The 144,179-nt window shown below is 31.5% G+C and overlaps 4 protein-coding genes and 1 non-coding gene across 5 annotated transcripts in view; 4 read left to right on the top strand and 1 right to left on the bottom strand.

Moving 5' to 3' along the window:
• Nucleotides 1–8,533: 8,533 nt before the first annotated feature.
• LOC100265850 (oxoglutarate-dependent flavonoid 7-O-demethylase 1) lies at nucleotides 8,534–10,391 on the top strand. The gene is made up of 4 exons (XM_003632933.3): nucleotides 8,534–8,782; nucleotides 9,078–9,325; nucleotides 9,441–9,765; nucleotides 10,125–10,391. The coding sequence occupies exons 1-4, from the start codon at nucleotides 8,534–8,536 to the stop codon at nucleotides 10,389–10,391; spliced, it is 1,089 nt and encodes a 362-aa protein (XP_003632981.3).
• Nucleotides 10,392–48,471: 38,080 nt separating this feature from the next.
• LOC100243524 (uncharacterized) lies at nucleotides 48,472–108,703 on the top strand. Its single transcript, XM_002270973.4, has 11 exons — nucleotides 48,472–48,720; nucleotides 49,040–49,287; nucleotides 49,382–49,706; nucleotides 49,998–50,256; nucleotides 61,807–62,066; nucleotides 62,404–62,572; nucleotides 63,054–63,202; nucleotides 106,839–106,874; nucleotides 107,207–107,454; nucleotides 107,547–107,871; nucleotides 108,362–108,703. The coding sequence occupies exons 1-11, from the start codon at nucleotides 48,472–48,474 to the stop codon at nucleotides 108,617–108,619; spliced, it is 2,526 nt and encodes an 841-aa protein (XP_002271009.2). The 3' UTR covers nucleotides 108,620–108,703.
• LOC132254588 (small nucleolar RNA Z122) lies at nucleotides 91,531–91,623 on the top strand. Its single transcript, XR_009466850.1, has one exon. It is a non-coding gene; the product is annotated as a small nucleolar RNA Z122 (small nucleolar RNA).
• Nucleotides 108,704–116,125: 7,422 nt separating the features above from the next.
• LOC100265741 (oxoglutarate-dependent flavonoid 7-O-demethylase 1) lies at nucleotides 116,126–117,935 on the bottom strand. The gene is made up of 4 exons (XM_002270438.3): nucleotides 117,690–117,935; nucleotides 117,148–117,395; nucleotides 116,732–117,056; nucleotides 116,126–116,374 (listed from the first exon to the last, which is right to left on the bottom strand). The coding sequence occupies exons 1-4, from the start codon at nucleotides 117,933–117,935 to the stop codon at nucleotides 116,126–116,128; spliced, it is 1,068 nt and encodes a 355-aa protein (XP_002270474.1).
• Nucleotides 117,936–143,994: 26,059 nt separating this feature from the next.
• Nucleotides 143,995–144,179, top strand: part of LOC109123021 (uncharacterized) — a 3,967-nt gene continuing 3,782 nt past the window's right edge. Inside the window, exon 1 of the transcript XR_009466777.1 lies at nucleotides 143,995–144,072. The gene's annotated coding sequence lies outside the window, so the exon portion shown is untranslated. The remainder of the gene's footprint in view (nucleotides 144,073–144,179) is intronic.

Genomic DNA, 144,179 nt, shown 5'->3' with positions numbered 1-144,179 from the left:
GATTTATAATGAATTATAATGTAAAACTATTATATTGTTATAATTCACCAAGCTACTATGTTGTATGAACTCTTAATCTTAAAAGGATACTAAGCTTTTGTTAAAATTGATAGGAGTGAACGATATCTTAAATTAGTCATATATTCCTTATGAGTTAGGTCATTATTGATAGTTGGAGCTGGTGGCAACATGTATTTTTAATAGAGACACCAAATATCTCATAGGATTAAGATAACATGTCCCATTCAATGATCCAAAGGGCATGTGTGATCACAAAATCTATGGTGACAATAATTCCTTTGGTGGAATTTGACATATGCTCCTTGGAGCTAAAGTATGCTATTTGATCACATAATAGAGAAATTTGTAACTCAATGATTTAAAATGTAATCTTAATGAATTGATAACACTATCTTATTAGATTATGGACACCAATTCATAAGGAATCTACATGCAATGAATAGTAGATCACAACCTCGAAAATTTGTCTCGTAATTTCATAGGATGCTATAGTGCAATTGACCTTCTTTAGTGAAGTGTTAAGTCAACTTCAAAATTGGATTATAAGGAAGCCAATATTTTCTTATAAGTCTCAATGGTCCCACTCGAGCTCCTATTTCATGGTGGCACACTTTGAGGGTATTTTAGGTATGTAATTTATAAGTGTGCATAAAGACGTTTTAGTAAAAACATAAGGTTGTACTAGATTTTATGAATTGTATTTTTGATTAGTGGGTTGACTAATTAATTAATTAAAGCCCATTAGGATTAATTAATTATTTAGGACCCCAATGGGTTGGATTAGGTGATCCAAGCCCAATTTGGGCTCAAATTACTTAAGCCCACAAGGAGCCTTATATAAACCCCCTTAAAGGTTTAAGGTTTAGGTTTTTGCCCCTTTTACCATTGTTCTTTAGAGAGAGGACTAGCCACCCTCTAGAGAGAGAAAGAGAGAGAAAAAGAGAAACCCACCTTTCTCTCATGCCAAAACCCATGGGGGGAGAGATCAAGTGGAAGATCATTGGGTAGATGAATTCTACAACGATCACCATGATTTCAAAGTCTTCATTGGATGGAAATCGATCTAAAACATCTAGATCACAAGTAAAGTTTTCTAATGCACAAATCTAGATTTTTTTATTGTTAAACGTGTTGTTTTTGCTTTCGTTGCTAATTAAGATCTAGAGGCCTAAGAAAAGTTTTATACACCTAACTTGAGATTGGGATAAGGAACAGAGAGATCCAAGATTCCTTACATTAAGATCATAGTGATCTTGGTTTTCCCATCGATCTTAGCTCCAAGGATCTCAATCTTGTTAAAGAGTCCAATCAATCTTGTTAAGGATCTCTAGTAAGAGTTCTTTCTTTCATCTCAGTATTCGTGATAATCCTTAGGGTAGCTTATCTAGCTGACTTGCACTTGTCACCAAACATTTCTTGTAGACTAATGAGACACATGCTACCATTGCAACATATCATTCAAAGATCCAAGGATGATACAATTGGATTTCTTATCTACTTTTATGCCATTTATGATATGTATTCTTCTCTTCCTATAAGGATTTTTCATTAGAGGTATTGGGAACAAATTCCTAAGTTGCCCATTTTAGCTCCTTTAATATGAGAATTGTCTAATTTTTTTTTTTTCAATCCACATAGTTAGGTTCAATCAATTTATTACTTGTGAGAATGGGGTGATTGAATTATACTATGTTCTCTAGTAAGAGTTCTTTCTTTCATCTTAGTATTCGTGATAATCCTTAGGGTAGCTTATCTAGTTGACTTGCACTTGTCACCAAACATTTCTTGTAGACTAATGAGACACATGCTACCATTGCAACATATCATTCAAAGATCCAAGGATGATACAATTGGATTTCTTATCTACTTTTATGCCATTTATGATATGTATTCTTCTCTTCCTATAAGGATTTTTCATTAGAGGTATTAGGAACAAATTCCTAAGTTGCCCATTTTAGCTCCTTTAATATGAGAATTGTCCAAAATTTTTTTCAATCCACATAGTTAGGTTCAATCAATTTACTACTTGTGAGAATGGGGTGATTGAATTATACTACGTAATTGTTGTTGTAGAAAATAAATAACATACATTAATAACTAAGCATTCATAATAAAAGCAAAAATAAATTTAAAAAAATGTAGGACTCTTAGTTATGTGTTAGGTATTCTAGTATTATAAAAATCAAGTCTATATTGAGCAGATCTTAATCTTATTACTAGTTAAAGACCTTTTCACATTGATTTACCTACCTCATTTATCTCTAAAGATAAATCAACATACCTTTTGATTTAACTCTTAGACTATGCAAGTGGGACCACATTGGGCAATTATTATCTTTGAAAACAATGCTACCAAGTGAGGAACCCCACCATTAGGATGTCTACTACAGATATATCTAGTCTTGTTCAAATGTAAAATCAACATCCTTTGATTCCTTGGACCCAACCCACCATTAGAGTGGTGATGGTCCAAAATCAAGATGAGCTTGATAATTGAGACTATAGACTTTGCTAAGGCTCTTTCCCAAATGATCATTTAAAATAATTAAGAGCTTGAACCTTAGTAATTTCTTAATAAATAAAATATCCTTTATAGAAAATTTTCAAAAATATTTATTTCCTAAATTGAAATCTCAATGTAAAAGGATGAAATAATCTTAAAAAGAAATTTAAATTTACATAAGAGCATTTTATTTAAAAATAATTTAAAATATAAAACTCTCTTTTTCAGACATTATTTCAAATTTAGTCTATCTTGAAACCTACTTTAAAAGAATTTTATTCTCATAACATTATTAAATTTCCAAAATCATTTTGGTATTAATCTTCTTAATAATAAATTACTTATCATTAATTTTCCAAAAACATTAATTCTCTTGAATTGGAATCTTGTGAAAATAAGAAAAATTGTATTTTTATAAAGATTTGGAAAATAAGATCTTTCCTAAAAAAAAAAAATCTTAAGATCTCAAAAAATTGAGAAGAATTTAAAAATAAAATCTTTAAGAATTAATTTGAAAAAAATAAATAAAATGCTCTAAATTCTTTTCTTAAAATCATTCCATAAAAAAATATTTCTTTATTTCTTGCACTTTCTAATTGGAAAAAGTAATATTTTGTGAAAATTTATTTCTTGTCAAGATTTACTAGAAACTCGTTTTTTTATGCCTAACATACCATGGATAACAAATGCATAAAAAACATAAATATCAAAATTAATTAAATTTTCACATGGCGTTTAGGGATTTTGTTGAAAATTTTGTTAATTAAATTTGGTATCCAAAAATGACTAAATTACTAAAATACCCTTACAACAAAAAATTAGGGTTAGAAACTCATAAAAACCCTAAAACCCACGCTACACGTTCCCTAAGGAACGCTTGAGTGCTCGAGGACCAAATTGACGAGTAGGCTACCACATGGGCCGCTCACACACTTCCATCCTTTAGGCAAGCCAACAATATAAAGTTGTTTTATTCCTCATGCATTCCGATGTGGGATTCAGGAAAACTGGAAAAATAAAATACAACATGAGGATTCGACCCATAACCTTAGCTTAAAGTGTAAGGACACCACCACCACTCTACCATTTATGCCTTATGTAAACATTTTCACAACACCAGCCTTAAAAAAAATGTTCCTAAATCTAACTCTAAATAAAGAAGAAAATGGCGCAAATTTCGAAAAACTGACAATCTTCTACCTAATAGAGCTCACTTAGACCTTGACACGTGAGAACGGTGAAATTCTCTTCATAAGAGTGGAGATTAAGTTTCTCTATTCTTTTTGGATGAAAGAATGACTTATTTTATAAGCCCTAAACCCTAAGAGAGTTTATATAAATTTGCTTCTAAATTTAAGTGATTTGAACTCATCTTGAACTTGGGTCACTTAATCCAGTCCATTGGTCTTAATTAATTGACCCTATTGGACTCCAAATAATTAATTAGTTCAATCTAAAAAAATCATTCATAAGCTATTGTGTAACTTTAAATTCCAAGCACGTCAATTTCCAGTAACGTGATTAAAACAAGATATCAATTTCATAAAAGTAATCGTAATCAAATCGGGATTGCTTGACTAGTTAATGTTCCTACAAACAAAGCAAGGCTATGTGTTATGTTAAATATCATTTTAAGTGTCCCGGAGATAAATTTGTTGGTGACAAAACGCCATCTAGAGTTAAATAATTAATAAGAATTTGGCGATAACATACAAAATTAATCACAAGTCAATCAGCTAGGAACTTCCTAGGGTTTTTATATCAGATAAATGGAATGGTCCAATGGGCTAGCCAAGTCCATGAGTCCCAAGGTTCCCATATTACCCATCGTGCATGTGCATGAAAGACCTAACTAAGATAATAATACTAGGCTCAAAATTCACATCAACATGAAAGTCCTAATAAGAAATTACTTGTTAGAATTGATATCAAGGTATGAAATTGATATTTATCAAATTCCCCAGTTAAGTCATTAGATTTGTAGTGAAATATAGATTATTGAATGAAAATAAAAATAAATGGGATTATGATATGGGAGAACATACAAAACAATGACTTTCAAAAGTGTTTATATATGATATCACTTTATTAAAGGTGATTTTTTTATATTTATAAAAAGAAATATGGAGGAATATGCTAATTAATTGTCCTATCCTTTTACCATTTAGATTGTGGTATGGGGCAAATATCACATCACCAATTTTAGGATATGAATATAAACTAATACACCGCTTCTCTAAGTTTGGCTTGGATATCATAAGGGGTAGAAAGGAGGAAGGAGTAGACAAGATTAAAAAGAAAATAGAAAAAAAAAAAATAAGTTTGATCATATAATATAATTCTTACACAATTATTTTTCATAAAGCAAATAGAATTCATAATTTTATAAATTTTTTTACTCTATTTGATACCATACTTTCAATGATAAATCATAAGGATGAAACAACCCTATACTATAACGAGTTTTTCTTTTTTTCTTTTTTCACCCAACCCAAAATTCTGTATTAAATAGATTGATGATTGTACGTATTATTTAAAACGTGTAGACAATGAATTAGAACTTAATGACATTATCTTAATATAAGATTAAGACTTATTTGAATTTTGAGTAGAAAAATAGAAGTTATATATATAATTAATTTTTTGTTTTAGATACTATTGAATAAGAAAATTCAAAATATTATTGCTTTTTAATTTTCTTGTTCCTATACTTTTCTGGATCAAATGAAGCCAGCGAGAAACGTCAACCCAAATACTTATCATCTAGGTTAATGTAGTTGAGTTCCTTGTAAATTTATCTTGACTTAGACTTAAAAAGGAGGATTAACGTCCTTAAACTATCTTTTTCTTCTCTTCCTCGTTTTGAGCATCACAATGTCATATTAACTTTAATCCTAATCGTCCAATTTAACAGAAGATATTATTCTTTTGAATTTAAACTTCATACATTATCATGCTTCCTCAAGCTTGTGTAGGGGATTCTGTGCACGCCTAGCATGTAGTGAAACATGAGGAACAAATTCTTAGGAAGGCCCTTGGTAGAAACATCTATGATTTGTAATTTAGATGGAAGGAAATGAGTGGCTAGGTTGGACAATAATTTTCTCCACAAATAAAATGATAATTAACATCTATATGTTTAGAATGACCATGGAAGGTATCTAAATGATCACACAAGAGTAAGAGCACCAGTATCATGAAGAGGAAAAGTCTACCAGGTAATTTCAGACATTGTAGAGGCAAGAGAAAAATATTTCTCTTCGATACTAGATATAGTGAATTCTCTACAAAAAAAAAAAGGGACAAAATAGTGTTTAATTATATAGATATAGTGAATTCTCTACAAAGTTGAGAAATAATTTGGCCCATATCATGTTAATTATATTTCAGTTGAGCCATGTTTAATATGGTTATCATAAAATGCACCAGGAAAAAAATAATAATTAATCTTATTTAATCTAAAAGGTTGTTATGCACAGTTTATGAGCCCTGGTCAGCTCTTCACTTGTGGAGAACATGAAATATGATATTAGAGAATTTTACAAGGGAAATACAAGATGAGGCCAGGTGATGTTGAAGGATATGGAATGTCCCTAATCCGATGAAAATCAACCCTATCCATAGAAGGAATCCACATCTAGCTATTGCCAGAGCTCCCTCCATCACTGAGCTTCTCTCATCATCATCATCATCATCATGTTTTCTTCATACTTTTTAAGTTTTCTTCTCTTGATTGCAGGGATACATTGGACTGTTACTCGTCGGAGTTGCAGGAACTTTGCCTTGACGCTTGTAGGGTTCACGTTAAAAGCTCTAAATTTGGATAAGAGGGAGATGGAAGGATTGTTGATTTGATGATGGGAATATGGGATGCAATCTGTGATGATGACTTATCCTCCATGCCCATAACAAGAGCTGGTCATGGGCCCTACGCCTCAATCCGGCGTCACCGGAATCACCATTCTTCTCCAAGCTAATGGAGTGTGGATGGTCTTCAAATAAAAAAAAAAAAGATGGACTTGGATGCATGTGAACTTTCTCTCATGTTCAATTGTCGTGAATGTGGGAGACATTCTAGAGGTTTTCCCATACTGCTCGGGATCAACATTTCAAACCCTACCCATCCATCATTTTCAAACCTAACTTACAACCGTTCTAATTAATTAATTGTATTCCAACTGGCTGCAACATTATTCCACTACTAATTCAATTGGATTTCAAAATTAATAATACAAAGTATAGACATTTTCAAAAAAGCTTTATTTTTAAAATCTGTCTTTCTCATCAAGTGATGAAAATGGGAAGTCCAGAATCTGGCTTACCTTGGCCTACTGGTTTGGGCTCAACAAATCGTTAAGTTATTTAAATATAATGTCCTTATAATAATTGATCAAATGATATCTAAATTGGCAACAAAAAGGAAATCAATCACTTTATGAATCTCCTTATGTTTGGTTTCCCAAAAATACAATTAAAATTATTTAAATATTTATATGCCTTTGAATTATTGAACCTTTAAATAAAAAAGAAAAGTAACTAAAGCAAGTTTGAAGATGAAAAAAGATAAAAACAATTTATTAACTATTTTTATTATTATTTCTTTTTACTTTTTTTTTTTTCCCTTAAACTTTCAAAAAATCAAACAAACGACTAGTTTTTATCATCAATATAAATCAAGTCAATGTATGAAGGGGGACCAAATGACCATGCATAAAGCTGCAGCTAAGCTAAGATATAGATTGGAAGGGTTTAGAGTTTACATATATGGACATGACAAGTAGGATGAGGGAAACTAACACAATGATTTCAATTGGTTAAAGAGTTTCTTTGGATTGAATGTCACTCTTCTTCTTCCTTATTTTCTCATGATTTTTTATTTTATTTTATGTATACATGTGGAAAATACTTGTCATATATATATTCACTGTGGTTTCTAGACAATTCAAATCCATCACGTTTCATTATGAATTCATTTTTGGATGCTTATTCTAGACACTTCAATAAAATTCTTCCACTCCATTTAGATTCCTTTATTGTTCAAAAATGCGGCCTATATCATCCGGTCAAAGAATTATAATAGGACCTCACAAATTAAGCCTGAGACTGGTTTGTCTTGACCAGGAACACACACATCATTCAATATATATATATATATATATATATATTTTTATTTAGTCAAAACCCGCCGCATGGTTTGGCGATAAATCTGTAAATTCCTCATGTTTATGTACTGCAGAAGCTTAGATAATTCCTGCCTTAAATAGGAGAAAACGACGTCTATCCATCTTGCAACCAAGACCTGCCCAAGGCGTAATTGTGAAAGAAAAAAACAATGATTTTTCTATTGTTTATGATAGTTTAATTAAAAATAATTTTGATTGTGACAGCAGCTTAATTTGGTCGTGGTTTGACTGCTCGCTAATATTCTCATTTTTAATGAAACATTGGGTCGTTAATATTTGATTTGCTTTAGTCCACACGATTAGCCGTCTCTGGTGGCCTTCACGATTTGCAATGTCATTGGCTGAAAAGTATCTGCTATTCGCTTTTGATTTGTCAACAAACAACTAGATATTCATTAATATCTGTATTTGCTTAATAGAAAAACGATTAGCATGTCGGTACAAGTTGTTCACATTGTTTACTTCTGCAAACTTCGGCATGGCATTTATCATAAGGGCATTTAAGAAAAGCTCCAACAAGAGCTGTTTCACAGTCATGGAAAAAAAAAAATCTTGAGCACCGAACCGTCTTCATGGATCATAGATGGGCATAGAAAGAATGTTTCATTGGAAGTACAAAATATACATGTATTCAAACACCACCTTGTACTTCTAGAAATATTCTGGGGTGGAACGTGAGTAACAATGGTTTGACACGGTTCAGTTACTGTTGCTTTTGCTGTTCTTTTTTTTTTTTTTTTCTTTTTCCTCTTCCTCAAGTATATTTGCATTATAAATACCCACCTTAAGATGGCTCAATAGGTCACTGAAATTAGGTCAATTAGCAATGGCATCAATACAATCTTCAAGCTTTCGTGCTGCTCCTATTCAAAGTGTTCAGGAGCTCATCAAAGAGCCCATCCCTGCAGTCCCACAGCCATTTATCCTGGATAATCCGCAGCCTCCAATTCTCTCAGCCAGCACTCCCCTGCCACTACTCCCCACCATTGACATGAAACATGTAATTATGAGTGAAACCGCAGGTTCTGAGCTGGAGAAGTTGAACTCAACATGCAAAGAATGGGGTTTCTTTCAGGTTTCTCTCAACATCCATAATCTCTAACCATTTTTTCTGTATTGCACTTGAACTTTAGGGGCTGTTTTGTTGTGTCCAGGCAAATGAAGAGGACCATGTGGGGCGACTGACAAAATTACTCAGAAATGAATGATTTGGCTCATATTATATCCCTTGCAATTTTGTATAAAGTAGACCCTTGTAATCCGTTTGCACCTTGCATGACATATATATAGATATTAAACCAAATCCAATATGAAAAAAATAATAACAAATAACAATACAGAAACTAACATGTGTGTTCATGGATGCGTAGTTGGTGAACCATGGAGTCAACTCTTCACTTGTGGAGAAACTGAAATCAGAGATCGGAGAATTTTACAAACTTCCTTTGGAAGAGAGAATGAAATACAAGATGAGGCCCGGTGATGTTGAAGGGTACGGGCATCTTCCAATCCGGTCAGAAGAACAAAAACTTGACTGGGCTGATAGGTTTTATATGATAACCAACCCTATACATACAAGGAAGCCGTATCTATTACCAGAACTCCCTTCATCGCTAAGGTTCTCTCTCATCATCATCTTCTTCGTCTTCTTCTTCTTCTTCTTCTTCTTCTTCTTCTTCTTCTTCTTCTTCTTCTTCTTATAGCTTTATATATGTTTTCTTCTTTAACTGCAGGGATAGCTTGGAATGTTACTTAGCGGAGTTGCAGAAACTAGCGATGATGCTTCTAGGGTTTATGGCCAAAGCTCTAAAGTTGGAGAAACGAGAGATGGAAGAGTTGTTTGACGATGGGATGCAATCAGTGAGGATGACTTACTATCCTCCCTGCCCACAACCAGAGCTGGTTATGGGGCTTACGCCTCACTCTGATGCAACCGGCATCACCATCCTTCTCCAAATTAATGGAGTGGATGGTCTCCAAATTAAAAAGGATGGGGTTTGGATTCCTGTGAGCTTCCTTCCAGATGCTCTTGTTGTGAATGTAGGGGACGTTCTCGAGGTTTCCCCACAGACTCCTTTCTCTCTTTCAAAATAAAATAAAATAAAATAAAATAGAAGATGTTAAATGGAATCCGCTCTATATTTTCGAAACCCTAGCTACCATTTTCAAACTTAAATCTTTTGTGTTTTAATTAAATATCATTTGCAGCCCCACGCCTCATGGTTTTATGCAATAATGGAGCAGTCACTTTGAGATTACAGGCACTGGCATGTGTTTCTCTTTAATATTCATTCAAACCTAAAGTACAATACAGGGGTAGAAAAAGAATAGAACACACACACAACACCGAATAATGACTAGTACTTGAGGAAAAATGCCCCCTTTTTTACCAACTGCCGTGTCTTCCTATTTTGCAGATTCTGAGCAACGGGGTATACACCAGCATAGAGCACCGGGCAACAGTAAATGCAGCAAAAGAGAGGATCTCCATTGCCATGTTCTTCAATCCCAAATTCTCAGCTCAGATTAAACCTGCACCCAGCCTGATAAATCCTCAAAATCCGCCACTGTTCAAACAAGTAGGCATGGAAAAATACTTCAAAGATTTCTTCTCCCGTAAGCTGGATGGAAAATCGTATCTAGAGCATATGAAGATAAAAAATGAGGAAGATTACAGTACATGAAATCTGTAGTTTAATTATGGTATGCTATGGTTGGCAGTTGCATGGATCCTAGAAAGATTATAGCTTTGAGATCGGTAGTACTATTACTATCTTATTACGTACACTTGTCAAATAATTTCTGTAAAATAAGGATTCCCTGTAGCGAGTTGTTGTAATATTGTTTCCATGTTATACATAAATAAGATTGTATAAATTATATAAAGAAGAAAAAAAATTGTCGTGCTTGTGTTTCCTTGACACCACCATTGCTAGTAATAATAAACAAGGGTTTGGCAACATCAAATAAAAAAAAAAAAAAGTTTTTAAATAGAGCTTTTAAATATTATCAGTTATTTTTAAAAAATTTGTCGTGATTGTGTTTACTTGACAGCACCATTGCTAGTTCATTTTAATAACTTAAATATTTAAAGAAGCTAATAATAATAAAGAAGGTTTTAGGAAAATTAGGTTAATCCAACCTATGGTAATCACCCTAGAGGGGGGGTGAATAGGGTGATGATCTCTTTTTACAAATTTAAACTATATGAATGTAAGAGACAATTATATGCAAGTATATAATAAGCAATATAAAGACAATTGCATATAAATTAAAGAGTAGGGAAGAGATAATGTAAATACAAGAGTTTATAGTGGTTCGACGCAACCCGGCCTACATTCACTCTCCTCTAGCTTCAATCCCAAGCTTGAGATTCCACTAATTCAAGGCTTCCAAACCAAACCTTCAAGCAATACAATTGGATTATGGTTTCAATTCACCCTTTTGGACTTTTGGCTCCAAGCACCCTTTACACTTCTCAAGAGATATCCCACTCTTGAAAAACTTTTTATCAAAGGTTTACAAATAAATGATCTCACAAAAATCCTAACACAAAAACTTTAAGCTCAAATGATACAAGAAAACTAGGATTGAATGGTGCATTAAAGATATGCAAGTTTTAGAACGATGGTGTACTCAAAAACACTCTTCCAAGGCTCAAATATAATCAAGAAAGGTTTGGAAAGGTTAAAATCTTTAAACAATGAAGATTGGAGCCTTTTTATAGAAGAGAAAAAGTCAAACTAGCCGTTTGGGGGTTCGACTGGTCAAGTTAGGGGTCGACCGATTGACTAGCCGTTAGCATTTAATACTTGACAGGTGACCGTTGGGCCTCAACCAGACCTCGATCAGGAAGAGAATCATCTCGACCGGGAAGAGAAGGCCACTGGGAGAGAGAGAAATGTTTTGGCCTCCCTCGACCGGACGAGCACAACCGCTCAACCGGTTCCTCAATTGATTGAACCGGTTCAACACCCAACTTTTTCAACTTAAAACCTTTTAAAACAAGTTTGAAAAATATTTAACACAAGGTTTTAGTTGAAAACATGAAATCATCCAATTTTTAAAATATTTAAAACAAAATAACTCTTGGATGATTTTGGTGCATAAGTAAAGAATGTAATGCATGAAAATCCTAGTGCACCAACAACCTTACAAAGAGATCTTATGAAGTTTGGATCTTTGAAAAACACTTCTCTTTGAGGTGGTCTTCTTCTTCATGATTTCTCATTGGCTTGATTTGTCTTTGTGATTGCTACTTTGGAAATCATCTTGCCTAATCACACTTAAAATATAATCATTAGTTTTAAACCTTGTTTTGTTATGATCAAAATCAAGATTAACCAAACTTTGATTTCATACAAGGGTTTGACAACATTAATAATAATAAAAAAAAAGTTTTAAATGTAGTTTTTAAATATTATCAATTATTTTTAAGAACAAGTTTTACTTTAAAACTTAGATATAAAAAATAATTTTCTCAATTTATTCTTTATGAAATTACTATGCACCTGTATTAAATGAAAAGGTTGTTGTCGATATATAATTAATATGTTCAATTTTTTAGAATATATATATATATATATATTTAAAAAAAACACTCAAATTTGTTCTCAAAAATCAATATATTAAATTCTCAAAAATTAACCAATATATATGCTTTTTAAGCTAAAAAAATATTTTTCATTTTAAAAAGCAAAAAAAATATTTTTCGGAATAATTTTCAAATAGATCCTATTTCATTAAAACTTATTTTACTTGTTAGAATTTGACTACTAAACCATGGTAAGGTGGTAGAAATGAATTCAATATCTTCCACCAATGAAATTGGATATCCAATTTCCAATCTAAATGAACAAGTCTTAATTTAGTCCTACATTTTCTATTATTAAATTATTTTGATCACGGATAATTTTTTTCTTTTCTATATCGGAGATGATCTTCCTCAAATTTCATTATATTACACAAATTTTTGCTTTGTTTTAAACTATTAGACACATCTAAATATTAAGCTACAAAATTTACCTCTATTCCAAAATATTATATTAACCTCTTTGTCAAACTTTTTCTCCTAATTGTAATTAAATAAAATTATAAAGTGATATTTTTACCCTTTCTTATACCATGATAGAATGAAGTTGTTTCAAATATCTTTTCTCTTTTAAATTCTTCTTTTTATTTCTTAATCTCATTTCTCCCCATAATCTAGTCAACATCCCCAAACTTAATTAGATTTTCCCTCTAAAATGTCCTTTTATACATTCTTCCTACTCTTAACCTAATCTCTCCTTGAACCCTAATCAACATCACAAACTAATAAAAACCAATATGAATTCCCAAATATCATGTTCATTTGCATATTGTTTCCCATTTGAAGCAATTCCCAACCTCCCTTTTGCATCATACATTGAAGCCAATAAAAGAAATGGAATTAGATGAGTTTCAAAATTGACATCCCAAACCAAACATAAAATGCAAAAGAAGTAAATTTCACCCTAATCCATAAAATGAAAAAGAAAAAGAAAAAATCCTCACCCACTTTATTCCCCATTCACCTCACCCTTCAATTGTCGTCAATAGATGCATCTTCCTGAAGTCGATAACTTCCCATCAAACCCTTCTTTTTACTCAGAATCTTCAGCCTTCCTACCTCAAAAACCCTTGTCTTTTATCCATACACATTTCGTTCATCCAGCTTCACTTTTAGAAAAATAATAAGCAACCGTTCTAAGATAGTGCTAAAGTTTTGAGCACCCTAGTCCATATAAGCGACTCGTTAAGGGCGAAACCATGGGATTAGGCATAAATGACTTCATATTTGTCAGATGATGCAAAATGGACGGTTCTAAGATAGTGCTTGTTTGCATCGCTAATTACAAAATGCAAGATGACCAGGCACAATGATTTTCAAAAACGCACTCATTTCAACATCTGACTACAACTGACCCAAACTTTCAATGGATCATATCCAAAGCGGACAAGAAGTGAAATAAACCTACCCTTTTCATGCCAATTAAACACTTCTACACGTGTCTCTTTCTTGTCCATATATAGTTTTATAAAATGAGTGTTCGATAATATAAAATATCATTTTATATTTCTCTTATTTTATGCTTAGTGTTATGTTATTTTACTCAATCAAGCTCTTTCTAATTAATATGCCACACATATATAAATTTGATTAAATAAATAATATATAAGTAGATCATATAGGTATCATTTTTGTCCTCTTATATAAATCGGTACGTGAAGATGTAGATGTTTTTTCCTATGATATGATAATAGGAGTAGATTCGAGACGTCATTCTTATTCCAACTTATCATGATTATTTATGATCATTTTTATCCCTATCCAAAAGTAAAAAAATAAATAAATAAATAAAAATTCTAAAAGGGCAACTTTGGGGCAAACATGCAAGGGAATTTTCCATGCCCACTACACTATATTTTTCATTTTTTTTAAATGTAAATTATATTTAAAATAAATAAAACTTATTAATAAAATACAATTTATAATTTATTAATAAATAAATATTATTTTATTAATTGTATTAAAAATAGAAAAATAAAAATAATTAAATTAGATTATTTTTATTTAATTATATTTATAATAAGATAGGTGGAGTGAGGTAAGATAATAACTAAACCCAACTCGAATTTGGAAAAAAAAAAAAAATTGAAATTCACTTCATTTCCATTTATGGTTCTCCTAAATTAATCATCTTAGAAACAAGATAAAAAAAACTCCACACACACACACACACAAATAAAAAAATAAAATAAAATAAAATAAAATAAATAAATCTATCTTTCTTCTCTAATATAATCCTTGACATTGAACTTATTTGGACATTTCTAACCTTCTCATCTAAACTAAAATGTTTTATTGTTGAAAATAGGACAACATTATTCATCTTCAAGTGACTTTAATCCCTCCACTTCATTCATACCCCACCCTTGTATTCAAGATATCCCAAAAGGTTTCCAAGTTTATCTTTGTCAGTGGAAATAGTTATAAACATTAACAAGTAATGAAAAATATGAAAAATCTGAGTATACACAAGATAACATATAATTAACAAGATGAAAAATATATTTAATAGTGAAATCAAGCTTAAATCATGGGATTTGCCTTTTGTAAATGCAAAATATGGTTTTATAAAATGAGTGTTTGATAATATTTACAAATCATGAAGGATACCGATGCTATATATTTCAAAAATATCATTTTGCATTTCTCTTATTTTATGTTTAGTCTTATTTTCCTAGATCAAGCTCTTTTTAATATGTCAGACATATAAATTTAATTAAATAAAGGATAAATGGATTATGTAGGTATCATTTTTGTCCTTTTATATAAATCAACACATGAATATATAGATGTTTTTCTTCTATGGTATGATAACAGGAGTAGCTTCTGGAGGTCATTCTTATTCCAACTTATCATGATTATTTATGGTCATTTTGATCTTTATCCAAAAGTTATAATATATATATATATAAATCTAAAGGGTATAACTTAGGGGCAAACATGAAAGGGAATTTTCCATGCCCACTACACTATATTTTTCATTTTTTTTAATTTTTTAAATGTAAATTATATTTAAAAAAAATATAACTTATAAATAAAATACAATTTGTAATTTATTAATAAATAAATCTTCTTTTATTTGTATTAAAAATGGAAAAATAAAAAAATAATTTAATTAAATTATATTTATAATCAAGATAGGTGGAGTAAGGTAAGATAATACTTGAACCTGACCTACATACCCGTTAATAGTTCTCCTAAATCAATCATCTTATAAACAAGATAAAAAAACTCCACAAAAAAACAAGAAAAAATCTATCTTTATTCTCTAAGTTAACTACTAATTTTAATAATCTTTAATTATAGACAAACAAACAGTCTAGGAAACCTTTGAAATGAACTTACTGGGATATTTCTAACCTTTTCAACCAACCTAAAACTTTTTATTGATCAAAATAGGACAACATTATTTATCTTCATGTGACTTTGATCCCTCGATTTCATTCATATACCATCCTTACATTCGAGATATCTCAAAAAGTTTCTAAGATTATCTTTATGAATGGAAATAGTTATAAACATTAACAAGTAATGAAAAATATGAAAAACCGAGTATACACAAGATAACATATAATTAACTAAAAGAAAAATATATTTAATAGTGAAATCAAGCTTAAAATGTGTATTTGCCTTTATTAAATGCAATATATGTTATCAATCATAAACCGAGATTTATTTCAACATCTACACACTTGCATCTGTCAGAAGTGCTTTTCCTCCACTAGCATCAGACCTTTAAAGGACAATTTAGTCCAACCTCTCACCAACTAGATCAATGTATTTGCCTTATTTCAACCTCTATTACTATAAAAATATAACCTTATGGCGCTATTATCAAAATTCCAAATAAGTCTCTTTTTAATCAAGTGATGAAAATGGGATAACCATTTGACAAAATGGTGCAAAATATTCTGGTTTATCTTGACCTGCTGGTATATGATGTACATAGCAAATGGGTAACCTTATTTAAGTGCTTGTAAATAATGGGTCTAACTGATCAAATGGTAGCCAAATTGACATAATTTGTTAAGAAATTATACAAGAAATCAATTAATTTAGGAATTTCTTTGGTTTTCATTATCATGAAAATGAAGTGGGCCGTTGAAGTCAATGCATTTTAAGGGAACCAAATGATCTATGATGCATAAAGCTAGCTAACATAATTAACATATAGAATGAAAGGGTTGAAAGTTATACATGGACACGACAAGTATGATAAAGATATTAATGACTTCAATTTGGCTAGCTACTTAGGTTTTGGCTTGAATCTCACACATTTAATTTTCTTATTATTGATGTGACAAGTAAGTTTTACATTTCTACCATGGGCATGATTATGTCATTCTATTGAAATGAAATTAATGAGTCATTTTCATTTATTTCATTTCTATGTATTAAGAATTGGAATAGAAAAGTAAATCCGTCTCACTTAGTATGAAAAATCTCATTTCTCGCTTTTAAAGAATGAATCACTTAATTGGACAAAGTACCTACATGATGATCATGTAATAATTATTATAAAATTCTTTATTTTTACTATTGGTGTAGAAATTGGATCTAATAAATAATGGTCTTTTTCTTTTAATTAACTAAATACAAGTTTTTTTAAGTAATTAATTTCAATCAATTAGTATGCATGCAATGAGAAATTTGGTTCATTTATATCTTAGAAGACTAAAATTTATTTGTTTTTAAATTTATTTAAAATAAAATAGTATTAGCAATTGTTGGTTTTGAATTATTATTATTTATTTTTAACAAAATGAATACATTATTTTTTTTAATAAATAAAAAAAGGAATGAGATGTCCTTTCTTACTTCTCATTGTCGCATACCAAATATTACCTTACAATCGTGGAAAGCATTCTTTAGTGGAGGTTTACGATTTCTACATCAATACACACCCAAATTGTAAATGTATCAAAGATGGGTAGTAATTAATATTAATTAACATATGCTTAATTATAGAAGTATTTTGGAGTGATTTAAAGGTTATAATGTAAATAACAATGGTTTGATAATATTAGTTAGTGTGTTTTCTTTTTATTTTATTTTTTATTTTTCCTCCCTTTAAGTATATTTTCTTTATAAATGCTCACCTTAGGACGGTTAATAAACTCATGTAAGGGAACCTTTTTAATCTATTGATTTTTGGTTTTTACAAGGAGACAAGTAATGTTTTATATAGATGTACATGGCTGAAGCTTAGTTGGAAATCTACATAGCAGGAGGGTACATGTATGGAAATTTAATATAATTAAATAGGAATATGGTTGTTCTATAACAGTTGTGTGATTAACCTTTGACAACCTTCCTTAGTATTGCAATAAGCAAAGACAACTTTCCTTGTCTTCTTTAACAGAAGAATCTCCCTTACCACCCCCCTCAAGTTGAAGAGGGAATGGAAGTTGGCTCCCGGCTTATCTTAAAAGAAAGAGAATGTCATCAAAGGTTTTGTGAGGTATCAACATGTGGGTTGAGAGGATGAAAAAATGTATTGGGTGACAAGAGTACCCATAACAACTTTCTCATGAACAAAATGGTAGTCAATCTTGATATGTTTAGATCAAGCATAGAACATTAGGTTGATGGATATATGGAATACGCTTATCACAGAACAACTAAGGGGGGTGAGTAGTGTCGTGCCAATGTCTTGTAGCAAGAATGTTAACCAAGTAATTTCAACGATTATAGATACCATGGACCAATGTTCTGCCTCAAAACTAGAACAAGCAATTGTCGATTGCTTCTTTGAACACCATAAAATACAATTTGCCCTAAAGAAGACACAAAAACCCATGGTGCTTCTTCTTGTAATTGAACATCCAATTCAATTACCATCACTAAAGGCATATAATGAAGGACTTTATGAAAGATAGTGTAATCCAAAATATTGAGTGCCCTTTAGATACCAAAGGATTCACTTCATTGCCTATAAATAAACCGACGTAGGATTATTGAAATGTTGACATACCCGATTTACAGTTGACATAATGTCAAATTTTGTAAAGGTTAAATATTGCAAGACACCAACAATACTATGATAATCAATGGTATCAATAAAATTGACATCAATAGAAGTTTCCTTCTTTTGGAGGAACATTGGTGTGACTATGGGGGAACTATTAAGCATCTTCGTTCTAGTGAGAAGGTCTTGAATTTATTTTGTTTGAGAAAGGAAAATGCCACCTGAGAAAAATCAAAGCTCCACACCCGAGAAATAATATAGTGAATTGATGTTCTTTATTGCAAACTCCCGACAACTAAATTGGGTAATTAAATCTATAATAAAGGGATCATTAATTGTTACCATCAACAAGAATGTCATCCACATATATAAAAAGAACAATAATGATATTACTTATGTGATAAATGAACAAAGAAGAGTTTGTCTTGTTGTAATAGAACGTGTGAGTACAAATTGAATTTTGGATATATATATATAGATAGTGAAAAGGGAAAAAATTATTTTGAAATAATTTGGCCCATATCATGTTAATTATATTTTTGAATCGAGTAGACTTAAAGTTCAGGCAAATGGATGTTTTATATTTCAGTTACGCCAAGGCATACATGGTTATGGTAAAAAAAAATAAAAAAAAATCATAATAACATTTAAAATAAAACGTGTGTTATGCACACTTGATGAACCATGGTCTGCTCTTCACTTCTGGAGAATCTAAAATATGAGATTGGAGAATTTTACAAGCTTCCCTTGGAAGAGAGAATTTCCAACCGTTCTAATTAACTGAAATCCAACTGACAGAAGCATTGTCCCACTACTAATTCAATTGGATTTCAAAATTAATAATGCAAAGTATAAAATCTTATTTTGAAATGAAAGGAAGATATAAATAGGAAAATATATTCAACAATAAAAAATAAATAAATCACTACAAAACAAAAGATATTTAAAAATAAATTAAAAATAAAAATATAAAAAAGTAGATTAAGAACATTTTAAGCTTTCAAAAACAATTTTTAAAAATTAATTTCAAAAAACACTTGGCAAACAACTTTATAGGGTCCTTCCTCAAGCAGTTGGAATAGAACTCAATACATAAATGAATGTTGTGGCATAATTTTGCGAAAATGTCCAAAAGCTAGCCTTTTGGAAAAGGTATGTTTCTCTCTATAAATATGTATAGCCTTTATCAAATACCATATAAAACTTAATAAAATAACTATATATGAAATTTCCACTAGTGAGGGTCGAAATTTATAAGTGATTAAGACGGAAAATCTGATGGTGAAGACTATAAGTTATAATTTAAAAGTATGGAAGCAATTGTCGGCACGGTCCCATTTTTCATTGTTTTAATAACCACCATTTGTTAACTAAAATATTTAACGGGTTTTTCGGGTCAACATTGGAGTATATGTAATGGTGTCTTAGCCCCGAAGGAATCAACATACTTGATTTGGAAGGGCATATGGTTCTCTTGGAAGATTTAAATTGGATGGGCAAAATCTTCCCCAAGTAGTTGGAATCAGTAGTATAACTCAATCTACAAATCAACCCTCTTGCCAGATCTAATTTGCAAAAGGTTCAGTCACATGTAAACTAGCCTTTTGAAAAAGGGTATGTACTAGTAGAAAAAATGCAAGTTATGATGCTTGATTCCTTGGCACTTCAAAAAAATGTCAAGGAATTGGGTCAACCTTGGCGCTTCTGTGATACATATATTGATTCAATGACGCTTTTAATATGACACCTTTAAGAAGCATCAAGGTAGGAAGTGGAGAGTAAACTTTTATAAGTGTCATTGAAATGGAGAACAACATTGGCACTTTTATCAAGTGTCATTGAAGTTACTGATATATATTTCATTCTTTTTTCCCATCTAAACACATTAACTCATATTCCAAACACTTAAAGCCCTAACCCAGGGCAATCACCCACGTTGCCGGCTAGCAACAACAACCAATCGATGAGAAAATGTTACCAACACAATGAAGGTACTCTCATTTCTTTTCTTATTGGTTTGTTTGGTTACCCAGAAATGGGAGAAAAGAGACGCAAATCAGATAGAAATTTTTTTTTATCTTAAATCTTGAATTGGTTGATACAATTTTTTTTGGTTATATATGATTTATTGGTTTTCTACGGTTGATTGAGAAGAGGGTTAGAGGGATGTGAGAAAGCAAGAGCCCCACTCTTGAACCCTAACCCTTTGAACAATCCATCATTGAAGATTTCCCAATTGTAGAAAAGTCGGGCACACCGGTTTTATCCAATCCTAGGAAAGCTTTAGGTGTCTTGGCTTCTTGTAGGGCTTTGGTGTTATGCCTTTCAATAAGGCTTTGGTCTCAGCTTCTAGTTGACTGCGTGGGGGTTGTCTTGATCTATGTTGGGTGGTTAACTTTCAAGGTTGTGACTTGAAAACTATGGAATCCCATTTTTGTGACTAAACTAGTTGTATTCCAAAAAAAAAAAAAATGTGGCAGGTGATAGTGACATGTTTTGGATTACCTTCTTGTTTACAATTTAACTTAAATAGATTCCTTTAATTTTGGATTTTGACAGTCCTCTAAGCCTTTGAGACATCAACTTACAAGTTTTTATATGTTTTAATTTGCATTATCTTTTATTTGCTAATTGAACTCATATTTATCCCTTTTTTTCATTTTCTATTTTTTTTGTATTGTCTTATTGGGAGAGGCAAAGTTGAATGGTAGAACCCCTGTCTCTAAGTTGGTTTTTTTATTTATATCAAATGCCTGGTAGCTTACACTCTGAAGTCTTAATATATATTTTTGGGAATTTTTTTGCATGGTGATAGTTAAAGAATATTAATTAACTCTTTTTAAAAAAAAAAAAAATTAAAGAACTCAATGATTTTAATATTCAAAAATCAAATTTCAAAATTTTATCATTGGAAAAATTCAATGATTTTAATGTAATAAATACTTGGTAGTTTAGATCCTACCAGTTGAAGTCTTAATATTTGTTTTTAGGAATTTTTTTGTATAATGATAGTTAATAAATATTAATTGAAAAAGTTTATTTTTTATTTATTTATTTTTTAAAGAACTCAATGATTTTAATATTCAAAAATCAAATTTTATCATTTAAAAATTCAATGATTTTAATATTTAAATGTTATTCATGACTATCTTATCAACTTAGAAAGGTAAATTGGATAGTGTTTGAAAAGCAAGACAATATTTTTCTATTTATGGAGATTAATTTGATTTAATATTAACTTTAAAAATTTCCATTTAATATCTTTTAATTAAAAGGTTATACACATTTTCATACTTTCTTTTTTAAAGAAGCTGCTCCATTAGGAATTATGTTAACTAGAATATAGTAAATAAAAATTAGCCTAATATAATAATAGCCTTGTGAAAATCAATGGAAAATTTGAGAATGATCTTGACTTGGTGGTATTCATATGTGCTTGTAGATCTTAGATTAATTTAATTTCTTAAATTTCACAGATGGAATAAAGATCTATAATATAAGGCTCATTTCATTTTTTCTCTCATTTTATGTTTTTTTTAATAAAATAATTCAGATAAAATGTGCAATTTCACTTATTTAACTAAAAACTAGATGTTAATGCACTATATAAACTATTACTTATTTTTATTTATAAATATAGTGAATTTTTTAGTTCAAATAAAAAATAGTATCACTTGTTTAATATGAATTTGTATTTTATCTTTTTTTTATCTTTTAGTGATGAAAATTTCTAAAAAAGGAAACATAATACTCAAATTTTACTTTCTTTCCCCTAGTGATCAAACACTATTCCTAGTTTGACTTTTAGAAAGAAAAAAAAAAAAGGAAAATGAAGATAATATGTCACATGGTTTAATATACCACATTAGTCAATCATGATATCATGATGGTAGTCAATGGAATTTGAAGTGCACTGTGGGATATTTCAGTTCAAGCAATTGTTTGTTTTTTTTCTTCTTTTTTTTGTCATTTATTTTAGTGAGCAATTGTTTCATCACATTAATGTGTGGATCCTTGTGAGTAGAGACATCTTTTCATTGTACAACTCTTTTTTTCTATTCTTTGAAAGAATAAATTAGCAAAAAGGGAAGAGCTCAAAAAACATGGAAGGGCAAGAGCTTGTTCAAAAATTTGTATTTTCTTATGTATAAAGTCTTATATTATAGAGTCCAATTCAAACCAACCGAAATTAAAAGTACAAACATTAGAATTGTGTTATTGGATTAACAAAGTTTGTCATTGATTCCTATAAATAAATAGAGAAGTTTACTGTTGGTTAGTTTTTGGTATGAATGAATCCCAATGTGATTCACTCTCAACCAATATTCAAGACCTTTCTTTGGTTTGCCCTTGTATAACCAAGTCACACCCTTAATATTTGGTGACTAAAATGATGTTCTCTGGTATCTTTAGAGTAATATTGGAGTTCAGCTTATTGATTTATTGCTTAATTGACTCCTACAAGTTCGAGATCTTGACTTTGCTATAAAAGTAATAGGTTCAAAAATAATGCCCATGATGTTGATGGACTTACTATGAGTTCCCACAATGTGCACCTCTCACTTGAAGAAAGAGAAAAGGCTTTTCCCATCCTACTTTAACTCTTCATTCTTTGAATAATTGGAAATTAAGGGAATCAACAAGTCATTGACAATTGCTTTCCTGGATTTAATCTCATTGCATCACTAACTTCATTTTATAAATCTATATTATTTAAATTTCTTAGAAATATGCATGTAAGTCAAACTTCTTACCTAGGATGGACGGAAACAACTTGCAGTGGCTAAGATTATTTCCTTTTAGCAAGTGATGCACTTCAAATTTTAAACAAATTAGTTTAATATTCTTATAGTGGGTTGATACTTACATTCCAAATGTCATAACACTATACCTTAGTTATTTAGTTAATTTCCATCCATTAATTAGTAATTTCACTGGACAAAGTAATATACCAGGGAACCTACCTCATTGCATCATGGCGTGGAATTCAAGTTGCCATAAAAAAGCTTAGGGATGAAGTGATAAGGATAAATTGTGAGTTTTTCAATACTAGCAATGAATTTTGATTTTTATTTGTTGCCTTCTTTCTATCGGTAGATTGCATTTATATATCTAAAAACTATTGGTTTTATCACTTCATGTAATTCACTGAGTAGGGCAGTCTTAAGCTATTGATTAATGATACTATAAATTGGCTTACCATTTTCCAAGTATATGTGATTATTTAGGTGTCTAGTTCTATCATCAGCATGTTGCTCAAACTTATAGGCAGTAAGAAACTAATTAAATATGATATTGTTCAGTAAACCTGAATATGTGCCAAACACTACAATGATGAGAACAAATCAAATTATATATGAATGACTTATTTTGGAGAAATTGCATGTTGAACAACCACACAAATATCCACTTTCTTTTATAACTCTATGTAACCCTTTTTGATAAACATTAAATGTAGTATAAGAGTCTTAAATAATAAGCAAATAAACCTAAATACATTCTATAAAAATGTATCAAACCAATATTTACCTCTTGTGAAGTAGAAATATATTTTACCAAAGCCCCATCAAGAATACCAATTGATAATAATAACTTTTTAACATTTGTAAGGTAGCTTTTTGGAGCAACATTTTTAGACGTTTTCAACTCCATATTAGGAGCACGAAAATGAAGATTTCTAGTTTCCAGATTCCAACTTGTATTTACATGTATATTCTTTCCTATATCAGGTGATGCAATGTTTCGTCCAAGTTCACTAGGAAATCCCATATATGAATGGGAATTATCAACCCTACAAGGCATAAACGGAGGTACTAAAGATAACTTACTATTATAAACCTCTTTGCTCTTACTAAATTTGAAGGTAATTTTCTTGAGTCTAGTAGAGTTGACATGCTTTGGAATTTCTAATACAACCTAAGTTGTTGAGACTCCATTAGATAAACCATTTCTGTTATGCTCTTCATCTCTCAAACTCACCGGAATTGAATTTCCTAAACTTGTAGATGAGATTTCACCTAACCCGCTTGGTTTGTGCTTGCTAGTTTGCCATTAATTTCCTTTAGTTTAATTTCAATTTCATTATGGTTGTAAAGTATATAATCATTATTAATTACTTTCCTTTTGGTTTGAAGTAAAAATTTCGATTTTCAATTTTTCAATTTTTTAGCATAGAGATGACCACCAAAAAAATGAGTTACTTGCTCCATGGCAAGATCAAAGTGTATCTATCCTTTCCAGATGTTAGCTTAATTCCCCAAGGGGATTATAATGCTGGCCATTGGTAAGGACAAGTGGGTAGCCATGAGCTTGGAGTTTCGAAATGAGAAAGGCAATTAGATTCTTTTAGTTTCCATTTTAAAGTAGATGTTTCATCTATGTTGAAAGTTAGTATGACACTCTTGATATATGTAAAAGGTATATTGGAATATTCACAAAACAATTATAGATAAATCACGCATAGCTACCATGGGAATGGGGCTAGGAATTTACAAACAACAAATAAGATAATAGGCACTCTCAAATTCAAGTTCAGTTGGAAAATTTATTAGAAAAAATTATAGTGATGGTAAGGCAGCTGAAAGTCAAAGGCCACACGAGTTTTAACTTGCAACATTAGTAATTGTGGAAATGCTTGTGTATTTTTATATTAAGGTAATAATTAAGTGTTTTTTCCCTTTTAATATAATTTGAAATCTAGATACCCCTATGATTAATTTTCAGATAAATGAGCTAGAATCCCTAGCCTCCCTAGATCCCCAAAACGTTATCTCTCTTCAACACCTATATATTGTTTCATACCCTAAGCTTCCGTCCTTTTAAGGCTGCCAATAACATTGGTAGGTCTTGAAATCATGGGATATTGGGCCCCCATTGCCTACATCCCTAAATTCAAAATTGATGGCAAATTAGTGTATTACCTATTTGCATGTTGAACATAAATGCATAAATGCAATCATGGGATAGGTCGTGGAACATAAATGCATGTTGAAACCTATTTGCATGTGTGAACATGAATTGAATAACTTTGCATGAGTAAGCTACATAAACAATCTTTGTTAATTTTTAATTTTTAGGCATATTTAAGGAATTTTAGAATGTAGTTATCTTGTGAATAAAGGTAAACATGTCAATCTTTTTTTCTTTTTCTTTTTAATTCACCTCTCTTTAAACATGAATTGAATAACTTTACATGGGTGAGCTACATAAACAGTCTCTTTTAATTTTTAAGGCATCTTAGAATATAGCTATTTTGTGAAAATGTAAATCTATCAATGTTTATTTTTATTTTTTTTAATTAACCTCTTTTGCTTTATATTACTCTAATGTTATTGATAACCTCTCTGAAGCAAGAGCCTAATGAAGAAGACTTTGATGGGGATGATGCCAATGACAAGGTAAATGAAGATTTATTTGTCTTCACTATCAACATAGTATAAATCATTTTAAAATGGATCTTTTTAATAATTAAGGGAACTAAAACATATTCATGTGGTTGTACACTTAATAATTGAGATAATTATCTTACTTAGTAGCAATATTTTTTAACACTAATAATTTATTTACTCTAGTAAAACTTCTTACCTTTGACCCAATAAGAAGAATATTAGTATGTTTGTTTTATTGCTTTACTTGAACAAAAGCTAATTAACGTGTTGGATTGTTTTTTATTCATATATCCTCTTTGTTTCAATTATATTGGTTGTTATATGTATAAATTAAAAGTTTTAAATTTTTTTTATTTATAGCTTATAAAGGAAATTGGCTTACAGGATATTGAGAAATTATTACAATGAAGCGATGTTGAAAATCATGAAGATGATATCATTTAAATCATTATGAGGTTGAACTAGGTTTTTGTTAATGATGGTTTCTTTTTGTAGTTATTGCACCGGTGTTTGTTCTTATATTGGATTTAAAAATTCTCATTAAAATATTTTGATCTAATGAACAAATTTATAATTTGTATAGAAGTAATTATACTAATTATTCAAACTAAGCCATTGAATATTAATATTTGGAGATATTTTAATTTATACAATTCAATTTAATTTTATGATTTATAATTGCTTTTGCTTTTATTTAATCATATAGGAAATTCATTATTTTAAAACATAATAGCAATATTATTATTAAAATAAAATGCTTAAAGATGACGCTTCTATTAAGTGTCATTATTAACATAAACCAAGGATGACGTTTTTAAAAGTGTCATCGAAAAATAATCCAAAAATGATGCCCAGTATGAGTGTCAACAATGATAATTCTATCAAAATAATTTTAGCAAAAAAATACTCAAAGATGACACTTCTTTAAGTGTCATTGAAAGTATAAATCAAAGATAGTGCTTTCTAGAAGCGTCATCTTATACTTTTCTTGATGCTTAAAAATCATCGTTAATTCCCTTTTTTCTTGTAGTGATGTCGCCCTCTATAAACATAAATATACAGCCTTCGTCTAAAGTCATGTAGGCTACCAAGACAACCTTATAACAAATTTCCATAAATGAGATTGATGTAATGTAAGATGACAAATCTGATACCTTATAACGCCAACATTGAGTTGAAAACCGTGAGTTATAATTTATAAAACCAATTGTCGTCGTTTTAATGTCTATATTTTTTTAACTAAAATATTTAACAGTAGGGTTTTTTTTGGATCAAGGTCAACTTTAGAGTGTATGTGATTATGTTTTACTCTTCTAGAATCATTTAAAGAAATTAAATATTTAAAGTCTATTTGATAGTGATTTTAGAAAGCGTTTATATCCCTCCTAATACTTGAAAAATAAAAATTTTTAAGTACTAAAAAAGTTAGAAGTGTTTATTGAAATCATTACCAAACAGATTTTAAGAGTGCATTTAGTGCTAATTTTAAAAAGTGTTTTTAATCTTTTTAACATTTAAAAAATTTTATTCTCACTTTGTACTATATAATATTCTTAATGGATGCACCTTCTTTTATAGGTTGACCACCAGTGTTTCTCTTAAATGTGGCAAACAATTAAAAGTGTAATTCAATAATAATCAAATACATTTTCAAGAAAACACGAAAGTAAGAATTGTTTCTCAAAAATAATTTTGTTTTTTTTTTTAAAAAAAAAATTATAAACCTATAGGAACTTAATATTCCCTTTTAATCTAATCAATTTTGTATTCATTCACGGTCCTTCATGTTTATTAGATATTCAATGTCATATTACTTTAAAATTTAAGTAAAAAAAAAAAACTTATATGGTCACTTCAGTTGTTAATAGTTTTAAGTTTTCATTTTCAAAAAATTCGAGACATAATAATAATAAACTTAATTATTTTAATTCAATATTAATAGACACATAAAAGGCTTAATTACGGATGTTCTTTTCCATATGAACAAAACGGAAACAGCCTATATATATACTATCATGACTTGAGTGCTTTCCCTCCACTAGTTTCTGGCACTCAAAAAACATTTTAGACAAACTTTCATCCAACTTCTATTCAAACAAGCTGTTCTAAATTATATGCCTATAAACCTTTTATGAATATCCCAAATAAGTGGCTCGTCAAGTGATGAAAATGGGATGACAATTACACAAAATGGTCCAGGATCTGGCTTGCCTTGACTTGTTGGTTTGAGCTCAACAAATCAGCATATAGAAATAATAATTTTTCCATATTTAATTTAGTATTAAAATATAAAAATATAACTATAATTAAATTATTCACAAATTCATATATGTTTAAATTATTTAATCATTAAATAAAAAATAAGTAAAATAAGTTTGAAAACCTAGTAAAAAAATAATTTTATTAATTTTAAATCTAATTTATTAACTGATGTTATTTTGATCTTTATTTTCCTTTTTTCTTCTATTTTTCTTATTTATTTCTTTTTCTTTTCCATTTTTTCTTAAACATTTCAAAAAAAAATAAAAAGAGAGAGCTAGTTTTTATTATCATGATAAATCAAGTCAACGCATCAAGGGGGACCAAATTAATGACCATCATGCATAAAGCCAGCTAACGTAAGGGTTTTGATCAGTTTAGCTGGCTTAAAGAGTTATTATGGATTGAATGTCACTCATCTGCTCCCTTATTTTATCATGATTTTCTTATTTTATATATTTATGCATCCCAAGGGCACCAAATGTCAGGTCATGCATTAAGCCAGCCAACCTAATTAAGATTTAAAATTGGAGGGTTCAGAGTATAGGTAGACATGACAAGTGTGATAGAGAACTCAATGGCTTCAATTGGACTAAACAATTCTTTGAATTGAATGTCACACACTTGTCTTCTTTCTTATCTTCTCACATTTTTCTTGTCATGGATGTGACAAATATCATATTTTATCCTTTGGGATTAATTATTATTTTTCTTATTGAATGATCCTTAAATTATTAATGGAGTGATATCTCCCAAGTTAACTAATAAATTGTTACAAGAGTAGCCTAAATGTTCTTACTTTGATAAAAAAAAAAAATCATATACCATTATTGAAAACATCTTACTTTGATAAAAAAAAAAATTGAATAAATCATATACCTTTATTGAAAAGAATTTAAATAATAAATCATTTTTAATAGAATTTAATAAAAATAGGGGAAATCACGTAATCATACACCAACTACAAAAAAGTATGAGATTTTAGAACTATATTTTTTCTTTTTAAATTTTAGTGTAAAATGGGGAAAAATATTATTTCACTCCAATAGTGCTTTTAAATTTGTTTCATAATTACCCTCAAAAGTAAAGGGCAAAGTACACACCAATTTAATATTATCTGTTGACAAATACATGTGTCATTATTTTTATTATTTCTATCACATCAATATATCTCCCTTACCACTTGCCACGTTTCCACTTTTTTCTTTTTTTTTTTCTTTTTTTTTTTCCTCTTCTGCCACCATAATCCATTATCACCTATTATAGTTTTTATTATTTTTTTCCTTTATATTCTTTTTAATATGCTCATGCATTTTCTCATAAAACTTCTTTAATTTTAATTTTTTTTACTCTCTAATTTCTCCATATTTATTGATTTTAATTATTTTTTTGACATATTAAACTTAAAATGATAATATATAATAAATAGTTAATATAAAAAATTAAATAAAAACAAAATATATAATAGACAATGAAAATATTATCCCACAAATAATATATTCTATGATTTTAAATATTAATTATAATAATACATTTTATAAATTAAGGTTTAAATTTAAAATTTCTATTTTATTATTTAGAAGTTTATGATATAAGATTTTTTTATATTAATACTAAACAAAAGATTTATTTATTTTGTAAATTCTATCACATGTAAAAGTAAAAATATCTTATAATACTATTTTATTATTTACATTATTTTTTTTTTTACTTTTCATTTTAAATTTATCATATCAAAATCACAATAAGTGATGGTGCTTTTATCATTTTTCTTATGATTTTAACTTGATTGTGGATCTAACTTTTTTTTTTTGTTAAAATCTTTAATTTTTAATTAAAATAAAATATAAAAGAAAATATATTTTTCATAAAAAAAATGTATGTAACCTTTTATATTAATTTCATAAAAAATAGGTACATTCTTAAAAGAAATAGGTAAATTCATGCTTAGGGGAATCAGAAACACTATCATACTTATCATGGTGTATATATTCATTTAGGACCCTCGATAAGAAATTAGAGGTCCTTGCCCACCCTAAAAAGAACTTGGGAAGCCTAATTATATCCATTCTTAGAAGAACCAAGACCCCTATATCCATTCTCATGGTTCATATATTCCTTTGGGGACCCTCAAGAAGGAATTGGAGGTTGTTCCCCACCCTGGAATGGACATTGGAACCCAAGGTACATCCTAAAGACAATTTGGTACATCCTTTACAAAACTTGGTATATATTTCATAAAATTTAGCACATCCTTAAAACAATTTGGTATATCCAATCCATGAGCTACCAAGACCTTTATATTATTACCCATAGTTTGTTTATTTCTTTAGGCATCTTTAGGAAGTAATTAGAGGTCGTTCCCTACTCTGAAACGAACTTTGGAACCATAGGTACATCCTTAAAGAAATTTGGTACATTGTTAAGAAATTTTGGTACATCCAATCCTCGGGCTATCAAGACCCCTATCTATATTCTCATGGTTCATATTATCCTTTGAGGACCCTCAGGTAGTGATTGAAGTTCATTCTCCACCTCAAAATGAACTTTGGCACTCTTGGCACATCATTTACAAAATTGGATACATCATTTAGAAAATTTGGTACATTCTTCACAAAATTTGGTACATCATTCAATAAATTTGGTACATCCTTAAAAATATTTGGTATATACAATTCTTGAACTACCAAAACCTCTATCTTATTACCCATGGTCCATTTATTCCTTTAGGGATATTTGGGAAGTGATTGGAAGTTGTTCCCTACTCCGAAACGGACTTTGGAACCTTAGGTACATCTTTGAGAAAATTTGATACATCCAATCTTTGAGCTAACGGGACACCTATCTCTATTCCCATGGTCCATTTCTTCCTTTGGAGACCCTTGGGAAGTTATTGGAGGTCGTTTCCCACCTCGGAATGGACTTTGGAAACCTTGGCACGTCATTTACAAAATTTGGTACATCTTTCACAAAATTTGGTACATTCTTAAAAAAAATTGGTACATCCAATCCTTGAGCTACCAAGACCCCTATCTTATTAACTATGGTATGTTCATCCTTTTAAGGATCTTCGAAAAATGATTGGAGGTTGATCCCTACTTTGAAACAGACTTTGGAACCAGTAAATCCTTAAAAAAATTTGATACCTTGAATCCTTAAGCTAACAGAACACCTATCTTCCTTTCCACGGTCCATTTATTCCTTTAAACAACCTTAACAAGTGATTGGAGGTCGTTTCCCACTTCAAAACGGACTTTGGACCACTTAGTACATCATTTACAAAATTTGGTATATTCTTTATAAAATTTGGTACATCCTTCACAAAATTTGGTACATCCAATCCTTGAGCTATCAAAACCTAGGGTTCCAAAGTCTGTTTTGGAGTAGGGAATAACCTCCAATTACTTTCCAAAGATCCCTAAAGGAATGAACGGACCATGGGTAATAAGATAGGGGTCCCGGTAGCCTAAGGATTGGATGTACCAAATTTTTTTAAGGATGTACCAAATTTTGTGAAGGATATACCAAAATTTTTAAAGAATATACCAAGGTTACCAAAGTCTGTTCTGAGGTGGGAAACGACCTCCAATCACTTCCCAAGGGACTCCAAAGGAAGAAATGAATCATGAAAAGGGAGATAGGTGTCCCGTTAGCTCAAGGATTGAATGTATCAAATTTTCTCAAGAATTTACCTAGGGTTCCAAAGTCTGTTTCGAAGTAAGGAACGATCTCCAATCATATCTCAAAGATCCCTAAAGGAATAAACAAACCATGGGTAATAAGATAGAGGTTTTGATAACTCAAGGATTGGATGTTCTAATTTTTTTTAAGGATGTACCAAATTTTGTAAAGGATGTACCAAATGGGCCAAAGTCCATTCCGAAGTGGGGAACAACCTCCAATCACTTTCTAAGGTTGTTCAAAGAAATAAATGAACCATGGGAAGGAAGTTAGGTGTCCCGTTAGCTCAAGGATTGGATGTATCAAATTTTCTTAAGAATGCACTTAGGGTTCCAAAGTCCGTTTCAGAGTATGGAACAACCTCAAATTACTTTCCAAAGATCCTTAAAGGAATTAATGGACCATAGGTAATAAGATAGTGGTCCTGGTAGCTCAAGGATTAGATGTACCAAATTTTTTATATAGAGATTCAACTAGTACCATTTTATAATGCATATTGAAATTTATGTGAATGAAACAAAATATACTAGCTAGTTTCCTATAATGAGCTAAATAAAAAAAGTAGTTAAAATATATATATATATATATATATATATATATATATATAAAATAAAATGATAATATAGATTTAAAATAAAATAAAAATAAAAATGAACAATTAAAAATTTTAAATTCTTTCAAAAAAATCTATGATTTTAAATCAACAAGGAATCATTTTCATCGTTTATTTCATATGAACGTCAAGGGCCAACCTTTCAAGCTATCAACATGCCTCCATTTGCCTAACTGCCCAATCCACACCTCAAATCTAGTCATCCTAAAGGCATGCCTTTGATAGAGAGTCATGCTTATCTTTTTCCTACTGCACATAGCTTAACAAAAATAAGTTTTTCACCCACATTCATGCATTTTCCATGAAGGTTGTGCTCTTAGGTTGACTAGTACACATAGCCTACCAATATAATGGTTTCAGCAATAAGCATACCTCTAAAATCAATGGTGTGCCCCTAGTTTGCATACTATATATAGTATATCAAAATAATGTTATCATACCCATAGGTATGCCTATGCAATGAAGGGTGCACCCCTACTTTGCCTTCTACATGTAGCATAGTAATATAATGTCATTCACACATAGGCATGCCTTTCAAATGGAAGGTGTGCCCCTAGATTGCCTTTTGCACATAACATACCAAACTAATGTTATTGTATAAAAAAATTACATTGATTCTAAGGGTACAATGTAAATGTTTGAATGCCTTCCCATGGTGTTAATGGGTCAACCTCCCTTTTACCGACTCCTCACATAACACGAAGTCAATCCCTACCTCAAGGATTTGGTACATGCTTCACAAATTTGGTACATTCTTCATTAAATTTGGTACATCCGATCCTATTACTTTCAGGACCCCCATCTAAATATGGATGGTCCATGATTTCATTTTGGAAACCATAAGGAAGTGATTGGGGGTTGATCCCTACCTTGGAACACAATTTGGAACCCTTGGTACATCCTTCACAAAATTTGGTACATTCTTCACAAAATTTGATACATCCTTCATTAAATTTGGTACATCCGATCCTATTGCTTCCGGGTCCCCCATCTGAACATGGATGGTCCATGATTTCATTTTGAAACCCATAAGGAAATGATTGGGGACCAATCCCTACCTCGAAACACAGTTTGGAACCCTTGGTACATCCTTCACAAAATTTGGTACATCCTTCATTAAATTTGGTACATCCGACCCTATTGTTTCCGGGACCCCCATCTGAACATGGATGGTCCATGATTTCATTTTGGAACCCATAAGGAAGTGATTGGGAGTCGATCCCCACCTTGAAACGCATTTTGGAACGCTTGGTACATCTTTCATAAAATTTGGTACATCCTTCATTAAATTTGGTACATCCGATTCTATTGTTCCCAGGTCCCCCATCTGAACATGGATGGTACATAATTTCATTTTGGAACCCATAAGGAAGTGATTGGGAGCCAATCCCCACCTCGGGAAGAAATGGACTATGAAAATGGAAATAAGTGTCCTGTTAGCTCAAGGATTGGATGTATCAAATTTTTTCAATGATGTACCTGTGGACTCGCATTTTTCACGTGCGCCCCCACTCGATCGGTGAGACTCGTTTTTTTATTTGTGAAAAATTAATTTTAGAAAAGTTGGAATCGCCACTTATTTTATTTTTATTTTAAAGGGAAAATAAAATAAGAAAGAAAAACCCTAAAAAGTGACTCCATAATTTTGGAAAAAGCATGTCTTTGAGAAACCCGAGTCTAAGTCCGGGGATCAGGTTACTTATTGGGAAGGTACCACTAGGAGGTAGCACCCCTCTAAGCCCTAAAAAGGTCTTTACCGGCTAAATTGGGGGTAATATAACAATTAATTGATTAATTGAGGATACCTAGATAGACTAAGGTGATTTCAAAAAATAACATGCCAAATAGGATTAAATTACCATAAAGGAGAGTTAGGGTGCGTACCTGGACGACTTCTTAAGCACTATCATAAAACATAAAAGTTAGTATTGAGATACATCACACAACATGCATTTTATCAAAGATAATCAAACAATCATCAAATGTATATCAAGGCAATCAAACAGGATAACATGCATGGGCATAGTACGCAACGACAATCATATTCATAAGGTTTAGAAAGTGGGTATTAGGGAACGTACCTGAATAGCATATATAACTCCTAATGCACTTCCTCAGGACATGGGGGTTAGATAATAAATAATAAATAATAAATAATAAATCCTAGCATGCTTATCTAATTAATTAGCAAAAACTATCATAATACGGAATAATTAATTATCATACATATCTTGTATACAATTCCTAAAAAGAAAAATGTAAATATAATTACAATAAATAGCAGGGTGGTAGCAAAAATAAATTTTGAAAAAGATTTTCTTATGTAGGGGTTTCACCAATTCCCCAAATTAATATACATGAATTTAGCCTAAAATTGTCCCATTTATTTGGGACCATAAGCTTTGATTCGCGTTCTGTTTAAAACCAAAATTTTTGTTGAAAATTGAGAAGGATGCGAACCAATTAAGATACGGTTGCATATTATTTTCTTTAAAAAGAAAAGAGATTTTGATTCTAGAGGCTTTAAATGAATTTTTTTATAAAAAAAAAAATTCTTAAAATGGTTTTTTGAGAAAAAAAATTTTGTTTTAAAATAAAAGAAATTAACTTTTAAAATAGCAAAAATAGAAAACAAAATATCAATCAAAACAAAAAGAAACAAAGATCACAAAATAAAGATTTTAAAAGATCTTGCCAATTAAAGTGGTGAGAGAAAAGGCCAACCTTCATGGGTTTCCAATGGCCCTCAAAAAAAAAAATTGACCAACAATCACTAAGGCAACAAATTTATGACTTCCTAATCAAACAAACTAACAAAATTATCATCCAAAAACTAATATTTAGATTTCAAGAAACACATGAATGACTAGAATTAAACTAATTGGAATTAAAAATGTAAACTTTACCTCACAAGATCAATTAAACTAAAGAATTAAGATTGATAACACATTCAAATTAAAAATAAACTAGAATTTAAACTAATCGGAATTAAAAATATAAACTTTACCTTACAAGACCAATTAAACTAATAGATTTAAGATCAATAACTCATTCAAATTAAAAATAGACTAAAATTAAACTAATTGGAATTAAAAATATAAATTTTACCTCACAAGATCAATTAAATTAAAGAATTAAGATCATTAACATATTCAAATTTAAAATAAACTAGAATTAAACTAATTGGAATTAAAAATATAAATTTTTCCTCACAAGATCAATTAAACTAAAAAATTAAGATCAATAACATATTCAAATTTAAAATAAACTAGAATTAAACTAATTGAAATTAAAAATATAAATTTTACTTAAACTTTCATGTAGATTAAAATAAACTAGCATAGAACTAATGAATTGCAGTCATAAAAGAGAGACATTTAATCTAAAAAAAATAAAAGATTGTTCGAAATCGAGATTTAAAAGAATTTATCACAAATAATTAATTAAATCAACCAACTAAAACCCAAACTAAAAAAAAAGAAATATTGTATCGAAAATCGAAAACTAACCTGTATTGTATCGAAAAAATACTCTCTTGATGGGTCAAAATGGCAGCCCAATTAGTGTTTCAAGTCCTCTATCGTTCCCCCTTAAAAAAAATCTTTCCCGTGTGTTGATCTCCTCATGTGGATCTTTCTGTTAAAGAAAAATAATATATTCTCTTCGTGTCCTCCTCTTTTTTGCCCGTTCCTTCCCATATTTTATATGATACCCCACCTTTGTATGGAATATTTTGTGTCATTTTTTTAATGCGCGTGGATATATGGAAAGTGCGTACATGGTGACTCACTTGGAGATTCTACCGCCCCGTGTCCAGTTTGGTAAGTGTCCCAATCCTCTTCAATATTCTCCTCAAATAATATATGCCCATATGTTGCTAGACGTTATGTTTGACCGCCACCAGAAGTTACAACAATAGTAAAATCATTATTATCCACTTGATGGAACCGACCTTCAGGAATGAACAGTGCATCTCTTGCATGTAGAATAACCTTCTAAGAATGCTTCATTGAGTGTTCGGCTCTTGGATGAATTGAAAAATCAGATTCCTCTAAAGTCACAGAACTATGGTCTGAGGCCTTTCCATATATAGGCATTGGATATAATAAGAGACTTGCAAAAGGGGGAAATAAAACAACTTGTTTGCAGCCATCAATTATGCATAGAAGATTATGGTGTGGATCGTAGTGAGCACTCGATCTAGCTTGAGCACTGGTCATCCATAAGTTAGTAGGAACAAGTGTTTTTGTCTCTAAAATGCAGGTGTTTGAATGTCTTCTATCAAAGTTTCCAGTTGAACTTTATCATCATTCTCCACATTTCATAATTGGTACTCGTGCTAAATAAATTTGTTGAAGAGCATCTCCTAAAAGCAAATTGGATTGCTCTGCATCAGACCCTGTCAGTCTGTGCCTGCAACAAAAGCTGTAAAAACAGTAGCATGGTGTTCACTTCCACGAGGACCTTCAGAACATGATGCCAAAACCCCCTCACTGATAATCTGGGAGCCATCATTGTGACCAACAGAATGAAAAATTATGGACATTTCCCCTCCAATGTAGTCGCTTTTACAGGAGCTTCTTCTAATATAGTCTCTATTGCAGTAGTTTCCACATGCTCCAATCCCTCAACTGCCGCCTCGGATTCACGCTCAACTCCTCATTCTTATTTTGCACTTGAGTCAACTTATCACAGCTCTCCAGCAAATCCTTATCTGGGCATGTAGTCACATTAGTTTTTCGAAAGCTCAATTTTGGATCTTAGTGAGAAGTATGCACTCTCAAGCTGCCTGATATTTTTCATCAATATTGCCTCATTTACATTTGTGCCCGGGATGGATTCCTAATGAACACTGGAATTCAGAGGATCTTCAGGATAGAGGCCCTGTTTTCCTCTTCTATAGGGAAAGCCAATATGTGTACAAGAAACAATGGAGGACATCCTGAATAAATTCATTGTCTCAACTTCCTTAAGATCTACTTCTATGCATGCTATATCTTGCCCTAACTTGGAGGCATGCTTCTCATTTTGTTCTTTCAATGAAGTAAGACTGTAAAGTCATAACTCCGATTCAGTATCATCATCATCAGTAGATAGTGGCAACTCATTTCTTGAATACAATTCTTGAGATCTTCCACAAATTAACTCAGACTGTAGGATTTCCCTCTAAGAAAATGCAAATTGAAATATGCTCTCTTTTCTCTTTCTCTACTCATGGAATCGATTCCTCCCCTTTCCTCTGTACTCCCCCAAGATGGTGCTCCTCATACAAAACAAAATAAGATAAAATTAAAAATTGAAGGAAAAGAGAAGAAACTAATGAAAGTCATGAAATTGGTAATAAAATGAAATATGATTAAAAGAAAATGAAAGAGAAAATGAGATATCAGGTTGTACAATTCCATCATTCAATAAGGGGGTTGTATGCACATTTTGAAGTCTAAACAATTCAAGCAATTTCCTATTAGATAAGTGAATAAAAAAATAGTAATAATAATAATAATAATGATAATGATTATAATAAACAAATAAAGAGTAAAAATGAAAATAAATATAATTATCGAATGCATGCAATAATGATGAAGAGATTACTTAAAAAGCTAAGCCCAATGAAGTGTCTAATTGGACCTATTCTGAAAGGGTGTCTAAGTGACCTAAGTGACCTAAACATGCCTAAGGACTATCCTAAAAAGGAATGAAAAGCTTAAGTCTAAATCAAAACTGTCAACTTGTGAAACATACATTGAAGCCCGCTTTCATGTGTTCAAAATGAACATTTTGAGGTCGGAGATGGTGTCGAGAACTACTTTTATGCCATATGGCAGGTGCAGTGGGACATGCCCTTAAGGATCCGTGTCCCTATCATAAAATAACCTTGGTGTTAAAAGCATTGATTAGCTTTTGTAATTATTTTTTCTAGGAAGAATATTAAAGAATGATATTGATGGAAGAATATCCGAGAAGAGTGATGCACTGATTCCGGTTCGTTTGATTCAATCGGTCCGATTCCGATTCAACCTATTTTCGGACCAATTAGTCGGATTGAATAGGATCAGAATTGTGACCAGCCGATGGTCTAAGTGGCCGGTCCAATTCGATTTTTTACACCATGGATATAACTCAAGATAAGAAGATATATCAGATGAGATTTAAAAAAAAAAAGCCAAAATTGAGAAGAGAGAGATGGTTTTCAAAAATTAAAAAATTAAAAGATTTTGTGAGTTTGAGCATATGAGAAATAAAAAATATTTATGAAAATGAAGATGGAGATGATTTACAAAAGATATATGATGCTCTCGAGCTTAGAGTATAATCTTCAAATTAGCAGAGAAAAAAATGGTTTTCCATGCTAGGGTTTTATCTACACTAATTAAGATGGGTATTATGTATTGAAAAATAAGTTAACGCTAATTAAAGTAATTTGGTTTTGATTGAAATTAATTTACACACCTTTATACGCTTGCGCAATTGGTTAAAGGCCAAGCCCATAATGCGATTAGTAAATGAGATTAGGTAAAAACGTTCATATTTGTCAAATATTTCAAAATTGATCACAAGTTGATTTGGACAAATCATAAAACGTCATATGCATTGGTAGATTATCTATCCCTCCAATAGCAAGTACGGATAGGTACATTGGATAATGTTTTTATTTGACGTATTTTTAGTGGAAATGCTTTGAAAGAATCATATGTTAAATGACTTTTAAGAAAATGATTTTTTAATTTTAAAAAAATATTATTTAAATTTTATCAAATGTCTATTTTTTTTTATAAAAAAAGGTGGTTTATAATATAAAAAATATATTTTTTAAAAAAGCATTATTAAATAGACTTTCACTCATAGAAAAAGATACCTTTAAAAATAAAATGATTTTAAAAAATACACTTATTTCAACGCTTACTATGACCCAAAGTTGCAATAGAAATGAAGTGAAATAAACCTACCCTTTTAAACACTTTAGCACGTATTTTTTTCTTGTTGCATGGTGGCATAAATGTTTCTTTGTGCTTTGTATCGAGAACAATATTTTTATAACTACTTTGAAACAAATAAATTAAAAACATATGTAGATCCGAAAATTTGTCCCAACTTTTTTTTTTTTACATTAACTTTGAGCACAATTTTGTCCTTAGATTTTAAATATATTTTTTTTTTGACCACTCACCATTTAATAGCTTTTATTATTTTATATATCATTTTATTTTATTTTATTACTAATACTTTTATTTTTTTATTATTATTATTATTATTATATCTATTTTATTTTTATTTTTTTCTTTTCTCTCTCCTTTCTCCTCTCTCTCTTCCTACTCCCCAACCACCCCCACCCACTTCTTCTCCTATTCTGCGCCCCCCCCCCCCCCCCCCAATTCCCTTTCTCCCATTTTCCCTTCATCTCTCATCTCTCCTCTCTCCTCCTTTCCCCTTACCGAGACACGACGAACCCCCCACCCCACCCTCCCCTCGGATTTTTTTTCTTTTTGGCCGCCCCCCAAGGAAAAGTTTTTTTTGGAGCTTTTTTTCTTTCTTTGCCTGTGACTCTTTCCGAAAACAGAGGGGAACAAACCGTTTTTTTTTTTTTTCTTTTCTTCCTCCATTCCTCTTCTTCTTCCCACGGCCAGCCCCCATTTTTTCTTCCCTTCCTCCTCCATTCTCCATTTTTTTTTCCTTTTTTAGTTTTTCTCATCCCGTTTTCCCAAGAGGGCCGACCCCCATTTTTATTTTTTATTTTTTCCTTTTTCTTCTTTCCCCAAAAACACCCAACAGTTGGCTTCCCTGTTTCTCTTCCATTTTTATTTTTTATTTTATTATTTTTATTTCAATTTATTTTATTTTATTTGTGTTTCCTAAAAAACCATCCACTACTGCCAGCAAGATCACTGGTTGGGCGCCGTCGACGAGCCCCAGTCGGTCGGCGACCTCCTTCCTTTTCTCTCATTATCTCACTTCCCGTATAACTCATTTCCCATTATTATTGTTATTATTATTATTGTTATTGTTGTTGTTGTTATTTTATTTTAATAGTAATTATTGTTTGTGAAATTTGGATTATTGAATTAATATAGAATTTGGGGTTAATTTGTTGTGGGTAGATTAATACATAATTTGATATAATTTATTGTTAATGAATTAATTTGAAATTTGTTAATTTGGGTTTGTGGGTATATTGTATTTGGTGATTAATTTGGAGATATTTGGATTATATCAATTGCATATTATTTATTTGGACTTGGGCCTATTGTTAAGTTGTTATTTGTTTGGGCTTATTGGATTGGGCTTGAAATATTATTTCTCTTGATTATGTATTTTTTTTATGTGGGCTTGTTAATTTATGTGAATTTTGGGACCCATAATGTGGGTGGGATTTGTTAGATTATTTGAATATTTGATATGAGTTTGACCAATTTGAATTGTTTAATTTGAACATGGGACAATTGTTGTGCATATTAAACTAGGCTTAGATTATGAAATATTAAATTTAGGTCTAGTAGAATTTATTTTAATTTATCCAATTTTAGGTTTGGTCGATTGTGTTTGTATTTTTTGTTATTAATTTAGATGTTCTGGGTTAAGACCTATAATAAATTGGACTCATTTTAATTGACGAAATTTATGGGACTAATTTGAAATTGGAATTTGGGTTTGAATATTTGTTTGAGATTTTATACATATCTAGATATTTACATTTGTGATATTTTTGTTTTTGCATGGACCCATTATGCAATCTTGTTGACTGAGTACGAATTGATGACACGTGGAGCTTGTGGTAAGTTTATTTGAGCACATATTTTATTTTCCACTTTTATTTGGTTTTATTTTAATTAATTCTTGTAAATATTTGTTCGTATATATTTATTGAATGTGTGCAGAATTGAATATCGAACAAATTAGAAATTTTGTTTAAATGAGAGGAAGAATTCAGTAAATATGTTATAATAAAATACTAATTTTAAAATATTCTTTTTAATAAAAGAATTTTTTTTTTCATTATTTATAAAAATTCAGAAAAATGCATTTAGAAAATCCAAAAAAATTGTTTTTAATAGAATTCGAAAAATTGTTTTTAATGACGTTGTTCAAAAATTTCTTTGTTTAATAAAAATTGTCCAAAACTTGTTTTGTAAATAAAGTTGTTCCAAAAATTAATTTTTAATAAAATTGTCTAAAAATATTTTTTCAAATGAATTTTTTTTCCTTAATTAAAATGGGATTAAAAGTGTTTCAGAAATAGAAAATTTAAATCTTTGTTTTTCTTTTTAATTAAAATTTCTTTTGCAAATAAAGTTATGTCATTTTAAATAATTTATAAAAATCACTCTTTTAAATTAAAATGAATCTAAATACTTTTGTAAATAAAATTGTAAAAATTCATTATTTTATAGTAAAAGCAAGTAAAAATAATTTTTGTACCCAAATTGAAATTTTGTAATGAATTCTTTTGATACAATAAGTGTAAATAGCTTTTTTGAAAATTAAATACAACTAAAATTGAGATGATTCTTTTTTATAAGTAAATAAATGGAAATCATTAATTCAAAATCATTTTTAATAAAATCCTTTGAAATTTCTTTAATTTTTTTTAATATCTTTTCTTTATTTAATTCAATAAATCATTTTGCATAATTCTCTTATTATTTATTTTGTGTATTTTTGTAATTAGATTTCATCATTGTTTTTGTGCATATTAATTTTCACCATAACTTGTATATTGATTATTTTTCTTGGTATCCATAATTAATTGATTGATTGCCACAATTTCTTCAATTAATTCATTTAGTAGAGGTCGTACGTATATGGGCTTAGAGAGGTGTTACGGCTCACCACCGTACCTTCTCAATGAGTAACTTGACCCTCGAACCCAGACCCATTTTTTTCCTTCAGGAGTTATATTTAAGTTTTTTCTTTCTTATTTTGTTTTTCCCTTTAAAAATAAAACAAAAATAAGTGGCGATTCCAAGTTTTTTTCTAAAAATCAAATTTTCACCAAACAAAATAAAAAAAACGAGTTTTTACCATCGAGTAAGAACGCATCGAGCAAAATACGGGATCCACAACATCATTTTTCATTTATAATTCTCATATTTTATGCTTGGTCTTATTTTTTTCAATCAAGTTTTCTCTAATACCACACATATAAGTTTGACTAAATGAAGGATTTTAGTACCACACGTATATAAGTTTGATTAAACGTGGGACAAGTAAATCATGTAAGTATCATTTTTATCCTCCTATATGAATTGATCCAATACGGGTATATATAGATGCTTTTCCTTCAAGATTAATTAGGGGATGATAGCGATGTTTTTCCTTCAAGATTAACTAGGGAATGATAGCAAAAGTAGGTTTGAGAGGTTATTTTTATCCCAATTTGTCTTGATTATTTACATTTGTTTTCATCTTTTTTAGATAGAGAAAAATCAAAATAAAAAAACAAAGGAATTTTCCACCCCCTCCCTCCTTTATCTATCAATAATGTTTTTTAAAAAATGAATTATATTAAAAATATGTATTACTGATAAATAAAATATAATTTAGAAATAAATTTTATTTATTTATTTATATTAAAATTAAAAAAATGAACAATTAAATTAATTTTTATTTAACCATTTTTATAATCAATACTGATGGAGTAAGGTAAGACAATAAACCTAACTTGGAAAAAAAAAATCAAATTCTTGACTCCTAACCCATTTATAATTATTCTAAATCAATCATCTTAAAAAAAAGACAAATCCTTTTTGCTTCCCTCTCTATTTATGTATATATATCCCTTCAATCCCTTTCTAAATTCCAAACAAGGCCATTTTCAATCACGTGGGGAAAAGAGATGTGATTCACAAAAAAATTAATGTTTGAAAATCTGGGTTGCTTGACTAATCAGGAATTGGACAAAGAAAGCAAGGTTAAGAGTCTGGAGAGATGAAGTTGTTGGTGACCAAATGCCATCCACAATAATATAATTAATTAGAATCTGATAAGAAAATACAGAATTAGTAACAAGTCAGTCAGTTTAGGAACCTCCTTTGATTTTTAAATCATAGAAATGGAGTGGTCCAGTGGGCTTGCTAGTCAGGTCAATACAATAATGCACCCATCACGGGGATATATATCGGCAAGACCAAATTAAGATAGGCTCAAAATTTATATGTTTTCAACTCTTTCTACAGATCATCCCATATTTGAATTTTTTTTATTTTGATATTACATTTTGATATCATTTTTTTTAATAGTTTTTTTTTTTATCTTATATAATTAATAATTATTGTTTTAAGAGTATTTTAGGTTTTTATGAATTAATTTTTTACCACTTATATTATTTTTGGATTTATAAGTCACATAAATAATAGAAATATAACGTTGTTTCCAAATTAATAAATATTAATTTATCAATAAATTGATAAATTATTTATTGTCAATGAATTAATAAATTTTTATTCATCCAGAAATTAGTAAATCCTATTAGAAAAATAATTTAATTTTTTATTATATCTAATTCTTTTTATATTTTATATCTATTGTAAATTAAATTAGAGATCTTGAATTTTTTTTTATTTTTGTTCATCATACTTTTTGTCATCAAAATGTAGTTTTAAATTTAATTGTTATTCATAATTCATAATACTCTTAATTTTTTTAACAAAAAGATGTTAAATAAAATTTCAAAAATCTCTTACTCCTTTTTTTTTGTTCTTTTTTTATCAACCGTATGTAAATTAGAAAATGGGTTTATATTTTCAAGAATAGCTTTTGGAGAAAATGGATTTTAAAAATCTCATTGCACTTCCCACCCTAAATCAATCCAATAGGAGAAATTAGATTGATTTTTACAGTTGTCTTGCTTTCAAAAGGAAGCTAATTTCCTTGATTCGACTGAACCTACACCCATGTATGGGATTAATGCCTGCAAGATGTGCTCGTCTGATTAAAAACTTTTAAATAATAATATTATCCAAACAAATCCTTTTGGTGGATTTCCAGTCTGGAACCTATCATCACTGATGACGATTTATTATTTAAGTGACTTTTAAACACACCCCTGCAGGCTTGTCTTAATCAGGAATTCATATTTAATTAGTCAAACCGTATGGTTTTTCTTTTGTGCATAAAGTAATTAGTAATTAAGCACGTTGCTACAGAAGAAGCTTAAAAAATTCATGCCTTGAGTAACACGGAAGTAGAAGAAAACGACATCCATCATCCATTATACAATCAAGACCTGTTCAAGCGATGCCATATCTTTTAATGAAACATAACTTCCCTTGACCGCCATGGATTTAACATTTTTCGTTAGCCCACGTGGCTGTGTCCCTGAGGAGTACTTCCATCAAGCTCTCACTTTCATATGTTTGATGCGTAATTTTATAATCCCTTTCATTTCCTTTTCATTTGTCAAAAAGAAATGCTCATTAGTCGCTCCATCTTGCCAACTAAAATTAGCATTTATGCACCTCCCCCATGAACCTGTATTTAGCCACTTTCATTGTATATTTAGGTTTCAAAATTAAAGGAACCAAAAATGCTAACCCTAAATAGATTTAGTATTTTGTATACATGGTTAATTTGTTGTTGGAAATGAAATATTATAACTACTTTGCAAATTTACTGCTTGCATTTGTAGAGAAAAAATTAGACTTTGTTTGAAATGTGTTTTCAACGTTAGGTTGTTTGTCCCATGTGTGGGTTGGACTCATAAATGGGCTTTAGTCCAATTTCTTTTAAAAAACAAATAAATAAATAAATAAAAATTAGGAGTGCAAGATACAAAGAGTATAAAATCAAGAAAAAGAGAATTAAAATATGGTTTGGGTGAAACTTGTGCAAGACGATCAAGTGGTGAATTGTATTGATTTTAGCTTAAATTTGATTTGGTGAATCCTTACTATGAGCTTATTGTTTCTATTAGGCTTAATTCCCCATTTGATCTCTTCAAGGTGTTATTCCAAAATATCCCCTTACCGAGATCTATACTTTGCTTTTGGTGTAATGTTGAAATATCCATATTTATTGATGACAAGAATTATTGTTAGTCAAGAATGATATATTTTTTAACAATTGTGAGCCTTTAGTTTTATTTAAAGAGAAACCTTATAAACTCATTGTTTTCATATAGTGGAAGTTGATAATGCACTACGACCTTGTAATTTTTCTTCCTTCACCTTGAAGGGTTTTACAGATAAAAATGTCTTATTTGTGCCCGTATTATTTCCTTTTATTGTATTAGTTTTGGTTGACATATTTTGTGATATTGGTTTTGCCAAAATTGATTTAAAATCCCATTTTAATCATAAATAAGAGAAAAGATGTTCGTTGCTATGTGCTATCACAAGTAGTTTTCCCAACAAGTGATATCAGAACTATGCAATGTTGGCTAGAATTAATTTCTTGTGAGTTGATGGGGTGTGGATGGTCTTCAAATAAAAAAAGAAAAAAAAAAAAGGTGGGTTTGGATGCCTGTGAACTTTCTCTCAAGTGCATTTGTAGTGAATGTGGGAGACATTCTAGAGGTGTTCCCATACAGCTCTCACTGGCAACAGAAAATAATAATAATAAACATAGTCGGATCAACATTTCAAACCCTAGCCATGCATCATTTTCAAACCTAATTTATAACCGTTCTAATTAATTTTCTTCCAACTGACTGCAGCATTATTCAACTACTAATTCAATTGGATATCAAAATTAATAATACAAAGTATAAACATCTTATTTTGAAAGGGAAGAAGATATATAGGGTTTTCAAAAAAGCTTTATTTTTACTTAAAAAAGAAAAAAAAAACTTGTTTTAAAACATAAAATGGTTTTTAATCTTAGAAACAAAAATATTTAATTGTTATTATTATTTTTTTTTACTTCTTTTTCCCTTGTAGTTTTTTTTTTAAACTTTCAAAAAATAAAAAAGAAGACTAGTTTTTACCATCACAATAAATCAAGTCAATGCATGAAGGGCGACTAAATGACCATCTTGGATAAAGTAGCTAATCGACCAAATGACCATCTTGCATATATATGTGTGTGTGAAAAATGTTAGTGGTACCTATCTAATTAATAAGGGTATAAACAAATGAAAAGGTAAATCATAGATGTTAATTGAAAACATATATATCACTATCTGATTGATAGTGTATTTTCAACATTATTGAAAAAGCACCTTTTGATATTCTAAATGGACCATCAAATATCATGTCATGCATAAAGTTAGTTAACCTAATTAAGATATAGAATTGAAGGATTTAGATTTGAAATAGACATGACAAGTATGATAGGGAAATCAATGACTTCAATTGTACTAAACAATTTTTAGTTCAATTTTTTGGATTGAATGTCCCTTACTTTTCTTCTTTCTTATTATGAATTATGGATGTGATAAGTATAATATTTGTATATATTATCCTACAAGCGTGTCAAGAATATATAAGAGTTGAACTAAGATACAAAAATTAAATAAAGTCTTATCATAATATGATCCTCTGTGATTGATTATTATTTTTCCCTTGGAGTGATTGTTAAATTATGAATGGAGTGCTAACTCCCAAATTTACTGATAAATTGTTATAAGAATACTGTAAATGCTCTTACTTTTACCAGAAAATAAAAATAAAAATAAATCTATATACATCGATCTAAACTTATTAAAAATAAATTTAAATAATAAATCATTTTCTTAATAAAATAAATTAAAGGGGTTGTTAATTTAATTGCTATTCTATCAAAATGAATTATTGGGACATCATTTCTCACTCTTCCTAATCGGATTTTGAGATAGAATAAGAAAATCTATACATAAGTAATATAACATGAATGTATTCAATCTATATAAATTCTTTAATAGTTTTCTAGTTAGTTTGAGCAAATTTATTGTTACGAAATTCATTGTATGTTGAGGAAATCCACTAATAGTGTCAAGGCATGTAACAAGTAAAGTCTAATTCAATACCCCAACTCAGACCCATTTATGGGAACATCCCTAAATATCCAATTTTGTACTCTAATTATAGGTTAAGATTTGTTGCTTCAATCCTATATATGCATATGCATGTGTCTATACTCAACGTATACAACCATTCCAGTTAGATAAGCGTCAGAGATAATTGCTAAGACGAGCATTATATTTTACATTTACAACAGGCCATGTTTAATTCATTCCATCTTGAGAAACTTAGTGAGCATTTTCGTTCCTGTAAGTAGACAATACAAATCCATCACGTTTCATTTTTGGATGCTTATTCTAGACACTTCAGTAAAATTCTTCCACTCCATTTAGGTTCCTTTATGGTTCAAAAACACGGCCTAGATCGATCATCCACTCAAGGATTTATTATAGGACCTTGCAAATTAAGTCAAGGTTGTTTTTTTTATTTAGTCAAAACCTGCTACATGTTTTGGGGATAAATTTATAAATTAGGCACGTTTATATACTGAAGAAGCTTAGAAAATTTCTGCCTCCACCAACACTTAAATAAGAGAAAACGGCATCTATCCATCATACAACCAAGACCTGTCCAAGGTTTTGGTATGTCATTGGTTGAAAATTATCTGCCATTTGCTTTTGATTTGTCAAAAAACAACTAGATCTTCATTAATATCTATATTTGCTAAATAAAAAAGGACTAGCATGTTGGTACAAGCTGTTCACATTGTTTACTTCTTGAAACATGGGCATTGCATTTGTCATAAGGGCATTTAAGAAAAGCTCCAAGAAGAGTTGTCACTTAACGTGGTTTACAGTCAAGGAAAAAAAAATTCTTGAGCACCGAACCATCTTCATGGATTGTAGATGGGCAGAAACATTGAACTGGAATGTTGGTTTGAATACATTTTATATTTTCCCTTTTTTAAAAATAGAAAATAATTAATACCATCTTTGTGTAGTGTCTTTTTTTTATAATATGTACGAACTTAAATTCTTAAAGATTGTTTAAAATTTGAGAGAATAAATTTTTCTTAATGTTTTAAATTTTTTTAAAATAATTGTTAAAAGATATTATATTTTTAAAGCAAGTTTGAAAAGCTTTTGTATTTCTATTCTTAATTGGAAGTACTAAATATGTACATTCAAACAACACCTTATACTTCTAGAAATATTATGGGGTACTGGCTTACAAGTTGTAACGTGAATAACAATGGTTTGACACGGTTCAGTTGTTGCTTGTGCTGCTCTTATTTTTTTCCTTTTTCTTTTTCGTCTTCCTCAAGTATATTTGCATTATAAATACCCACCTCCAGATGGTTGAATTGGTCACTGAAATTAGGCCAATTAACAATGGCATCAACACAGTTTCCAAGCTTTCGAGCTGCTCCTGTACAAAGTGTTCAGGAGCTCATCAAAGAGCCCATCCCTGCAGTCCCACAGCCATTTATCCTGGATGATCCGCAGCCTCCAATTCTCTCAGCCAGCATTCCCCTGCCACTACTCCCCACCATTGACATGAAACATTTAATTATGAGTGAAACCGCAGGTTCTGAGCTGGAGAAGTTGCACTCAACTTGCAAAGAATGGGGTTTCTTTCAGGTTTCTCTCAACATCGATAATCTCTAATCATTTTTTCTGTATTGCACTTGAACTTTAGGGGCTGTTTTGTTGTGTCCAGGCGAATGAAGAGGACCATTTGGGGCGAGTGACAAAATTACTCAGAAATTAATAATTTGGCACATATGATATCCATTACAATTTTGTATAAAGCATACCCCTATAATCTGTTTGCACCTTGCATGACATATATATATATATATATATATATATATATAGATATTAAACTAAATCCAATATGAAAAAATAATAATAATAAATAACAATACAGAAACTAACATGTGTGTTCATGGATGCGCAGTTGGTGAACCATGGAGTCAGCTCTTCACTTGTGGAGAAACTGAAATCTGAGATCGGAGAATTTTACAAACTTCCCTTGGAAGAGAGAATAAAATACAAGATGAGGCCCGGGGATTTTGAAGGGTATGGGCTTTCCCCGATTCGGTCAGAAGATCAAAAACTTGACTGGGGTGATAGGTTTTATATGATAACCAACCCTATACATACAAGAAAGCCGCATCTATTACCAGAACTCCCTTCATCGCTAAGGTTCTCTCTCGTCATCATCTTCTTCGTCTTCTTCTTCTTCTTCTTCTTCTTCTTCTTCTTTCAGCTTTATATATGTTTTCTTCTTTAACTGCAGGGATAGCTTGGAATGTTACTTAGCGGAGCTGCAGAAACTAGCGATGATGCTTCTAGGGTTTATGGCCAAAGCTCTAAAGTTGGAGAAAGGAGAGATGGAAGAGTTGTTTGAGGATGGGATGCAATCGGTGAGGATGACTTACTATCCTCCATGCCCACAGCCAGAGCTGGTTATGGGGCTTACGTCTCACTCTGATGCAACCGGCATCACCATCCTTCTCCAAATTAATGGAGTAGATGGTCTCCAAATTAAAAAGGATGGGGTTTGGATTCCTGTAAGCTTCCTTCCAGATGCTCTTGTTGTGAATGTAGGAGACGTTCTCGAGGTTTCCCCACAGACTCCTTTCTCTCTTTCAAAACAATAAAACAAAATAAAATAGAAAATGCTAAATGGAATCCGCTCTATATTTTCCCCACGCTCCATGGTTTTATGCACTAGTGGAGCTGTCACTTTGAGATTTCAGGCACCGGCATGTGTTTCTCTTTGATATTCATTAAAACCTAAAGTACAAATACAGGGGTAGAAAAAGAATAGAACACACAACACCGAATAATGACTAGTACTTGAGGGAAAATGCCCCCTTTTTTACCAACTGCCGTGTCTTCCTATTTTGCAGATTCTGAGCAACGGCGTATACACTAGCATAGAGCACCGGGCAACAGTAAATGCAGCAAAAGAGAGGATCTCCATTGCCATGTTCTTCAATCCCAAATTCTCAGCTCAGATTAAACCTGCACCCAGCCTGATAAATCCTCAAAATCTGCCACTGTTCAAACATGTAGGCATGGAAAAATACTGCAAAGATTTCTTCTCCCGTAAGCTGGATGGAAAATCGTATCTAGAGCATATGAAGATAAAAAATGAGGAAGAATACAGTATCTGAAGTCAGGCTACATGTATATGGCTATGTTTAATTATGGTATGCTATGGTTTGGCAGTTGCATGGATCCTAGAAAGATTATAGCTTTGAGATGGGTAGTATTATTACTATCTTATTACGTACACTTGTCAAATAATTTCTGTAAAATAAGGATAATTTTTTTCTTTTCTATACCGGAGATTATCTTCCTCAAATTTCATTATATTACACAAAATTTTGCTTTGTTTTAAACTATTAGACACATCTAAATATTAAGTTACAAAATTTACCTCTATTCCAAAATATTATATTAACCTTTTTGTCAAACTTGTTCTCCTAATTGTATTTAAATAAAATTATAAAATGACATTTTTACCATTTCTGATATCATGATGGAATGAAGTTGTTTCAAATATCTTTTCCCTTCTAAAATCTTCTTTTTATTTCTTAATCTCATTTCTTCCCATCACAAACTAATGAAAACCAATATGAGAACCCTAATCAACATCACAAACTAATGAAAACCAATATGATTTCCCAAATATCATATTCATTTTCATATTGTTTCCCATTTGAAGCAATTCCCAACCTCCCTTTTGAATCATACATTGAAGCCAATAAAAGAAATGGATTTAGATGTGTTTCAAAATCGACATCCCAAAATCAAACATAAAATGCAAAACAAGTAAATTTCACCCTAATCCATAAAATGAAAAAGAAAAAGAAAAAATCGCCACCCACTTTATTCCTGATTCACCTCATCCTTCAATTTTCGTCAACAGATACATCTTCCTTAAGTCAATAACTTCCCATCAAACCCTTCTTTTTACTCAGAATCTTCAGCCTTCCTACCTCAAAAACCCTTGTCTTTTATCCATACACATTTCGTTCATCCAGCTTCACTTTTAGAAAAATAATAAGCAACCGTTCTAACATAGTGCTAAAGTTTTGAGCACCCTAGTCCATATAAGCGACTCGTTAAGGGCGAAGCCCATAAAGGGATTAGAACATGGGATTAGGCATAAATGACTTCATATTTGTCAGATGATGCAAAATGGACCACTTGCTTATTTGCATCGCTAATTACAAAATGCAAGATGACCTGGCAGAATGATTTTCTAAAACACACTTATTTCAACATCTGACTACAACTGACCCAAACTTTCAATGGATCATATCCAAAGCGGACAAGAAGTGAAATAAACCTACCCTTTTCATACCAATTAAACACTTCTACACGTGTCTCTTTGTTGTCCATATATAGTTTTATAAAATGAGTGTTTGATAATATTTACAAATCATAAAGGAAACCAATGCTATATATTTCAAAAATATCATTTTATATTTCTCTTATTTTATGCTTAGTCTTATTTTACTCGATCAAGCTCTTTCTAATTAATACGTCACACATATATAAATTTGATTAAATAAAGAATATATAAGTATTATTTTTGTCCTCTTATATATATCGGCACGTGAATATGTAGATGTTTTTTCTCTATGGTATGATAATGGGAGTAGATTCGGGATGTCATTCTTATTCCAAATTATCATGATTATTTATGATCATTTTTATCTCTATCCAAAAGTACAAAAGAAATTCTAAAGGAGGCAACTTTGGGGCAAACATGCAAGGGAATTTTCCATGCCCACTACACTATATTTTTCTTTTTCTTTTTTTATTTTTTTAAAAATGAAAAATTATATTTAAAACAAATATAACTTATAAATAAAATACAATTTATAATTTATTAATAAATAAATATTCTCTTATTAATTGTATTAAAAATGGAAAAATAAAAATAATTAAATTAGATTATTTTTAATTAATTATATTTATAATAAGATAGTTGGAGTGATGTAAGATAATACCTAAACCCAACCCGAATTTGGAAGAAAAAAAAAATTGAAATTCACTTCATTTCCATTTATGATTCTCCTAAATCAATCATCTTAGAAACAAGATAAAAAAACTCCATAAAAAAAAATGAAAAAAAAAAAGAATCTATCTTTCTTCTTTGAGATAATCCTTCATATTGAACTTATTTGGACATTTCTAATCTTTTCATCTAACCTAAAACGTTTTATTGTTCAAAATAGGACAACATTATTCATTTTCAAATGACTTTAATCCCTCCAGTTCATTCATACCCCACCTTTGTATTCAAGATATCCCAAAAAGTTTCCAAGGTTACCTTTGTTAATGGAAATAGTTATAAACATTAACAAGTAATGAACAATATGAAAAATCGAGTATACACAAGATAACATATAATTAATAAGATGAAAAACATATTTAATAGTGAAATCAAGCTTAAATAGTGGGATTTGCCTTTATTAAATGCAATATATGGTTTTATAAAATGAGTATTTGATAATATTTACAAATCATGAAGGAAACCAATGCTATATATTTCAAAAATATCATTTTGCATTTATCTTATTTTATGTTTAGTCTTATTTTCCTTGATCAAGCTCTTTCTAATATGTCACATATATATAAATTTGATTAAATAAAAGATAAATGAATCAAGTAGGTATCAATTTTGTCCTTTTATATAACTTAGCACATAAATAGATGTTTTTCTTCTATGGTATGATAACGGGAGTAGATTCTAGAGGTCATTCTTATTCCAACTTATCATGATTATTTATGGTCATTTTTATCTTTATCCAAAAGTTAATAAAATAAAATTCTAAAGGGTATAACTTCGGGGCAAACATGCAAGGGAATTTCGCATTCCCACTACACTATATTTTTCATTTTTCTTAAAAAATTTTAAATGTAAATTATCTTTAAAACAAATGTAACTTATAAATAAAATACAATTTATAATTTATTAATAAATAAATCTTCTTTTATTTGTATTAAAAATGGAAAAATAAAAAAATAATTAAATTAAATTATTTTTATTTAATTATATTTATAATCAAGATAGGTGGAGTGAGGTAATATAATACTTGAACCCAACCTGAGTTTGGAAAAAAATTAAATTGAAATTCACTTCATACCCGTTAATAGTTCTCCTAAATCAATCATCTTAGAAACAAGATAAAAAAAACTCCACAAAAAAAGAAGAAAAAAATTCTATCTTTATTCTATAAGCTAACTACTAATTTTAATAATCTTTAATTATTTACAACCAAACAACCTAGGAAACTTTCAAAATGAACTTATATGGACATTTCTAACCTTTCCAATCAACCTAAAACTTTTATTGATCAAAATAGGACAACATTATTCATTTCCGTTTGACTTTGATCCCTCGATTTCATTCCTATACAACCCTTACATTTGAGATATCCCAAAAAGTTTCAAAGATTATCTTTATTAATGAAAATAGTTATAAATATTAACAAGTAATGAAAAATATAAAAAACCGAGTATACACAAGATAACATATAATTAACTAAATGAAAAATATATTTAATAGTGAAATCAAGCTTAAAATGTGGTATTTGCCTCTGTTAAATGCAATAGATGTTATCAATCATAAAACGAGATTTATTTCAACATCTACACACTTGCATCTGTCAGAAGTGCTTTTCCTCCACTAGCATCAGACCTTTAAAGGACAATTTAGTCCAACCTCTCACTAACTAGTTCAATGTATTTGCCTTATTTCAACCTCTATTGCTATAAAAATATAACCTTATAGAGCTTTTATCAAAATTCCAAACAAGTATCTTTTTAATCAAGTGATGAAAATGGGATAACCATTTGACAAAATGGTGAAAAATATTCTGATTTATCTTGACCTGCTGGTATATGATGTTCATAGAAAATGGGTAACCTTATTTAAGTGCTTGTAAATAATGGGTCTAACTGATCAAATGGTAGCCAAATTGACATAATTTGTTAAGCAATTATACAATAAATCAATTAATTTAGGAATTTCTTTGGTTTTCATTATCATGAAAATGAAGTGGGCCGTTGAAGTCAATGCATCCTAAGGGAACCAAATGATCTATGATGCATAAAGCTAGCTAACATTATTAACATATAGAATGAAGGGGTTGAAAGTTATACATGGACACGACAAGTATGATAAAGATATTAATGACTTCAATTTGGCTAGCTACTTAGGTTTTGGCTTGAATGTCACACATTTAATGTTCTTATTATTGATGTGACAAGTATGTTTTACATTTCTATCTTAGGCATGTTTATGCCATTATATTGAAATGAAATTAGTAATTCATTTTCATTAGTTTTATTTCCGTGTAGTAAGAATTGGAATAGAAAAGTAAATCTGTCTCACCTAGTATGAAAAATTTCATTTCTGACTTTTAAAGAATGAATCACTTAATTGCACAAAATACCTACATGATGATAATATAATAGTTATAAGAAAATTCTTTATTTTTAATATCGGTCTAGAAATTGGATGTGATAAATAATGGTCTTTTTATTTTAATTAACTAAATGCAAGTTTGTTTTAGTAATTAATTTCAATCAGTTAGTACACATGCAATGAGAAATTTGGTTCATTTATATCTTAAAAAACTAAACTCTATTTGTTTTTAAATTTATTTAAAATAAAATAGTATTAGCAATTATTGGTTTTGAATTATTATTATTTATTTTTAGCAAAATGAATACATTATTTTTTTTAATAAATGAAATAAGGAATGATATGTATTTTCTCACTCCTCATTGTCACGTACCAAATATTACCTTACAATCATGGAAAACATTCTTGAGTGGAGGTCTCATGTTTCTACATCGATTCACACCCAAATTATAAATGTATCAAAGATGGGTGGTAATATTAATTAACATATGCTTAATTATAGAAGTATTTTGGAGTGATTTAAAGGTTATAACGTAAATAACAATGGTTTGATAATATTAGTTAGTGTGTTTATTTTTTATTTTTTATTTTTATTTTTACTCCCTTGAGTATATTTGCTTTATAAATTCTCACCTTAGGAGGGTTAATAAACTCATGTAAGGGAACCTTTTAAATCTATTGATTTTTGGTTTTTACAAGGAGACAAGTAATGTTTTATATAGATGTACATGGCTGAAACTTAGATGGAAATCTATATAGCAGGAGGATACATGTATGGAAATTTAATATAAATAGGAATATGGTTATTCTATAATAATTGTGTGATTAACCTTTGACAACCTTCCTTACTACTGCAACAAGCAATGACAACTTTCCTTGTCTTCTTTAGGAGAAGAATCTCCCTTAACAAAAGAATCTTCCTTAACACCCTCCTCAAGTTGAAGAGGGAATAGAAGTTGACTCCCAACTTATCTTAAAAGAAAGAGAATGTCATCAAAGGTTTTGTGAAGGTATCAACGGGTTAAGAGGATGAAGAAATGCATTGGGGGACAAGAGTACCCATAAAAACTTTCTCATAAACAAAATGGTAGTCAATCGTGATATGTTTAGATCAAGCATGGAACATTTAGGTTGATGGATATATGGAATACACTTATCACAGAACAACTAAGGAGGGTGAGGAAGTGTCGTACCAATGTCTTGTAGTAAGAATGTTAACCAAGCAATTTTGACTATTGTAGATGCCATGAACCTATATTATGCCTCAAAACTAGAACAAGCAATTGTCGGTTGCTTCTTTGAACACCATAAAATACAATTTGCCCTAAATAAGACACAAAAACCAATGGTGCTTCTCCTTGTAATTGAACATCTAGCTCAATTAGCATCACTAAAGACATATAATGGACTTTGTGAAAGATAGTGTAATCCAAAGTGTTAAGTGCCCTTTAAATACCAAAGGATTCTCTTCATTGCCTGTAAATGAATCGACGTAGGATTATCGAAATGTTGACATACCCAATTTACAGTTGGCATAATGTCAAATTTTGTAAAGGTTAAATATTACAAGACACCAACAACACTATGATAATCAATGGTATCAATAGAATTTATGTCGGTAGAAGTTTCCTTCTCTTGGAGGAACATTGGTGTGACCATGGGGAACCATGAAGCATTTTCATTCTAGTGAGAAGGTCTTGAATTTATTTTGTTTGAGAAAGGGAAATCACGACTAAGTTGATGTTCTTTATTGTAAACTCACGACTAAGTTGGGTAATTAAATCTATAATACAGGGATCATTAATTATTACCACCAACAAAAATGTCATCCACATATATAAAAAGAACAATGGTGATATTACTTGTATGATAAATGAACAAAGAAGAGTGAGCCTTGGTATAATAGAATGTGTGAGTAAATATTGAATTTTCGATATATATATATATATATATATTGAAAGGGGAAAAAATTATTTTGAAATAATTTGGCGCATATCATGTTAATTATATTTTTGAATCGAGTAGACTTAAAGTTCAGGCAAATGGATGTTTTATATTTCAGTTACACCATGGCATATATGGCTATGGTAAAAAAATAATAATAATAACATTTAAAGTAAAACGTGTGTTATGCACACTTGATGAACCATGGTCTGCTCTTCACTTTTGGAGAATCTAAAATATGAGATTGGAGAATTTTACAAGCTTCCATTGGAAGAGAGAATTTCCAACCGTACTAATTAACTGAATTCCAACTTACAGAAGCATTATCACACTACTAATTCAATTGGATTTTAAAATTAATAATGCAAAGTATAAAATCTTATTTTGAAATGAAAGGAAGATATAAATAGAAAAATATGTTCAGTAATCAAAGAATAAATAAATCACTACAAAATAAAAGATATTTAAAAAAAAAATAAAAAAATAAAAATATAGAAAGTAGATTAAGAACATTTTAAGCTTTCAAAATCATTTTCAAAAAACACTCGGCAAACAACATTTTAGGGTCCTTAAGCAGTTGGAATAGAACTCAATATATAAATCAATCTTGTGGCATAATTTTGCGAAAATGTTCAAAAGCTAGCCTTCTGGAAAAGGTATGTTTCTCTCTATAAATATGTATAGCCTTTATCAAATACTATATAAAACTTAATAAAATAACTATATATGAAATTTCCACTAGTGAGGGTCGAAATTTATAAGTGATTAAGACGGCAGATCTAATGGTGAAGACTATATAAGTTATAATTTAAAATTATGGAAGTAATTGTCGGCACGATCCCATTTTTCATTGTTTTAATAACCACCATTTGTTAACTACAATATTTAACGGGTTTGTCGGGTCAACATTGGAGTATATGCAATGGTGTCTTAGCCCCGAAGGAATCAACATACCTGATTTGGAAGGGCATATAGTTCTCTTGGAAGATTTAAATTGGATGGGCAAAATCTTCCCCAAGTAGTTGGAATCAGTAGTATAACTCAATCTACAAATCAACCCTCTTGCGAGATCTAATTTGCAAAAGGTTCAGTCACATTTAAACTAGCCTTTTGAAAAAGGGTATGTCCCCCTCTATAAACATAAATATACAGCCTTCATCTAAAGTCATGTAGGCTACCAAGACAACATTATAACATATTTCCATAAATGAGATTGATATAAAGTAGGATGACAAATCTATACCTTATAACGCCAACATTGAGTTGAAAACCATGAGTTATAATTTATAAAACCAATTGCCGTCCCATGTTTAATGGTTTTAAGGTCTATATTTTCTTAACTAAAATATATAAAAGTAGGGTGTTTTTTTGGGTCAAGGTCAACTTTAAAGTATATGTGATTTATTGTGTTTTACCCTTTGTAGAATCAGTTAAGGGAATCAAATATTTAGAATTTGTTTGACAGTAATTCTAAAAAGTGTTTATAATTTTTTTCTTATCTTCTCACTTTTTTCTTATTATGGATGTGACAAATATCATAATTTATCCTTTAGGATTAATTATTATTTTTCTTATTGAATGATCCTTAAATTATTAATGGAGTGATATCTCCCAAGTTAACCAATAAATTGTTATAAGAGTAACCTAAATGTTCTTACTTTGATAAAATAATAATAATAATAAATAATAAATAAAAAGATCATATACCATTATTGAAAAGATCTTACTTTGATAAAAAAAATTTAAATAAATAAATAAAAAGATTATTGAAAAGAATTTAAATAATAAATCATTTTCAAATGAATTTAATAAAATAAATTAAAGGAGTTGTTAATTAAATTTATATTCTATCAAAATGAAATACTGACACATTATTTATCATATAACATAATTAAAATATTCATACATAACTAATAAAACATGCATTCAGTCTATATAAATTCTTTAATAGTTTTTTTCAAACTTTTAAGTGTCTTTCTAGCCCTCATTGTAAGTTAAGTTCATAATTTTGTTCCATTCATCCTGTTTTAGGATTCTACATACTTTCATGTGATTTAGACTCCTTTAAAGCTTCAAAGTTGTTGTAGAATCAATTGAGATTGAATTATTTGAGAATAATGATATAAAAGACTTAAAGTGGACTTATAGAATTAGAAATAAAATTAATTTGGAAAGAATTTTAAATGGAGAATTTAAAAAGAAATTTTTTTTCAAATAATAAAAATAATTTAAAAAAAATTCTAAGTTGAGAATTTAAAAGAAAAAAAATCCAAATCTTTTATGGAATTTGAAAAAGAAGTTAAATTAAGAATTTTAAATTTTTTTCAAATTTTTAAAATTTAAAATATGAAAATTTTCCAAATCTTTCTAAAATTCTTAAGTTTCTAAATTATTTTTAATAAAATATAGTTTCTAAATTGACTCTAGGTCTATTGAGTTTTCTCTTATATACACCTATTGGGCAAATTCTCTCAAGTACAAATGCACCTAAACTTTTAGGTCATTATTCTTTACACTTAACTCTCTCTCAAGAAGTTCGTGATTTTTATACTTGGGTTCATGAGATAGATTTGTTGAATTGAGCCCTTAAAAAACAAGGCATGATGTAATAAAATCGGACTTAATTGTCCCTTTACTGTCATTTTTATGCATTGACATTGATTTGAACATTCAACACATATCTTTTACATTGTATATGACTTAGGAATATTAGAAGTTATATAAAAAAATATAAGTTATAGGTTATTTGTAAGTAGATAAGTTGTGCACAATCAATTCATAAATTTGGGTAATCTAGTAGAAATTATAGTGCAACACCTCCTAATTGAAAGAATGACTTATCTTGACTATCAAGATGAGTTTTTCCTAGTGAGTCTACTAGTATATGTAATGCATACTGGATAAAAACTATGATGAATTATAATATAAAACTATCCAATGTAATGATTCATTAAGTTACTATATTGTATGAATTCTTAACTTTGAGAGGATATTAAATCTATACTGAAATCAACAGGAAACTTTGACTTATGGATGAGACCTTAAAGTTGTTATATATCCCTATGAATTAAGTCACTATTGATAAAGACTAGTGACAATAGATATTCTCAATAGAGACATCATGATATTTCATAGGATTGAGACATTGTGTCCCCTTGGGTGATCTATAGGATATGTGATCATAAAATCTATGATTGCAATAATTCATTTAGTGGAATTTAACATGTTTCTTAGAGTTAAAGTATGTTAGTTGATTACATAATCAATGAGATTTATAACTCAATGATTTGAAAGGTAGTCTCGATAAGTGATAACACTATATTATTATATTACAAATATTAGTTCATTGAATGTTTGCATGTAGTGGATAGTAGGTACAGACCTGAGCTTCATCTCATTGTCATTTATATAAGGTACTAAAGTGTAGTTGATTATTTGTGGTGTGAAATCTTGCATCCACTTCATAATTAGATTTTAAGGGAGTTAGTACTTCTATGGGTCCTAATGGTCCTTACTCTAAGTTCATATACTATGATGACAAGGTTTATAAGAGTTGGATTAACTCTAGATTTATTCTTATACATAAGGGTGTTTTGGTAATTACACAAGGTTGCACAAGGGATAGTGAACAAATTTTCTAAAATTGACTAATTGATTAATTAGATGATCATGTGTGATTAATTAATCAATTCAAACTTATTGTGTGTTATATTCAGTGACCCCAGCTTTGGTGAGTTCAAATCATATAAACTAAGAAAACTGTATAAATACTCCTTTAAGGGTTAAAGTTTCTATAATTAATACATATTTTTTAGACTTAATATTTTATTTATATAAATAATAATAATAACAAGTCAAGTGTATTTAACAAAAATCTTAATAAATATGATTGAGATTAACCATAATAATAAATATATATATATATATATATATATATATATGCATTTTATTGTGGTTTCTATTAAGTAAATAAGTCAAATCCGTCAAATTTCATTTTTAATGCATTTCCGGATTCTTATCCTAGACACTTCAATAAATTTCTTAATTTTGATTTATATTAGGTGCTTTCATTCTATTTCCACTCCATTTTGATTCCTCCTGTCTTCGACTTCCACCCTGCTTTCAATAGTTAAAAAATGCCAATCTAATCAAGGGTTTTATTATAGGACCTTGCAAATTAACCCTCCATCAAGCGCAAACCCTCTAAAACTTGGCATCACAGGTGACGGTATGATAATGATATCGTTTCTGGCACACATGATTCTTTTCTTTTTCTTTTTTTTCTTTTTTAAGTCAAAACCTGCCACATGACTTGGCAATGAATTTGTAAATTCCGCACGTTTATAGGAAGAAGCTTAGAAAATTCATGCCTCAACTAACACTTAAATAGGAGAAAGCGATACCCATCCATCATGCAACCAAGACCTGCTCAAGGGCTGCTTATGAGATAAGAATTAATTAATTATATTTATTGTCTATGATGTTATAATTTAAGATAATTTTGATTTGTAATAGCAAATTTATTCTAAACTTGACTAATTGATAATTTGTTCTACCAATGGAACATCATGGTAAACATATTAATAGAAGAATATAAATAAATTACATATGAAGATGTACAAGATTTTAACGTGATCCGATCAATCATGTTTACTTCAACGTATGAGAGATATCATTTCACTATACGATAAAAAATATTATAAATAATAAAAATAAATACAAGTACTAGGTCTTGAAACATCCCATGTTTTTTACTTAACTATTATATTTTTGTTTTCGTATCATAAAACAAATATTCCTTCACATGTGTTACATGTTTTACAGACATGGAAAAATATTCCTTGAGCACTAAGTCTTACATTTCTACAAGGACCATCTTCATCATAGACGGCCGTGACAATTAACTTGAGTGATTGATGGGATATATTTTTTGATTTTTTGTTTTCCAAATTAGAAAATAATATGGTATGCTTATATAAAAAGTATAAATTTATAATTTTTAAAATTTGAGGCAGTAAAAAATTGTTTAATAATTTTCAGAAAAGTTATTGCATTTATAAAATAAATCTCATAAAACTCTTCTATTTCTATTTTTAAAAACAGATGAAAGTAGTAAATATATCCGAACAACTTATGCTTCTCGTAATATTTTGGAGTAGCCTCGAAGTTATAACGTGAATAACAGTGGTTTGATACGGTTCAATTGTTGTTGCTGCTTTTGTTTTAGTTTTTTTTTTTTTCTTTTTGTTTTTCTTTCCCCCCTCCCTCAAGTATATTTGCTTTATAAATACCCACCTTAAGATGGTTCAATGGGTCACTGAAATTAGGCCAGTTAACAATGGCATCAACACAGTTTCCAAGCTTTCGAGCTGCTCCTGTACAAAGTGTTCAGGAGCTCATCAAAGAGCCCATCCCTGCAGTCCCACAGCCCTTTATCCTGGATGATCCGCAGTCTCCAATTCTCTCAGCCAGCACTCCCCTGCCACTACTCCCCACCATTGACATGAAACATATAATCATGAGTGAAACCGCAGATTCTGAGCTAGAGAAGTTGCACTCAACTTGCAAAGAATGGGGTTTCTTTCAGGTTTCTCTAATCATTTGTCTATGTAGCACTTGAACTTTTAAGGGCTGTTTTGTTGTGCATGAAATCTAGTTTCATGTGTCCAGGCAAATGAAGAGGACGATGTGGGCCGACAGAAAATTATTCGGAAATTAATAATTTGGCACATATGATATCCATTACAATTTTGTATAAAGCATACCCCTATAATCTGTTTGCACCTTGCATGACATATATATATATATATATATATATATATATATATATATATATATATAGATATTAAACTAAATCCAATATGAAAAAATAATAATAATAAATAACAATACAGAAACTAACATGTGTGTTCATGGATGCGCAGTTGGTGAACCATGGAGTCAGCTCTTCACTTGTGGAGAAACTGAAATCTGAGATCGGAGAATTTTACAAACTTCCCTTGGAAGAGAGAATAAAATACAAGATGAGGCCCGGGGATTTTGAAGGGTATGGGCTTTCCCCGATCCGGTCAGAAGATCAAAAACTTGACTGGGGTGATAGGTTTTATATGACAACCAACCCTATACATACAAGGAAGCCGTATATGCTTGGATCGTGTAAAAAGCCTAGTTGTTCTTTCATTCTTTCTTTCTGTTTTTTTCTCTCACCTTTTGGATAGATTTTGGTTTCTTTTTTAGGAATTATGAGTTTAATTATTAGAACATAAGCTTCCACTTATGATTGTAATTTTTTTTATTGTGCTCTAAAAATAGCCAAATAAAGTAAAATATAATTAAAATTAGTTAAAATTTTATATATTTTTAAATCATTTAATTTTTATATTAAGAATTAAATAAGTAAAATAAATTTAAAGAAATACATAAAAATAATTTATTAGTTTTAAATTTATTTTTTATTTTTTACCTTGTTGCTTCTTTTCTTTTTTTTTTTTTCGTTTTATTTTTAGGAAGGAGAACAGGGGAAAGAAAAAAGAAAAGAAGATAGAAGGCACACACAACACTAAATAATGAGTAGAACTTAAGAAAAAATTCCCCTTTTTTAACCAACTGCCTATTTTGCAGATTCTGAGCAACGGGGTATACACTAGCATAGAGCACCGGGCAACAGTAAATGCAGCAAAAGAGAGGATCTCCATTGCCATGTTCTTCAACCCCAAATCCTCAGCTCACATTAAACCTGCAATCAGTCTGATAAATCCTCACAATCCGTCATTGTTCAAACAAGTAAGCATGGAAAAATACGTCAAGGATTTCGTCTCCCGTAAGCTGGATGGAAAATGGTACATAGAGCATTTGAAGATAAAAAATGAGGAAGAATACCGTACCTGAAGCCTGGCTACATGTATATGGTTATGTTTAATTATGCTATGCTATGGTTTGGTAGTTGCATGGATCCAAGAAATACTATAGCTTTGAGGTTGGTAGTACTGTTCCTATCGTACTACGTACGTTCTTGTCCAATAACTTCTGTAAAGCATGCATAATAAGAACCCCGCTCCACTGGGGCACTACTTGCCTGTAAAATAAGCATTCCCTGTAGCTGGTTGTTGTGATGTCGTTGCCTTGTTATGCATAGATATATAAAGAAGGAAAAACTTAGAATGATTGTGTTCCCTTGACATTGCACCGGAGTTACTTGATTTTCTGATCACTTAAATATTCAAAGTAATCAGTAATAATAAACAAGGGCCCCTTTAAGAAAAATATATATAGTTTTTTCAAATAGTTTTTAAATACAATAATCCATTGTTTTTAAAAACAAAATTTCATTTAAAAACTTATATATATATATATATAAATCAATTTACTCTTGATGAAAATACACCTATCACTACTACAAAAATAATTTATGGTGTTACGTTTAAAATAATGACACCATATGACTTAAATCCATAAAGGTGACACATCATATAAAAAATTTCAATTAAAATAGATGATATTAATTTTAAGTTTATAGTGTCAGTTTTTGAAAAGTGACGCTATATAAAATAAAAAATTTAAAATACTATTAACTTAATAGGCCCACTTTGAGAATAATAATAGTATATAAAAAAACTCATTGTTTCGACATATTCACAATCCAAAAAAATCTCATTCCATAACCCTAACCATAATTTTCTTCTATCTCTTCTCACACTCATAGTTAACACACAATTGTTTTTCTCTACTTTGTGGACTATCAGGTAACTCAAAATCTCTTAGACCTATCATTTTCTCTTTTTTTTTTTTCTTTTTTTTATTAATATCAAAATCTTTATTAGCATAGTTGATTTATATTCATTGTTGGCATTTTGTCATGCAGGTTCCGTTTCAACCCCACCCTCAAAAAATGTCTGCGAAAAAGGACGCTGCTTCGTCTAGCACGGTCGGGCAGAGTGGCAAAGATGCGTCCGGAGAGGTCCATGCGGAAAAATCTGTGGACAAACTGAACATGAGGGAGTTCTGTGCCCGTTTCTGCATCCCGAATGGCGTGTCCGTTCAGCTTGTGGACGGAGAGGCCGTTTCCACTGAGAAATCTGCGGACAACGCTATCTACTTCACCAAGGAGCAATTCAATGTTGGGCTACGGTTTCCCCTCCCATCGTTGTTCAAAGAATTTCTTCACTTCACCCAGATCCCCCCAGCTTACATTCATCCCAACATGGTCCGGGTGCTGATGGGGTGCAGCATTCTGAACATGTTGTTTAACCTGGACCTCTCACTGTTGGAGGTTCTTTTTATCTACTCCATCAAGAAGGGGAAGAATGATATCTACAGCTTTGTCGCCCGCCTTCCATTCCTTCAGTTGGTGACCAGCCTTCCTGACTCGACCAAGGGGGTCGCCAGAGGACACGTGTTGGTCAAGGGCGTATGGGCAGGTTTGACGGAGCATCCGGACAGGCAGTTTGCTCCCAACCAGTCATTGAAGGTCCCAGGTATGAATAAGTTGCTCCCTGTTCTCCTGCGGTTGCGAGTTAAGTCAGCGTTATTAGGTGGCTGACATGCTTCGTTCTCTTGGGTGCATGCAAGGATAGAAGGGGGAAGTTGGTAGAGTGGGTGGAAAAAGCTTCGTTTGAGCGGTTGAACAGGCTATTAGAGATTGCGGAGGACGAGAGGAGCTATGAAACGCTTCTCTCCGCGCAGAATCTCCGCATGGTTACCCAAGAGCCCCAGCTGTACGTACTCAACATACTTCCAAGGCGGCTGCCCAAAAAGGTAGTGGCTGGGGAGCATTTCATTCTCAAAGATCTCCTATTCTACACAACGGTGCGAAAGGCAGACGCCCAAGCACGCAAAGCGCTTCTCAACGAACGGGAGGAGAGAAGGCAAGAGGGGACTTTGCGGAAGGCCCCTGGTGATAAACGCTCCGCGTCCTCTCCTCCTACTGGTGCCCCAGCGGGAAAGAAGAAGAAGGTTCCCACTAAGGGAAAAACAATAAAACCTCCAACTCCCACAAAGGGAGTTATAATAAAATCGCCAGCTCCCACAAAGGGAATAGTAATAAGATCTCCAGCCCCCTCCAACTCGCCCTCTACTTCAAGCGGCTCCGGACATATCGCGTGTCTAAATGGATCGGGGCCTACAATGCCAACGGCTGAATGAGTGACTCTTCTGGTTGAGGAAGCAACCTCAGTGGATCAGCCCGGCTCTCCTCCTCCGGACATGTGTGTAGTCGGGGCCTCTTGTGCTGAACCGTTGCCTCTTATGACACCTCTAATGGAAGAAACGGGGGCTGAAAGGCAGGGCTTGCCCCTTTGTGAGTCGAGCTCCCTTGCACTTGTACTGATGAAGGGGCTAGCTGTGGGGAGGTCTCGTCCAGCCCGAGATTTAAGGTTCGACATCAGTGGGCGGCTTCAGGATCGTCTTCTGGAAACCATCGAAGTCAGCTGCTCATCTGCCCAGGAAGATCATCCGGAGGAGAGTGAGACGGAGATGGTGGATGAGAACCCAACCGACCCGGTGCTAGTCCCGGATGAGGGTTCGCCCGAAGAGACCCAACCGACCGTGAATGATGGGGGCCCGGATCCAGGGGAGGAGTCACACCATAACGCTTTGTCAGGCGGGAGTCCAGTTGATGATGCGACTTGCACCTCCGCTAGCCCTTCCAACTATGCGGAGTTGGAAGAGATGCTGAAATGGATTCCACCCGACTCAGATGTTACTCTGCCTTCAGCGAGAATGTTTGAAGGGGCAGAAATGGTATAGCTTATTCCTCTTGATTTTCCTTGTCATAATGGTCTGCTTGTCACATGGTTTGTAATTGAACTTCTTATTGTGGGTTTTTCTGCAGTTGGTGAGCGGTATTCGCGGCATGGTTCAACAACGCGATCTTTTTTCTGACTTGCTGCGGATTTCCGACCACATGAAGGCTTTCGTCTCCCGACTCATGAGTGGTGAAGAAGAATTGCGCTCGAGATTGGAACAGGCCAAAGCCAGCTTATCCGCTGCCCGGAGAGCCTCTGAAGAGAGTGCCAAAGCTTTGAAGAAGTCCTAGGACGACAACGAGGCTCTCCAGATAGAGCTAGCAAAGGCAAAGAGACAGGAGGAATCTACAGAGGCTCGCTTACACGAGGTAGAGGACGAGACGACCCAATTGAGGGGGGAGGTGAGACAACTCCGGACGAAGGTGTCAATTGAGAAAAAACAGAAAAAAGACTTGCAGTTGCGTTTATCAGCACAAAAAGAAGAGTTGGAGGTTGAGTTTACTGCGCAAAGGGAAGAACTCGAGACGGAATACCAGAAGCAAGTAGACGAGATGTATCTCTTTGGCTACCGTTGCTGCATGAAGAAGCATGGTATCAAACGGGACGTCCCTTCGATTCCCCCGGGCGAGGAAGAAAAGTTGCGCGGCAAGCCCTCCTGATTCATGCCTAATTGGTGTCTCAGCTGATTCGTGTCCAGCTGGTGCTCCTTGATTGAGGGAGTAATCAACAAAATTTATAACCTATTACACCATATACTAGGGTAGCAAAGACAAAGCTACTATAGCATAGTGACTCTAGGATCGTTCACTGGGATGGGTTTTCACTTCACAAATGATATCAATTCAAAGCTGAATTGGTGCCTTTTCATTTCAAGGTTAGCTTTAAAAGAAAACATAAAGATGTTTGAATGAAAAAGGTTGGTTTTAAGCTAACAAAAAATAGTAACTGATTTTAACTACAAAGAAAAGTGTTTCTTGGAGTTTCAGATCACTAGGCTCAGATTCCTCATACAAAAATGAGAGTTCCGGTCACTTGTTTCTTTTCCTCGCATTAGAGAATTAACATATAGTTAATTCTCTAACCGGTGTTGTACAGATGCTTCCCATTAATGGGTTCAAACACTAAATCCCTCTCACTGATGCATCTTGCAATGGCTCATACCTCTCACCTAGCACTTGCCATTCAAGGTGATCTTTAACCTTGGATTACCTGTCAAAAGCTCGCAAGAGATAACTAATGGATGTCTCCTTGGAGTCCAAAAGCTTACCAAGTGTTGGCTATTCTAGAAAATCCTACCTTCAAACCACCTCCCAAAGGCTCGCAAGAGATAAACTAGTGAATCTCCATGGACAGAGATCACTTGCCTTATCAAGTGTTGGCCCAGGTGATTTAAAGGCGTTTTAAGTTAACTAAAAAGATAAAAACCATTAACGGGTCACACTTTCTCTTCATTAAAAACTAAAACAACAAAACTTCCAAATTATGCATGTGGAAACTTACCCGGCTTTCTTCACTCCAAGAGACAAAAAGCTTAGCCTCTCATCCTCTGAGGAAAAATCCTCAGAGTTTGATTAGCTAGAAAGAAAACTAACGAGAAAACAAGAATATATATGAAAAACAGAGCAAGTGCTCTGTTTGTTGATTCTATATATGATATATCTATATATTGATCGATCTTACATGATCTCCCGAGAACAAGCTCCCGAGAGCTATATATAAAGAAAATTACAAAACAAAATATCTGAGGTTATTCACCCCTTTGCCAAACTTAATAACTAGGGAATCCTATAATTGGTGGGTTACAAGGAGAAAATGGGAATTTAGTCATCAAAAATCTGAAGCAAAATATCCAAAAGTGTCGGTCACAAATATCGGGAAGCACTAAGGACCATTTCGCAGGTGAAAATAAGGTATGCGAGATTTCGCAGGCACAAAAAGGGCTGCGAAATTACTTCGCAGCAAAAGGCTGGTTCCGCACCGCTGCGAAGTTGGCTTTCATCTTGTGGTGTTTGGCTTCCATCGCGGTGTGAAACTTCAAGGGAAATCCAAAGCACTGTGCAAAAAGGCTGCGAAATCATTCCGCAACAAAAGGGTGATTTCGCAACACTTTGCTGAATCCTTCCTTCAACTTGGAGCAGTCATCTTCCAAAGGCTGTAACTTCCTCATTTCAGCTCCAAATCGTACACGGTTTGAAGCGTTGGATTCTTGACTTCCTGAGCTTTGAAATGGTATATAGCATGTAGAAAATGGACTTCGAAAAGTGCTCCAAAAGTGTGAAAGAAGACTGCAGCTGCTGTCCTCTGTTTTCTTCACTCTGTTTTTCCTCTCTCCTTGCTTCTCTCCTTGCATACTTTGAACGACTTTGGAAAAGGGCTATGGAGCTCCAAATCTTGGTTTCTTCATGAATTTGAGCTTCCAAAAGCTTTGCCATGAACTATATACAGCTCTCCCTCATTCTTGGATTGCTTTGGTGATAAAAAAAGCTATCAAAAACACCAAAACTTACACAATTTGATTAGAAATGATTGCAAAGGTCCTTAACATGTTAATTGAGTTAAAAGGCAATAACTACTACTCAAAAGTGTTTAAAATGATTAATTACAAGCTACAAAATAGCACTTTTTGAGTAGTAATCACCTCCCAATGAGAGCTTTTCTTTTTGTAACTTTTACTACTATTTTTCTCTGTATTAGTAGTCCGGAGAACTTTTTTGTATACAATTTCACAAGTATTAGTAAAACATACTCATTCACATTGTTCTTCTATCTTTCTTTCATTGGTAATACTGCTTTAGATTGGATACATTCCATGGTCGGAGCAATGGGGTTCCGTCTAGCTTCTGTAGATGATAGGCTCCACTTTCACTTGTCTTGGACACTATATAGGGGCCTTCCCAATTGGCTTGAAACTTTCCTGCTCCTGTCTCAGTAGTGTTTTCGAAAACCTTCCTAAGGACCAACGTTCCATTTTTGAAACTCCTGGGCCTTGCCTTGCGATTATAGTGAGCGACAGCTCTTTGTTGATAGTCCGCCATCCGGATGGATGCGGTCTCTCTTACTTCGTCCGTCCAGTCCAGATTTCTTTCTAACTCCGCATTTGCATCATCCTGCCTTCGTGCCTCGGTCCGGATAGTGGGTAGCCCTATTTCTGTAGGAATGACTGCGTCCATACCGTATGCGAGGGCGAATGGAGTATTTCCTGTCGGACGTTCGGGTGTGGTTCGATAAGCCCACAGGACACCGGGTAGCTTCTCCACCCACTTCCCTTTAGCTTGCTCGAGCCTCTTCTTTAAGGCAGTTATTAGGGTCTTGTTTGTGGCCTCTACTTGCCCGTTGCTTTGAGGATAACGCGGTGTGGAGTATGAATTCCGGATGTTTAGTTCTGAACAGAAATTTCGGAAAGTGCTGCTATCAAACTATGGACTGTTGTCAGCTATAATGGTTTGGGGGATTCCAAAGCAACAGATGATGTTCTTCCATACGAACTTGGTGACATCTTTGTCTTTGATGCTAGCGTATGCTTCAGCTTCCACCCATTTACTGAAATAATCCGTGGCGACGAGCAGAAATTTTTTCTGGGCAGTTGTGGCTGGTAGGGGTCCTACTATGTCCATGCCCCATTGTGCGAAGGGCCAAGGGCTTGAAATTGGTTTTAACGTCTTGGACGGCACATGTGGTATGGGGGCATGCCTTTGACACTTGTCACATTTTTTGACATAGGCTGTCGCATCCTTTTTCATCGTGGGCCAGTAATACCCTTGCGAATGGGCTCTGTGCGCTAGAGATCGACTTTCGGAATGGTTCCCACATACCCCCTCATGCAATTCAGCTAATACATACAGGGCCTTTGAGTGGTTTAGGCACTTGAGATAAGGACCTGCTTGGGCTCTTCGGGTAGAGTACTTGTCTGGAGATACCTTATTATGTCTTCCGCCCACTCTTGGTCGTCTGTTTGGTTTATTTCAATGGTATTGCAAGTAGGGGCTTTCTCGACGGAAGGGTTGGTTTGTACATGTATAGGCAATAATATGGCTTCTTTGATGGGGAGGGAAGCAACTATGCCTGCCAGGGCGTCGACACGTCCATTCTTGGTCCGTTTAATTTTTTCGATCGTCCATTCGGTGAAGCGTTGTAAGGTGTCCCTTACTTTAGTCAGATATTGCGCCATGCGCTCATCCTTAGCTTCGTATTCCTTCTGAACATGCCTTACCACGAGTTGGGAATCACTATAGACCCGGAGCCTGGAAATGGATAGAGCCAGGGCGAGGTCCAATCCGGATAGGATGACCTCATACTCAGCTTCATTGTTAGACGCAGGGAACCCCAATCGGATGGCTTGCTCCAGATGTTCTCCTGTTGGGGATTGCAGTAGGAGCCCTACTCCAGATCCTGATGACCAGGAGGCTCCATCAACTCGCAAAGTCCACCACTCTTCTTCACTTTGTTCCTCGTGCTGGATAGGCCTTCGGGAGTACTCCAGCACGAAGTCAGCCATCACTTGGCCTTTCATGGACAACCTGGGTTGGAACTCAATTCCATATTCGCTCAACTCTATACCCCATTGAAGTATTCTTCCAGTTAAGTTCGATTTGTACAGGATGTTGCGAAGGGGCTGGTCAATTAGCATGACCACCGGGTGGGTTTGGAAGTAATGGCGGAGCTTTTGGGCTGCACTTCGAAGAGCCAAGGCGGTTAGCTCCATCTTTGAGTACCTTGTTTCTACGTCCGCCAACGCTCTGCTGATGTAGTAAATAGGTTTTTGCTCCTTGGGCGAGGGACAGCGAAATAGAGTAGCGCTAATTGCCCATTCCGATATAGCCAGGTACATATACAATTTTTCTCTAGGGAGGGGGCTACTTAGAATGGATGGTTGCATGAGGCAATGTTTAATTTTTTTGAAAGCACTCTGACAGCTGTCCATTCATCTGCTTGCTCCAACATTTCGTATTGCCAAGAAGAAGAGTCGCAGCTCATCAGTGAAGCGGGCTATAAAGCGTCCTAGCGCGACGAGCTTGCCTATGAGGCGCTGTAATTCCTTTTTGCTCCTAGGGGGTGGTGTTTCCATGATTGCCTTAACTTGATCCGGGCTAACCTCTATCCCCCTTTGGCTGACCATAAATCCCAGGAATTTGCTAGCGTTTACGCCAAAGGCGTATTTGGAAGGATTCAACTTCATGCCATATTTCTTTAAGAGGTGGAAGACTTCTTGCAAGTGGAGGATATGTTCCTCTCGGGTTTTGCTTTTAACCACGATATCGTCAATGTATACCTCCACTGTGCGGCTGACAAGAGGTTTGAAGATCTTCATCATCAGTCTCTGATAAGTGGCGCAAGCATTTTTGAGTCAGAACGACATGACTTTGTAGCAATAAAGACCTTGTGGCGTTATGAAGGCTGTCTTTTCTTCGTCGGTTAGGGGAATGGGGATTTGGTGGTATTCAGAGAAAGCGTCCAAGAAGGAGAGCATCCCTTGCCCAGCAGTGGAGTCTACAATCTGGTCTATCCGTGGCAGAGGGAAACTGTCTTTTGGGCATGCATTATTGAGGTTGGTATAATCGACGCACACCCGCCATTTGCCTTCCTTTTTAGGTACCACCACTACGTTTGCCAACCAGTCCGGATACTCCACTTCTCTAATGAATCTGATTTGCAGCAACTTGTCAATCTCGTCCCTGATAACCTTTTGTCTGTCCGGGTGAAAATGTCTAACCCTCTATCGGACAGGCCTTACTGTTGGCAAGACGTTAAGCCTATGAGAGACGATGGAGGGGTGGATTCCCTTCATATCAGAATGCGCCCATGCGAAAACGTTATGGCTTTGTCGGATGGCGTCTTGAATGTTCCGAGTCTCTTCTGGCGTCAAGAGGGAACTGATATATGTAAGGTGAGTACCTTCTTTTGAAATTTGGATTGTCCGTAAGGGATCCTCTGCCGGGGGATCTTTGTTCGCCGGACTCAGTAATTGCTATTGGTCCAGTGCGTGGGCGGACTCAGGGAGGGGTTTATCCTCCTGACTGGTTCTTGCTTCTCGTGCTATCTGATAGCACTGGCGAGCGGCTAACTGGCTGCCGTATAGGTCGATTTGTCCATCCTTGGTAAGAAAGCTTACCATTTGATGAAACGTAGAGGGGATGGCTTTCATGTAGTGCAGCCATGTGCGCCCCAAGATGACATTGAAGGGTGATAAATCTTGTACCACCGAAAATTGTACGTTGAGAGTGATTGGGCTAGCTTGGATCGACAGTACAATGTCTCCCAAGGAGGTAGTTGACGCTCCGTTGAATCCGGACAAAATTCGCCCGGGGTTTTCGAGGCTTGTCAGATTGCGTCCCATCTGGCTAATGACCGATGCTTGTACAAGATCGGCCGAGCTGCCCGGGTCAACTAGGATGCGTCTCACATCGAAGTCTCCTATCCCTAAGGACAGGATGAGGGCGTCACGGTGCGGTTGTAATATCCGTGTGGGGTCTCCTAGTGGGAAAATGATTGTCCCATCTATGGGGCGAGGGCTCCCCCCCCAGTTATCCAAGGCCGTATGGAGTTGACGCGCTCACGCACCGATGCTGCCCGCAACAACTTCTGTTTCTTTCGTTTGGAGTTATACTCCTCGTCCATTGGGCCTCCGTCGATATAGTTTATAATGGCTTTGGGAGCAACTGGAACCCTAGGGGCTCCAAAGTTGGGATTTCGGGAAGCGTCCCTACCTCTGGCATCCGAGCGGAGGTATTGCTTCAAATGTCCCGCCCTTATAAGTCTCTCGACCAAATAGTGGAGGCTCCTACACATCTCCGTTGTGTGACCATGCTCCTTATGATAGGTGCATTTTTTACTATGATCCTTTTTGGATGGGTCCGCTATGAGGGGTCTGGGCCACCTGAAGTCGGACATGTCTTGGATCATAGGGAGAAGTTTCTCATAAGATATGGACAAGGGTGTGAGGGGCGGCTGTTCTGGACGGCTTTGTCCTTCCTGTCTTCGACCGGATGGCCTTGGCTGGTTCGGAATTTTGGCACTTCTTTCCGCACCACTTCTGGATGCCTGTCCTACAACCAAGACTTGCTGAGTGGCTGCTCGCACGTCATCCTCGAGCATTGAGTATTTGCTCACGCGCCGGAACAAGTCGTCCATCGTCATAGGAGGCTTTTTAGCCAGCGATTCGAAGAATGGGGTGCTTGGACAGATGCTTCGCTTGAAGATATGTAGGACCGCATCTATGCTGTAAGCTTCTACTTGTAACACGGCCTGACCGAACCGCTTCACGAATTCCCTCAATGACTCATTCTCCTACATTTTTATGTTTTGCAGAGTGCTGATGTTCTGTTTTTGGTGAGCGGAGCATAAGTATTGTCCCATGAAAGCTTCCGACAGGTCCCTGAAATTATCAACAGAGTTGGGAGGTAGGCGGTGAAACCATGAGAGGACCTGCCCTTATAGGCTGGCAGGGAATACTTTGCATAGCAGCGCATCGTTTCCTATATCAAGAGTCATGAGTTGACGATAATGCATGATATGGTCGAAGGGGTCGTTAGACCCATCGTACGTGGAGAATTTTGGCACAAGAAATCCCCTTGGGGGGTCGTAATGAATAATATGAGAGCAAAAAGGCGTGGAGAGCATGTCGTCCAGCCTTTTGCTGATGAAACCACTAGGTGGCTCGTTTGGGAGGTTTCTCCCAGCTTGTCGTACCGCTTGGTGCAGAAGAACGTTCTGCACCAAAGAGGTGACCATTAGGTCAGGGCGCGCTCTGTGCCAGTCAGGGGCATCACAGAGTGCCCTCCCAGGATGGTCAGGGCGCACTCTATGCCAGTCAGGGGCATCACAGAGTGGCTTCTCAGGATGGTCAGGGTGCACTCTGTGCCAGTCAGGGGCATCACAGAGTGGCCTCTCAGGATGGTTCGGGCGCGCTCTGTGCTAGTCAGGGGCATCACAGAGTGGCCTCTCAGGATGGTTAGGGCGCGCTCTGTGCCAGTTAGGGGCATCACAGAGTGGCCTCTTAGGCTCCTGTTTTTGTTCGGGTTGGGCCGCGGAGTATATTTTGGCTCTATGCCAGTCAAGGGCATCATAGAGTGGCTTCCTAGGCTCCTTTGGGCCTAGTTTCGCGCGCATCGCTCCCGATAACTGGGGTCTTTTGTCACGTTGTCTCTTTGACGAGAGACGAGTAGAGTTTGAGCTTTCCTCCTAGGGAGTTTGGTGCATGGGCGTGTGTCACTCTTGCGGCCTATTGTTGCATGTTTCAGGGATGGCTCCTGCTGTCTCAGGGTATATCGATTCTGGGTCAGGCCTTGAGTTTGCTACCTAGCCCCTTGAGCGCTGATCATGAGGAGACCCCATTGATGAAGCCTGGATACGCAACACCGCGTTTTCTTCTCTCAACCTCTTTATTTCCTGGAGAAGAGCTTGCATTTGTCGCTTGCTTACCAACTGTCTTCTCTCGATGGCTCGGCGCCATTCGGTATTATCTTCTTCTCCCCTAGTAGACAAGCGGCTGCTGGACGGTGTGGACATCTTTACCTGCGACTGAATCAGCGAAGTTCCCACAGACGACGCCAATGGTGAGGCCTTGCGTCCCTGTGATCCACGTAGCTGCCAAGTGGATGCACGCTTTCAACCAAGATAGAGTTCTGGTTCAGTCGTCCCTGCAAAAGATGTTCGGACAAGGTGTCCGGACACACCCTCCGATGGTTTTGTTAGCCATGTCTAGAGAGATTAAGCAGTTGACCTTTTAATAAGTATAGCAAGCTTACCTTCTTCCTTGTGTGAAGGTTCCTTTATATAGTGTCAGAAGCTCGTCCTCTCTCTTTAATGATGGAAGGATTTTTTGGCTCGTCATGATGCCACTAGGTGGTGGCAGAGCCATCATGACCCTATAAACGGCTGTCAGAGATTGTGAGAGGTGACTTGCCATCATTCATGTCCTTTCGCTCTGCAGGCGGTGGATCGTGAGCTATGGCAGGCTGTCGGAATGATGTAGCAAGACTTGCTCACTTCAGTCAATGATCCGGATAGGGGTAGGTTATCATCCGAACGCAACATTCGCGAGTGACGTGTGCTTCTCCCTGAGGAAGTCCAGATAGGGGAGCGCGCCACATGTCCGTTTGGGGAGTCCGAATGGAGTTTGATCTAGATAGCAATGCATGCCATGTGTCCCTCTTGGGAAAGTACGGACAGAGCTGCTCCGGATAGCGAAGCGCGCCACGTGTCATCAGGGGGAAGGGTCCCTACAATGTTGATAAGATTATGAGAGAAATGAGTTTAAGAAGTAAAAAAGAAGAATTTAGAAGGTAAATCATGCATGTTTGAAGTGACTTCTTTCCATCATGATACAAGAAAGGGTAAAAATATCATTTTGAGTTTTTAATTTGTTTAATCACAATGACAAAGAGGTTAATATAGTATTTTTAAGTAAAGGTAAATTTTGTAGTGTAATATTTAGATTTGTCTAATAATCCAAAATTTAATGAAAGGTTGTGAAATTTGAGGAAGGTCATATTATGTATAAGGAGGAGAAAAATTATCCTCAATAAAAATAATTTAAGAATAGACAATGCAGGGTTAAATTGAGAGTTGTTCATTTAGGTTGGAAATTGAACCCAACCATTATCCAATTTCATCTGTGCAAGAACTTGAATTCATTTCTACCACCTTGACATGGTTAGTCAAATTCTAGCTAACAACATAAGTTTTGATGAATCCGGGTTGGTTTGAAATTTGTTCTCAAAAATAGTTTTTATTTTTAAAATAAAAATAAATTTTTAACTTAAAAAAAATATATTTGATTAATTTTTATTCAAAACAGTTGTTGAGAATTTATTATCAAAGTATATTGATTTTTGAGAACAAATCCGAAACGTTTATTTATTTTTGGTTAAATATTTTTTAAAAATAATTAAAAATACTAATACTACGCCAATAACCTTTACATTCTGCATAGGTGTATTTTCATAAAGAGTAAATTGGTATATATATATATATATATATATATATATATATATATAAGTTTTTAAATGAAATTTTGTTTTTAAAAACAATGGATTATTGTATTTAAAAACTATTCTAAAACACTAAATATAGTTTTCTTAAACGGGCCCTTGTTTATTATTACTAATTACTTTGAATATTTAAGTGATCAGAAAATCAAGTAACTCCGGTGCAATGTCGCAAGGGAACACAATCATGATAAGTTTTTCCTTCTTTATATATTTATGCATAACAAGGCAACGACATCACAACAACCAGCGACAGGGAATGCTTATTTTACAGGCAAGTAGCGCCCCAGTGGAGCGGGGCTCTTATTATGCATGCTTTACAGAAATTATTGGACAAGAACGTACGTAGTACGATAGGAACAGTACTACCAACCTCAAAGCTATAGTATTTCTTGGATCCATGCAACTACCAAACCATAGCATAGCATAATTAAACATAACCATATACATGTAGCCAGGCTTCAGGTACGGTATTCTTCCTCATTTTTTATCTTCAAATGCTCTATGTACCATTTTCCATCCAGCTTTCGGGAGAAGAAATCCTTGACGTATTTTTCCATGCTTACTTGTTTGAACAATGACGGATTGTGAGGATTTGTCAGACTGGTTGCAGGTTTAATGTGAGCTGAGGATTTGGGGTTGAAGAACATGGCAATGGAGATCCTCTCTTTTGCTGCATTTACTGTTGCCCGGTGCTCTATGCTAGTGTATACCCCTGCAAAATAGGAAGACGCGGCAGTTGGTTAAAAAAGGGGAATTTTTTCTTAAGTTCTACTCATTATTTAGTGTTGTGTGTGCCTTCTATCTTCTTTTCTTTTGGTCTTTTCTTTTTTCTTTCCCCTGTTCTCCATATTTGATTCCTAAAAATAAAACGAGAAAAAAAAGCAAGAAAATAAAAAATAAATTTAAAACTAATAAATTATTTTTATATATTAATTTAAATTTATTTTACTTATTTTAATTCTTAATATAAAAATTAAATGATTTAAAAATATATAAATTTTTAACTAATTTTAATTATATTTTACTTTATTTGGCTATTTTTAGAGCACAATAAAAAAAAATTACAATCATAAGTGGAAGCTTATGTTCTAATAATTAAACTCATAATTCCTAAAAAAGAAACCAAAATCTATCCAAAAGGTGAGAGAAAAAAACAGAAAGAAAGAATGAAAGAACAACAAGGCTTTTTACATGATCCAAGCATATACGGAGCCTACATTCTAATAAACTCATAATTATTAAAACCATGAAAATGATATTTAATTAAAACAGAAAAAATTAAGTTTGAAAACGGTAGCTACGGTTTCCAAAATGTAGAAAGGAGCATGTGGGGAAACCTCGAGAATGTCTCCTATATTCACAACAAGTGCATCTGGAAGGAAGCTCACAGGAATCCAAACCCCATCATTTTTAATTTGGAGACCATCCACTCCATTAATCTGGAGAAGGATGGTGATGCCGGTAGCATCAGAGTGAGGCGTAAGCCCCATAACCAGCTCTGGTTGTGGGCATGGAGGATAGTAAGTCATCCTCACTGATTGCTTCCCATCCTCAAACAACTCTTCCATCTCTCCTTTCTCCAACTTTAGAGCTTTGGCCATAAACCCTAGAAGCATCATCGCCAGTTTCTGCAGCTCCGCTAAGTAGCATTCCAAGCTATCCCTGCAGTTAAAGAAGAAAACATATATAGAGCTGAAAGAAGAAGAAGAAGAAGATGATGATGATGAGAGAGAACCTTAGCGATGGAGGGAGCTCTGGTAATAGATACGGCTTCCTTGTATGTATAGGGTTGGTTGTCATATAAAACCTATCACCCCAGTCAAGTTTTTGATCTTCTGACCGGATCGGGGAAAGCCCATACCCTTCAAAATCCCCGGGCCTCATCTTGTATTTTATTCTCTCTTCCAAGGGAAGTTTGTAAAATTCTCCGATCTCAGATTTCAGTTTCTCCACAAGTGAAGAGCTGACTCCATGGTTCACCAACTGCGCATCCATGAACACACATGTTAGTTTCTGTATTGTTATTTATTATTATTATTTTTTCATATTGGATTTAGTTTAATATATATATATATATATGTCATGCAAGGTGCAAACAGATTATAGGGGTATGCTTTATACAAAATTGTAATGAATATCATATGTACCAAATTATTAATTTCCGAATAATTTTCTGTCGCCCCACATCGTCCTCTTCATTTGCCTGGACACATGAAACTAGATTTCATGCAAAACAAAACAGCCCTTAAAAGTTCAAGTGCTACATAGACAAATGATTAAAGATTATTGATTTTGAGAGAAACCTGAAAGAAACCCCATTCTTTGCAAGTTGAGTGCAACTTCTCTAGCTCAGAATCTGCGGTTTCACTCATGATTAAATGTTTCATGTTAATGGTGGGGAGTAGTGGCAGGGGAGTGCTGGCTGAGAGAATTGGAGACTGCGGATCATCCAGGATAAAGGGCTGTGGGACTGCAGGGATGGGCTTTTTGATGAGCTCCTGAACACTTTGTACAGGAGCAGCTCGAAAGCTTGGAAACTGTGTTGATGCCATTGTTAATTGACCTAATTTCAGTGACCTATTGAACCATCTTAAGGTGGGTATTTATAAAGCAAATATACTTAAGGAAAAGAAAAAGAAAAAAAAAAAACAAAACCTAAAGCAGCAACAACAATTGAACCGTGTCAAACCACTGTTATTCACGTTATAACTTCGAGGCTACTCCAAAATATTACGAGAAGCATAAGGTGTTGTTTGGATATATTTACTACTTTAATCTGTTTTAAAAAATAGAAATAGAAGAGTTTTATGAGATTTATTTTATAAAAGCAATAACTTTTCTGAAAATTATTAAACAATTTTTTACTGTCTCAAATTTTAAAAATTATAAATTTATACTTTTTATATAAGCATACCATATTATTTTCTAATTTGGAAAACAAAAAATTAGAAAATATATCCCATCAATCACTCAAGTTAATTGTCACGGCCATCTATGATGAAGATGGTCCTTGTAGAAATGTAAGACTCAGCGCTCAAGGAATATTTTTCCATGTCTGTAAAACATGTGAAGGAATATTTGTTTTATGATACCAAAACAAAAATATAATAGTTAAGTAAAAAACATGCGATGTTTCAAGACCTAGTACTTGTATTTATTTTTGTCATTTATAATATTTTTTATCGGATAGTGAAATGATATCTCCCATCCGTTGAAGTAAACATGATTGATAGGATCACGTCAAAATCTTATATATCTTCATATGTAATTCATTTATATTCTTCTATTAACAGTGTTGCTTAATGGAACCACCAAAGTATCCTAACTATTAGGCAAGGAGCTGAGATGTAACAGTGTTTGTTACTCATCCTAAACATCAGCTTTGGTCTCTTTAGAAATATGATGAAAAATATTGTGTCAACCTAGTATTTGATTGTAGCAACAACCTTGTATGCAATATTTCCCAATCATCATCACTCATTCCTTTTGGTTTTGTCATGCCTTTAACAGGCTTAAACAAATTTTTACAATACAACAGATCCCACATTTTCCATTTCCAAATAGAATAATTCGATGACATTAATTTTATCATCCCAAACAAATTTTGCTACTCCATTTCAACACACACAATTCTAGCCAATCTAACTCTAATACCACTTGTTTGGAAAACTACTTATAATAGTACCTAGCAACGGAAATCTTTTCCCTCTTTGTGTGATTAAAATGAGATTTCAAATAAATTCTAGCAAAACCAATATCATAAAATATGTCAACCAAAAGAAACACAATAATAATAAATAATACAGACACAAATAATATATAGATTTTTACATGGAAAACCCTTCAATGTGAAGGAAAAAACGATAGGGTCATAGTACATTGTCGACTTCCACCATGTGAAAACAATGGGTTTACAAAGTTTCTCTCTAGATAAGACTAGAGGCTCACAATTATCAAGAAATACATCATTCTTGGCTAACAATAATCTTCATCATCAATAAAGATGGATATCTCAAAATTACACCAATAGTAAAGGGTAGATTTCATTAAGTGGGTATTTTGGGCGAACACCTTAGAGAGATCAAACGGAGAATCAAGCCCAATAGAAGTGAGAAACTCATCACATGGGTTCACCACATCAAATTTGAGCTCAAACCAACATCGTTTCACTACCTAATGATCTTGCACAAGTTTCACACAAACCCTATTTTTCTCTCCCACTCTCTCGGCTTCTCTTTCTCTATATCATGCACTCCCCCTCCCCCTTTTTTTTTTCAAGGCAATTGGGCTAAAGCCCATTTATGAGTCCAACCCACACATGGGACAAACAACCTAATATTGAAAACACCTTTCAAACAGAGCCTAACTCTTTCTCTTCAAATGTGTGTAGTAAATTTGCAAAGTAGTTATAATATTTCATTTCCAACAACAAATTAATCATGCAAACAAAATACTAATTTTATTTAGGGTAATTACTACTTTTGGTTCCCTTTAATTTTGAAATCTAAATATACAATGAGAGTTGCTATTGCACAATAACCAGTATGGGCTCTTGAGACAAATCATGCACTAAGAAAACAGATAACGGCTTTGTAGATAAATACATGTTCATGGGGAGGTGCATAAATAATAATTTTAGTTGGCAAGATGGAGATTAATGGGCATTTCTTTTTGACAAATGAAAAGGAAATGAAAGAGAGTATATGATAGCTTCCTAAAATTACGTATCAAGCATATGAAAAGTGAGGACTTGATGGAAGTACTCCTCAGGGACACAGCCACATGAGCTAAAGAAAGATATTAAATCTAGGGAGAATTACCCTTAAGGGTAGGCTGGGGAAAAATATGACCGATGAGGGTGGGTAAATTTGATAATTATTGTAAAGGGTAGGGTAAAATTATGATAATTCCTCCAAAGGCCTTATTTTGTTTAAATGCCAATACGACCTTTAATAAGTGAAAAGCAACAACAAAGTGAAAAGCAACAGAAAATAAAAAAGAGTTTTTTTTAACCTACCCGGAGCTTGTCGGTGTTGTAGAAGAAAAAAGGGAAATGAAAAAGGTCCAGCACTTCAGGTCATTATCTGCAACCGTTTACACAAAACTTGATTTTTTTTGTGTGAATCTAGCAAGAAATCCATTAAAGGTCAGTTTTTTTTTTTAAATACAAAAAAAAAAAAACGTCAGTTTATGGAAAAATAAATAAATAATTTAAAAATCAGATTGAATGAAGGACAAGTTAATAATTTTAACAATGTAAGATATTAGATCTGAAATATTGAATGAGGTTTTGAGAAAGAAATTACATTTTTTTTAAATGTTATTTAAATTTATTATTTTGAATTTTTTTATATTATTTTGGTCATATTGAAGATGTGTTTTTATTTTTAATTTATTTTCTAGGTGGGTTGTTTGATATGATTATTATTGATTTCCATTGAAAAGGTTTGCACTTTAGTTTTGTTGTTAAGACTTTTTGACATGATTGATGAAAAAATGTTCTCAGTTGTTTCATGCTTGTTTGGGACCACTTTGTTTGTATATTTATGAACATATTTGGATTGTCATTGAAAACTGAAATCCCCTTTGTACGAGACCACTTTGTCTTTTATTATGAATTTGTTAAAGAGTTAAGATCACTATATTTTTGTTATAAATTTGTTACCTTTTTGTATAAGTATTATTTTGGTATGATGAGTCGAATGCCTAGTAGTTTGAAGGTTGTGTAAAAGAACCATTATTTCAGTTATAAAGTATAAATACAATACAAATGCAATATAGTTACAATGAAAAAACATTAACATTATGATACATTAGAATATACCAAAATGACAAAATATTGAATTATTTTTTACTGAATTGACATTTCTAGGCTATCATGTTGTATTCCTATCATAAAGCATCCTTGCAAGCCAAAATTATAAAATAAAAAAAAAAAAACAACAAAAATACACTATTGTAATTTCAATACATGAAGTTGTTGATGATAATCTAATGATGGATAAAAAAAATCTATAAAATTAATTTTTTTTATATAAAAATATAGAGGTATAATAAAAATACACTACAATTACAATACAAATACAATAACATTACGATACATTACGATAAGGTAAAATTTTGAAAATGTCAAATTTCTTATGAAACTGGGCAATTATGGGTTCTTTGGCATATCCCTAACATGTATAATATACAACAAATATTTTTATTTATTATATAAAATATGTCTCAATTGATTATAATTTTCATTTGTTTATTTTGTATTTGTTGTCAAATTTTCATTGATTGTAATATTGTGAAATAGATTGATTTGATTGTCGGTGAAAGAAGACGTACTTCTGAATTGGTAAATGGACTTGGAAAATTCCATTTATGGCTACCTTCATGAAGGAGGGGAGATTGTACCTAAGGAGGATAAACAAATACAATACAAGGGTGGGCAACAAAAAGGCATGTACATTGGACAAGGAATGTCATATGCTGAATTTGTTTCAAAGGCATGTGAACGATTGGATATTAATTCAAATGGATATACATTTCATTACACCCTTGAGTTTGATCCATCTGCACTTCAACAGTTGGATGATGATGAGGACATGCATATGATGTTATCCCATTGTAGACCCTCAATTTTGTCCCTTTAGCACATGTCTTTAAATTTGTTTTCAGTGCTTTATAGTAGTTCCTTGGTGGCCCATGGCTACTCACATTACTTACCTTTCTTGAGCCACCTCGGAGACTTTGGTTGAGGGATTGTCTAGCCCCTTATTGTGACCCTTGGCAGTTTTGATTTAGACTTAAGCTTTTCTTTATTTTTCTAGGATAGTTTTTATGCATGTTTAGGCCATTTAGACAATGTCCCGATCACTTTAGGACACTTAGTTCGTTAGGCACCCACTTAGGTCCGTTTAAATACTTCATCGGGCTTAACTTTTATATATATATAAATAACTTTTATTATTATTATTATAACTTTTATTATTATCATTATTATTATTATTATTGCATGCATTCAATAATTATATATATTTTGTTTATTCATTTTCATTTATACTCTTTATTTCTTTATTATTATTATTGTCAATATTATTATCATTACTGTTTTTATTTTTATTTTTATTTTATTTATTTACTTACTTAATAGAAAATTGTTTGAATTGCTTAGATTTAAAATATGCATACGACCCCCCTTTGTTGAAAGACGAAATTATATAATCTAGTCTCTCCTAGTTCTCTTCCTTTTATTTTAAAATCGTGTTTTATTCTATTATTTCCATGGGTTTATTTTCTTTTCTTTTAATTTTTAAATTTTTTGGTTTTGTTCTGCATGAGGAGACGAATTGCATGTTTGGGAGTGGGAGGTTCCTGTGAAGGCATGAGGATGAAGTTGGTGAGAGTTGTCACATAGAGGTGGCATTAGAGGTCAGGCATTTTTAGAGGCTCTCTGGAAGTCTCTAGAGAGGATGATCCCTCGTGAAGAACATGTGAACATGGAAGCATGCACACCACGCTTGAGAATAAATGACAGTTGGAGTTCTAGTGACTTCTAATGTCGGTATAAAAAGAAGCCACAACACCGACAACAAGACTAGGGGGTGTTTTCTTGAATTCTTCATTGAAAAAGTGAGAAAGGGTCATCAAACACCCATTTTCGGAGCTCCATAACCTTCATACTCAAGGATGGAATCACCATCTTCCCTTGGACACCCATTTTCTTAGAGAACAGGAGATCGCACCTTCATCATGATTCTTTTTCTGGTTTTCTTTCCGCCGACCACTCCTCACGCGCTGCCTCCACCAACAAACCCTCAGACATCTCTCTGGACAGCCGCCACTACTGCTCTTCCAGAAACCGAGAGCGGGATCGCGATTCAGAGCAGAGGAACCATGATCGCGAGTGAGAGGAAAAGTTTGAATCCATCAAAGAACAGAATCACGAATGCCCTCACCAGCGCCATCTCTCCGACGACCACTCCTCATGCACTGCCGACCACCGACGATGCGATCTCCTCTACCTGCACTGCTACACTGCTGTGAGAACCATCATCTCCACATTGCAACGCTGCTGCACTCCTCCCTCACCGCCGTCCAGATCTGACGTCTCTCCGGGAGATTTCATAGCATTCTCAATGTAGCTGCGACAGTGGTCAATGCCTCAGACTTCGCCTCCTTGACTGGAACGCTGGCGATCGACCACCACGATCTAATGGGACGGAGTCTCTGGTGTCGGCGCAATCACTGGCAATGAACCGCGAAGAGTGAGCAACTCTCGGGCAGGGAATCACGTGATCACTTGTGTGCAGACTCCACCGACTACTCAGAGGGCGCAAATTCGACGACTTCCTCTTCGTCGACAGCATCAACGGTTCTCAAGGATTGTAATATATTGAGAGATGGCGGGAACAAAGGCATTCAAATCGGACGATGGAGGAGTGCTATGCAGGTTGGGGTCTCAAATGCAGATTCATCTGAGCCCATCAGATCAAAATTTCCAAGTTGGACATGGGCAATCATGTAAATTCCACCGTATATCATAAGTCATGATGCATGCACTTTCTCAGATGCACGTGCATTAAAAAAAAAGAAAGAGAATATTAAAAAAAATGGGAGGTGCTACCATATAAACAAGGGTAGAGAGATCCGCATAAGAGGGAGATAGATTATTTTGTCTGGAGCAGAGAGATCCACATGGAGAAGAGACTTTTGCTGAGGGGAGCCACCTTAACGCATCAAAGGCAGATTTTTTTTTTTTTTGATAATACAGGTGAGTTTTTTTTTGAAATAGTTTTGATTATTTTTGTTCGTAATTCATAAGTACATGCTAATTTTGTTTTAATCCATATGATAGTCAAAACATGTTTGTGAGTTTAATTTAATTAGTTTTGTCTTAATTTACTCCTTAGTTTAGTTTTGTTATTGATTTTGATTTCTTAGTTTAATTAATTAATTTTTTTAGGTACAATTTAGGTTTCGATTTGGTTTATTAATTTATCCTATTCATAATTTTAATTCAATTGTTTGATTAAACCTTTAGAAAGATTGCATATTGTTTTTCCAATTTCGATTATTTTAGTTTTTGAGTCACTAAATTATTAATATGTTTTATTTAAAAAAAATGCATATTTGATTCTAATTTGATAACTCAAATAATTTTATTAGACGAAGTGGATTTTTTTAATTCCAATCTAATTTAGTATTAATTTATTTGTTAGTTTAGCTTAAATGAGTTTGTATGTTTTAGTTTGGATTCATTATATTAAGGAAAATATTTAAAAAAAAAAAAGAATGATTTGATCCCTATTTAATTTTGATTGATTGCTTCATATTGAAAACATTTGAATTTTATTCATTCAGTTATTCATGTATTTGCTACTCTTTTAATTACTTGTTATTCATTCAATTATTTGTTGATAAAATTGATTTCATGTTAGAAAGTTCATTTTTTTAGTTTACTCTGATTTAGTTTGATTCATCTATTTAGTTCAAATACATTTATAGTTTTAATTCATTGATAAAATTGATTCTATGTTTGAAAGTTTGCGTTTTTAGCTTGCTTTAATTTAATTTGATTCATTATATTTAGTTTAGATATTTGTTATAGTTTAGTTCATTAATGAAATTGAAAGTTTCAGTTTTTAGTTTTCTTTGATTTAATAATTTATACTCATTATTTTAGGTGTTTTTTTTATAGTTTTAGTTTATTAATAAAATTGATCCCATGTTTGGAAGTTCATATTTTTAGTATTCTTTGATTTAATTTGGTTCATTTTAATTAGTTTATGTGTTTTTATAATTTTATTTATTTATTGATAAAATTGATTCTTTATTTAAAAGTTCATGTTTTTAGGGTACTTTGATTTAATTTAATTCATTTATTTAGTTTAGACACTTTTATAATTTTTGGTTCATAAAAAAAAAATTAATTCTATGCTTGAAAGTACATATTCTCAGTTTGCTTTGATTTAGTTTGGCTCATTTTAATCAGTTTAAGCACTTTTTATAATTTTAGTTCATTAATAAAATTAATTCTATGTTTGAAAGTTCATGTTTTTAGTTTAATTTAGTCAAACTCGTTGTAATTAGTTTAGGTACTTCTATAATTTTAGTTCCTTACCTGAATTGATCCTTTTTTTTAGTTTTGTTTCAAAATCGTTAATGTTAGATCCTGATCACCCTCATCTTAACTTATATGCTTTTAAAATCCTAGCGGTTAGTTCATGAATTGATACTCCGTTAGTTTGTCTAATTTAGAATGCCTTGCCCATTGCTTTAGTGATCCTTCATTTAATTTGATTTCCTTTCTGAGGCTTTTTGGAAACTCATGAAGATTAGCCTCCATTATCACCTTCAATTTTCTTGGTTGTCAAAAATTCTACTTTGTGATTTTGTTCTCTTTTGTTTTGCTTGGTATTTTGATTCATACACTTTATTGCTTTCAAATTAATTTCTTTTATTTTTAAAATATAACACTATTCTCAAAATCTCATTTTCCTTAAAAATCCATTTCAAAAATTCATTTAGAGTTCTTAGAATCAAAATCTCATTTTTTAAAATAATGTGCAACCATGTTTTGATCGGTTCACATCTTTCAAATAAAATTGCAGTTTTGAATAAAACACGAATCAAAGCTTGTGGTCCCAAATAAATGGGATAATTCTAAGCTAAATTCGTGTATATTGATTGGGGAATTGGTGAAACCCCTACATAAGAAAATCTTTTCAAATTTTATTTTTGTTGCCACATTTGACACTTGTTGAAATCACGTCTATCTATTTTTTAGGAATTATATATAAGATGTATGTGATAATTGATGATTCTGTATACTTTGATCACTTTTGCTATGCTAATTAGATAACGAGCATGCTAGGATTTCTATATTTTATTATTTATTATCTAACCCCTTACAACTTGAGGAAGTACGTTACAAATTATCTATGCTATCCAGGTATGTCTTCTATCACCTACTTTCTGAATTCTGTGAATATGCATGCCATTGCCCTGTCTGGTGCCATACTTGATTGTCTTGATATTTATTTGATTGTTTGATCCTATTTGATGAAGATACATGTTGTGTGATACACCATCTAAATTAAGCATTGATGTTTTATAATAGCGCCTAGGAAGCGGTTCAGGTACGCACCCTAACTCATCTTTATTGTGATCTTATCTTGTTTAGCATGCAATTTTTTTTTTCGAAATCACCCTAGCTTACTTAGGTATTTATAATTAATCAATTAATTGCCACATTACCCTTAACTTAGTCAGTAGAGACCTTTTTAGGGCTTAGAGGGGTGCTACCTCCTAGAGGTACCTTCCCAATAAGTAACCTGATCCTCGGACCTAGACTCAGGTTTCCCAAAGACATGTTTTTTTCCAAAACTATGGAGTCACTTTTTAGGGTTTTTCTTTCTTGTTTTATTTTCCCTTTAAAATAAAAATAAAATAGGTGGTGACTCCAACTTTTTTTTAAAATTAATTTTTTTTTTTTTTTACAAATAAAAAGCGAGTCTCGCCAATCGAGTGGGAACGCACGTGAAAAATGCAGTTCCACACCCATAGTTATGATTATGCTCGTATTTATGTATTAAAACGGACTCGAAGAGTAGAAGTTGAAGGAGGTATAGTCAATGTGCAAAATGATTATTGGTAAGTGATATATCTTGTATTAGTTGTCATTAATTCCATGATGCAAGGTGCTTTTAATATTAATTAACTGAGTGTGCTATAATATGCAGTCGCAATAGTACGGAGGAAACACACAATTCAGTTGCATCATGTCAAGCAAACAATGAGTTTAATTTAGGACTTTCTCAAGGCTTCATGTCCAGATGTGCAGAAACTGAAGTTATGCCACATGATTTAAGTCTTTGTCGTCAACCTATTATTGGGAGTGGGCATAGTTTTCCTAATGCAGATGAATTTAGAAATGCATTATATACGATGTCATTAGTTAGTATATTTCAATACAAATTCAAAAAGAACTCTCCAAAGCAAATATCTGTGTGTTGTTTAGTGGATGGGTGCCCTTGGAGAATAACTGCTAATTCAGTAGGCACAACCAAAATTTTGAAGGTTAACATCTTCACTGATGTACACAATCATTGTGCAGATGTTGAATGTTCAAGCCAACCTTCAATGCGGGGAAGGAGAGGTGCTCGTGTCATAAAGCAAGTAATAAGGGCAACCCCTCAGTATTTGCCCCGTCAAATTTGCAAAGACTTTAGGAGTCGGTATGGTGTTTCATTGAGTTATAAGCAAGCTTGGACATACAAAGAAATGGCAAAAGAGAGAATATATGGTCTTCCAAAAAACTCATATATGTTGTTGCCATGGTTATGTCAGAGATTGGTAGACATTAATCCAGGGACGATTGTTGAATGTAGCAGACAAGATGGGCATTTTTGGCAATTGTTCATTGCACATTCTTTTTCAATTCAAGGGTTTTTAATGGGTTGTCGACCTGTTATTGCAATTGACTCAACTCATTTGAGTGGACCGTATAGGGCTCCTTATTTTCTACAACAACTTATGATGCTAATGATGGCATGTTCCCAATTACATTTGGTGTTGTAAGTTCAGAAAACTATGAGGATTGGCTATGGTTTTTGTAGAAATTAAAGGGCATACTTCAAGATAAAGAGGTAGTCATAATATCATATAGGCATCAAGCAATCCTTCGTAGTGTTTCTCAACTTTTTGGAGTAGAAAATCATGCATATTGTTATCGTCATGTGAAAGAGAATTTTAGTAGCTATGTGATGAAACATAGTATGAAGGGAAAAAAAATGTAAAATGGATGCATTGTTGCTACTTGATAATGTTGCGTATGCTAGGTTGGATGATGATTATGTTGTAGCCATGGAAAAATTAAAGACATAAAACAGTGACCTAGCGAAGTGGGTTAAAGAGAACAGTCCACAACATTGGGCAATGTCAAAGTTTGCCAAAAAATGATGGGATAAGATGACAACTAATCTTGCTGAATCATTCAATGCTTGGATGAAGGAGGAACGTCATTACACAATTTTCAACTTAGTAATGACACATATGGATAAGTTTGCTCATCTAGCATGTTATCATATGGGTGCTACAGAAAATTGGAAAGCTCCAATTGGCCCAAAGACTGAGGAAAAGTTGTTGGAAAACATTATAAAGAGTGGGTCATTGCCTGTATCTCCCTATGTTGGTGGTGTGTTTAAGGTATTCAATATGAAAGTATATGTAGACGTGAATTTGAGAGAGCGTACATGTACTTGTAAGGCTTAGCAAATGGTCGGAATACCTTGTGAGCATGCATGTGCAGCAATACGCCAGATGAAACAAGATGTTTATGAATATGTTGACTCATATTTCAAGCTTCCAATGCAAGAGTTGATATATTCTGGACACTTCAATTCAATTCCAAATCACAATATGCCTATAGTTGATGTTGATGGATGTGTTCGTGATGCTCAAGGTCGCTTATATCCTTCACTTAAACCTCCATGCTCAAAACGACCACCTGGAAGGCCTCAACACCGTCGAATAGAGTCTCAATTTAGTTCAAAAAGGCTTATCTTCTGTTCACGATGTCAAGTTGCAGGCCATAATCGAGCTTCATGCAAAAATCCATTACCCGCTCCATGATTCTAGTGTTATGCTTGTATGGTGGCATGCTACTTTTTATCTTATTTTGATTGTGATGATATGTGTGGTTTATGAAATTAGAATTTGTAAGAATTTGTTTTGGAACTTACTTATTTACTTGATTGTCATGACAAAGATGTTTGTATTACATATGCCACTATTTTAGACTTATGATCTTATCATTATTTAGGGTGGTTTGTAACCATGTTTTTAATGTTATTTTGAAGATCATTATCGACTTTGTACATGTTCATTACATTTGTTTAACTTGTTTTCCATTGAAATACAGGTTACATCATGGCATCTTCAAGTGCTTCATTTAGAAATATAAGAGGTAATACTAGAAATGGTGAATATCTACTTTATCATAACTATATGTGTAAATGTTCACCCAGACAGAGGGCGGCTGTTAGAATCTCTGAATCAAAGGATAACCCAAATAGGTTATATTATTATTGTCAATATGCAAATACTAGAGATGATTGTCATTTCTTTAAATGGGCATTCCCGGAAGGATATGGTGATGGCAACACCTACCAAGAACCAGAAGAGGTTGTTCAAAGAAGAATGTATGGCGTGGATGAAGATTTTAAACATATTTTAACAAGAATTGAGTTCATGCAGAAAGTAATTCTAGTAGGACTATTATTTTTTATTCTATGTTTGAAAATTGCTTAATCATACACTTACTTCATGTCTATTAAGTTTTGGATTATATATATAATGCTTAATTGTATTGTACTTTGATGTATTTGTATTTAGAGTTATTTGTAATAGGTTATTCATCTCCATTATGTGGACTTGTATTAGATTTTTAATTATAATAGTTCACAGTTTTGCCTACATTTTTAATTACATTTACAACATAAATTCACTAACATTACGATAAAAAAACACTAACTGTATGATAAATTACAACATAAACTAACAATGCAATCTTTTGACTAAATAAAGTCCAATTTCTTGGGTTGATTACCAATTTCTTATATATAATGGTTCAATAATTTTTTTTTTTTTTGTAACCTCAAATTAGAAATGTCTTCTTAGCTTTGATAATGAGTTGTTGTATTTTTTATATAAAAAAAATAATTGAAACGATCTGAAAACATTATAGAATAGAGTTATTCATAAACTTATTTGCCTGTAAAAATAAATTATATTAATTTTTTAATTTATTAAATTAAAATCTATTTCTTATTTTTCTATTTTTTTAATAATTTTTTTCGTTGAAATGAACTCAAAATGGTAGCTTTTACCATGCAAAACTAGAGTGTAAAACCTTTTGTCATTTAGTTATAAAGACTTTGAAATACTTGAAATTACTCTCTTATAGGTTTCTTGAAAAGGTAATATGTTTAATAGGAATTTTTTAAAATAAGATAAAAAGTAGCATGCAGGGCAAGGAATAATTATGCTCTCTCTCTTTTTTTCTTTTGGTTTTGGTTGTTAGTTATGAATGAAATGGATGGGCACAAAACTTTATCTGTGATGAAATGGTAATCATGCAATTTTGTGCTTCTAGGGTCATTTATAAAAGAACCTTATGTGAAAAAAAATTACTACAGTGAATCAGTGATTGTGCAATTTTATGTTGTTGGAGTTATAATAATAGACCTCATTGTGTGTTTATTTTATGGGTTAGATTTCTCATTGTATGACAATATAATTATGAAATCAATATCAGATTTTGGAGTTTGGGAAATGATGAGATTCAAACAGGTTAGCATAGGCTTAATGGTTTTTTTTGCCATGATGAATATTTTTTGCACGTTAGTCTGATCCCAAACTTTGTGAAGTACAAAAAATATGATAGTCTTTTTGTTTTGTTCTTGATGTTGTTATTTCAATTCTACTTTGGCATAAAAAAAATAAAATTGATCACCCAAGTAGCTAAGCTAAGTTATCCCAGATTGGCCTATCATTGATGCGTTGGAGTTATCAATGTGTGATATCATTTTGATACCATGGAGTTTGGGAAATGATGAGTTGACAGTGCAATGCCTACAGCAATTCAAAGAAATTTGAAGATCACAAACAAATGATGTCATAACAATAATTATTAATAAATAGTAGCAGCTATGAGTTCCAAACAAATTAGTTGATGTAAGCCAATCTGTAAAAAAATATCAGACTAGTAAATTTGGAAATGGAACTCCATCAGACTATAAAAAATATCAACTACTATAAACCAAAAAAATTACAAAAAATAAGAAAATTGAAATAGAACTTTCATTTCCAAACTATTGCTTGTATGAACTATTATCCACCGGCCAACCATAATTTCATAATGTGACTCCATCATGCTTACAATGTTATAGATCAAACAAACTCATAGAATCACTTTTCTCAACTTATACAATCTTAAATAAATCCTCTTTTAGAAACAACATAACCCAATTGTCTAATGAAACAACATCAATGATCCATAGTCTGGTAGACATTTTCCCTGACTTCATTTTCTGGAGACATTATCAGTTGTGTTAGGAGTTTTTCCCTGTACTTTATGAACTTGTCCTGTACAAAAGAGTATATAATATAATATTAAGAAAAATTCACAATCATAAAAAAATATATATATTTTATTCAGCACAATATAATACATTTGCAATTGCACGAGAAAGTCCACCATTACTCCATAATTGCATAAACTTGATTACAAACATGCCACAATCCGTTCTGCAAATAGTAATTAAGGAAATTATAAGTCAATTGGGTATCAAATTAGTAAATTTATAACCTGATTTGCTTTCCATAGTTAAAGAGGAATACAAATCTTACAACTTACGGATTCAATTGTTAGACAACTTCTGGAACAACAAATTCAAATTCTGTCATGTCCACTGATGGTCTTCTTTCTTGAATCCCAATGACAGTTGACAAAACATTCACCTTAAAATAATATACAATTATAAATATGGACATCTTTAAAAAATAATGACAACGATTCACATAAGTAATTGGACTATAAATATATTTACCAGTTTCTCTATGAAGACATCCATCCGTTTTTTCCTTCCGTCAATTAATGAATCCAACAACTCGATTCTTTTCGCATTAATATTCAAAATGATTAAATACCAGTGATTTTTCTTGCATATTGGTATGAACAACTAAAAGAAACAAAAAATAAATAAAACAATGATTTTATCAAATTAGTTGTGTTCATATATTTTCTGCACAATACTTAAAAATATCCAACTACAAAGTACTTTTATTAAACTAAATAAAACCTATTCATATGTGCACAATCGAGTATTTTTGAAATATTTCCATAAATTGTCACATATGTATTTTAGAGATAAGAAACCCCTCTTGTTTTCCACATCAGACTGTAATAAAAAAAAATTACAAACCATACATTAGATTAAAACAATCTACGTAAAACAAGAAAACCAATCTATAATTCTTACAACGTATCTTACCACAAAGTTTGGAGATAAGAAATGCTTCCTATTTTCTTTATCCATACCATTCAAAATTCGACAATGCATGGTTACAACCTTCATGTAAATTAATGAAAATTAGATATATAGTTTTAGACTAATTTTATCCTAACTTCACATAACTAAATATGAATACCTTATTGTCAACCAATTTGTCGGGTCCCAAGCGTTTCAAGTCAAACCTTGTCAAGAAGAAATTGTGCATGGAACATAATATTTGGCTACACATAAATAATTATGATGTTAGAAATTAAAACTAATTATTTCAATTGCCTATCTTAATTGTACTTATTTATACTAAATTAAGTTCAACCTTACCTTTCATCACGTGTATCGTCCAATGCATATGCCAAAACTTGCTTTGCTACATATGAAGACGCTAAAAATTTGATTGACGGTTGTACCACGTATGGTGATTGTAGGGCAGTAGCATGTCGACGTAGCCGATATGAACGTATTGGAGGATGTCCAGTCTCGTAAGGAATAATAGCATTCATTTGAACTTCATCCTCAACTATATGTATAGAAAATAAGAGAAAATAAAATTCATTAATGGAAATAACACGCACAAGAAATACTAGCCATTATTATATACTCATTATTATTTTGATATTAAAACATAAAGAAGCAGAAAGTATACTGCTATGCTGCGCTGCTGGCTGTGAGGTCGATGGGCCTACATTATCTTCACCATGAGCAAAACAATCATTCAGTGGTGATCCATAAGCTAATTTCAGAATGCATAATAACCAAAATTAATTTTTCCAAAAAAAAAAAATTATACAACATTTGCAATTAAATTAAAAGTAATACAAAATTATAATGACTAGTGCTATAAAAATCGTACTACCATGTGGTGGTGATGGGAAAGAATCATTGATATTAGGTTGATTATGACTTCTGCTTTGATGAGAAGATGATGAGGTTTTATTTGTATTATGCCGCTTTGCTAGTTTATCAATTGCTCCTCTCATTGTTCGAAGCAATTGTGAATTTGTCTCTCCGCTGCATTATATTCTGCTATAATTTCCTACAAAATGGTACAAAGTGTCAAATATGTATATTATTATGCATAACATGTTTGGTTTTCTCTTTAAATAAAAGAATAGATGTAGAAGGTTCTCACATCAGTAGTCTCTTCTTCAACTTCATTTACTGGATTACCAGGGTCTTCATGTGCATCTTTCCCCCTTTCATCTTCTTGAACCTACAATAATAAAAAGAAGAATATATAATTTTTATAAATTTATTTTTCAAATATGAAAATAAAAGAAAATGTTGAAAGAAAATTGTCTCTTACATTAGCTAGTCCAAAATCACCATAATCATGCAATTCTGCATGCACCCTTTTCTTCATCAAGTCATCAGTCCACACTGAACATATTGGGATGGTACGTGGCACCAACATGGTTGGAATGTAAAATTTATTTACATAAAAAAGCTAAAACACAAATATTCCACACATCAATACGTTATTTAGAAAAGACTTATTAAAACATAGAAAATGATATGGAAACCTTCAACATTTAATAAAAAAAGGTATCTACCTATAAAAAAAATAAGGCAACTTGTAAACCATGAGCCTTTACCCAATCGAAAATGTCTAATTCCAGCAACCAATGTGTCAAGTACAAATTGACCCCAATTAACATTGATATCAAAGTCTCCAGCAAGCAAAGTACACAACTCATGACTACCATCCAACTTTGATGTTGGAGCAAGTAATGTAGCACATGAGAAGAAGATAAACAATTTTTTGAACTCGGCCATGTCTTCCATTAAAATCAGCCTATCTCTAAGATCTGATAGGTTTTCCATCCTATTATTCCTATTGGTAGTTGAAAGTAGGAGCCTCCTACCAATATATGGAATACCCAGAATTTCACCTACATCAGAACGAGTTATTGGAAATTGCCTTTCTTATCCTATGTCTAACCTACAATGGGCTATATTGAAATGAGTTATTATCCGTCTACATAAGCTATGCCTTATCTCTGTGGAAGAGAGCTGAAGTAATCCACTAAAGCCAATATGTTGAATTATACTCTTCTTTTCATCACTTAGCTCATCAAGTAGATGTCTAAGTTTTTAGCTGGAGCATCGACTATTTATTTTGACCTCCTATAAAAGTAAATAAATGATAATATAAAATTAAAATTAAAACAGTTAAATTAAACAACAATGTCAAACATTAATATAGTCAAAATAAAATAATACTAATTAAAAGAATGTTCAAACCTGGTTGTATTGTATTGTTTTTTTCCTTTTATCCATGTATTATACTCCACACTGCACTATAGAATTTATATCAAATAATCAATTGTCATAATTAAATGTATAATGAATCAAGTAATGTTGTAATATGTTGTACTTCTAGTGCAATTGTATTGTAAATGTAGGGTATTTGTATTGTACCCTTATTTATTTTAGTTTAACTACTATTAGTGATCCCAAATACAGTTACATACATGCTATTAAAAACACAAAGAGCCATTGTATTAGTGGATAACAAATTTAAGTTGTTTGATGGTAATCCAATATGTACACATTGTTAATGCTCATCATGGCTAACCTTTTAAATCATATATAATTTATACAAACTAGGTACAACATAAATGCATTATACTTACAATACAAATACACTAACGTTACAATATATTACAATATAATTTAATATATTTATGTTTATTTTTTCATATGCTATGTCCCTTGGCCATCCAATATGGTGTCTGACAGCTCCCAATAATATATATTAAATTCAAAAGAATTGAAATGCAGAAAAAGAGATGATATTTTGTTTGCATTAAAAAATAATGTCCAATATACCCTAAGACAATATTGGAAACACAATACTAAAGAAATAACCTTAGCCATTCACACTACTTAAAAGGTCTATTGTCATATGAATATGAGAATCAAGGACTGTAATAATTCCCCCAAATTAGAATAAAAAAAAAAGAAAAGAATATGCAAATATTATAATTAATTAAAGACCAAATTTCTGAGTTAACTAGTAATTGCATATTATGCCCTTCCATGGCACTGTTTTCCATTATCCTTTTCTGCATGAGGAAATCAAGAAGCTTAAAAAATATTATAATGCAGTAAGCCAATAACATTTGCCAAAATTATCTCTGTGTTATTTTTTTTAAAAAAAAAAAAATTAAAGGCTTTAACTTTTAATTTGTATTACTTTTTAAAGAGTTTTCGGGAGTTTACGTGTTTTCACTTATATCAAAATTCATATATATCATCCAACTATATGTATTAGGAATCCATATAACTATAACTTAGATTTGATTGCCGACAACACTAAATAAATAAGAAAAGGTCTTGCATTTTTTTTTTTTGCTTCCATGTGTTCTAACTTCTAAAGAAATTTTAATGTTTTGTAGGAAGTTGTTTACAATACTTTGTGTGGTCAAATTGTGGGTTTGTGGGAACCAAAACGGAGGACACGTGCTTTCAATTTTTCTTTCTTCTTTTCTTTACTCTTTATTGTTTTCTCAATAACCAAATAATGCCCTAGGAAAAATCTAAGACTCTAAATTTCTTTCATTTTCAAAAATTTTTAAACAAAAGATAAAGTCCTGGAACCATTTTGCTAGCTAAATCCATTTCAGTGAGACAAGAACAATTTAACCTTGGGCCTCAATTTAGTTTGCAACAAATGAAAGGCAATTAAGTATATAATTGTCTCCATTTCCTGGAAGATGAAACATCTCGGTTGAGCCAATTACTTCTAGGTCCCAGAAAATGAGAAACTCAATATTCTAAGACATCAATTTCTTTTCTTTCCTTACCTTTTCCCCACCACCCAAGCAAAGCACAAAACCACTCTTGGCCAAAGAAAAGCCTTGCAATCGCCCACCGTTTGGTTCTTGAGAAAAGAAAAAGCAAAACAAAAGAAAAACCCTGGTGAGTTGACTTTTTTTATTTCCGTTTCTGGGTTTCCCTATACTCAAAAATTGAAAATGAAACCCCAAGTTTATTTCTTTTTTTCCCAAATTTTCTCAGCAACCAATTTATTTCCGTTTCTGGGTTTCCCTACACTCAAAAATTGAAAATGAAACCCCAAGTTTATTTCTTTTTTTCCCAAATTTTCTCAGCAACCAAACAGACCCAAACCCAAAACACCTAGGGCAAAGCATGAAATAAGCAGAATGTAACAAATAAAGATTTGTACTGCTTCTGATCTCAAGGTGGAAACGCCATAAATATAAATATGGGGGCTTTGAAATGAAATATTTTTGGGGATTGGGATGGATTTGGAAGGCTTTGTGAGGACTTTACCTTGGACTAGTGGGGCTTTTGTGCAGATCTAGCCTCTGGAAGGTTCTTCACCTTAGGCGGCGGCCTCCGAGACCAATCCGGATTTTCTGTTTGGGTTGGATAAAGGGCTCGCTCCGCCTCCCCCCGTGAAATTGTAGGATCCAACGCCTCCACCCACGGTTTCAGATGTGCTTCCCAAGGATTATTCAGTGAGATCGGATCTAGGATCGAAGGATCGTCATGTTGTTGGAGATCCAGTGGTGTTCCTCGCGGATTTCCAAAGGCAGATCCAAATGGAACAATCATCTGGTGACACAATGGCTGGTTCAATGGTCAAATTCATTTTCGTAAGTTGCAACGTGGGAGCATGCATTTAAGTTGCAACAAAAGTTTCCTCTATTTTAGCCTTGAGGACAAGGCTTTTCTGAAGGGGTAGGAAATGCAGGTAGAGATTTAGTATCTCTCACAATATCATATCACCGTGAAAACACCCAGATCATGCGAAAAGGAAGCTTTGACGAGAAAATGCAAAAGGGAAGGCATTGGAACGACAGTCTTCTTTTTTTTTTCAATTCTTTTATTTGTTATAAATTATAATTTTAGAATTTAATTGAGGGTAAATTGGTCTAATAAAAATGTTAGGCCTTCAGAAGAATTATCAAATTTACCCACCCTTCTCAGTAATTTTTTTTCCCCAGTCTACCCTTAAGGGTAATTCTCCCTTAAATCTATGGTTTGAAAGAAAATGAAGAATATAAGGAGAATTACCCAAAAGGGTGGGCTAGGCAGAACAATTATTAGCAAGTGTGGTATCTTTTAATAATTCTTGGGGAGGACTTTAATAAGTTTAATATACCAAAACTGCCCTTTAACTAAAACTTTTAAAATTCAAAGCATTTAAAGCACTTCATTTGATTGGTCAATACATTTATGGTACATGGGTCCCACATTTATTGTAATTATTGATATTTATATTTTAAATCAAAATTTTGGGTTTAACCCTTACAATTATATATAATTTTTTTATTTAAATTTACTATTTAAAACAAAAATACTTTTAAAAAATATTTTCAAAATATCATTTATTGTTTTTTTCCCTTTTTTATTTTTATTCTAATTTTTAATTTTATGAAGAAAAAAATAAGTTTTATAATTATATAATAAAAATGATGATTTTTTCATATATATATTTTAAATTGATAAATTATGTTTTTGTATTAAATTTAAGGAAGATAAAATGTTTAATTTTTCATTCAAATTCTCTAAAAAGAATAAGAAAATGATAAAAAATGTTTAATCATTTTTTTATTTTTATAATAAAATAATTTAAAAAAATTTATATGATTTTTTTCCTTTGCATAGTGTTTTTTTTTTTAATTTTCATAAAAAAAAAAAAATTTCAATGTATCGAGTGGATGATGTTAATATATTTGATATGTTGAATATTAATAAGGTATAAAAGGTGATCCTCAAGATTATTACTTTTATTATAAAATACATGCATAACAAAAATATGTTATAATTACAATATAAATACACTTACATTACAATACATTACAATAAAACCTAATTAAGAAATTTATGAATTTTTTTTATAAAAATGGTAATTTTGTATGATCATACCATATTTCACAACATACCTATATCATAAATAATTTCTGAAATAAAATGAAATACTAATTTGAATTCACATAGTTTATATATATATATACAAAAATTATTAAATAATTTTAAAACACTAAATAAATATTGTTAATATATTAATACGATGTGTTAATACCAATAGGGTATGAATAAACATTTTTAGAATTATTACTTTTATAATGAAATATAGGTACAACATAAATGCATTATACTTATAATATAAATACACTATCATTACAATATATTACAACATAATTTAATTTATTTTTATTTAATTTTTTCACGTGCTATATTACCCAATGAATAATTATGAGTTATTCCATTTAATAGGTGTGTGTTAGTATATATTATTCAATTGATGACTGCTGGTAAAAAATAATTATTTATTATATTATGATAACAAAGTTTTTAATTGTATGTTTTATATATAAAATGATATAATAACGTTAGAAATTTATGAGATATTAAATTTTTTTTTAACAAGGTTCTTTAAAAAATCTCAAGTTTCTTTTAAAAAAAAAATAGCAAATTTTTAAACAATTAATTATTCAAAATTAACAACAATTTTTTCAAACTGAGAATTATACCGTTGATTGTCTATCAACCGATACTTATCATCATATATAGGTCTCACAACATTTATCAACCTGTACTTATCATCATATATGAGTCTCATATGATTGATAATCTCAATTTATTTATAAATAATATAGAAAATATATTTAAAGGTAAAATTGTCGTTTAGAATAAACCTTCGTATTCATTATTTTTTCTAACTTACCCCTTGTGGGTAATTCTCCCAAATATATGGCAGAGAAGGGAAGTTACGTTTCATTAAAAGTGATATATACGGCACATGGCTTGAACAGGTCTTGATTGCATAATGGATGATGGATGATGGATGTCGTTTTCTTCTACTTCCGTGTTACACAAGGCAAGAATTTTCTAAGCTTCTTATAAACGTGCTTTATTGCCAATTACTTTATGCATAAAAAGGGACTAAGAGGTTTGACTAATTAAAATTAGGTATATTTTATATGAATTCCTGACTAAGACAGGCCATTCTCCAAGGGACATGTTTAAAATTCACTTAAATAATAATGATGACAGGTTCCAGATTGGAAATCCACCAAAAGGATCGTTAGGATAATATTGTTATTTAAAAGTTTTCAATCAGACGAGCACATCTTGCAGGCATGGGCTTGACAGCAAATCCTACATATGATCGGAGTAAAAATACATGCAACTGAAAGGCATTAATCCCATACACAGGTCTCGATTCATTCGAATCAAGGAAATTAGCCTCCTCTTGAAAGCGAACCAGCTGTAAAATTGAATCTAAATTCTCTCCTTGGATTGATCTAGGGACTTACAAATGACATTCGTCCATCATTCAATAGTGTTTTAAGTAATAATAAACAAAGATGAAAATATAAATAATTATGAATATATCAATATTTGGATTTTATGGATATATCAAAGATAAATTGGTAGATATTTTTAATACAAAATATCAATAAACTAAAAATTGATCAAAATTTATTAAAATATAATAAAAAAAACTCTTAAAAATGAAATTAGAAGTATATATAAATTTTTAAATTATTTTATTGAAGAAATTGATATATGTATGATATGATCTGTAATATTAAATTTAATTATATCATATTGGTCAATAAAAAATATGAATTTTGTAAGTGTACACTTATTATAAAATTAAATTATCGCAAATATACTAATTATGTAATTCAAATATATTTTTATACTAAGTTAATTTATTTACGTATATTGAAAACATACTAATTAATTATAAAAATATATTAATTTAAATTCAATGTTATACTAATTTAAAAATGTAATAAATTAATTTATTCTCAATAGGCTATTATTATATTTGAATATTAAAATAAAATTAAATCATTAATTTAAAACTAAATTATTGTAAAAGTACTAATTATATTATTTAAATGTATTTATGATTTTTATTTAAAAATATTGATGCATTTTGACTCAAAATATTTTTATTTAAAAATATTGATAATTTTATTTATGATTTTATATTTGTCTTATATTTAATTAATATACAAAATAGATTATAAGATAATTAAAATTAATTTATTTGTAATAATTTAATTTTTTAATAATATATTTCTGATATATTTGATATCCCACTGAAATTTTAATGATTTTTTTTCTATCTAGGTCTAATTTGTTGCTTGTATTACCATTATATATATGTGATTATCAATATATGATTGATATATTAACTATATATGATCGATATATTATCGGTATTTATCGATATTTACATTGGCTGACATATCAATTTTATCTTATATGTAATTATATTGAACATATATTGTCCATATATCTCCATTTTTTTTTTCCTTGTAATAAAAAAATAATTTAGTTAGTGAAAAGGACGCAACTAGTCATCTTAGTCCATCCAAAGACTATTGAGCCGGAAATGATATCCATTAATTTCGCTATCACTAGTGTCATGCTGACATGAATTTTGAGCTTATCTTAATTTGGTTTTGCCGGTACATCCATGATGGGTGCATTGACTTGACCATCAAGCTCGCTGGACCACTCCATTTCTATGATATAAAAATCGAAGGAGGTTCCCAAACTGACTGACTTGTTACTAATTTGTATTTTCCCATCAGATTCTAATTAATTATTTTACTCCGGATGGCATTTGGTCACCAACAAATTCATCTCTCAAGAACACTTAACCTTGCTTTCTTTGTCCAACTCCTGATTAGTCAAGGAACCCAGATTTTCAAATATTAGTTTTTTGTGATATTAAAAATAGAACGCTTAACGTGATTGAAGGGTTGCATATGATAAAAGTTTACTTGAATATATGTCGAAACGAAACAATGTCTATGTAGAGAGAGAAAGAGGGAGGGAGAAGAAAGATGGATTTTTTTTTAGTATTTAGTTGTCCCTCGTCTTTAAGATGACTAATTTAAGACAATTATATATAGGTGAAGAGTGAATTTGAATTTTTTTTTTAAAACTCAAGTTGAGTTTAGGTATTATCTTAACTCACTCCATCGCTATTGATTATAAATATATTTAAATAAAAAATAATTTAATTTTTTTATTCTATTTTTAATACAAATAAATAAAATTTATTTATTTAATTATAAATTATATTTTATTTATAAGTTATATTTAACTTTAATATAATTTAAATTTTTAAAAATAATAATTAAAAAATAAAGGGTGAAGTGGGTGTGGAAAATCCCCCTAATCTTTTGCTCTAAATTTTCTCCATCTACAAATTTTTATTTGGACAAAGATGAAAATAAAAGTAAATAATCAAGACAAGTCTGGGATAATAGTGACTTCCAAAACCCGCTTTCACTATCATCTCTAATTAATTTTGGGGGAGAAACATCTATACATACATATGCTGAGAAGGTTCATATAAAACGATAAATCATCTACTTATCCCACATTTAATCAAACTTATATATTTGGTATGAACATTCATCATTTAATAAAACTCATATATTTATTTATTTATTATTATTCTAAAAATGATGCTGGATGAACAAAACATGCATGGATAAGTGTGTCATATAAGACACTATTTTTTATTTAGAGTAAATTGTAGGAACCTTCTCATAGGTAACATTGCACTTATAATTTTGGTATATTGAACTGATCTTTCTGGAGGTTTTGATAAAAATATAATATGGTTATTGATGGCTGTTAATGTATCCTCTACTTATTAACAGAATCATGATTAATGTCACTCTCAAATATTTCCAAAATACATATTTTAAATTAATTTATAAATTAATTTTAATCAAAATCCAATTACTTTAATTAATATTAAATTATTTTTCAATGCATAATAATCATCTTAATTAGTGTAGACGAAGTATTGGGGTTTAGAAAACTCTTGGAAACCATTTCTCTTGGAAACCACAAAAATGGATTTCACATATTTTATGTTTGATGATGTCTATTTTAAAACTCATCAAAATCCTTTTGTTTTTATGGACTTTAATGTATGTATGCATGTTTCAAATGGGGAATTGAGAATTGCAACTTCAACTTCAACTTTGGTTAAAACAAAAAAGTAGGGAAGTATAACATATTGATCGAAGATACAACCTTGGAGAAGACAGAAAAAAAAAAAAAAAAAAATCGAGTAAGATGGAAAATAATTAAGTGAAAATAATAATTGAAGGAGGAGAGGTAAGTAAAATTACCAAAAGAAAATAATAAGAGGTATTATATGAATTTATAGAAGTATATTTTAGAGTGTGTTTGATAGTAATTTTATAAAGTATTTTTAATTTTTTTAATACTCGAATGATAAAATTTTTTTAAATAATAAAAATATTATAAATATTTTCTAAAATTTATCCGAATCTTAATAAAAAATTTAAAAAGTTTGAAGGATATGCATTACGGGTTTCTATTAGTAAATACTTCAAATCCACAAAAAACATTCCGTTGGGGTCACTCCAATAAATTTCTTTATTTTGATTTGTACTACGCGCCTTCACTCTATTACCACACCTTTTTGGTTCCTTTTGTCTTTTGACTTCCACCTTGTTTCCAATAGTTACAAATTGCGGCCTGGATCATTTAACCTAGGATTTTATTATAGGACTTTCCAAATTAGCCATCCATCTAGCGCCAACCTCTAAACTTGGCATCACAGATGACGATATGACATTGTTTCAGGAACACACATGATTCATTATTTTTTTTTATTTAGTCAAAAACCTGCCACTTGGTCTGCCAAATAATTTGTAAATTCCGCACGTTTATTATATGGGAAGAAGCTTAGAAAATCCATGCCTCAACTAAGACATAAATAGGAGAATACGACATCCGTCCATCATGTAACCAAGACCCCTTCAAGGGGTAATTATGAGAGAAAAAAATGATTTTTTATTTTATTTTATTATTTATGATGTTATAATTAAAAATTATTTTGATTTGTAATAGCAATTTTGGTCTTGGCTTGACTGATCGCTGCTTTGTTGTACCAATTGAAACGTAAACATTAACGGAATAACATAAAAATAAAATAAATTACATATAAAAATACTTAAAGTTTTAACCTACTTTAATCGATCATGTCTATTTTCACAAATAAAAAATATCATTTCATTATGTAATTAAAAAAATATTATAAAGATGAATCCAAATGCAAGTATTGGATCTCAAAACATCCGATATTTTCTCACTCTTTATATTTCAACCTTGAACTATGAACCATTTTATTCCACCATATGTTTCTTATTTTTTTTCATATCTATATCTTGATGAGTCATCTTGTTCCATTAAGTGCCTCTTGTTCATCCATGTCATCTTGATGAGTCATCTTGTTCCTTTCATGACCTAAAATATTTCTATTAATTTTTCTTATTCTATAAAAAATTTAATTACAATTATGAATAAATTTAACAAATATTTTATATAATCATGTGTCCATCAAGTAATCAAGACCCCTTCAAGGGGGTAATTATGAGAGAAAAAAATGATTTTTTATTTTATTTTATTGTTTATGATGTTATGATTAAAAATCATTTTGATTTGTATTAGTAATTTTGGTCTTGGCTTGATTGACCGCTAATTTGTTGTACTAGTTGAAACTTGAACATTAGCGGAATAACACAAAAATAAAATAAATCACGTATAAAGGTACATAAAGTTTTAGCCCAATTTGACCAATCATGTCTATTTTCATGGATGAAAATATCATTTCATTATGTAATAATTTTTTTTTTATAAAGATGAATCCAAATACGAGTATTGGATCCCAAAACATCCGATATTTTCTCACTTTTTATATTTCAACCTTGAACTATGAACCATTTTATTCCACCATGTGTTTCTTATTTTTCTTCATATCTATATCTTCATGAGTCATCTTGTTCCATCAAGTGTCTCTTGTTCATCCCCGTTATCTCTCATAACCTTTTCATTTCATGACCTAGAATATTTATAAAAATATTTCTATTAACATGTATTATTCTATAAAAAATTTAATTACAATTATGAATAAACTTAACAAATATTTTATATAATCATGCGTCCATCATGTAATCAAGACTCCTTCAAGGGGTAATTATGAGAGAAAAAAAATGATTTTTTAAAGCATGAACATTAACGGAATAACACAAAAATAAAATAAATCACATATAAAGGTACATAAAGTTTTAGCCCAATTTGACCAATCATGTCTATTTTCACGAATGAAAAATATCATTTCATTATGTAATAAAAAAAATATTATAAAAATGAATCCAAATACAAGTATTGGATCCCAAAGCATCCTATATTTTCTCTCTTTATATTTCAACCTTGAACTATGAACCATATTATTTCACCATGTGTTTCTTATTTTTCGTTGTATCTATATCTTCACGAGTCATCTTATTCCATCAAGTGTCTCTTGTTAATCCATGTCCTCTCTCTTAACTTTTTCATTTCATGACCTAAAATATTTCTATTAACTTTTCTTATTCTATAAGAAATCTAATTACAATTATAAATAAACTTAACAAATTTTTTATACAATCATCTTTTTACAAAAAGAAATAATTAAAAATTTGAGAAAGTTTGAAACATAATAAATAAAACATTGGGTCATTTGACTATTATATATGTTTTATTTTTTTAACCATAGAATGAATATTTTGTTTTAGTCCACACCATTATGCGGCTCTTGTGGCATGTGTTTGCGTATAATTTTGGTATGTCATTTGCTGAGATTTGTCTTCCATTTGCTTTTGATTAGTAAAAAAAAATAACGATATTCACTGATTTATATGTTGCTAATAAAAACCATTAGCATGTCAGCCTGGTAATGCCAAACAGCCTGGTCACTTAATCTTATCGGAAAAGTTGTTTACATGTTTTACATACTTGGAAAAAAAAATTTCTTGAGCACCAAGTCTTACATTTCGACAAGGACCATGTTCATCATTGACGGGCTGTAACGATTAACTTGAGTGATTGATCGGATATATTTTCTGAATTTTTGTTTTTTATTATATAAAAAGTATAAATTGATTCTTTTTACAAATTATTTCTAAAATTTTTAAAATTTAAAATAGTAAAAATTTGTTTAACAAATTTTGAAAGCTATTATCTCGTAAAAATCTTGTATTTTATTTTTAAAAGCAGATGAAAGTAGTAAATATACGCAAACAACACCTTATGCTTCTCGAAATATTTTGGAGTAGCCTAAAAGTTATAACATGAATAACAATGGTTTGAAACGGTTCAATTGTTGTTGTTGCTTTTGTTTTTGTTTGTTTGTTTGTTTTTTATTTTATTTTATTTTTATTTCCCCCCTTCCCCCCCACCCCCCTCCTTAACTATATTTGCTTTATAAATACCCACCTTAAGATGGTTCAATAGATCACTGAAATTTGCTCAATCAGCAATGGCATCAACACAGTTTTCAAGCATTCGTGCTGCCCCGGTACAAAGTGTTCAGGAGCTCATCAAAGAGCCCATCCCTGCAGTCCCACAGCCCTTTATCCTGGATGATCCGCAGCCTCCAATCCTCTCAGCCAGCACTCCCTTGCCACAACTCCCCACCATTGACATGAAACATTTAATTATGAGTGAAACGGCAGGTTCTGAGCTAGAGAAGTTGCACTCAACTTGCAAGGAATGGGGTTTCTTTCAGGTTTCTCTCAAAATCTAATCACTTTTCTTTAAGTTCTTGAACTCTTAGAGGCTGTTTTGTTGTGCATGAAGTCTGGTTTCCATGTGTCCAGGCAAATGAAGAGGACGATGTGTGGGGCGACTGACAAAATTATTCAGAAATTAATAATTTAGCATATATAATGTCCATTACAAATTTGTATAAATTAGACCTAGGGTTCGTGCAAACAGATCCCTATAATCCATTTGCACTTTGCATGACATAAATATAGATATTAAAGTAAATCCAATATGAAAAAAATAATAATAAATATCAATATACAGAAACTAACATGTGTGTTCATGATTGCGCAGTTGGTGAACCATGGAGTCAGCTCTTCACTCATGGAGAAACTGAAATCGGAGATCGGAGAATTTTACAAACTTCCCTTGGAAGAGAGAATGAAATACAAGATGAGGCCTGGAGATGTTGAGGGGTACGGGCTTTCTCCAATCCGGTCAGAAGATCAAAAGCTTGACTGGGGTGATAGGTTCTTTATGGTAACCAACCCTATACATACAAGGAAGCCGTATCTATTGCCAGAGCTCCCTCCAGCACTAAGGTTCTCTCATCATCATCATCATCATCATCATCATCATATTCTTCTTCTTCTTCTTCTTTCAGCTATATATGTGTTTTCTTCTTTAACTGCAGGGATAGCTTGGAATGTTACTTAGCGGAGCTGCAGAAACTAGCGATGATGCTTCTAGGGTTTATGGCCAAAGCTCTAAAGTTGGAGAAAGGAGAGATGGAAGAGTTGTTTGATGATGGGATGCAATCAGTGAGGATGACCTACTATCCTCCATGCCCACAACCAGAGCTGGTTATGGGGCTTACGCCTCACTCTGATGCTACCGGCATCACCATCCTTCTCCAAATTAATGGAGTGGATGGTCTCCAAATTAAAAAGGATGGGGTTTGGATTCCCGTGAGCTTCCTTCCAGATGCACTTGTTGTGAATGTAGGAGACATTCTTGAGGTTTCGCCACAGACTCCTTTCTCTCTTTCAGAAAATAAAATAAAATAAACTAGAAAATGCATGCTAAATGGAATCCCCATATACGGTTTTCAAACTTAATTATTAGAACATAAGCTTCCACCATCGATGATAATAATTTTCCTGTGTTTGATTGTACTCTACAAATAACAAAAAGAAAATAAAATATAATTAAAATTAATTAAAAATTAAAATATTTTTTAAATTATTTATTCTTTACATTAAATATTTAAAAGAAGTGAAATAAATTTGAAGTGATATATAAAATTAATTTATTGACTTTAATTTTTATTTTTTCTATTTTCTATTTTCTATTTTCCCTCTCAATTTTCTCTTTCTTGCATTTTCTTTCAAGTTTTCTAAAAAGGAAAACAAAAGAAAGAAAATAAAAGGCACACACAACACTAAACAATAAGTAGAACTCAAGGAAAAATGCCCCTTTTTTAACCAACTGCCGTGTCCTATTTTGCAGATTCTGAGCAACGGAGTGTACACTAGCATAGAGCACCGGGCAACAGTAAATGCAGCAAAAGAGAGGATCTCCATTGCCATGTTCTTCAACCCCAAATCCTCAGCTCAGATTAAACCTGCAGCCAGTCTGATAAATCCTCAAAATCCGCCACTGTTCAAACAAGTAGGGATGGAAAAATACTTCAAAGATTTCTTCTCCCGTAAGCTGGATGGAAAATCATATTTAGAGCATATGAAGATAAAAAATGAGGAAGCATAAAGTACCTGAAGTCCTGCTACATGCATATGGTTATGTTTAAGTATGGTATGGTTTGGCAGTTGCATGGATCCAAGAAATATTATAGCTTTGAGGTTTGTTGTACTGTTCCTATCTCATTACCTACACTTATCGAATAAGTTCTGTAAAATAAAGATTCCCTGTAGCGGGCTGTTGTGATGTTGTTTCCTTGTTATTCATAAATAGTATTGCATAAATATACAAAGAGGGAAAAAACTTGTCATGATTAAAAAAGCTTGTTTCTACTATTATTTTGCAGGGGCGTTTATGATTATTTTTATTACCTTTTTAGTTGGTAAATGATAAATATTGAATGTAAAAGGTTGAAAAATAAGGATTACTCTTTATCACATCAAATCAATACTTTTCATGATAAAAATAAAGAATTAATGAGAGGAAAATATTAATATATGGTGGTGGTGGTGGTAGCACCCACCAAACAAAATATCTAGACTATGTATGATGAGATTTATATCATTAAATAAAATTAAAATACAGACAATGCTATCTAAAAATATAATCATGTACCATTTAATTAATAATGTTTTTTTGATAGGTATAAAAAATATATACTTCGGTATTGTAACCAAATCTTTATTAAAATAAGAATTATTCTATTAATGAAAATTACATGTTATTTAAATTTTTTTTTCAATAAATGTATGTGTTATTTATTTTTTCTTTTTTCTTTTTTCCTTTTATGAAAGTAAAAACATTTAGGTTATTTTTGTAATAAGTTATTGGTAAACTTGGACATATCACTCCATTTGTTATTTAAGGATCATTCCAAAATAAAAACAATAGTCAATCACAAAAGATAAGATATGATATTTGTCACATCCAAAATAAGAAAAAATGTGAGAAGATAAGAATTAAATAAGATAAGTGAGTGACATTCAATTCAAAAAATTGTTTAGGCTGATTGAAGCCATTGAGAAACACTTGTCATATACACCTACGTAACCCTTTAATTCTCCATCTTAATTAGGTTAAGTAGTTTTATGTATGACATGATTTGTCCCAAATAGATTGTACTTTCAAAAATTGTTTTTGACAATTATTTTTACGAATATTTCCAAATAAGTTAAGCTAATCCTGAGTATGAAAATAATCAACACCAACCATTTTTTTTTTTTTGGTTGTTGTGAGAATGGTCAAAAAATTGTGTCACATCCACATAAACTCCGAACCCTTTAATTTTAAATCTTAATTAGGCTAGTTGGCTTTATGCTAGACCTAACATTTGGTGCCCTTGGTGTGCTTATAAACATAACATAAGAAAATCATGAGAAAATAAGGGAGAAGTGGCATTCAATTCAAAATAACTCTTTAACCCAACTAAAGTCATTAGTTTCTTTTATCATATGTCCATATATATAAACTCTAACCCCTAGTTAGGTTGGCTGACTTTATCCATGATGGTCATTTGGTCCCCCTTGATGCATTGACATGATTTATCATGATAATAAAAGCTAGCCCTTGTTTGATTTTGGAAATGTTTAAGAAAAAATATCAGGGAAAAAATAAATAAGAAAAATAGAAGAAAAAAGGAAACCAAAAACAAAAATAGCAGTAGTTAATAATTTAAAATTAATAAACTATTTCTTTTTTGCTTAGTCTTCAAAATTATTTTACTTACTTTCCTTCTTTTATTTAAAAATTACATAGTTTAATTATATTTTAATACTAGCTTGAATATGAAAAAATTATTATTTTTATATTGTTTTTCTTTTCCTTAGAATTTTAGGAAACCAAACATAAGGAGATTCATAAAATGATTGATTAATTTCTTGTAATTCTTAACAGATTTATGTCAATTTAGTTATCATTTGATCAATTATTATAAGGACATTATATTTAACAATTGATATTTTTTGAGTCCAAACCGGCAGGTCAAGGTAAGCCAGGTAAGCCAGATTCTGGACCATTTTGTCTTATTCTCATCCCATTTTCATCACTTGATGATAAAAACGATCTTAATAAAGGTTTATAGGCATATAATTCAGAACAGCTTGTTTGAATGGATGTTAGATGGAAGTTTGTCTTAAAGGTTTTTTTATGTTCTTAACAAATTATGTCAATTTGGCTACCATTTGTTCAGTTAGACTCATTATTTACAAGCACTTAAATAAGGTTACCCATGTGCTATGTACATCCTATACCAGCAGGTCAAGATAAACCAGATATTTTTAACCATTTTGTCAATTTTTTAATCCCATTTTCATCACATGATTAAAAAGAGACTTGTTTGGACTTTTAATAAAAGCTCTGTAAGGTTATATTTTATAGCAACTTGTTTGAATAGATGTTCAAGGAAGGCAAATACATTGATCTAGTTGGTGAGAAGTTGGACTAAATTGTTCTTTAAATGTCTGATGCTAGTGGAGGAAGAGCGCTCCTGATAGATGCAAATGTATAGATGTTGAAATAAATCTCGTTATGATTTGATATCATATATTGTTTGGTAATAAAGGTAAATATTACATCTTAAACTTGATTTCACCATTAAATATATTTTTCATCTGGTCAATTGTGTATTATATTGTGTACACTTGATTTTATTTTATTTTTTCATATTTTTCATTACTTGTTAATATTTATAAATATTTTCATTAATAAAGATGATATTGAAAAGCTTTTGGGGGCATGCACCCGAAATGTTAGAGTGAGGAATGAATGAAGTCAAGAATTAAAGTCCCATGAAGATGAATAATGTTGTTCTATTTCGATTAATAAAAAGTTTTAGGTTGGTTGAGAGAGTTATATATGTCTAAATGAGTTCAATACCAAAGGCTACTAGGTTGTTTGTTTATAAATAATTAAAAACTATTAAAATTAGTAGTTAGCTTAGAGAAGCAAGATAATATATATATATATATATATATAGATTGGGAGTATTTGGAGCGAATTTCAATTTTCTTTTTTTTTTTTCCAAACTCGGGATCAAATATTATCTTACCTCACTCCATATGTCTTGATTATAAATTAATATAATTAAATAAAAATAATTTAATTTAAGTTTTTTTTTTCATTTTCCTATTTTTAATAAAAAAAAAAGGAAATTCATTTATAAATTATAAATTATATTTTATTTATAAGCTAGATTTGTTTTAAATATAATTTAAATTTTAAAAAATGAAAAATGAAAAACATAGAGTCTGTAATAGGTATGAAAAGATTCTCATGTTCATTTGCTCCAAACTTGTCCCACATAGAAATTTTTTTTCTTTTGGATAGAGATAAAAATAAATATAAATAATTATGATAGTTTGAAATAAGAATCACCTCCGAAATCAACTCCCCTTATTATACCTAATTAACTATAAAATAAAAATGTTTATCTATAAACGTGTTGGTTAATTCATATAAGAGGACAAAACCGATATCTACACGATCTACTTATCCTTTATTTAATTAAACTTACGCATACGTGGTATTAGAAAAAGAGCTTGATCAAGGAAAATAAGACTAAGTATAAAATAAGAGAAATACAAAAGGATATTTTTGAAAGATACGGCATTAGTTTTCTTTATGATTTGTAAATATTTTCAAACACTCTTTTTGTAAATCTATATATAGTCAAAGTACCACCTTTCTGCTTGAGACAAGAAAGAAACAAGTGTAAAAGTGCTTAAATGGTATGAAAGGGGTAGGTTTATTTCACTTGGACTAGTCAAGTTTGAGTCAAGTTTTGAAATAAGCGTGTTTGAAAATCATTCCCCCTAGACATCTAGGATTTTGTTTTTAGTGATGCAAATCAGCAAGTGGTCATTTTGCATCATCCGACAAATATGAACTACTTTCTACCTAATCCCATTTACTAATCCCTTTATTAAGAAATAGAATTGATTAATCTGAGTACAACAAAGGGTGGACCCAAACCTTTTTTGGGCACTATTACAAATAGGAAAATATTATGAAATAGTCATAAATGAAGGTTTCTTCGGTTAGGTCCATTAACAAAAATTTATTTGGGAAATGATCTAAAAAATTTGGGGCAAATAATGTTTTTTTTTTATGCAAAATTAATTACCAATCATTTGCAATTAGCTATTGAGAAGAAAAAAAAAGGTGTTTTTTCACCACCCTCAAATATTTCTAAGATATCTCTATTAAATTAATTTATAAATTAGATTTAATCAACATTGAGTTACATTAATTAACATTAACTTGTTTTTCAATGCATAATAATCACCTTAATTAGTGTAGATGAAATTCTAACTTGGAAAACCTTTTTTTTGTTAATCTAATGATTCTAAACTAACCCCCAAGGGCATCATATATCTTTTGTTTATGATCTTTATTTTCATATATATTTTATTGGGTTATTTGATTAAAAGAGCCTCTCAAAACTCAATTTTTGAAATTTAATCTCTCACCATCTTTTGGTATTATTTGGATAAAAATGTCCTCATTATTTTCTTATGAATAAACTATTTCTCTTAAAACCTACAAATAAAAGTTGAAATAAGAAATGACATTTATGTAAAAAATAAGTTACTTTTCTATAAATAAATAAAAACATGAAAATTGTTAAATTTTTTATTTGGGAATTATTTCATTATTTTAACCAAATATTTCATTTTTATCTCTCATCGGCTAGTCTCTATATATACTCACAATTAATTTTTTTTTAAAAATTTTGAGTTGAAATGAAATGGGAATCCTATATATATCCATCTTCAAATTTTCAATTGTATTAAATTGAATTGATCCTATATCATCTCATCTAGGCATCAGACCAATGGCTTTTTGAAAACCATCCATTTCTTCTCGGCTTTCAAATTTGTTTTTTAAAATCCTATCTAATCTATCTTTTTTATCTTGAGTTATATCCCACCCGAGAATATTTGCCTCTCCTCTTTTATCATTTATTTATTAGTTTTTTTTTATTTAATAAAAGAGTCATTTTATAAAAATCAAAAGACTCAATCCGAGGTAGTAAAGTTTGAAAGGATTCATCAATTTGACTCAAATTCAACACGGTATTCACATATTTAAATTAATTATACTTGTGTTGAGACACATTTTTGTCTATGTAACCAATTTAATAAATAAGTTTTTTTATAACCTATAGTGCATACATTTAATTCGAATTAATTATTTTTATTAACCTAATTATAACTCTAACTTATTTAATTTTATATTTGACTCATTTAAAATTTGATTTTAAATAAATAAATCAAAATTAAGTGAAAAGGTTAAATATATAGACTTACTTAAGATTTAATTTGATTTGATTATCAAATAGTACATGATTATTGAATTAGTTAAATAAGTTATAAGATGTGTTGGCTCTTTAATAATTATATAATGCTTAAATTTATTATTTTTATTTGATATTTATTTATATCATATATAAGTTGATCTATTTAGTTGAGTAATTAACATTTTACATAACATGAGCATAATTCACCAACACAATTTTTCATCCCTTCCTTTACCATCACTCTTCCCCTACTCTACCATCAAAAAAGCAAAACAGGAAAAAAGAAAGAAAGAAAAGAAGATAAAAAAAAACTAATAAAAATTTCTAATACATACAAAAATGGACAAACTTAAGGACATGTCCCACCATGCCCGCCATATGGCATAAAACCAGTTCTCGACACCATCTCCGACCTCGAAATGGTCGTTTTGGACACAAAAATTTTCAATCATGACCTGCATTTCAACTTAAAAACACATTTATAACCTATTTATATTTCAAATAAAAATGATGAACACACATAAATGAGAAAATGAAACTTTGAACATATTGAAATTTCAAAACATACATATCTCTGCTCTCTTTTCTTTCAAATCTGAACACTAGAAGATGAGTTGAAAACTGAAAATGAGTATTTTAGAGTAAAAGATAAGGATTTTTGAGGTAGGAAGGTTGAAGCTTATGGGTAAAAAGAACGGTTTGATTGGAAATTAGATTTCAGGAAGATGCATCTGTTGATGACAATTGAAAGGTGAGGTGATGAATCGGGAATAAGATGGGTGGGGATTTTGTCTTTTTCTTTTTCATCGTGGATTTGGTGAAATTTACTTCTTTTTCATTTTATGTTTGATTTTGGGATGTCGATTTTGATACTCATCTAAATCCATTTTTTTATTGGCTTCAATGTATGATTCAAAAGGGAGGTTGGGAATTGCTTCAAATGGGAAACCGTATGTAAAGGGTATTGGGAAATCATATTGGTTTTCATTAGTTTGTGATGTTGATTAGGGTTCAAGAAGAGATGAAGTTAAGAATAGGAGGAAGTATAAAAGAACATTTAGAAGGAAAATCAAATTAAGTTTGGGGATGTTGATTAGATTGTGGGGAGAAATGAGACTAGGAATTAAAAAGAAGAATTAAGAACGGAACCATATTTGAAATGATTTCATTCCATCATGATCTAAGAAAGGATAAAAATGTCATTTTATAATTTTATTTAATCACAATTTGGAGACAAAGCTTGACAAATAGGTTAATATAATGTTTAAAAATAGACATAAATTTTATAACATAATATTTAGATTTGTCTAATAGTTTAATATAAAGCAAAAATTTGTGTAATATTATGAAATTTGAGAAGATGATACCGGTGTAAAAAAGAGAAATGTTACCCTTAATCAAAATAATTTAAGAATAGAAAACTATGACTAAATTAAGACTTGCTCATATAGAATTGAAATTGGACCAACATTATACAATTTCTTCTGTTCAAGAAATTGAATTCTTTTCTATCACCTTACAATGGCTTAGTAGTCAAAATCTAGCTGGTAAAATAAGTTAGTAGTCAACATCTAGCTAGTAAAATAAGTTTTAATGAATTAGGATTTATTTGAAAATTATTCTAAAAAATAGTTTTTTTATTTTTTAAAATAAAAAATAATTTTTTAACTTAAAAAAACATATCAATTAATTTTATTATTTTTTTTTTATCTAAAACAGTTTTAGAGAATTTAATATATTGATTTTTGAGAACAAATTTGAGGGTTTTTTTTTTAAAAAAAAAAAATTCTAAAAATGAAAATATTAATATACTTTGTTGAGTAAATTTACATTTAATATAGGTGCATAGTGATTTTACAAAGAATAAATTAAGAAACTTGTTTTTTATATCTAAGTTTTTTTTTTTAAAAAAAAAAAACTTGTTTTTAAAAATAACTGATAATATTTAAAAGCTCTATTTAAAAAAAATTTTTTTTTTTTAATGTTGACAAACCCTTGTTTATTATTACTAGCAATGGTGGTGTCAAGGAAACACAAGCACGACAAATTTTTTTTCTTCTTTATATAATTTATACATGGAAACAACATTACAACAACTCGCTACAGGAAATCCTTATTTTACAGAAATTATTTGACAAGTGTACGTAATAAGATAGTAGTAATACTACCCATCTCAAAGCTATAATCTTTCTAGGATCCATGCAACTGCCAAACCATAGCATACCATAATTAAACATAACCATATACATGTAGCCAGATTTCATGTACTGTAATCTTCCTCATTTTTTTATCTTCATATGCTCTAGATACGATTTTCCATCCAGCTTACGGGAGAAGAAATCTTTGAAGTATTTTTCCATGCCTACTTGTTTGAACAGTGGCGGATTTTGAGGATTTATCAGGCTGGGAGCAGGTTTAATCTGAGCTGAGAATTTGGGATTGAAGAACATGGCAATGGAGATCCTCTCTTTTGCTGCATTTACTGTTGCCCGGTGCTCTATGCTGGTGTATACCCCGTTGCTCAGAATCTGCAAAATAGGAAGACGCGGCAGTTGGTAAAAAAGGGGGCATTTTTCCTCAAGTACTAGTCATTATTCGGTGTTGTGTGTGTGTTCTACTCTTTTTCTACCCCTGTATTATACTAAAGGTTTTAATGAATATTAAAGAGAAACACATGCCAGTGCCTGTAATCTCAAAGTGACAGCTCCACTAGTGCATAAAACCATGAAGCGTGGGGCTGCAAATGATATTTAATTAAAACACAAAAGATTTAAGTTTGAAAATGGTAGCTAGGGTTCGAAAATATAGAACGGATTCCATTTAGCATTTTCTATTTTATTTTATTTTATTTTTTTTGAAAGAGAGAAAGGAGTCTGTGGGGAAACCTCGAGAACGTCTCCTACATTCACAACAAGAGCATCTGGAAGGAAGCTCACAGGAATCCAAACCCCATCCTTTTTAATTTGGAGACCATCCACTCCATTAATTTGAAGAAGGATGGTGATGCCGGTTGCATCAGAGTGAGGCGTAAGCCCCATAACCAGCTCTGGTTCTGGGCATGGAGGATAGTAAGTCATCCTCACTGATTGCATCCCATCCTCAAACAACTCTTCCATCTCTCCTTTCTCCAACTTTAGAGCTTTGGCCATAAACCCTAGAAGCATCATCGCTAGTTTCTGCAGCTCCGCTAAGTAACATTCCAAGCTATCCCTGCAGTTAAAGAAGAAAACATATATAAAGCTGAAAGAAGAAGAAGAAGAAGAAGAAGAAGAAGACGAAGAAGATGATGATGAGAGAGAACCTTAGCGATGAAGGGAGTTCTGGTAATAGATACGGCTTCCTTGTATGTATAGGGTTGGTTATCATATAAAACCTATCAGCCCAGTCAAGTTTTTGATCTTCTGACCGGATTGGAAGATGCCCGTACCCTTCAACATCACCGGGCCTCATCTTGTATTTCATTCTCTCTTCCAAGGGAAGTTTGTAAAATTCTCCGATCTCCGATTTCAGTTTCTCCACAAGTGAAGAGCTGACTCCATGGTTCACCAACTATGCATCCAAGAACACACATCTTAGTTTCCGTATTGTTATTTGTCATTATTTTTTTCATATTGGATTTGGTTTAATATCTATATATATGTCATGCAAGGTGCAAACGGATTATAGGGGTCTACTTCATACAAAATTGCAAGGGATATCATACGAGCCAAATCATTAATTTCTGAGTAATTTTGTCAGTCGCCCCAAATGGTCCTCTCCATTTGCATGGACACAACAAAACAGCCCCTAAAGTTCAAGTGCAATACAGAAAAAATGATTAGAGATTATCGATGTTGGAGAAACCTGAAAAAAACCCCATTGTTTGCAAGTTGAGTGCAACTTCTCCAGCTCAGAACCTGCGGTTTCACTCATAATTAAATGTTTCATGTCAATGGTGGGGAGTAGTGGCAGGGGAGTGCTGGCTGAGAGAATTGGAGGCTGCGGATCATCCAGGATAAATGGCTGTGGGACTGCAGGGATGGGCTCTTTGATGAGCTCCTGAACACTTTGAATAGGAGCACGAAAGCTTGAAGATTGTGTCAATGCCATTGCTAATTGGCCTAATTTCAGTGACCAATTGAACCATCTGGAGGTGGGTATTTATAATGCAAATATACTTGAGGAAGACGAAAAAGAAAAAGGAAAAAAAAAAAGGGACAGCACAAGCAACAACTGAACCCTGTCAAACCATTGTTATTCTTAGATGCCCTTATGACAAATGCAATGCCCATGTTTCAAGAAGTAAACAATGTGAACAGCTTGTACCAACATGCTAGTCCTTTTTTATTTAGCAAATATAGATATTAATGAATATCTAGTTGTTTTTTAACAAATCAAAAGTAAATGGCAGATAATTTTCAACGAATGACATACCAAAACCTTGGACAGGTCTTGGTTGTATGATGGATAGATGCCGTTTTCTCTTATTTAAGTGTTGGTTGAGGCAGAAATTTTCTAAGCTTCTTCAGTATATAAACGTGTCTAATTTATAAATTTGTCACCAAAACATGTGGCAGGTTTTGACTAAATAAAAAAAACAACCTTGACTTAATTTGCAAGGTCCTATAATAAATCCTTGACTGGATGATCGATCTAGGCCGTGTTTTTGAACCATAAAGGAACCTAAATGGAGTGGAAGAATTTTACTGAAGTGTCTAGAATAAGCATCCAAAAATGAATTAAAAATGGAACATGATGGATTTGAATTGTCTACTTACAGGAACGAAAATGCTCACTAAGTTTCTCAAGATGGAATGAATCAAACATGGCCTATTGTAAATGTAAAATATAATTCTCGTCTTAGCAATTTATCTTTGACGCTTATCTTACTGGAATGGTTGTATACGTTGAGTATAAACACATGCATATGCATAGGATTGAAGCAACAAATCTTAACCTATAATTAGAGTACAAAATTGGATATTTAGGGATGTTCCCATAAATGGGTCTGAGTTGGGGTATTGAATTAGACTTTACTTGTTACATGCCTTGACCCTATTAGTGGATTTCCTCAACATACAATGAATTTCATAACAATCAATTTGCTCAAAGTAGAAAACTATTAAAGAATTTATATAGATTGAATACATTCATGTTATATTACTTATGTATAGATTTTCTTATTCTATCTCAAAATCCGATTTGGAAGAGTGAGAAATGACGTCCCAATAATTCATTTTGATAGAATAGCAATTAAATTAACTGCCCCTTTAATTTATTTTATTAAGAAAATGATTTATTATTTAAATTTCTTTTTAATAAGTTTAGATTGATGTATATAATTTTATTTTTATTTTTTGGTAAAAGTAAAAGTATTTACATTATTCTTATAACAATTTATCAGTAAACTTGGGAGTTATCACCCCATTCATAATTTAACAATCATTCCAAAGGAAAAATAATAATCAATCATATTATGATAAGACTTTATTTAATTTTTGTATTTTGGTTTAAGTCTTATATATTCTTGACACGCTTGTAGCATAAAATATATGTATACTATACTTATCACATCCATAATTCATAATAAGAAAAAATTGACAAGATAAGAAAGAAGAAAAGTAAGGGACATTCAATCCAAAAAATTGGACTAAAAATTGTTTAGTCCAATCAAGTCATTGATTTCTATATCATACTTGTCATATCTATGTAAAATCTAAATTATCAATGCTATATCTTAATTAGGTTAACCAACCTTACGCATGACATGACATTTGATGGGTCCATTTAGAATATCGAAAGGTGCTTTTTCACTCAATATTGAAAATGCACTATCAATCATATAGTGATATATTTGTTTTCAATTAAGATCTATATTTGTTTATATCACTCAATTTTGTTTGTTTAAAAGTTCAAATTTGAATTTCGATAAATACCACTAACATTTTTCACACACACATATATGCAAGAGATTTACTTGATCGATTAGTTGTTTTATCCAAGATGGTCATTTGGTCGCCCTTCATGCATTGACTTGATTTATTGTGATAGTAAAAACTAGTCTTCTTTTTTATTTTTTGAAAGTTTAAAAAAAAAAAATAAAGGGCAAAAAATGTAAAAAAAAAAAAATAACAATAAAAATATTTATGTTTTTAAGATAAAAAAACCATTTTATGTTTCATGATTGTAAAACATGTTTTCCTTTTTTCTTTTTCTTTTTTTAAAGTAAAAATAAAGCTTTTTTGAAAACCCTATATATCTTCTTCCCTTTCAAAATAAGATGTTTGTACTTTGTATTATTAATTTTGATATCCAATTGAATTAGTAGTTGAATAATGCTGCAGCCGGTTGGAAGAAAATTGATTAGAACGGTTATAAATTAGGTTTGAAAATGATGGATGGCTAGGGTTTGAAATGTTGATCCGACTATATTTTGGAATGTCTCCCACATTCACGACAAATGCACTTGAGAGAAAGTTCACAGGCATCCAAACCCATCTTTTTTTTCTTTTTTTAGAAAACCATCCACACCTCATTAGCTTGGAGAAGGATGGTATTCCGGTGACATCGGAGTGAGGCGTAAGGCCCATGACCAGCTCTTGTTATGGGCATGGAGGATAAGTCATCATCACTTACAGCATCCCATATTCCCAACATCAAATCAACAACCCTTCCATCCGTCTCTTGCCCAAATTTAGAGCTTTGACCATAAACCCTACAAGCGTCAACGCAAAGTTCCTGCAACTCCGATAAGTAACAGTCATGTATCCCTGCAATCAAGAGAAGAAAACGTAAATTAAATGATTGAAAAAGTATGAAGAAAAGATCATGATAATGATTATGAGAGAACCTCAGTGATGGAGGGAGGGAGCTTTGGCGATAAATATGGCTTCCTTCTATGGATAGGGCTGGCTATCATATAAAATATATCACCCCAGTCAAGTTTTCCATCTTGTCATCGGATTAGGGACATTCCATATCTTCAACATCTCCTGGCCTCATCTTGTATTTTCCCAAAGAGCCGACCAGGGTTCATAAACGGTGCATAACAAGCCCTTTAGATTAAATAATATTAATTTTTATTATTTTTTTCCTGGTACATTTTACGATAACCATGTTGCCGGCCATGGCACAACTGAAATATGAAGGTCCATTTGGCCATAATTTAAGTCTACCCTAAAAAATACAACAATTAACATGATATGGCCACATTATTTCTCAACGACTTTTTAGCACCCCGGTATGATCTTCCTCCTCATTTGCGTGGATTCAGGAAACCTGGCCACGTTTGAGAATTGTTTTTTAAAACAACTTTCTTTATCTTGAAAATAAAATAATAGAAAAGCATGGTTGACAAATGGGGTTAATTTTATCATCCAAAATAAATTTTGCTACTCCATTTCAACACACAAGAAAATTTACAAGGTCGAAATACATTATTAACTTCCACTGTGTTAAAACAATGGGTTTATAAAGTTTCTCTATAGATAAAACTAGACGCTCATAATTATTAAGAAATACATCATTCTTGATCCACTATGTGAAAACAATGGGTTTATAAGGTTTCTCTCTAGATAAAACTAGAGGCTCACAATTATTAAGAAATACATCATTCTTGACTAACAATAATTCTCATCATAAGTAAAGATGGATATTTCAACATTACACCAATAGCAAAGTGTAGATCTCACTAAATGGGTATTTTGGAAGAACACCTTAGACACCTTAGAGAGATCAAATTGGGAATTAAGCCCAATAAAAGCAAAAAGGTCATTGCAAGGATTCACCAAATCAAATTTAAACTAAAATCAATGCAATTTACCACTTGATCGTCTTGCACAAGTTTCACCCAAACCCTATTTTAATTTTCTCCTTCTCTGCTTTCTATTCTTTGTATCTCGCACTCCTAATTTTTATTTATTTGTTTGTTTTTTTAAAAGCAATTGAGCTAAAGCCCATTCATTGATACGTTCAACCCACACATGGGGTAGACAACCCAACATCAAAAATACCTTTCAAATAGACTCTTAACTCTTTAATTTTCTTCAATATTAATTGTCCTTTAACAAATATTTACAGTGAATTTGCACAATAGTTATAATATTTCATTTCCAACAAGAAATTAACCATGTATACAAAATACTAATTCTATTTAGGGTAAGTATTTTTGGATCCTTTAATTTTGAAACCTAAATATACAATGAAAGTTGCTAAATACAGGTTCATGGGGGAGGTGCATAAATACTAATTTTAGTTGGCAAGATGGAGACTAATGAGCATTTCTTTTTGACAAATGAAAAGGAAATGAAAGGCATTATAAAATTACGCATCAAACATATGAAAGTGAGAGCTTGACGGAAGTACGCCTCAGGGACACAGCCACTTGGGCTAACAAAAAATATTAAAACCATGGCGGTCAAGGGAAGTTATGTTTCATTAAAAGTAATATATATGGCATCGCTTGAACAGGTCTTGATTGGATAATGGCATGAATTTTTTAAGCTTCTTCGGTAACAACGTGCTTAATTACCAATTATTTTATGCACAAAAGAAAAACCATGAGGTTTGACTAATTAAAAATTACTTAATGAACGACTCAAATCACAAGGATTTGTCTTTTCCCTCATTTTATCTTCTTTATAATTCATTTTCCATTCCCATCATCCAAACAAACAAAGGAAATTGTGCTTTCAACGATATTTTAAAAATAATTCCTTTTATTTTTGGTTATTTTTTTTCACATGTGGAGGTTAACTTGACAGAAAGAGGAGAACATATTGGGTATTAAAAAATAGCTCAACCCAAAGTGCATGAACCCTATATTATTTTTGGGATTAGAATATTAAAAAATGGAAAGTTGGGATTCCAGTCTCAGCCCCAAACACAAGTTTCCTATATTTTATATGAATTCCTGACTGAGACAGGCCATCCTGCAGGGGACACGTTTAAAATTCACTTAAATAATAAATCGTCATCAGTGATGACAGGTTCCAGACTGGAAATCCACCAAAAGGATTTGTTTGGATAATACTATTATTTAAAAGTTTTAAATCAGACGAGCACATCTTGCAGGCATTAATCCCATACATGGGTGTAGGTTCAGTCGAATCAAGGAAATTAGCTTCCTCTTGAAAGCAAGACAACTGTGAAAATCAATCTAAATTCCCCTATTGGATTGATTTGGGTGGGAAGTGCAATGAAATTTTTAAAAACCATTTTCTCCAAAAGCTATTCTTGAAAATATAAACCCATTTTATAATTTACATACAATTGATAAAAAAAAATAAAAAGAAATAAAAAGAAAGAAAGAAAAAAAGAAGAAGAGATTTTTGAAATTTTATTTAAGATCTTTTTTTAAAAAAAAATTAAGAGTGTTATGAATTATGAATAACAATTAAATTTAAAACTACATTTTGTTGATAAAAAAGTATCAATCAACAAAAATAGAAAGAGATTCAAGATCTCTAATTTAAAATTTAGGGGAAATCATCTAACCATACACAACTACAAAAAATATGAGATTTTGGAACTTTACTTTTTTTCTTTTTAATTTTGATGTAAAATGGGAAAAATATTGTCTATTCATGCACTCCAATAGTGTTTTTAAATTTGTTTCATAATTACCCTCGAAAGTAAAGGACAAAGTACACACCAATTTAATATCACATGTTAACAAGTACATGATAACCAAACAGACTCTACCCAAACTGCTACCCGAACTGCCCCTCATTCTGTTGTAACTAAGCAACTGTGTAACCTCTCCAAACCCACCCTAACTGATCACTGTACTGAGCCTATAAATACCGGTGTCAATGTAATCTTGAAATAATGAGAAATAATTCTCTTTTCTCTCTTCTGCATATTTTCTTCTCAGCTACACAAGCTTAGCTGTCATGGTATCAGAGCAAGCCTTGTCTTCCTGATTTTTTTTCTTTACAGAAATGCCGTCATCCACCCAGTCTTCTGAACACCAGTTGCCTTCTTCTTCAAACCACAACTCAGTCTCTTTGCTCTCCCTCAACCATGCCCTCCCCATCAAACTTGACCGTAGCAATTACATTCTCTGGAAAACTCAGATGGAAAATGTAGTTTATGCTAATGGCTTTGAAGACTATATCGAAGGAACTAAATCTTGCCCGCCCAAGGAGTTACCTACTGGGGATCTCAATCCCGATTTTGTGCAATGGCGCTGTTTTGATCGCATGGTTCTTAGTTGGATGTATTCCACCTTAAACCCAGATATTATGGGTCAAATTGTTGGGTTTCAGACTTCCCATGAAGCTTGGATGGCTTTACACAAGATTTTTTCGGCTTCATCCAAGGCACGAATTATGCAGCTTCGCCTTGAATTTCAGACCACAAAGAAGGGTGGTGATGCTATGCTAGATTACATTCTCAAGATGAAGACCATTTCTGATAATCTTGCTGCTGTTGGGGAACCGGTTAAAGAAAGAGATCACATTCTTCAACTTCTTGGAGGCCTAGGTCCTGACTACAATTCTATTGTAGCCTCTTTGACCGCACGCGAAGATGATCTCTCTCTCCATTCCGTCCACAGTATTCTTCTTACCCATGAGCAAAGATTACATCTCCAGCATTCGTCTCCTACAGATCCTTCATTTGCCTCTGCCCATATGGCTTCTGTTCCATCCAGACAACCAAACAGACCTCATCAACCCCGTCATTATCATCATCCGTCAAGACCTCAGCACCAAGCTTCATCTTCTTCTAACAGACCTCCAACAAGATTCCACCCTCAGCAACCAAGAAACAATCACCCAATACCCTCTGCTCATAACAAACCACATCATCTATCTACACGTCCTCAATGCCAATTGTGTGGCAAGTTCGGTCATACGGCTATCAAATGCTATCACCGTTTTGACATCAACTATCAAGGCAACAATGGTGTTCCACTTGCACAGGCTCCCTTTTCTCATGCCATGCTTGCTGCCGCACCAGATCATCAAGATTCTTGGTTCTTTGACACTGGTGCAACTCACCACCTTAGTCATTCTGCTCAAACTCTCTCTTGTGTTCAGCCATATTCAGGTACTGATCAAGTCACAATTGGTGATGGCAATTCGTTACCCATTCTTAACACAGGTACCAAGTCATTCTTCTTCCCTTCCAAGACCTTTTCCTTAAATCAAGTTCTTCATGTACCTCATCTTTCCACCAATCTCATCAGTGTCTCCAAATTCTGCACAGATAATGCTGTTTTCTTTGAGTTTCATTCCTCCTGTTTCTTTGTCAAGGATCAGGTCACCAAGAAGATTCTTCTCAAGGGCTGGCTTAGGGACGGTCTGTATGAGTTCTCCTCCTCATCTCCTCCTCGTGCGTTTGTGACCACAGGCTCATTTTCTGATGGTGCAATTTGGCATTCCCGTCTTGGACACCCAGCAGTTCCTATTCTTTCTAAGGCTTTAGCCTCTTGTAATCCTTCTGTTACATTACAGATTAATAAAATTGCTCCATGTATCATTTGTCCATTGGCTAAGTCTCATTCCTTACCTTATTCTTTGTCATCTTCTCATGCCTCTCACCCCTTAGCCCTCATTCACACTGACTTGTGGGGACCTGCTCCTTCTACCTCTATAACAGGAGCCCGTTACTTTCTTATTTTTATTGATGACTATTCCAGGCATACCTGGATTTATTTCCTTTCCACCAAGGACCAGGCTCTCCAATCTTTTATTACCTTCCGCAAGATGGTAGAAAACCAGTTACAAACCACCATCAAATGCATTCAATCTGACAATGGTGGAGAATTCTTGGCCTTCAAACCTTACCTTGAAGCTCATGGTATTCTTCATCAGTTTTCATGTCCTCATACACCTCAGCAAAATGGAAGAGCAGAGAGGAAAATTAGACATCTTGTTGAAACCGGTCTTGCTCTTATGGCTCAAAGTTTCTTACCCTCCAAATATTGGACATATGCTTTTCAAACAGCAGTATATCTTATTAATCTTCTACCAGCCAAACTTCTCCATTTTCAGTCACCCACTCAAACCCTTTTTCATAAACTTCCCAACTATCATCATCTCCGAGTCTTCGGTTGCCTGTGTTTCCCATCCTTACGTCCTTATACACAACATAAACTCTGCTATCGCTCCACTGCTTGTGTCTTTCTTGGATATGCACCAGCTCATAAAGGTTACTTATGTCTTGATGTCTCCACTAATCGTATCTACATTTCCAGAAATGTGATCTTCCATGAATCCTCTTTTCCATTTCAGTCTTCATCTCCTCCATCTTCACCCTCTCCACACCTCCCGTCTTCTACACCTGCCTTAATCAATTCACCCAGCTTGTCTGCCCCTTCATCACCAGCTGTGTCCTCCCCTATCATCACTTCTGATTCTGTCCCTCCACTAATTCTGGTCCCCTTTGCCACCTCCTCTCCAGCTGCTCCTTCACCACCTCCTTTACCTCTCAACACTCATCCCATGGTGACCCGAGCAAAATCTGGCATTCATAAGAAACGAAGCTTTATTGTGCAGCACACAACAGAACCTCGCACTTACAGTCAAGCCTCTAAAAATGACTCTTGGGTTCAGGCCATGAACAGTGAATATCAAGCTCTTCTTCGCAACAACACCTGGAGTTTGGTTCCTCCACCTTCATCTGCTCACATTGTTGGCTGCCGTTGGATCTACAAGCTCAAATATCGCCCTGATGGATCCATTGACAGACACAAAGCTCGTTTAGTTGCCCAGGGATTCACCCAAACTCCGGGGATAGACTACTTTGACACATTCAGTCCAGTTGTGAAGCCTTGCACCATTCGACTTATCCTTGCTTTGGCAGTCTCCTTTCAATGGTCAGTTCGGCAATTGGATGTGGAGAATGCTTTCCTTAATGGAGATCTGGAAGAAGAGGTTTTTATGACTCAGCCTCAGGGTTTTGTCAATCCCACCTATCCTACATATGTTTGCAAATTACACAAAGCATTGTATGGCCTCAAACAAGCTCCTAGAGCTTGGTTTCAAAAGCTTCGGATTGCCTTGCTTGACTATGGTTTTCAATCTTCTCGTGCAGACACTTCTCTCTTCATCTTTCACACTGCAACTGATATTCTCATTCTACTGGTATACGTAGATGATATCCTGGTCACTGGTAGTAATCCCATGTTGGTTTCTCACTTCATCTCCTACCTCAGGACTAAGTTTGCACTTCGGGATCTTGGACCTTTGTCATATTTTTTGGGTATTCAAGCTCAACAACTTGGCTCTGTCTTGCATCTTAATCAGCATAAATATATTGCTGATCTTCTCAACCGCACTCAGATGGAGACTTCGAAACCAGCTCCCACTCCAGGACGTCTCGGTCGTACCCTCTCTCAATCTGATGGTATGTCTCTGTCGGATCCATCAGAATATCGTCGTACCGTAGGAGCCTTACAATATGTCACCCTCACCAGGCCCGACATTGCTTTCGCCGTGAACAAAGCTTGCCAATTCATGGCAAAGCCTTCTGATGTTCATTGGATGGCTGTTAAAAGAATTCTACGGTATTTAAAAGGCACCATCCATCTTGGTCTTCACTTCCAACCTGCTGCTTCAATGGAGCTTCAAGGATACAGTGATGCTGACTGGGCATCTTGTCCAGATGATCGTCGAAGCACCAGCGGCTACTGTGTATTCCTAGGCTCGAATCTCATCTCATGGTCCTCTTCTAAACAACGACTTGTCTCCAAAAGCAGTGCTGAATCCGAATATAGAGGGTTGGTCTCCCTCACGGCGGAGTTGGTGTGGATTCAATCCCTACTTCAAGAGCTCTGCTTGCCTACCTCTCCACCTATACTATGGTGTGACAACCAAAGTGCAGCTCATCTTGCTGCTAATCCGGTCTTTCACTCCCGTTCCAAACATATCGAATTAGATTTACACTTCATCAGAGAAAAGGTGTTACGCCAAGAACTTCAAATCTGCTATGTTCCCTCCGGTGATCAGCTTGCCGATATTTTCACAAAGCACCTTCCTATTACACAATTTTGTAACCTCCGTAGCAAGCTCACAGTCACCTACCCGCCTCTGAGCTTGAGGGGGGATGATAACCAAACAGACTCTACCCAAACTGCTACCCGAACTGCCCCTCATTCTGTTGTAACTAAGCAACTGTGTAACCTCTCCAAACCCACCCTAACTGATCACTGTACTGAGCCTATAAATACCGGTGTCAATGTAATCTTGAAATAATGAGAAATAATTCTCTTTTCTCTCTTCTGCATATTTTCTTCTCAGCTACACAAGCTTAGCTGTCAGTACATGTGTCATTTAATTTTATTATTTTTCTCACATTAATATATCTCTTTTACTACTTGCCAGGTTTCCACTTTTTTTTCCACTCCTACCATTATGATTCATTGTCACCTATTATAGTTATTATTATTATTATTATTTCTTTTATATTCTTTTTAATACGCTCGTGCCTTTTCTTATAAAACTTTTTTAATTTTAATTTATTTTTACTCTCTAATTTGTCTATATTTATTGATTTTAATTATTTTTTTGACATATTAAACTTAAAATGATAATATATAATAAATAATTAATATAAAAAATTAAATAAATACAAAATATATAATGGACAAAAATGAAAATGAGGTAAAATAATAAAATCAATAAATATAGATAAATATAGCTCAAGTATTGGATGTACCAAAATTTGTCCATTATATATTTTGTTTTTATTTAATTTGTTATATTAATTATTTATTATATATTATCATTTTAAGTTTAATATGTCAAAAAAATAATTAAAATCAATAAATATAGACAAATTAGAGAGTAAAAATAAATTAAAATTAAAGAAATTTTATGAGAAAATGCACGAGCATATTAAAAAGAATATAAAGAAAAAAAGAAAAATAATAATAAAAACTATAATAGGTGACAATGGATTATGGTGGCAGGAGAGGAAAAAAACAGAAAAATAAAAATAAAAACAAAAAGTGGAAATATGACAAGTAGTAAGGGAGATATATTGATGTGAGAAAAATAATAAAAATAAATGACACATGTACTTGTTAACTGATGATATTAAATTAATGTATACTTTGTTCTTTACTTTTGAGGGTAATTGTGAAATAAATTTGAAAGCCCTATTAGAGCGCATGAATGAACAATATTTTTTCCCATTTTATACCAAAATTAAAAAGAAAAAAGTAAAGTTCCAAAATCTCAAATTTTTTATAGTTGGTGTATGGTTAGATGATTTTCCCTTTAATTTACAATAGATAAAAAATTAAATTATTTTTCTAGTAGGATTACTATTTTTTGGATGAATAAAAATTTATTGATTCATTGACAAATAAATAATTTATCAATTTGGAAAGAGCATTATATTTCTATTATTTGTGTGATTTATCAATCCAAAAATAATATAAGTGGTAAAAAATTAATACATAAAAACCTAAAATACTCTTAAAAAATAATTATTAATTATAAAAATAATAAAACTATTAAAAAAAATGATGTCAAAATGTAATGTCAAAAAGATAAAAAGATTTTAAATATGTGAATCATTTATAGAAAGAGTTGAAACATAGAAATTATAAAAGATTACTTAGTTTTATATTGTGAATTTTTATTTATTATTATTTTTAGTTCATCAATTATTTATTTATATTTCATTTGGCTCATAATTTTTCTTTTTAAATTATTATCTTATACATTTAGTAAGATTTATGAATTTATGGAGGCTTCCTCTAACTCTAATTCTTCTAATACTAAGGGGATAAACCATGAATTATTTTCAAAGGGTTATTTATTATTATTATTATTAATATTTCAAAAGAGTGTACCCTTTATTTATTCGGATTCTATCGGGACTGACAGATGATGCAGGCAGGTCCCATCATTCAGCACTTTAAGTAATAATAAAAACGTGATAATTTAGTGGAAAAAGAGACAGACAATTAGTCAGCATAATCCATCCAAAAACTATTGAGCCCGAAGATGGTAACCATTGATTTCCTTGTCACAAGTGTCGTGCTGGCATGAATTTTGAGCCTATCTTAATTTGGTCTTGCCGATATATATCCCCGTGATGGGTGTATTATTGACTTGACTAGCAAGCCCACTGGACCACTCCATTTCTATGATTTAAAAATCAAAGGAGGTTCCTAAACCGACTGACTTGTTACTAATTCTGTATTTTCTTATCAGATTCTAATTAATTAGATTATTGTGGATGGCATTTGGCCACTAACAACATCTCTCTAGACACTTAACCTTGCTTTCTTTGTCCAATTCCTGATTAGTCAAGCAACCCAGATTTTCAAACATTAATTTTTTTGAGAATCACATCTCTTTTCCCCACGTGATTGAAAATGGCCTTGTTTGGAATTTAGAAAGGGATTGAAGGGATATATATAAGATGATTCATTTAGAATAACTATAAATGGGTTAAGAGTCAAGAATTTGATTTTTTTTTTCCAAGTTAGGTTTATTGTCTTACCTTTCTCCACCAGTATTGATTATAAAAATGGTTAAATAAAAATTAATTTAATTGTTTGTTTTTCTATTTTTAATACAAATAAATAAATAAAATTTATTTCTAAATTATATTTTATTTATAAGTAATACATATTTTTAATATAATTTTTTTTTTAAAAATATTGATAAATTAAGAAGGAGGGAGGGGATGGAAAATTCCTTTGCTTTTTTATTTTGATTTTTCTCTATCTAAAAAAAGATAAAAATAAATGTAAATAATCAAGACAAATTGGGATAATAGTAACTTCTCAAACCTACTTTTGCTATCATTCCCTAGTTAATCTTGAAGGAAAAACATCGCTATCATCCCCTAGTTAATCTTGAAGGAAAAGCATTTATATATACTTGTATTGGATTAATTCATATAGGAGGATAAAAATGATTCTTACATGATTTACTTGTCCTATATTTAATCAAACTTATATACAAGTGGTACTAAAATCCTTCATTTAATCAAACTTATATGTGTGGTATTAGAGAAAACATGATTGAAAAAAATAAGACTAAACATAAAATAAGATGATTATAAATGAAAATGATGTTTTTAATTTATTTGTTTCAGAATAGTTGTAAAAATGTTTTTCTCAAAATGAAGCACAAAGAAACATTTATGACACCATGTGACAAGAAAAAAATGTGTGCTAAAGTGTTTAAAATGGTAGGTTTATTTCACTTCATTTCTATTGGAACTTTGGGTCATAATAAGTGTTGAAATAAGTGTATTTTTAAAAATCATTTTATTTGACATCTTCTTTTAGAGGTATTTTTTTCAAGAGCGAAAGTCTATTCAACAGTGCTTTTTAAAAAATAGTTTTTTATTATAAAACATGTTTTTAAAGAAAAATTAGACATTTGATAAAATTTAAATAATATTTAAAAAAATTAAAAAAATCATTTTCTTAAAAGTCATTTTACATATGATTCTTTAGCATTTTCACTATAAACATGTCAAATAAAAATATTATCCAATGTACCTGGCCGTACTTACTATTGGAGGGATGGATAATCTACCAATGCATATGACATTTTACGATTTGTCCAAATCAACTTGTGATCCATTTTGAAACATTTGACAAATATGAACCTTTTTACCTAATCGCTTTATTGGCTTAGCCTTTAACCAGTTGCGTATGTGTCCAAAGGTGTGTAAATTAATTTCAATCAAAACCAAATTACTTTAATTAACGTTAACTTATTTTTCAATACATAATACCCATCTTAATTAGTGTAGATGAAACTCTAGCATGGAAAACCTTTTTTTTTTTGGCTAATTTAAAGATTCTACTTTAAGCTCGAGAGTATCATATATCTTTCATAAATCATCTTCATCTTCATCTTCATTTTCATAAATATTTTTTATTTCTCATATGCTCAAACTCACAAAATCTTTTAATTTTTAAATTTTTAAATTTTTGAAAACCATCTATCTCTTCTCAATTTTGGCTTTTTAAAATCCCATCTAATATATCTTCTCATCTTGAGTTATATCTCACCCACAATTTTTTTTTCTTAACTTTTATGTGAAAAATTATCATTTCATAAGATCCCCAAAAGGCCCAATCCTTTGTAAGGGTCACAAAGTTTAAAATGATTAACACAACATGATTAGAATCCAACTGCTTCTTTACAAATTTGGGTTGAATATATATATATATATATATATATATATATATATATATATATATATTCATATTTAGAGTAAATTCATGTCAATATATATTACTTGTTTGATAAATATGTTATTCTATATCTTTGACCAGTTTGTATAACATAAATTTGATTTTGAATAAACAAGTCAAAGTTAAATCATAAGGTTAATTATATAAACTCATACAAGATTTAATTCCATTTGATTATTAAACAATACCTAATCATGAAATAGGTTAAATAGATTACAAAATGTATTGTTGGTTTAAAACTTAAATACAATATGAAAATGATGCATCAACACCATTTGTCACCCCTTTCATTTAGGAATGGCAACGAGCAGATTCGGGATGGGTCGCCCTTATCCCAACCCTGCCTCGTTTATTAAAAACAATTCTCATCCTCGCCCCGTTTAACTTTTTTTTTTTTTAAATTACTTTAAAAAATTTTAATTACATCAAAATAAATATATTTTATAAATAATAAAATTATTTTATTTTTTATAACTTATTTTGTTAATTTTTTTTATTATTATCTATATATTAAAAATAGTTAAATAAAATTTTAAATTAAATTAATTTTAAAATTTAAATTAAATTAAATTTTATATATAATAGGGGCGGGGCGGGATAGGGCAATACCCGAACTTGTCCCGAACCCACCCCGGGTTTTAAATAAAAATCTCATACCCGTCCCAAATCCATTTAGTAAAATTAAATCTCGTCCCATTAGGGGTAGGGCAGGGCGGGTACCCGGAAAAAACCCGCCCATTGCCATCCCTACTTTCATTAATTTATCATCATTCTGATAGGGACATGCATCCTTAAGGGCATGTCCCACCGCTCCTGCCATTGGCATAAAACTAGTTGTCAACACCATCTCTGACTTCAAAATGTTAATTTTGAACACCATAAAAGCGGGCTTCAATGTATGTTTCAAATGAGGGATTGAGAATTGCTTCAAATAGGAAACCATTTGAAAATTAATAGGATATTGAGAATCATATTCACTTTCTTTAATTAACAAATCAATTTCCAAAAATTACGTTCAACCCTTTAATTTCATTCATTTTGCCTCTCATGTTCTTCAAGTAATTGTGCTTGTTCTTCCTTCATTCTCTTTCATTTTAATTTTTGTTATTGATTATTCAATAGTGTTGCTAACTTACTATATTTTTGCTGCCTTTTTTATACTTAAAAAGTGATTTAACAATGACTCTCAAAAGTGACATCATGAGTTAACAAGTTTCAATCATAAGACGTGTGGAATGACTTTTGAGAAGTAAAAAACTATTTTTTTATTTTATTTATTTATTTTTATTTTTAAAGATGAATAATTTTTTTTTATATTTAACTAATTAATTTTAATTAAAGAGTTTATAACTTAAAAACATCTTAATATAAAAGTTAGAAAAATGTTACTTCTTAACAAAACTTTATCTTGATTTATGTAAGAAGTTATTTCATATTTAATAAAACTTTTACAATATTAATATTATTTTTTGAAAATAATAATTTTAACTTCAACTTCAACATTGGGTTAAAAAAAAAGAAAGAAGGAATCATCTTAAAAGTTCTCAACATATTGATAGGGGATACGACTTTGGATAAGACAAAAAATCGAGATATTGATTGCTTTTAGTATCAATATTTTGCAATTAATTAAGTTTTTTAGGGAAGATTTGATAATTAGGTTGTGATGTTGATTAGGGTTCAAAAAGATATGATGTTAACAATAGGAAGAAGTTTAAAAGAACATTTCAAAGGGAAAATATAATTAAGTTTGAGGATGTTGATAAGATTATGAGAGAAATGAGATTAAGAAGTAAAAAAGAAGAAGATAGAAGGTAAAACATGCATGTTTGAAGTGACTTCTTTCCATCATGATACAAGGAAGGGTAAAAATATCATTTTGAGTTTTTAATTTATTTAATCACAATCCTGAGAAACCTTGACAAAGAGGTTAATATAGTATTTTGAAGTAAAGGTAAATTTTGTAGTGTAATATTTAGATCTGTCTAATAATCCAAAATTTTCCAAAATTTAACGAAAGGTTGTGAAATTTGAGGAAGGTCATATTATGTACAAGGAGGAGAAAAATTATCCTTGATAAAAATAATTTAAGAATAGACAATGCAGGGTTAATTAATTGAGAGTTATTCATTTAGGTTGGAAATTGGACTCAACATTATCCAATTTCATCTGTGCAAGAACTTGAATTCATTTCTACCACCTTGATATGGTTAGTCAAATTCTAGCTAACAACATAAGTTTTGATGACTCGGGCTTTGTTTGAAATTTGTTCTGAAAAATGGTTTTTATTTTTTTAAATAAAAATAATTTTTTAACTTAAAAAAATATGTATTTGATTAGTTTTGATTCAAAATAGTTTTTGAGAATTTATTATCAAAGTATATTGATTTTTTAGAACAAATCCAAAGCGTTTATTTATTTTTGGTTAAATATTTTTTAAAAATAACTGAAAATACTAATACTACGCCAATAACCTTTACATTCTACATACACTAAAAGGAAAAAAATATATAGTGACATTTATAATGAGTCACTATAAACATAGGGTGTCGCTACAACATAGCGTCACTTTATCCATTGGCACCATAGAGGGTACCAATTGGTGACGTATTTGGAAGCGACACTAAAGTAGATAAATGATGACACATTTGGAAGCAACACCATATATTTCTAGTGATGCTTAATTTGATATAAAGTTGTGTGAGATATATAAAGTGTCATATTAAATGCATCACCTTTGAGTTATGGTTTTACGTTAAATGCATTACCTTTGAGTTATGGTGTCATATCATTGTAAATGATTATGGAAGATATAATTGTTTTTAGTTGATTAGCTTGTAGATTTTTGTAATGCTTATTAATAAACAAGATCAACCTATGCATATTTTGTCCATAAATATAATAATTATATCACATTTAACTTATATTTTCGTAATGCTTAGGGATTAACCTATAATACATTACATCATCCAGTAATATTTGTATATCAAATGTTCACAAAACGATAGTACATCAGACCCACCAAAACTAAAAGAGAAAAGTGAATGCACATTAAAACATGATTTAGAAATGTGAAGCATCCCAACATTTATGTATACCTGCAATTCATATGCATAAAACCAGCTAACCATAAAATGACACAAGAGTTGCATCCAAAAACCCAAAATTCTCAATACCAAATAAAGTAACGTTTATGTCTTATAATGTATGGCATAAGAGTCATATCTAAAAACCTAAAATCTTGTTGCATTTTTCTCCTTTCTTTTTATTCTTCATACGGTCCTCCAAAGAGTATATAATTGTATTTTATAGTTTAATGAGTTTTAGAGTTCTTATTGAAAATAAAAATGAATTAATGTTATAAAAAATAAACAAATCTAAGTACTAATGTTTTCTTTTTCCGTTTTCCCGTTTTGATATAAAAATAGTTCGTAAAGAATTAGTAATGCTATACAATACTAATGGAAAACTCATATAACAACTAAGGGACTCACCAAGCATGATCACGATACATCAACATAATTCATGATTAATTATAATACAAAAGTAGTCAATTCTCCTCTAATTTCATCAAATTCTACTTAAGAATATGTTTTTTTTTTTTTTTTTTTATCATCAAACTGAAATCAAATGAGAATAACATTAATATCACAATAATTAGAAGTATGAAACTATATACAATTCATTAAATGAGTAAAACCTTTAATGCAATAATTGTAGAATCAACAATTACATCTTTAATGAATCTCATAACAAAGTAGTCGTCACATTTGAACTCAAATAAAAACAATTCAAGAAAATAAAAAATAAATCAAAACTACAAAATCAAAATATAAATATAAAATTTTAGAAAATACTAATCTTCCACTTAAAATCTGCACTTTTTAAATTTATTTTTTATAATTCGTTATGCTTTTAAAAATCTTTTTTAACATTTAATTCTTTATATATATATATATATATATATATATATATATATATATATATATATATATATATATATTAATTTCTTAAAAGGATTTTCTTAATTTCAATATTTTTTTTAATGTTCATTTTGTGAAATAATAATATCCATTAAATCTCATCTCAATTATATAAAATAAAATTTTAGTAACAAAATATAAAAAAGTTTTCAACGACTAATATGATAGGACATGATATTATTGAAAATTGTGTATATAAGACAAAAAAACCTAATTCATTATTAAAAAATGTTAAGATAAAAAATAGTATAAGAAAGAATTAAAAAACTTTTCATAAAAATTATTGGTTTTTTAGCAATTGATATTTCTTTTTTCTAATTAAAATAATTAATAAAAAAAATTGGATATGAAAAATATGTTCAAATAAAATTAATAAAAAATTAAAAACATCAAAGGAAAAGATATTCAATATTTTAAATTTTTTACTTTTAATATTCTTTAGATCAATAAATTATCAAACATTTTTTTTTTCAGAAAAAAAGAAAAAGAAAAAGAAGAGTTTTATGGGAGGAATTGGAATTTTTTTTGTAATAAAAGGATTTTATAGAAATTTCCTAACCTTGAAAGGAAAATTTCATCATCAATTTCAAATTACTCCAAAGTTTGATCAATGTATATAAAAACAATAAGAAAAGAAGGCAAAAATAAAACATATTTTTAGAATCCTTTTGCGGGAAATGACAATATTGAGAATAATTTTCTCAAAAATTATTTTCCAAATATGACCAACCAATATCTTCATCAATGAAGAGTCTGATTAAAGGAAATTTTATAGAAAATCAAAAGAAAATTATCAAACATTTTCTTAAAAAAGAAAAAAAAAAAAAGGAACAGTTTTATGGAAGGAATTGAAAAAATTTATGTAATAAAAGGATTTTATAGAAATTTTCTAACTTTGAAAGGGAAATTCTAAATTTTGGTCAATGCATATAAAAACAATAAGAAAAGAAGGTAAAAACAAAAAACAAAAAACATATTTTAAGAATAGAAAAAATATGAATAGAACAAAATGAGGTATTAACCATAATACCATGTAAAAGAATAAAAAAAATAAAAATATAAGATTTGATCATTTCTATAATTATAAAATTTTTAATTCCTATTTAAATTTTAAAAAACAATTAATTTACATTAATAAATAAAAGATAAAATTAATTTTTCATTGTTAATTCCAACATTCCAAACCAACTCCAACATGATATGGAAACTATTTCATTTTTCCTTTTGTGGGAGATGACAATATTAAGAATAAATTTCTAAAAAACTATTTTTCAAATATCATCGATGCATATCCTCATCACAATATACTATAATATACATAGAAAATAAACATAAAGTCCCATCAAAGGAAATTTCTTGTATGATCAAAAGAAAATTTCATATTGTAAAATATTTATCCCTCATTCTGAGTATGAAAGATATTAAAAAATCATTCATTTATCTTATTTTCTTTCATTTTAAGGTTTATGGGTTTAACAATGAAACAAAAGATATGGTGGAATGTCAAACCTAATTTTTTACTTTCCTACAACTCAATAAAAAAACCTTATTTACACAATCCATATTACAAATATACCAAATCAATGAATATAAATCAATTATGCTAATAAAGATTTTGACATTAATAAAAAAAATGAAAATGGTAGATCTAAGAGATTTTGGGTTACTTGAGAGTCTACGAAGTAGAGAAGAGTAGTTATGTGTTAACTATAGGTGTGAGAAGAGGTATAAGAAAATTATGGTTAGCGTTATGGAATGAGATTTTCAATAAAAAAAAGCACCCGACCCCACAACCCTAATTGCAAAAACGCCCAGAAAACCTAACATAACCAGCATCCCCATCCTAACCCTTGACTGTACCCCAAAGAAGGATCGGCAACCCATAAAAGGTGCAGGGGGGCAACAGAAACCCTAGCGCACCCAAAACACAATCAAAACCCCCCAAAAAAGCCCTAGAAACCAATACCAACTCCCAGTCGCAAGTAGCTTGCCCAACAAACTAGAAACAACCACAAAGCAAACACAACGAGGAGAAGGCAGGAATAGAAAACGTACCGAGTGTAAATTGGAAAAATGGAGATGAAGTCCGTAGTGCAGTCACCGTCACGGCACAGGTATTGCTAGCAGAAAACCATTGAGCCTGACTCACAGACGAAGGTACGTAGAAGGCTAAAGAGAAAGCACTACCGGCAGAAAATGCAGAAGAAAAAATGCAAGAGTGAAGGACTCGGTCTGCTATTTAAAACGAAAGACAGCCCCTCGGTATTCTAACCGCTCAACCGCGCCATTATTGAAAAGACACGCTGCCTGGGAAATCGTCCGAGACGACGGCTCATCATAAATGCTCTTATTCCTCTTCGCCCCCGCGCACCACGTGGCCCAATGAGGGCAAAAAGTAACCTCAATTTCAAAACACAATCATTTTTAACCCGCCCATTCTGCCCGGGCAAAATCGGCAGGTTAAAAGGGGGGCATTGTAGGGACCCCTCCCCCTGATGACACGTGGCCCGCTTCGCTATCCGGAACAGCTCTATCCGTACTTCCCCAAGAGGGACACGTGGCATGCATTGCTATCTGGATCAAACTCCATCCGGACTCCCCAAATGGACATGTGGCGCACTCCCCTATCCGGACTCTCTTAGGGAGAAGCACACGTCACTCGCGAATGTCGCGTCCAGATGATAACCTACCCCTATCCGAATCATTGACTGAAGTGAGCAAGTCTTGCTACATCATTCCGACAGCCTACCACAGCCCACGATCAGCCGCCTATAGAGCGAAAGGACAGGGAGGGTGGCAGGTCACCTCCGACGATCCGTCGCCTGCAGAGCGAAAGGATAGGAATGATGGCAAGTCACCTTCCACGATCTCTGACAGCCGTCTATAGGGTCATGATGGCTCTGCCACCACCTAGTGGCATCATGACGAACCAAAAAGTCCTTCCATCATTAAAGAGGGAGGACGAGCTTCTGACACTATATAAAGGAACCTTCACACAAGGAAGAAGGTAAACTTGTTATACCTAGTAAAAGGCCAACTGCTTAATCTCTCTAGACATGGCAGACAAAACCATCGGAGGGTGTGTCCGGACACCTTGTCCGAACATCTTTTGCAAGGACGACTGAACCAGAACTCTATCTTGGTTGAAAGCGTGCGTCCACTTGGTAGCTACGTGGATCACAGGAACGCAAGGCCTCAACAAACATCACCAAACTTAATTATATTCTCCCTTTGAAATGTTCTTTTAAACTTCTTCCTATTCTTAACCTCATCTCTTCTTAAACCCTAATCAACATCACAACCTAATTTAACAAATCTTCCCTAAAAAACTTAATTAATTGCAAAATATTTATACTAAAAGCAATCAATATCTCGATTTTTTGTCTTGTCCAAAGTCATATCCCCTATCAATATGTTGAGAACTTTTAAGATAATTCCCTTTTTTTCTTTTAATCCAATATTGAAGTTGAAGTTAAAATTATGATTTTCAAAAAATAATATCAATATTATAAAAGTTTTACTAAATATGAAATAACTTCTTACATAAATCAAGATAAAGCTTTGTTAAGATGTAATATTTTTCTAAATTTTATATTAAGATGTTTTTAAGTTATAAACTCTTTAAATAAAATTAATTAGATAAATATAAAAAAAAAATTATTCATCTTTAAAAATATAAATAAATAAATAAAATTAAAAAAGTTTTTTATTTCTCAAAAGTCATTCATCTTATGATTGAAACGTGTTAACTCATGATGTCACTTTTGAGAGTCATTGTTAAATCACTTTTTAAATATAAAAAGGCAACAAAAATATGATAGGTTAGCAACACTATTGAATAATCAATAACAAAAATTAAAATGAAAGAGAATGAAGGAAGAACAAGCACGGTTACTTGAAGAACATGAGAGGCAAAATGAAATTAAAGAGTTGAACGTAATTTTTGGAAATTGATTTGTTAATTAATGAAAGTGAATATGATTCTCAATATCCTATTCATTTTCAAATGGTTTCCCATGTGAAGCAATTCTCAATCCCTCATTTGAAAAATACATTGAAGCCCACTTTTATGGTGTTCAAAATGAACATTTTGAGGTCGGAGATGGTGTTGAGAACTACTTTTATGCCAATGGCAGGCGCAGTGGGACTGTTGGGTTTTTCCTCATGTGGAATGCCCAAATTAAGAGCCCAAAATTTAAGGCCTCTTAGGCCTTTATATAAAAGGATTAGAAAAAGAATCCTTTTTCTTCTTCTTCTTCTTCTTCCAATTTTTCGTAGCCTCCGAAGGTAGGAGAAAAGAGAGAGAAAGGGAAGAATCACCATTTTTGAAGTTAGAGAGAAAATTTTAGTTTTTTCTTCACTGCCCATATTTCATCAAAGGTCCGATCTCGCTTCGTCTATGGGCCGATCAACCTGAAATTTGGAGGAGAGGTTCATGACTCATTGATCTTCATTCTGCACGGTGGAGATCGGATTTGGAGATACTAACGGTCGTCTTTCAGTCCGAGAACAAAGCCTCCATTTTGACGCGTTTTCTATCCGGACAGTTTTGATCATGAACTCCCATCAAGGTTAATCCGTGGTTCGATTGAGACGATTTTTGGAGAGAACGTTCAGAACTCATTGGTCTTCATTCTGAATGGTGGAGATTAGATTTGGAGTTCTGAAAAGTTATATTTTAGTCCGAGAACAGTGGTGTATTTGGTGAGATCTCTCCATTGTTTTTATGCAAAGTTGTTGAAATTGTCAGATCAATTTGTCTTGAGATATGGTTGATGTATGCCTTTAGTTTTATCTAGAGAGAATTGTGTAACTCATTAATTATATTAGTGGAGTTTTTAAGTGGCCTAAGGATCCCGTGGTTTTTACTTTTCATATTGGAGAAGGTTTCCCACGCTAAAATTATTGGTGTTCATATACTTGTTGATTGGGTGTCTTCTTGCTACTCTATTTGATTGATTCCTATTAGGTTCTCATAAGAGGGGATAAAACTTGGTTGTGCATTATTTGTATTTATCCCATCAGGGACATGCCCTTCCCTATCAGAAATAACCTTGGTGTTAAAAGCATTGATTAGCTTTTGTAATTATTTTTTCTGGGAAGAAAGAAGAGAATGGTATTGATGGAAGAGGTGACGCACTGATGATAAATGAATGAAAGGGGTGACAAATGGTGTTGATGCATCATTTTCATTTAATTTGTATTTAAGTTTTAAACCAACAAAACATTTTATAATCTATTTAACCTATTTCATGATTAGGTATTGTTTAATAATCAAATGGAATTAAATCTTGTATGAATTTATATAATTAACCTTACGTTTTACTTCGACTTGTTTATTCAAAATCAATTTTTTAATGAATTAAATAGGTTAAAAGTATTATCACTATTATCACATATATCAATTTAAATCAAATTTATGTTATAAAAGTTGGTCAAAGATATAGAATAACATATTTATCAAACAAGTAATATATATTGACATAAATTTACTCTAAATATGAATATATATATATATTCAACCCAAATTTGTAAAGGAACAGTTGGATTCTAATAATATTGTGTTAATCATTTTAAACTTTGTGACCCTTACAAAGGATTGGGCCTTTTGGGGATTTTATGAAATGATAATTTTTCACATAAAAGTTAAGAAAAGAAAAAACTGTGGGTGAGATATAACTCAAGATGAGAAGATATATTAGATGAGATTTTAAAAAGCCAAAATTGAGAAGAGATAGATGGTTTTCAAAAATTAAAAAATTAAAAGATTTTGTGAGTTTGAGCATATGAGAAATAAAAAATATTTATGAAAATGAAGATGAAGATGATTTACGAAAGATATATGATACTCTTGAGCTTGGAGTGGAATCTTCAAATTAGCCAAAAAAATAAAAAAGTTTTCCATGCTAGAGTTTCATCTTAAGATGGGTATTATGTATTGAAAAATAAGTTAACGTTAATTAAAGTAATTTGGTTTTGATTGAAATTAATTTACACACCTTTATACACATACGCAACTGGTTAAAGGCCAAGCCAATAAAGCGATTAGTAAATGGGATTAGGTAAAAACGTTCATATTTGTCAAATGTTTCAAAATAGATCACAAGTTGATTTGGACAAATCATAAAATGTCATATGCATTGGTAGATTATCCATCCCTCCAATAGCAAGTACGGCTAGGTACATTGGATAATATTTTTATTTGGTGTGTTTTTAGTGAAAATGCTTTTGAAAGAATCATATGTAAAATGACTTTTAAGAAAATGATTTTTTAATTTTTAAAAAATATTATTTAAATTTTATCAAATGTCTAATTTTTCTTTAAAAACATGTTTTATAATAAAAAAATAATTTTTAAAAAGCATTGTTAAATAAACTCTCACTCTTGAAAAAAGATACATTTAACAGAATATGTCAAATAAAATGATTTTAAAAAATGCACTTATTTCAACACTTACTATGACCCAAAGTTTTAATAGAAATGAAGTGAAATAAACCTACCCTTTTAAACACTTTAGCACACATTTTTTTCTTGTCACATGGTGTCATAAATGTTTCTTTGTGCTTCATATGGAGAAAAACATTTTTACAACTACTCTGAAACAAATAAATTAAAAACATCATTTTCATTTATAATTCTCTTATTTTATGCTTAGTTTTATTTTTTTCACTCAAGTTTTCTCTGATACCACACATATAAGTTTGATTAAATGAAGGATTTTAGTACCACACGTATGTAAGTTTGATTAAATGTAGGACAACTAAATCATGTAAGAATCATTTTTATCCTCCTGTGTGAATTAATCCAATACAAGGTATATATAGATGATTTTCCTTCAAGATTAACTAAGGGATGATAGCGATGTTTTTCCTTCAAGATTAACTAGGGAATAATAGCAAAAGTAGGTTGAGAAGTTACTATTATCCCAATTTGTCTTGATTATTTACATTTATTTTTATCTTTTTTTAGATAGAGAAAAATCAAAATAAAAAAGCAAAGGAATTTTCCACCCCCTCCATCCTTTGTTTATCAATAATTTTTAAAAAAAAAATTATATTAAAAATATGTATTACTTATAAATAAAATATAATTTAGAAATAAATTTTATTTATTTATTTGTATTAAAAATAGAAAAACAAACAATTAAATTAATTTTTATTTAACCATTTTTATAATCAATACTGGTGGAGTAAGGTAAGACAATAAACCTAACTTGGAAAAAAAAAACCAAATTCTTGACTCCTAACCCATTTATAGTTATTCTAAATCAATCATCTTATATATATATATATATATATATATATATATATCCCTTCAATCCCTTTCTAAATTCCAAACATGGCCATTTTCAATCACGTGGGGAAAAGAGATGTGATTCACAAATAGGGTTGTTCTATGGTACCCACTCTTCATTTTGGGGGTACCTACCCACATTTGACCCCAATAAAAATATGACATGTGTAAAGTACATATCATTAAAAAATTTATAAAAACTTATCAAACCGGTAAAGATGACTTGTTGGTGAGAAATAATCACATGCATTTCATATATATCTAAATATTACAATTATTTATAATTTATTATTAAATATTAAATATAATTTGTTATTTAATGCATTACCTAACTCTATCTAAAAAAAGAAAATCTTACCTACTACTCTTATACTCTCATTATTCATATATAAAAAAAAGGATAGTAATTTAATATGAAAATTAAATAATTTCAACTACCAAATTACAAAATATGTAAGATGTATTTTGATGAATCAAATTTCAAGATCAAGTTCAAAACTTTTTGAGAGAGAAAATTTAAAATTTGTATTATATGAAGAAGATGAAGGATTTCAAGTGATTACAAGTGTCAAAGGTAATATTTGATATTTTTTTATCCAAATATAATTGTTGTAGGAAGAAATGTTATGTTAAATAATGATTTTAGAATTTTTTATGAGTTTATTATAAAATTTTGTTATCAAATTGTTATTAATATTTTTTTATAATTTTTTTTTTGTTCATAAATTAAATTTGAAGATGAAGCTTTATATGTCTTGAAGGATGTCAAGTGATTACAAGTGTTAAAAGGTAACATTTGATTTTTTTTTTTCCATTTACATATACCTATTGTAGGTAGAAATGTCATGTTAAATGACATTTAAATATGTAATGATTTATAATATCTAGATTTTTTA

This window comes from Vitis vinifera, chromosome 10 (genome assembly GCF_030704535.1).
Source record: "Vitis vinifera cultivar Pinot Noir 40024 chromosome 10, ASM3070453v1".
Lineage (NCBI taxonomy): Eukaryota > Viridiplantae > Streptophyta > Magnoliopsida > Vitales > Vitaceae > Vitis > Vitis vinifera.
The sequence above is the reverse complement of the archived record's forward strand: the minus strand, read 5'-3'. Positions and strand labels throughout refer to the sequence as shown.

Bases quoted from the DNA above. Each gene is read 5' to 3' on its own strand.
- LOC100243524 (XM_002270973.4), top strand. From the start codon at position 48,472: ATGGCATCAACACAGTTTCCAAGCTTTCGAGCTGCTCCTGTACAAAGT. The intron at 49,288-49,381 runs GTTCTCTCTCGT...CTTTAACTGCAG, and splicing joins GAACTCCCTTCATCGCTAAG to GGATAGCTTGGAATGTTACT. The intron at 106,875-107,206 runs GTTTCTCTCAAA...ATGATTGCGCAG, and splicing joins AGGAATGGGGTTTCTTTCAG to TTGGTGAACCATGGAGTCAG.
- LOC100265850 (XM_003632933.3), top strand. From the start codon at position 8,534: ATGGCATCAATACAATCTTCAAGCTTTCGTGCTGCTCCTATTCAAAGT. The intron at 8,783-9,077 runs GTTTCTCTCAAC...ATGGATGCGTAG, and splicing joins AAGAATGGGGTTTCTTTCAG to TTGGTGAACCATGGAGTCAA. The intron at 9,766-10,124 runs GTTTCCCCACAG...CCTATTTTGCAG, and splicing joins ATGTAGGGGACGTTCTCGAG to ATTCTGAGCAACGGGGTATA.
- LOC100265741 (XM_002270438.3), bottom strand. From the start codon at position 117,935: ATGGCATTGACACAATCTTCAAGCTTTCGTGCTCCTATTCAAAGTGTT. The intron at 117,057-117,147 runs GTTCTCTCTCAT...CTTTAACTGCAG, and splicing joins GAACTCCCTTCATCGCTAAG to GGATAGCTTGGAATGTTACT. The intron at 116,375-116,731 runs GTTTCCCCACAG...CCTATTTTGCAG, and splicing joins ATGTAGGAGACGTTCTCGAG to ATTCTGAGCAACGGGGTATA.